The sequence below is a fragment of the Serinus canaria genome, chromosome 4 (assembly GCF_022539315.1).
Source record: "Serinus canaria isolate serCan28SL12 chromosome 4, serCan2020, whole genome shotgun sequence".
NCBI lineage: Eukaryota > Metazoa > Chordata > Aves > Passeriformes > Fringillidae > Serinus > Serinus canaria.
In genome coordinates, this window is record NC_066317.1 from 69,235,405 (window position 1) to 69,359,609 (window position 124,205).

Consider the following 124,205-nt stretch of genomic DNA (forward strand, 5'->3'; position numbering starts at 1 on the left):
CAAAAATACCTCCAGGGCAGCGGGGAGTCATGGGAACAAGTTGTTTCCCTGTTTATTCAAAGCTCCAGCTGCACTGAAACCTGGTGCACTTTGGAATTATTGGAGCCAAGAGCAGCAGTGGAGGAGTTCACTGACCACCCACGAGTGGGGTATTGCACCTCTGCTGCCTGGCTCTGGTGCTGTGGGGCACGGGATTGTCCCCTGTCCCCACCAAGCCCTGCTGCCACTGCCCAGGGGGCTGGAGGGAGAGCCCCGAGCAGTGCAGGTGCAAAAGGGGCTGGGCTCTTTCTCCAGGCAGCACTGACAGAACCAGAGCTCACAGCCTCCAGCTGCACCCAGGGAAATACAGGCTGGATAGCACGGAAAAGTGTTTTACAGAAAGGGTGATAAAGTTCTGGAATGTTCTGCCCGGGGAGGTGGTGGAGTCCCCATCCCTGGATGTGTTTAACAAAGCCTGGATGTGGCACTGGGTGCCAGGGTTCAGTTGGGGTGTTGGGGCTGGGTTGGACTGGGTGATCTTGGAGGTCTCTTCCAACCTGGTCATTCTGGGAATTCTGTGAAAGCTGAACCTGTTTCTTGGCCATGTGGGAGGAGTTTCCAGGCTGCTTGCAGCCATCCATCCATCCTGACCATGGGAAGGGTTTCAGCAGGATCATTCCTGGTGGTTTTGGAGGATACTGCTCCATCCTTCAAGTCCAAACACTGGACCAGCAGCTACTGCAGCACAGAATCCTCTGCCCCATTTCTTCAGGATCTTCCAAGTCCACCTTCTAGTGGAAGATGCCCCTGCCCATGGCAAGGAGGTGGATCTGGATGACCTTTTATTGGAATATAATCCCAATATTGCAGGTGGAACGTGCCTGGGCTCGTCCGGCCCTGCTATGGACCAAAGGCGGCAGCTGTGGTGTTTCACCTCAGAGACACCTATAGCTGGCTGGAGGTTGCAGTCAGGCACTCAGAATAAGTTCAGGCATTGTTAGAAACTCAGTTTACCTCTGGTGGAAAAAGTTCAGGCCATGGTGAAGAGAAAAAGAGTGGATTCTGCTGGAGGGTTAAATCCAGAGTTTATTCCAGGGTGACAGAGCTCTGAACCTCGGTAACAGCTCCAACAGAATAATAACCACATGGTTCCAGTGCCTTTTAAGCCCACAGGGAGGGGGGAGGGAGAGGACAGGTGAGCCACCAACCAGGTGGGAGGGGGAGGGTCTCAGGGGACAATGACACCTGGACAGGCCAATGACCCCAGGTCTGAGAAGCATCTTTGGAACTGCTGCCAATCACACGACGCCCTTGCTAGAATGTGGAACTTGACAGACAGCAGTTGGGAAGAGGGCAAGAGGGAGGGGAAGAAGCTGGCACACCTGAGGGACAGGATATTGCTTCACACCGCAGCACCTTTCAGGTCCCTTCCAACCTAAACCCTTCTATGATTCCATGATAATCGAGGCTGGGATTGCTTGGGAGCATTGCAGCTCTCACCTCAAACCCACTCCTCACCACCAGCATCTGAAAAAAAAGAGTAGCCCAGACTGGGGATCAGTTTGAGATGTTCAGACAGGCAAGGAGGCAGATACTGCCTGGCTGAGTAATGGATTTTTGCCTTGGGAATAACTAATATTATTTGTTTGCCTCGCAGCTGCAGGCTGTGCCACAAGAGCCTCATGACAGAAAGGTGGATGAGCAGCAGGAGCATCATCATTTAGGCACAGGTGCTCTCCTGGCTGCATTAATTCCTTTCAAAACCCATATCCCAAGGAAAATCTTCAGCCATTACAACACCAACATTTCGCAGAAGCTAAAGAGAAAGGAATTTCCATCTGTGTGAAACTATCTTACAGATGGTTGAGACAGGAAAGTCTTTGAGGAATGAAATAGCAGAGGCAGGACGTTGGAGGAATGAGCTGGACTAAATTTAACCCAGGGAAAGAAAAGCCTGCTGCTAAAAATGCTTGTGCTATCACAAAGGAGGGAAGAGCCCAGAAATGGGAATGTTTGAATGGGAGGAAGGGGCAGGAAGGCTTTCTTTGGGATTTAAAAAGTGAAATTTTAGTGGTAGGGCAAAAAAAAAATCCCTTTCCACTCAGTTTGGTGCATGGGTTTGAGTGAGGTTTCACAGCCTCAAAAAATAAAATAAAATAAAATAAAAAACAATTGAGCCACCAGCCTGGTTCTCTTCTGCATAAACACAGGGAGATGATAATTGGGGCAGGGCTGGAAGCCTTCTGGCACTGCTTGAGTGTTGCAAAGTAGCTCCACTGGAGAGATCCATGTCCAGGACAAGATATTCTGGGCCAGAGGACACGCTGAAGGGACAGACAGAGAGGGCAGCAGAGCAATGGCACTGCCAGTCCCTGCCAGCTGATCCAAAGGAGTGGGAAATGCCACCCTCATCTCCTCCAGTCTGCACCCCCAGCCCTGGGGCTTTTATAAAACCAGGCCTAGAAAAAGGGGGAAACACCCCATTCTGCCACAAATTGTACTTTTCAGTTTAAATTCAAAGTGTGGAGGGGAAAAAAATGCAGGTTTGGGGGTTTTGTGGTGTGCATTGTTTTTCCAGCGAATCCAACCCGTGGAACAGTCACCCACCCACCCACCCACCCTGTTCCCTTTGACTCACCCATCCTCCCCTCTTCAGGTGAAGTCTGGCTGTTCCAGGTTGTCCATCCAGGCCACCATCATCCCACTGATCCCACATCCCAGAGGGAGATGGTGTGGGCTGTATGGTCCATGGTTTTGTCGGCAGGAAATGTCCCTTTTGTCATGACCCACCTCCTGGGTTCAGGCTCTTCGTTGTCCTGCATGGAATCATTTAGGCTGGGACAGACTTTCAGGATCAAATCCAAACAGGGAGAGCAGAACAATCCCTACAGTATTCCTGCTGCAGATGTGAATTGTAATGTCCCCCTCTGGAATTCAGGGAAATGCCTGGAGCAGGGATTGATTCCCACCATGGAACAACCATGACTGCAGCCCTCAGGTGAGCCCAGACCCCCAGAGACACCAGCAAAGCCCCCCTGCTGCCCCCTCAGTGCCCTGGGGGTCGTTTTCCTGGTAGCGGGAATGCAGCAGGGCTGGCAGCAGTCATTTGGGGACACGGGAATGGCAGCACAATGCCAGCTTTGTGTCCTTCACCCTATAACATCCATGTGTGGCAGACAATGCCAGTGTCCTGTGCTCCCCTGAATGGGGCAGGGCTTGTCCACATGGGACCTCAGCAGCCCCAGGCCTTGGCAGCTCTTTGCTCCTTGAGTTATGATGGATGAAAGAGCTCTTGTGGCTCCCAGGGTGGGTAGGCACAGAAATAGGGCTGGGCAGAAGGAATGGGATCGTTTGGGGAATAATGGGCTTTATGTTGGCCTGAAATTGAGTGGTGCTTTCCCTTTCCTAGAATATGATGTGGACGGAATCTCGGGTCTCTCTCTCTCTCAGCAGATCCACACATCACAACAGGTCCTGCAAACCTCTGTGCTCTGGGTGTGTCCATTTTTGCCAGATGTGCAGGTAAAACTCACCTCGGGCTTTCTCCTCCAGGCCCTTAGAGGTCTGAGGAGGGGACACACATCTGACATTCAACCAGAATCATTTCAACTGGCAGAGGGAAGGTTTGGGGTTAGATATTGGGATGAAATTCTAGATATTGGGATGAAATTCTGCCCTGTGAGGGTGGCACAGGGTGCCCAGAGCAGCTATGGCTGCCCCTGGATCCCTGGAAGTGTCCAAGGCTACTGTGGATAGGGCTTGGAGCAACCTGGGCTAGTAGAAGGTGTCCCTGCCCATGGCAGGGTGACACTGTTAAGGTCCCTTCCAACCCAACCCATTCTGTGATTTTCTGGACCCACCATTTCCTTGGGCAAAGCAGCTGCCTCCCTCCTCCTCCTTCTCCTCCTCCTCCTCCTCCTCCTCCTCATGGATGGAGGAGCACATCTGGCTCTGAGAGATTAACCAGAAGCAGGAACAGGAGGGATGAGGGTTGGGAGTCACTGTGGGGACAGAAGGACCGAAGCTGAACTCGTCCAAGAGCACGAGCGGGGTCGTGGCTGTAAGAAGGAGGAGCTGTGCTCACCATGAAGGTTGGGTTGCTCTCCAAGAAAGCAAGAACAGAGCAGGATTTGGTCTGCATTTGTGTCCCCTGCTGGCTCTGATGGAGCTGTGTGGAGGTCCTAGGGTCTGGCAGGAGCCCAGGCTCCCGTGGGGATGGGGGGTGCCAGCAGCAGGATGGCAGGACATCTGGAATGCCGCGGAGCCTCCTGGTGAGACCCCTGAAGGGTCCCCAGCACACATGGACAAGCTCATCCTGACTTTGGACACATCCCAGAGTGTCCATCCCAGCCCTTCCAACACCCTCTGGAGTCACCTGGAGCCCCTGTTTTCAGGGACACCTCCAAGAAGATTCCGGGAGTTATTCTGCTCATCCTCAGCCATGGTGGAGACTCATGGAAACATGGATCATCTCCATGGAAACATCACCATTCCTGGGGCAGGAACTTTCCAGATGATGACCTTCCCCCTGCAACTTGTTTTTAATCTGTGGTGAGTGTCACTTACAAAGTGACAAATCCTCATTTTCACAGCAGCTCTGCTCTGATGTGGCTCCGGATGTAATTGCCTGGGATTCCTCAGCCCATGTTCAGCAAATAATGACTCTCATGGAAGTTATTTGTAGAACTTAATAATTTCCATTAACTGCGTGATGGGATTGCATTTTTAATTTTTTTTTCTCTCTCTGTAATAATACATAATGAAATAATTGTGGAATTTCTAATAGGTAATTATCTTGCTGAGAGCAGTTTAAAACACCAGTGAGTGTGGGTTGTTTTTAGCTGAGCATGGGGAAAAGGGAAGGAGAATGAAACATCACCTAGAGCAAGAGGCAGAGATAACAGCTTTCCATGGGTCCAGCAGTGTCCTCAAAACTTCAGGTCAACAGAACTGCACAGGATGAACCCCAGAATCCATGGGACTGGAAAAGACCTCCAAGATCACCAAGTCCAACCTGTGACCAACCCCCACCTTGTCACCGCCCAGAGCACTGAGAGCCACATCCAGGTGTTCCTTGGACACCTCCAGGGATGGGCACTCCCTGGGCAGCCCCTGCCAATGTCTGACCATGCTTTCCATGAGGAAATTCTTCCTGATATCCAGCCTGAACCTCCCCTGGCACAGCCTGAGGCCATTTCCTCTCCTCCTGTCCCTGTCCCCTGGGAGCAGAGCCTGACCCTCTCCTGGCAGGGAGTTGTGGACAGCCAGAAGGTGTGAAAAGTCAGGCATAAACTGGAATCTAGAGAGCTTTTGGCTATTAAATCACACATAAATTCTTGGAAGAGCTTTAAACTGGGATCAGATGGAATATTGGAAAATGTCCTCAGTGAAAGGCCTGGGTAGGGGAATCACTCCATAAAATTGTCTCCTCTGCAGGTCATCCCAACAGGCTGCTGGAGAGAGCTGGGCACTGCAGTCTCTGGGCATCTCCATGAGATAAACAGAGGGAAAAACAAGGGCAGGAGACAATGAGAGGCCAAATAGGAGCTCAGTCCTCCTTTGCTGAAGCTGGTGAAGCTCTGATGCTATGGAGGAAGCTCCCTTCCCTTTCCATCCTTCCCTCAGGACCCCTCGGGATGCTGAGGGTTGTCCTGCTCCTTCCATGGTGCCTTCTCCTCTCACCCTGCAGGAATGCTGATTTTTTTTTCTCCCTTTCTGACCCTGAGCCCTTCACTGTGACCCAGTGTCCCTGAGAGCCCTCACTGGCAGCTCCCCCAGCCCTTCATGACATAGAAAACCTTGAGCAGAAAGTTTTTAAAACATCAGAGCCCTCCAGACTCCAGCTCTGCCTCCTTTCTCCAGAAGCAGGTAAATGAAACACAAGGGCTACATTGGACTGATACAAAATCTGATTTGGAAAACATTTCTCCTTCCAAAATGGCCCATCTCCTATTTTTATGCACATGTTTAACATCGAGCAGAGCAGAGGCACATATTTAAGCAATTTCTGAAATCAGGGCCATTGTGTGATACTCTGATTAGTAAACTGGGAATTAGGGTTCATAAATTATAGCTAATTGAACCAAATCACTTGAGCCCTTTTGTGCCTGACTTTTCCCATCTAAATTCACCAACAGTAGCAAAATAGCTCCGACATACCTGGGACACAATCCTCATTGTGTTCCCAAGCTGGGAAGGGAGACTCCCAGATAAACCATGGCCTGAAACATTCCTGCTCCAGTTTTTTAAAATGAAAGGAGGGGGGTGGAGTTGGTTTTCTGTGACTGCAGCTTTGTAATGATTTTTCAGATGGAATCAGCACAATATTCATTTTCCCCGGGCACCCTTTGTGCATCCACTCCCCTGGATTCTCCTGGGAGTATATGGATTTTTCCTGCAATTTATTTCAGCAAGAGAGCAAAGTGGGAGATAAAGCAATCTCAGGTTGAGGGGAGTCATCTGCCTCATAGAAAATAAATGGACAGCAGACAAAGCACCCTGGAAAGCTTTTGACTGAGGGAGGTTATCACTTAGCCAGAAATCAAACTGCTCCAGTATTTCCAGGATGCCAAGATGGGCTGTGACAGAGCTTTTGAGCAGAGAATGGCCCATGCAAATCAAATTAAATTTGGAATGGCTGAGAAGTCAATTCTGCCTTTTGTGTCAAGTCCTCGTGGTGCTTCTCCACCTCAGAGCATCCCAGGGAGGGGATTTCACCTCTCACCCGAGGTCACCTCTGTGGCAAAAGCAGGAGACCTGGAGAAGTTCCTTCCAGACCCAGGTCTCCAGGAAGGATCCCAGGACCCCAAACAACACAATGTCTGTGACCTCAGAGGGAAAAGAGGAGACCAGGAGTGCAGCCAGTCCCTCCAGCCGGGTGCCAAAGGGATAAATTGCAAAACTCAGACTCTCACCCGCTGCCATTGGTGGTGCCTCAAAAGCCTGAAGGGAGGAACGAGAGAAGAGAAGGATTTTGTTATTCTGTTCCCTCCCTCCCGTGGGTTTTGATACTCAAAGGACACAGAGATGGAGCCCAGGGGCAGCTGAAGGCTTTGGGTCCTTGCTGGCAGCAAGAGATGCCAGGAGAGCAAACCTGCCTGGCACATCCCAGCCTCATCATTCCTTGGAACCCCTTTGGCTGGAGCAGAGTCCCTCAACTACAAAATTCACTGGGTGGCAGGCACAGTTTCCTTTTTCCTCCCAAATCTGAGGTGAAAGGACATTGTTCCATTAGAAGCAGGAAAAAAGATAAATTCAACTTTGTTTCTCTTTCTCCTTGTGAATTTCTTACCTTGTGGAGGGAAAGAACTGTAATTCCTGGACTTAACCTGGGCTGTTTCACCACTGCAAGCAGCCTCAACAGCCAGCCCCATATCAGAAATGTGCTTTAAAGAACAAATTGCAAACTCAGACTGAGGAAAAAACACCCCAGATGTCTACACCAAACCCCATATCAGAAATGTGCTTTAAAGAACAAATTTCAAACTCAGACTGAGGAAAAAACACCCCAGATGTCTACACCAAACCAGTTGTTGATCCAAAATTATGGTTATATTGATCTAGGCTGATGGGAGCAAGATATCACCTCACGGGGCACACTTGAAAAATCTCAGTCTAAAAACTCTTGAGATCTTCAGTGCAAAATCAGCCTGGTTTTCCTCTTTGACTACTGTGGATCAATTCCTGCTCTGTTAAATTTGAGCAGTTCCCATTTGCTTCAAGTGCTTCCAAACTATCAGCCAAGATTCTTCCCACAAATCACCCTCTGATGGGACCTGGAGCTGGGACACCTCGAAGAGGGACCTGATTTTCAGGAAATACCTGGCACCCACCTGCTGGATGCTCAAACCTTTTAATTTTTAACACGGCCTGGGCAATTAGGGTTGGGAACTGCAGCAATGCAGGCATTCAGTCATGAGATTAAGATATTTATTTTGTACAGAAAGGCTGTCATTGGCGGCGTGCTGTCCATACAATAGCTGGGATGGGAAAAGGGAAGAGTTTAAACAAGGCTCTGAGAAATTAGAAACATGCCTCTACTTTAATGGTGGTTTTTCTCCCCCCACAAACAATTAATACAACATACATTGACCTCCCACAGCCCTGGACGTGCTGACATGGGAAGACATGCCCAGCTTCACCTGGAAACCAGGAATCTCCAAGGAATGGCTCGAATTAACTCAATAAACCAAACAAATGTTTGTTTTAAAACGTAGCAATTAATTATGTCCTTGGGTCTCCTTCCCCAGTGCTGGCTTCCCTATCACCTCATGGCTGGCTGTGCTGCAGACAATGTTCTGTTCCTTTCTTTCTTCCTAAAGATCCTAATGGGATGCAGCCGGCCGGGCCAGCAGCTTCGGAAACAAGCACAGAGCGAATTTAATAACAAGCAAACCTGCACTTAATAAAGTCTGTCATCAGTAATGTCTCCACTGAACACTTGCCAGGAGAGAATTGTTTGCACTTACTGTGTGAGCCAAGTCACAGCTTTAACAGGCAAGGCACAAATAAAACCCAGCCTTTCCCATTCTTTTCGCATCTCTGTTTCAACCTACCAACAAAAACTCCGGGGCAAACAATGAAAAAATCCAGATTCGAGCAGGGGAAAAAAAAAATTAAAATAAGCCAAGGTCCCCCCCCCGCCATTATTCATTACATTATGAAACACATTTCATAATCTAATAATTAGCAAGGGGACAATTTTGTTCGGCATGAATCTGGAGTCTTTTGTCATTTGGTGTTAGCACCCAGAACAAATGGACATTGTGCAGAGCGCGGGTGCCAGCCCGGCCGAGGGCTCCCGCTGGGCCGGGGCTCCCTCCTCCCCTCTCTCCAGCAAAACCCTGGTGAGGATGGGAGGATGCAGAGCAGCCACACGCTGGATGTGACACAATCCATCCCTGGGCACCGGGGGAGCCAGGGGAAGGCAGGGCAGGCTCCATTTGCACAGGGTCAGGGCACGCAGCTCAGCCCTGTGCCACTGCCAGGCTCTGCTGAGCCAAAAGGACTGCAAGCCTTTCTCTCTGTGCCTGTTTTCCCCATGGGTTTGGTTATACCTGGAAATAAAGAGGTCAAAAATATCATTTAATGAGGGTTTTCTAGCCAGGCTGCCCCATACCTGTGGCTTTGTGTGGGATATGGAGCTTGTGAGGTGTTCAACCTCACCTTCTTCAGGGCTTGTGAAAGCTTTCCCTGTCCCCATTGCAAATTCAGCCAGGTATCCCCCCTGCCCAGGAGCAGAGGGAAATCCCTTGAGAAGGCTCTCTGCACCCAAAACTGGTCCCTTTGTTCTGCAGGGTGGGTTTGTGGGGAGCAGGACATGGCACACAGAGGGCTGAGGTGAAACCAAGGCCACCACAACGCTTCCCCTCCACGGTGACATCCCCACAGGTTCTTTGTTTCTGCTGGGAAGGTGGGTCCAGGGTGGCTTTGAAGCCTGGAGGAGCAGAGTGAGCTGCTGCTGGTGACCATGGGGTGGTGAGTGGTGACCCTGAGCTGGAGGTTGGTTATGTCCACTCCAGGAGCAAAAATCTTTGGGAAAGAGCCCCAGCATTGCTGTGCCACCAGCTCCTCTCCTTTGGACCTCCTGCTCTCCCCTCCTCCCTGGGCAGCACACACAGCCCAAACCAGAAACTTGTGGGTTTCTGTGACTTGGGGAGGCCAAAATTTAGGAAAAAAAATTACTTTAATAACACTGCTAATGATAATAACGGGAAAATTAAATTAATTCCTAAAACATGGCAGTGATTTGGGATCTCCTACAAGCAAGGAACAGGGTTCACCTCCAGCTCTCCAAAATCCAGGACACCACAAGTGGTGGAGAGGATGTTCATGGGATGGTGATGGTGAGCAAGTGACCATCAAGGTGACTCCCCCAGCCAAGGTCCTGTTTGGCCTCACTGGCTCCTGGGACAACAGCTGGGTGTGCTTCTACCAGATCCAATATCTGAAGCCCCAAAACAGAGAAAAATTGCCCCAAAACCCTTTTAATTTCTGGGGTTTTTACTGAAATTTGAGAGATTTTGGCATCAAGGAGAGCAGCCCAAAGGGGAACTTTGCTCCTGACTCTCCAGATATCCCAACCTTTTTCTGGCCATGTCTGTGCTGGTTAATAAAGATTCAGATGCTGCTCTGAGCAAGAACTACCCGAGGAGCTCTGGCCTCTCCAGGGTCACTCCCAGCTCTCCGTGTTTGTGCAGGATTTAGGAGGCACCACATCCAGGAACGTGGCCAATTTCCTCACTCCTTGTTTGGGACCCATCAACCAGAACAGGCTCTTCCCTTGTAGGCTGAGCCCGGACTGCAGGAGTGGGATCAGCTCCAGGAGCCACAGCCTTTCCAACCCCAGCCACTCTGCCCCCACTGTCACCTTCCATGTGTCCCCAATGCCAAGGTGGCCACCAGCTCGAGCAAGGACAAACCACAGCCACTCTGCCCCCGCTGTCACCTTCCACGTGTCCCCAATTCCAAGGTGGCCACCAGTTTGAGCAAGGACAAACCACAGCCACTCTGCCCCCGCTGTCACCTTCCACGTGTCCCCAGTGCCAAGGTGGCCACCAGTCTGAGCAAGGACAAACCACAGCCACTCTGTCCCCAGTGTCACCTTCCATGTGCCCCAGTGCCAAGGTGGCCTCCAGCTTGAGCAAGGACAACACCACCAGTGCCAGCTTCACCTGGAGAGGCCCATCCTGGTCACCACCTGAGGAGGAAAGTCAGGGTGAGCTTTGTGCTCCCACATTTGGGCATCTAGGAACTGGGAGAAGGCCAATTTTTAGAAGGAAAATAAGGAGTTAGAGGAGAAGGAAAATGAGGAATTTAGAAGGGAAAGAAGGAGTTGGTTGAGATCTGTGACTTATCTGCTGCTTCTCCCAGCCCAGGTGGGATCCCTTCCCCAGGGAATACAGCCCATGGAGGAGAGGGGGCGTTGCTGGAACAGAAATGGGAAGGGGACGTGTTCACACATCCAACTGGTCAAACTGGGAGCCAGTGCTGCTCCTCCTTGAGGCCATCCTGGAGCTGGAGGTGAGGGATGGCTCACCTGCCTCCCTCAGGGACAACCTGGATGTGCTGGGAAGGATCAAAAACCCCAGGGAAGGACGCAAATGCTCTCAAAACTGGAGGATGTTGAGGAGACAGGGACAAAACTCCCAGAATTTTTTATTTCAGGGGCAGTCAGGGTGTTACCCACAGAGCTTTCCTTCCCACAGGATATCCAGATCCTCACGGGGTCCCTCTCGGAGGTGCTGCTGCCGTTCAAATCAGCACCAACATATGGAAGGCTCCTCATGTTGTGCTTCTGTCAGAGGAAACCATTGTTCAGCTTCTCGACAGGAAGGATGTCTCACTGCTTATTACCAGCCTGAATGATTGTTTGGAATGTTTTATTTGACATTTATTCAAGGAACTTGGAAACCCGCGCGGTTTCTTTCTCTCCAGAGGATAACAACAACAACAACAACAACAAAAAAAAAAGGAAAAGAATTAAAAAAAAAAAAAAAACACACCCAAGAAAGCCCAAACTGGAGCCAGCAGCTTCAGATGGCAGCAAGAGTTTTTAAAATGCAAATATATAGTAAAAGGAGTAAAGCCTTCTTGTTTGGGCAGATGAAAAGGGAAAGAAAGTGGAGGTGCAGTATTTTATCATCTGTATCTTTAAATTATCTCCCAGGCCTTCGTTACCAAGGATGGTGTGTAAATCTTGAGGATTCGTATAAAAAGGATTGAAACAAAGAGAGGGAACAGGCGAGGAAGCAAAACCTCCCATCACTGGGTAGAAATCACAGGCAACTCTGTCCTTAAACTCTGACCACCCCCAAATTCCTGAAAGACAGCCCCATGTTCCTTCTTTGGTGGGTTAAAAGATGCACAGAGGGAACAGTGCTCCATACCTGGCCTGGATTGATGCTCCAAAGGGGGATTCTGGTTGCAATGAAGGAAAAAACATGGGGCTGTTTTTGGATGCTGCACCAAAGGTAGTGGGAGCACATGGTTTGCTCTCTCCAGGTCTGGCAATTTAAATTTGAGTTGTAGCTAAAGCTCAGGTAGGTTTGAACCTTCTTTGGGTCAGGAAATAATTATTACAGGTAAAATACCAGGATCCACACTGGACATGGAGCCTGCTGGGGCCACTGTGGCTGCTGTGTTGGAAGATTCCCCTGAAGAACAAAGTACAAGGACCAGTTTCAACCAGGGGAAGAGCTTGTACCAGCCAGGATGAGCTGAGCTCCTCTCTGTGGTGCTGGAGAAGTTAAGAAGTTCCCCAGATCTTTCTCTTCTCAGCCATGTTCTCAATATTCCATGTCAGAATAAGGGATAAGGGAAGGAAGAGCACAGTGGGACTTCAGAGCCCGTGTGTTTCTCTCAGAATCAGACTCACAGAATCCTTTATTCCATCATTCCACTCAGATCCCTGAGTCCAACCATTCCCCCAGCACTGCCAAGGCCACCACTGACCATGTCCCCAAGTGCCACATCCACAAGGTTTTAAATCCCTCCAGGCAAGGGCACTCCACCACTGCCCTGGGCAGCTGTGCTAGGGATGGGAATAACCCTAGACAAAAACCCCTCTGCTCCCCACAAGGCTGAGCAGACAATCCAGCCCTAAAAGTCAGAGCCTGGAAAACTGCTGGAAGTGGCTGTTGTCCTCCAAACTCCCCCCATCAGCTGAGGACCTGTGCATGAGCCTTCCTTTCCAAGCAGAAATGGAATGCTGCTCCTCCAGAGCTCCTGGGAGCTTCCCAGCTGTTCATTGTCCAGGGGCAGCTCTGGAAGGGAAATTGTACCTGCAGACCCAGCAGGCTCCCAAAACCTGCAATTTCTCTTGGGTTTTGTGGAGGAATTTTGTCTGGGAGAAGAAAAATGACTGGCACAGGGTGCCCAGAGCAGCTGTGGCTGCCCCTGGATCCCTGGAAGTGTCCAAGGCCAGGTTGGACATTGGGGCTTGGAGCCACCTGGGACAGTGGAAGGTGTCCCTGCATGGCAGGGGTGGCACTGGGTGGTGTTTGAGGTCTCTTCCAACCCAATTCCATGACTCTCAGTTCCACTTCCATCTCCCTCTCCATGTTCTTTTCCTTCCCAATCTTTCCTGTTGTCAGCTGTGCTGCCCAGCCCTCCGGAGCCTCTCCTGTATCTGTGTATCCACACACGATTTTAGCTCCAACTGTCCCATCTTTGCCCAAATTTCAGCAGGCAGGTCATGACCACAGGCCTCCAGGGAAAAATCCTGCTTCCAGCTCAGTGATTAATTCCTCTTTATCCGTCATCATGAGGTCCAGATTAGAGTTACCTTGAGCTGTGGTCCAAACAACTTATGTCAGAATATAATTACCTGGAGGTGCTGAGAACTTTAATGACACTCCCACGGGGGATTTTTTTCACTTGAAGTATCTGAAGTCAGTCTACTCATATTTCCTCTCTGCACACTCGGGGAGAGCGTGCAACCTATTTTAAATGTCATCCTTATTGTTTTTTATTTAGATTTATGCACCTCAAAGCCCCAGAGCTCGAGGAGCCTCCGCAATAAACACGAGCACCAAACTCTCCAAAAATAACAGCCCTGGGCTGAGCGTCACTGGTGAAACAACAATGAGAACAAACCCACACATCTCTGCTCCTCTCTGCCCAGCAGGATTAAATCAGGGGTGAGGAGATTACAGCACATACCTGCAGCTATAAAACACACCTTGTTCTGAGCAAACTCGGTTCAAAAAGTCAGGAGGAGGCCTCCAGGCAGGCATCGAGCTGTGCAGGGCCAAAAACGGAGCAGGAATCACTCACCAGTTACTGCCATGGGTGAAACAGACTCAGCTGGGGGAATTAATTTGATTTATTCCAGCAGCTTCCCAGAAGCCAGCCCTGTAGCCCTTGGCTAGCAAAACCTGGCCACACAAACCCAATGCAAGGTTTCACCCCATTCTGTGGTCCATTTGGATGAGAGGCTCCCCTGTGCTGCTCCCACAGCTTGGGGGTGATGGAATCACAGAATCCTTAAGGTTAGGAAAGACCTCTGAGGTCATCCAGCCCAATCATCAAGTGTGGGAGACAACAGCAGCAATATCTGCTCAGGGGTGGGACACACAGTTTAAAATACCAGACTAAATAAAAGCCTGCACGTCATCAAAAAAGTTCCAAAAAATTGTATGAGAACAGCACAAAAACTTTGGTCAATCAGGTCAGAGAATGTGCTGGGAAAAACAGGCCTAACATCGCCCAAAGGACTTCAAAATACAGAAAGATGAAAAAAAAAAAAAGTTAAAAAAATCATCCATTTCAAGTTGAAATTCAAATAGGCTTCAAACTTCCCCTTGTTGGCCTGACAACTGGGATTTCGTGTGAAAATGTAAGGGAAAAAAACTGGGTATAGACAAGAAAAAACAGGTGTAAGAAGTTTATTTCTGAAAGCAGAGCTAAGCTCTTCTGTGCAGTCACCAGAGACTCTGTAAGTGAGAACAATCTTGTTCAGAGAGCTCCCAGGGGATCTGCCTTGGGAAGACAAGTGGGAGGCAGGAAGGGTTAAAAATATTTTTTCAGAGAAAGCTTGGCTGTGTCTCCAGAGGGCCTGGAGCACAGGAGGGGCTGGAGATAAACAGACATCTGGAGGTGCCATCCTCCTCAGCAGACTGGAGACACAACTTTGGGAACAGGGGAAAGAGGAGTCTGGAAATTCCCTGAGGAGGAGAAGGAGGAGACAGCACAAGTCACAGCTCTGGCTGTGGAAGTCTCACTTCCAGCAGGAAAAGGGAGGAAATGATGAGCAGGAATTTCTGCATGGGGCAGGAGAGACCTTCCAGAGCCAAAGGAAAGCCACAAAGGGACATTTCTATAACAGAACCCAGGTATTGTCCTGGGTAGGCTGAAGACTGGGCAAAAATACCTCCCAAATCCAACAGGATTAAGGATTTAATCCACAACAACCCCTTTTTTACAAAGCCATCCGAGCATGGACACCTCGTTAGCATTTTCACTCAGAGGTTGTTTCATCTCCAGGAGCTACAAAAACAAATCTCCACGGGAGGTAAAGCTGGGCAAGAACAAAGGGGAGAGGGAACAACTTCCCCTTGTATCAAAGAGTGGAATTGCTCAGGAGGGACTTGCCAAGAGCACTGGAGTGATGAGAACCCCGTGACACCACGCTGACAGCACTTTCCTTGTCTCACCAGAGTCCTCCTGGCCTCCTTGCTGTGCTGCTTCCCCTCCGTGGGTACACGGAGTGCTCGGTGCAGCCGTGAGGAAAGGGCTTCTCCTGCCAGCCCCACTGAAATGGGGTCACCAGGGTTACTGGGGCTCTGCTCCTGTTGGGAGTTTTGTTCCCAGAGAAAGCAAAATTCCCCCTCCCTCTTTTTGATGGTGCGCTGATGGGATGGAACAGGGCTGTGCACAAACCCTGAGCACGGGAAAACACATCCCACACCCCAGAGAGAGCAGCCAGTAAATCACAGAGCCATGGAATGGCTTGGCTTGGCTTGGCTTGGCTGGGTTGGGTTGGGTTGGGTTGGGTTGGGTTGGGTTGGGTTGGGTTGGGTTGGGTTGGGTTGGGTTGGGTTGGGTTGGGTTGGGTTGGGTTGGGTTGGGTTGGGTTGGAAGGGGTTGGGTTGGGTTGGGTTGGGTTGGGTTGGGTTGGGTTGCAAGGGGTTTAAAGACCATCTTCCAACCCCCTGCCATGTGCAGGGACACCTTCCACCATCCCAGGGTGCTCCCAGCCCTGCCCAGCCTGGCCTTGGGCACTTCCATGGATCCAGGGGCAGCCACAGCTGCTCTGGGCACCCTGTGCCAGGGCTCAGCACCCTCACAGCCAGGAATTCCTTCCCAAAATCCCACCTATCCCTGCCCTCCCTCAGCCCAAGGCCATTCCCCCTTGCCCTGTAATTCCATCCTTTGCCCAAAGTCCCTCTCCAGTCTTCCTGCAAACCCCCTTTAGGTCTCCCCAAATCCTGCTCTCCACAACCAGAGCTTCACCTCTCCTCATCTTTCCAGCTTCCAGCACCCTGGAAGCTGGAAGGGTGAGGAGAGGTGAAGCTCTGGCACACACCAAATTTACCATGGCACACACAAAATTCACCCTTCCATTTTCCTTACTGCCTCCTGAAGGAGAAGTTCTTCTCCAATTCTTCTGCAGCACAGCAAGAATTCCTGGGCTGGCCTGCAGGTTGCTCCCAAGAGAACCCCAAGGGAACCCCAAGGGTGTCCCAATCCAGCCCTGCTGGGAAATACTGAGATATTTAATGTAGGTTTTTTATCTCAGGGCAGTTCCTGCTGCAAGGAATGGCTGGGAACTGACCCAGTCCTCACATGCAGTGATGGTTTGGTGGCATTCCTGGTTATCCAGCTGGAGGAGAGGCTGTGGCACTCCTGTTCCTGGGAATCACCACCAGCCAGGGGAGGACCAAGCTCCCCTGAACCTCCTGGCAAGAGGCTGCAGATCTCAAGCAGCAACAGGGGAACCAGTGATCAAAAAACTTTCTCATTTTGCACTTATTAGCCTCAGGCTCCAAGGATGTGTCCAGTTTCCCTTTTCCAAGAGCTGGGAGAGGGTTCAGCTGCTGTACCCAGAATTTTGTTCACCTGTGCTTAGAAAACACAACAGAATGGATTTATTTTTTATTTTTTAATTTTTTTTTAGCTATTAAAAGGGGGTTTTTGTGCAGAAATTCTCCTTTCCTTGGAGAGCTTGGTCACCTGTGGTCAAGGTGGCATCACAAGATGGTTCAGCCAGGCTGGGGGTCCATTTCCAGGTCATGTTATTAACATTTAAATTCAGGTTTTACTTCAGTAACTTTACTAGAAATGTGCTGAATACATTCTTTTTTTTTTTTCCCCTGAGATATTCTGAACTGAACATTTCAGGTATCTGAAAAAGGGAACAAAACACAGCTCAGATCCCAAAATAACCCTCAGCAGAGACAACACAGGAGCAGGGAATCAGCTCTGCTCTTGGTTTTCTTTCTCTTACCCTCTTTTTATCTTCACTTGGGAGGAAAAACAGAGGAGTTTCTGCTCCTTGCTCTGCTGATTTGGGGCAGGGGCTCCATGCAGGGGTCTGCAGCCCCACAGAACTTCACACTGGGGTTTTTAAGCACTTTGACCTGGATTTAACCAGAGGAATCAAGGCTGTCCCCTTCCTTTGCATCATCTGTAAGTACAAAGCAGCAGCAGATGGGAGCATTTTGGTGTTCAGAGTCTTCCTTAGCTGAGCTTTCCCCCCCAAGCCTGAGAGGGCATTCACTCTGCATCTTTTTCCCATTATTTTGCTTTTTTCTCCACTTTTTCCTACAAGAGGCAGCTCCACAACAGCACTGAGGCCAAGAAAGGATTTTTAACACAACAGAAAAGTTCAAAGCCCCTTCTGTGGAGCAAGTGACCCCTTCAAGGAAAAGAAGGATGAGACTCCATGGAAGGAAGAATCCAGAGGGTTCTCTCAATGCAAACCAGCAGGGATACAGCAGCAGAAAGCTGCTGGAGAAGCAAAGGCACAAACAGCTCAGCACCAGGGCTGGGCTTTGAACCAGAAACCACCATTTCCCCCAAAGCCCAGCAGCTTTTCTTTCTGGACAGGGTTCACCAGCTCCCTTTTCTTCCACTGGAAATGGGAGGAAATCTGGCTTCACATGATACGTAAATAACTGAAAGCCTCTGACTTAGAGACAAAAGAAAGAGAAAAAAAAATAGGAAAAAAAGGCAATTCAATTAAGTCACAATAATTTATCTGGTGTGATGCCCTGGTTGAGACAGGTTTTCCCTAAATTTGAGTGTTGTGCAGGTGTCAGTGAACTCATCAAGGGCTGACTGACAGCCTTGAGGATGTTTCCAGCCCATTGAGCAATGTGTTTTCCTTAGGAAGAGCTAAAAGCATCCTTCACCTTTTGAATTCCAGAGTGGGTTGGGCTGGGAGGGACCTTAAGGTTCATCTCATCCCACCCCATCCATGGCAGGGACACCTCCCATTTCTCCAGGTGGCTCCAAGCCCTGTCCACCCTGGCCTTGGGCACTTCCAGGGGCAGCCACAGCTTCTCTGTGCCCACACTTGGAGTGGAACAGGAAGGAAAACAGGTCTGGATGGGGTTGCACAGACAACTGCACTCCCAGAGCAGAAAACCAGGGATTTCAATGATCACAAAACCTCTGCAATGTCCAGGGCACAAAGAAAATGTTGATTTGCTCCTCACAGCCCTGTTAGTGGGGTGGGGATGGGGATTGCAGGCCTGGGCAGCAATGGGAAACCTGCTGGGAGAAAACCATGAGTCCCAAAGCTGTGTCCTCATGGCTCAGCCTTTGAAAGCTCTCTGCAACAGTGCAGGAATTGTGCTGGAAATGCTGGACGGACTCCCAAAGGCACAAAAGGGATGAGAACACCTCCATGGAGAGCAAGAGACACTCAGCCACGGCAGGCTGGCTGCAGACAGTCAGGAATGTTCACTTCCAACACAAGGTTGGGCCAGGACAGGGGGAAAACTCCTCCCTGGCCCATCCAGCAGCCATCCCCCACCAGGGGCTGTGCCAGAGGAATCCTCGGGGCTCTTTGTGCACACACCAGGCTTGGACTGAAAAGGATTGCTGATCCTCCCCTCCCCTGCTGCCAAGACTGAGCAGATGGGTGAGCTCAGCTCTGTCTGGCAGCCAGAGGCAGCAGGAGCTTCCCAGGAGCTGAATTCTGCATCCCAGAGGGAGCAGCGAGTGCAGGATGGAGTTTTGGAGATCCTGGATGGTGCTCAGCTGTCCCAGGAGATCCTGGATGGTGCTGAGCTGTCCCAGGAGATCCTGGATGGTGCTGAGCTGTCCCAGGAGATCCTGGATGGTGCTGAGCTGTCCCAGGAGATCCTGGATGATGCTGAGCTGTCCCAGGAGATCCTGGATGGTGCTGAGCTGTCCCAGGAGGTCCTGGATGGTGCTGGGCTGTCCCAGGAGGTCCTGGATGGTGCTGAGCTGTCCCAGGAGATCCTGGATGGTGCTGGGCTGTCCCAGGAGATGCTGGATGGTGCTCAGCTGTCCCAGGAGATGCTGGATGGTGCTGAGCTGTCCCTCCTCGTGTCCCCCAGCACCAGGTAGAGGGGCTGGCTCCCAGGAGTGGTGTTAGCAAGAAACCCTTTGCTGTAAGACCCTGGCACAGGGTGGCTGCCCTGGATCCCTGGAAGTGTCCAAGGCCAGGCTGGACAGGGCTTGGAGCCACCTGCTCTGACCTGACCATGGGATTTTTCTCTCCCTGTTTCAAACCAGGCTCAAACTACAAGTTTCCTTCCTAAAATTGTAATGATGGAATGGTTTGGGTGGGAAGGGACCTTCCAGATCATCCAGTTCCACCCCTGCCATGGGCAGGGACACCTTCCACTACCCCAGGTTGTTCCAAGCCCTGTCCTTGGACACTTCCAGGGATCCAGGGGCATCCACAGCCACCCTGGATGTCAGAAGGCAGGAAGGTGCTGTGTGGACCAACCAAAGTCCGGAACAGGATGTATATAAAGCAAATATTGAACTAACTTTGCTAACTCAGAAAAATGGAAGAGTTTTGGTGGGGTTGAGCGAGGGCTCAATTGGAACCTTTAGAAATTTCCTGTTTCACTCCTGTGGGGAGGTTCTGCAGTGATCTGTACAATGCATTGTGTGCCTGCTGAATTCCTAGCCATGAATGGCTCACCCACATTTTCATTTCCATGCTTTTTTGTTGGTTATTTTTTTTATTTTCCCTTCTTCTCTCACTCCACACTGGTTTAACCCCTTCAATGACTTACCTTGGCAGGAGGGCTGAAAGGACCCTAGGCCCTTTTTTAGGGGAAAATTGCATAATTTTAGGGGAGATTTTAGGGGAAAAATGCATAATTCAAGGAGATTCTTTAATCCAATGATCCTCTCTCCCTGTGAGGAGGATGAGGCACTCACAGGAGGGAGCACATCCCAACTCCTTCTGTGCCCACTCCATCCCCCCCAGGATCCCAGCCCGTGCCTGCTGCTGCTTTCTCCTTTTTCCCTGACCTCTCCCAAGGTGTTCCCAGGAAAGTTTATTGTTAGAACTTGCACCCACCTCACCTAAGCAAACAAACAGCAGCCAGAGGAAGGGACACCCTTCCCAAAGCCAGCCAAGCCCAAAACATTTGTGTTGCATTGGCTTTGCAGCAGTGATTTTAATCTGCAGCACTCACCAGGCCTTGCCTTTGAGAGGAGAAATCTCTTACCAGCCCTGCTCTGTCACCACCACTGCCAGGGACAGGGCAGGGGACAGCAGGGCCTTTGAGATTTTAGGGGGAAATTGCATCATTCCAGGAGAATTTTTACTCCATCTGTAGGAGAAAGTTGCAGGGAATGCAGGGAATCATGGAATGGGTTGGGTTGGAAGGGACATTAAAGATTGTCTCATCCCACCCCCTGCCATGGCAGGGACACCTCCCACCATCCCAGGGTGCTCCAAGCCCTGTCCAGCCTGGCCTTGGGCACTGCCAGGATCCAGGGGCAGCCACAGCTGTTCTGGGCACCCTGTGCCAGGGCTCAGCACCCTGCCAGGGAACAATTCCTGCCCAATCCCCCATCCATCCCTGCCCTCTGACAATGGGAAGCCATTCCCTGTGTCCTACAATCCCGTGGTCCATCCAGGATGGAGCACAGGGAATAGGGCAGGTCAGCTCTGACAGCTCAAGGCATTTGGGAGGCACCACCACAATTTGCAATTCTTTGTGCCAGCAAAGGCAGCAGGGATGCGTCTGCTGGGACAGCAGGAGCTTCAGCACTTACCTCAAGAGGTTCCACAGGGAAATGGAACAGAATTGCACAGGAAACACATCTTCAGCATCCAGCCTGCCTCTGGGACCTTCCCTGAGGGCTGGTGACATCCATCCTGACCTGGAGCAGGGAACTCCTCCTCATTCCCCTGGGATGGGCAAGGGCTGCAAAGAACCCCAGAGCACGGGGAGGGCAGGGATCCCAATCCAGCTCCACAGCTGGGAGGGGCTGGGAAGGATCCAGATCCTGGAGAAAGGTCTGGGGACACCTTCAAACCATTCCAAAGCCTCAGGGGTCTGGGGACACCTTCAAACCATTCCAGAGCTCAAGGGTCTGGGGACACCTTCAAACCATTCCAGAGCCTCAGGGGTCTGGGGACACCTTCAAACACCTTCCAGGGCCTGGAGAAGGGTCTGGGGACACCTTCAAACCATTCCAGGGCCTGGAGAAGGGTCTGGAGACACCTTCAAACACCTTCCAAGGCCTGAAGGGGCTCCAGGAGAGCTGGAGAGGGACTGGGGACAAGGGATGGAGGGACAGGACCCAGGGAATGGCTCCCACAGGCAGAGGGCAGGGCTGGATGGGATCTTGGGCAGGAATTGTTCTCTGTGAGGGTGCTGAGCCCTGGCACAGGTGCTCAGAGCAGCTGGGGCTGCCCCTGGATCCCTGGAATGGCCAAGGCCAGGCTGGATCCACCTGGGATGATGGAGGGTGTCCCTGCCCAGGACAGGGGGTTGGAACTGGATGATCTTTAAGGTCCCAACTTTTGGTTTGATGCACTCAAGCACCTTGAATATTCCAGATCTCTGTCCCAAAAATCCTGTGAGCCATCCCTAGGGCCCCTGTAGCCTCTTCCTTCTTTTCCAGCTCCTCTTTTATCCTTTCTCCAGAGCTTCCCAAAGCCAGCAGAGGCCCAAGGAAAGGCTGAGGCCAAGGCTGACAAGATAAAGAGTTAAAGCAGGCAAAGCCAAACCTTTGGAAGAAAAAGGGCTCTGCAATAAATCAGATATTAGAAGGCAGGAAGGTGCTGTATGGAGGAGTCAAAGTCCGGAACAGGATGTATATAAAGCAAATATTGAACTCACTTTGATAACACAGAAAAATGGAAGAGTTTTGGTGGGGTTGAGCGAGGGCTCAATTGGAACCATTAGAAATTTCCTGTTTCACTCCTGTGGGGAGGTTCTGCAGTGATCTGTACAATGCATTGTGTGCCTGCTGAATTCCTAACCATGAATGGCTCACCCACATTTTCATTTCCATGCTTTTTTTGTTGTTTTTTCGTTGTTTTTCTGTCTGTCCTGGAGCAGTAAAGCTATTGAAATCCTCCAGGCCTTGCCTGTTGGGTGTTTTCTTTCCTAGCAAGACATCAAACTGCCCTGGAGGTTTATTTTAAGCCAATTCAATAGGAGGGATCACACAAGCACCTTGTGGGACGTGTACAATGGGAGCCTAACCCAGGGCTATTCAATTAACAAGTGCTCCCATTTCCATGCAATTCCTGTTGGGAATTCATTACTTTAATTAGGCTGGTAATTTATGGAGTTGGGGGCTCCATTTGTTGGTGGACACGTAGGCAAAGAAATTCCAGATGAGTTCACATGGAAGGAAGAGGAGCTCGTGGAAAGCCAAGGAGAGCTGGAAACCTCTCCAGATACAACCACACTGACCAAAATGGGATAATTAAGAGCAAGAAATGGGACTAAAACCCCTGATTTGGGGTATTCTCAGGAAGATCCACCTCATCTCTGTTAGGAAATGAAACTCAGAGGGTTCCCCATCATTTAAAGCCTCTCAAAGCATTTTTAACTTCCATTTTTTTCATGGGAAGGGGTGCCCAGCCCTGGCACAGCTGCCCAGGGGGTGGAAGCCTCATCCCTGGAGGGTTTAACAGCCCTGTGGATGTGGCACTTGGGGACATGGTCAGTGCTGGCCTTGGCACTGCTGGGGGAATGGCTGGACTTGGTAACCTTGGAGAGCTTCTGAGCAATGAGTAATAACCCTTTCCATGAAGAAATGTTCCCAATATCCAATCTAACCCTCGCCTGGCCCAGCCTGAGGCCGTTCCCTCTCCTCCTGTCCCTGTTCCCTGGAGCACAGCCCGACCCCCCTGGCTGTCCCCTCCTGGCAGGAGCTGTGCAGAGCCACAAGGTCCCCCCTGAGCCTCCTTTGCTCCAGGCTGAGCCCCTGCCCAGCTCCCTCAGCTCCTCCTGGTGCTCCAGACCCTTCCCCAGCCCCTCTGGAGGTGCCCCAGCAGTGGCAGCACAGGCACTGCCCTGGTCCTGCTGCCACCCAAATTCCTGATTTACAGCTGGGAGCTCTTCCCAAAGCAAGGGAAAACTCCTGGATTCCAGTCCAAAATCCAAGCCCCAGAAGCTGCTGCTTTATGTGCACACCTGGAATATGCAAAGCAGGCTGGATTTACATCAGCTGTCCATAAAAACCAAATGAGGCACAAAGCCTCTCCCCAAAATGCAAAAGTGATGTAAAACAGAGACACAGAGTCAGCTGCAGGCTCAGCTTAACCAGCAGAACTCTGACTCATGCTCAGCCCCCCAGGGAAAGCAGGGCAAGGTGGGATTGCCCTCTCCATGGCAGCCAGACTGGAGATCCATGGATCCTGAAGCTGCATCCTCGTTTCTGGGAGCACAGGGAGGAAGGTTTAGCACCTCCTTGCATTTGTAAATCTGTAAATATCAATTTATGCTCACACACAGCTGCTGAAAACAGAGACAGCAGCACAAAGCAGATGAATCTCCTTCGAGTTTGAATTTTACCCAATTAAAAGCTCGAGCAAGAAGTTCTAAACTTAAAACGGCAGCTAAAAAATACCCCACAAAACCTTACATTTTTATATTTTGATCTGAATATAAACAACTCACCTTTCTGCTAGTTTAAAAATTTTCACTGAAAACCACTCAAAGTTTAGAAATTCCAGTTTAGGAACCTGTGAGTTTAGTAAAGGAGTCCAAGCCAGGCAGTGGATGGATACTGTTTATTGGTTCTTTCCATCACATCTGAGTTACAGGTGTAAAAGTCACACAAACTGCAGGTATAAACATGTAAAACAATACAAAAATAAATGGAAAGGTCATTTTATATTTACTGAATCAAGTTGTGTAATAAATAGGAGAGGCAAAAAGCTTCAATCACACCATTCAGCTGAACTGAAGTTACAGTAGTGTTTGTAAAGAACACGTTTTTCACTTCGACTTGCAAATATTAAAGCATTGAGAACTAGTATAAAAGTGAATTTTGGCACATTGTAAAGTGAGAAGTGTTACATCAGGATCTGGCTGTTGGGTAAAAATGAAGCAATTTCTCACGAGCTTTCTGAGGTACATTTTTAACAACCTAAGATTAGATCAACCTTGTGGTTCTACCAACTCACAGTTCACAATTCACTATACTAGTCACAATTTTTATTTTTTCCCTTTTCAAGAATAACAAAGTATTCCAGAGCTTAAATCTGTGCAAATTCAGACAAGTTTCAATTAAAAAATAACAATAATTAAAAAAAAGAAATTCCAACTTATTAGGGAACTCCCACGTGCAACTCAACTCCTCCCTGCAATCAGGTGTGTTAATTGCAAAGAGTAAAACTGGATTAATCCCAAATTGCACAGCTTAAAATTCAAATCCTCCCAGATTGCAGAGCAGCTCAAGTTGCACAGGTTCCCCTGCTAAGTTTGTCACATTTGAATCCTATAACTTCAGTAACTTCTGATCCCACTCATTCTTGGTGAGGAGAAAGAAAAAAACACCACCACAAGCTGCTAACAAAGGTCAGCAAAGCGTGGAAACCCCTTGAGGACTCTTCAGCACTTCCCAAGCTCAGCAATGCCTGGACACAAATTTTTCCAAGTACAATAAAAGAGAAAAGGAAAAGGTGTAATGGCACTTTTGCTGGATCCAAACATCAGTGGGTTAGAAATGGTGCTTTTTTGTTGTTTTTTTTTTAATTATACAGTAGCAAAAATTGTTCAAACCTCGAGTTCCATCCTCACCTTGACTTCCAAGGAGTGAGGACACCAAATCCCCTGGGCTGGGGATTCCATACAGTACAAACAGCTTTGACCAGAGTACAAAAGTTACACTCTTCTAATAAAAAAAAAATAAAATAAAATTCAAAAAGCGCTGCTGATCGTTAGAATCGACTCCCAAAAAATCAGCAACTGCTCTTCAACAGCAGCATCAGGCATCTCAGTCCTCAAAGAGTTTTCTTTTAAACAGTTTAACCATTTGTGCTAATATTTGTCACTAGGTTAAATTTTTTAAGTCCTTTCACCAAAACCGTTATTTTCCTTTAAAAAAAAAGGGGGTTTGCAACCCCTGACATCCATTTATTTGGGAATAAATGGTGTCATCTGCAAGGCACTACTACTTTTAAAGGATTCCATTGTCACAGTTTCACTATTTCGGTATTTTTCTTTTTTTTTTTTTTTCTATTTTTTATTGTTGTTCTGTTTGAAAGTCACAGTTCAAAAATAAAGGATAAAAATTGAGGTAATCAATTTCTTTCAATACCAAAATACATGAATTGAGCCAGTACCAGTCTGGTGAAAGGTCTTTGTGATACACAGCTATGACCATAGAGCACATGCAGCACAGCACAGGAGGGTTCTGGGCCTTTGTTCCCAGCTCTTCTGCTCCAGTTTTTAAGGAACAGCTCAATTTGCACACTCACAACCCAATTATTTCCATTTTTTTGTTCTTCACAGGGCTTAGAATTCCAGCTGGATCAAGCCCCATCCATATTGATTTGAGAGCTGCACAAATTGGAGTTCTTAAAAAGAGTTCAGCAGAGCAAAAATCAGCTACAGCATCTTCATCTATTCTCAATCAATTGCACTTAAATCTACTCTGTACCCACTCAGGAGTTGAGACAAAGCCTCCACCACGTGCCTGCTGTCCCAACCACTGGAATTTCTTCCCACATCACATCCCACTACTCTATAAAATATGGCTTTGCAGGTGAGAGAACTGGCACTGGAACAGCTGGGTTTACACTGAGCTCCTTGGCAAAGCAATTCCAACTGGAGCTCAGGTTCCTAATGCCCCTTTGGATTGCAGCTCCACCACCAGAATTTGGAGATTCCTAAAAATTCTGGGCTGTGAAATCATTTCGTGCAACCAACTGGATTGAGCTGTAAACCCCTGGCAGCCCCCCAAACCCACTGCTAGCTACCTTTGCTCTACAGGCACTACAGGATATTAAGACTAAAATTTAGCCATGCATAGATAAAACTCACGAGCTTTATCAGGATGCTCCACACTTGTGATCCAGGGAATACCCCAGGAAAGCCTAAAAACACAAACTAATTGCTGGCTTTTACTGGCCTCTAACAGGATTACAAGTAGCTTTTATATAAAGTCTCGTGGTGTGCAAAAAAAAAAAAAAAGAAAATAAAATATTAAAGTCTTCAGACAGCTTTTTAAATCTAGGAGGAAAGCAAGGAATGAAACCTTATCAATATTTCTATCCCAGCCTGCAGCACCTGGAATTCCAGCTCTGCACTGTGCAACACTCACAGGACAGGCAGCCAGCCATGAAGACCTAAAATGTGTTTCAGGTCACTGAAATTTCACTTATTTCATATTCCAAAGGTAAAAAATACATCTCCTTAGCAAAGGATAAACTCTAATTTAGCCTCAGGTTTGATGGCAGGGGTTAAATCTCATTTTCCTGCCTCGGGATGAGGCTGTGCAGACACATTTGAAGTATTTTAAGTGTCCTGCAAGAGATTTTTCGTTCCATTTCTTGCTGTATCACAAACATCTGGTCAGAAAGAAAAGCTGCAGTTGCAGTAAAAGATTGAGCTGTCCCTAAGGCAAAGGAATATGAAAATAAAAAATTCCTGCTGGGCTGCTCTCACCTAAATTCTGAACACATGCATGCTACAATAATCTGCTTATTCAAATAAACTCCAATAATTACCTGTAAGTAGCTGCTAAGGTACTTTATAATCCTTCAGGCAGGGATTTATAAAGCCTCCTTTAAAATGATTCTGAATTAAGTCAGCACAGGCTGCCAGCATTCCTGCTCTGTCATGTAGGAACTATGAAAATTCTGTTGCAAGTCCTTCAAAAGCTGATTTCTCACCAGCACAGTGAAATGTTACGGCGTGCAAACTCTTCTGGAAGCTCCACAAACAAGTTCCTGCCTCTTTCAAGTAACATCCTTTGCTATTTTTTACCTTTGGAAATCATTTCTCTTCATGGAAAGGAATTCTTTAGCTGAAGAATCTCCCCCTTGCCTTGCCTAATTTTAAGGATTGCAATAGGAATCCTCCAGGGATAATCTAAGCAAGGTGCACATTGCAGCCAACCAGGAAATATTTTCCAGAATCCCAGTGAGAGCACTGGGAAGAAATTAAGATTTCTCCACTGGTTTCACCCTGAAATGTATAAATAGCTTTTCTTGAAAGTCAGAATTTCGAGTGCAGACTCAAACTGTGCTGAGTTTGAGATGGGCTGAGCCCTGGCACAGGTGGGGGTGGGAGCGTTCCCTCTTCCCTCTCTTTGGGAACACCCTGACAGCTCTGGGATTAGGGACTTTTTTGAGTTGTTCCCACTGTTTCCACAATTTTCCCTTTGGGATTGCCCTGACAGCTCTGGGATTAAGGACTCTGGAAAGTGTTCCCCAATTTCTCACTTTGGGAACACAACAACATCTGCGGGATCAGGGACCCAATTCTGAGTTTCCCCACTGTTCCCCCATTTCTTGCTTTGGGAACAGGAACATCCCAACAACTGTTAATTAGGAACTCAGTTCTGAGTTTTCCCCATTGTCCCCCCATCTGTCACTTTGGGAACATTCTAACAACTGTGGGATCAGGTGCTCATATTCCCCCATTTCTCACTTTGGGAATGCTCTGACAGATCTGGGATTACAGACTCAGTTCTGAGTTCTCCCCACTGTTCCCCCATTTCTCACTTTGGGAACATCCCAAGAGCTGCAGATTCAGGGATTCTAAGTTTTTGAACCATTCTCCCATTTCTTGCTTTGGGAACACACCAGCAGCTCTGGAATTAGGAACTCAATTCTGAATTTTCCCCACTGTTCCCCCATTTCTCACTTTGGGAACAGCCTGACAGCTCTGGGATTAGGGACTCCTTTGAGTTGTTCCCACTGTTTCTACAATTTTCACTTTGGGAAGACCCCAACAGCTCTGGGATTAGGGACTCAGTTCTGAGTTTTCCCCACTGTTCCCCCATTTCTCACTTTGGGAACATCCCAACAACTGTGGGATCAGGTGCTCATCCAAGCTTTTCCCACTCCCCCATTTCTCACTTTGGGAATGCTCTGACAGCTCTGGGATTAGGGACTCAGTTCTGAGTTCTCCCCACTGTTCCCCCATTTCTCGCTTTGGGAACATCCCAACAGCTGCAGATTCAGGGATTCTAAATTTTTTCATCATTCTCCCACTTCTTCCTTTGGGAACACACCAAGAGCTGTGGGATTAGGGACTCAGTTCTGAGTTTTTCCATTGTTCCCCCATTTCTCGCTTTGGGAACATCCTAACAACTGTCATTTAGGGACTCTTCTGAGTTTTTCCCATTGTTCCCCCATTTCTCACTTTGGGAACATCCTGACAGCTCTGGGATTAAGGATTCCTCTATTTTTCCCACTGTCCCCCCAACTGTCACTTTGGGAACATTCTAACAACTGTGGGATCAGGTGCTCATATTCCCCCATTTCTCACTTTGGGAATGCTCTGACAGCTCTGGGATTAGGGACTCAGTTCTGAGTTCTCCCCACTGTTCCCCCATTTCTCGCTTTGGGAACACCCCAAGAGCTGCAGATTCAGGGATTCTAAGTTTTTGAACCATTCTCATATTTCTTGCTTTGGGAACATCTTAACAACTGTGGGATTAGGGACTCTGAGAAAGTTTTCCCCCACCTCTCACTTTAGGAACACCCCAACAGCTGTTGATTAGGGACTCAGTTCTGAGTTTTCCCCATTGTTCCCCCATTTCTCACTTTGGGAACACACCAAGAGCTGTGGGATTAGGGACTTTTCTGAGTTTTCCTCATTGTTCCCCCATTTCTCGCTTTGGGAACATCCCAGCAGCTGTGGGATTAGGGACTCTCTTACTTTTTTAAATTACTCCCCCATTTTTGCATTGGGAACACCCAAAAAAATCTGGGATTGGGGACTCTTGGGAGGCTGTTCCCCCATTTCTCACTTTGGGAACCCCAATCCCACATCCTGAGCTCCCCCCTGTGCAACGATGTCCAAGGGAGGCCCAGGGACTGTTTGATATCTGCACCTTGGCCCAATTTCACAATTACATTCTGACCTTTTTTAGGAAATAAATCCAGTTTTGCTTCTTTTCTCCTCCTTCTTCTTCTTTTTCCCACGTTTCCACCACAAGCCAGAGATTCCAGGTGATGCTTTGTACAGTCTGGAATTAAGGTGAAGTGGAAGCAATCCTGACAGTACAAACAGCTAAGCAGTTACCATGTTAAATGCCAACCTTAGGGGAACAATCCCTTAGTTTGGGAAGGAGTGCTGAAAACAGACATTTCACTCGATTTCTTGGGAGCCAGAAGGACAAAAGAGCATTTTTGGTTCCTGACACAAGGACAGGAACACTCAGGAACATCCACGTGCTTAAATCTTCTGCTCAAAGAGGTCGTGGTACTCCTGCTCCTCCAGCTCCCTGTTGTACTTCTCAATTTCCCTGTTGGCTTCTTCCAAGTAATCATTCATGAACTGGTCCATTACTGGTTGGGAAAGGTGAAGGAAGAACATTTGTGCAAGTGGAATTTAGTAGAAAAGAACATCCAGGTTTGAAGGAAGTGCAGGTTCTGGGACACTCAGTGAAAGTAGAAATTCCATTTATTACTTTCTGGAAGTTCTACAGCAGAGCTACCCCAACTCAGGGAATAAAGGAACTGCACAAGGGATATTTCCCAGCCAGGAGAAGATCTAAGAACAGCAAAACCATGGCAGGGTTAAATGGGAAGTTAGGAAGAAATTCTTCCCTGGGAGGGTGGTGAGGCCCTGGCACAGCTTGCCCAAAGAGGTTTTGGACTCCCCATCCCTGGAAGGTGCTGGAATGAGATCAGCTTCAAGCTCCCTTCCAACCCAAACCATTCTGGGACTCTGTGAACACATTCCCAGCTGTTCTGCTGAAGCACAAGTCTAAAACTCAGCCCAAAACTCAAATCCTCCAGAAAGGCTTAACCAGGCCTGCAGCTTTCCCTGCCAAACACCAAGGGGGAGGTGGAGTGAAGAATCCTGGAATGGTTTGGGCTGGAAGGAGCTTAAAGTCCACCTCATCCCACCCCCTGCCATGGGCAGGGACACCTCCCACTGTCCCAGGGTGCTCCAAGCCCCATCCAACCTGGCCTTGGGCACTGCCAGGAATGGGGCATCAAGAATTTTCCAGTGAAGTCCAAGTTTTGTTGGGTTTTGTGTCCTGCAGACAGAAATCAATTTGTTTAAAATTTTCAAGTTGTCCCACAGAGCACAGAAAATAACTCTGTTCTTATTCCAAAGCAGCATCCCTGGATTTTTACCAAGTTTGGAGAAGTTACCGTGAAAAGTAAACTGGGAATATAAAACCAATTTGGAAGTTGATGAGCAAAGACCAAAAGCAAAAGGAAGTTATGAAATGAGAGAATCACAGAATCAGTAAGGCTGGAGATCACCAAGTGCAGCTGTTAACCCAGCACTGCCATGGCCACCACTGACCCAGGTCCCCAGGTGGTGACCAAGGACAAGAGGAACCTTGGCAAGGAATCCCAGGGTCAAACTGAGGACAAAAATAGGATTGTTTTCACTTGAGTGTGTGCACACATCAAATTCCATTCACTTGGAAGTTTTATCAGTCGTGCCCAGGCATTCAGTGCTATTACAGCACTATTTGGTTTGAAAAATGTTTCTTTGACAAGCTGTGGCCCATCAATTATTCCCTGCATGAGCTCATGGGCAGTTTGGGGTTTGTTTTGTTGGCTCTATTCTGTTTCTGAGATCTTATCTCTCAAGAAAGGCTTTAAAACTAAGCTTTAGCTGGCAAGGAACTGGTTCTTTACCATATCTGCTTTGGCATTTAACATTTCAGAGCTGCACATTCATTGCCTACCTAAAACCTTCCCCAAACCCCCCCATTTTAAAGGATACATGGGTGATAATCCATTTTGTCACCAAAAAAATTCACAAATTGAGTCCCATTGTAAAAATAACCAGCTGGGAGTGGATCCAAGTGGCGTTTCACCTGCAGCAGGAAAAAAATTCAAATTGAACACCTGTAGGGACAGTCCTTACAAACTCAAAGAGATAAAAGAAAATTAAAAGGCCATTACAGCCACCAAAGATGGGCAATTTTACACCTTCTCCTGCTTTCCAGAGTGAATTTGGAGCTCTGAGATCAGATTTATATCTCAAATCCCTCCTGGACAGCTCCAAAAGTGCTGCAATAATTTAGTGCTCAGCACACTTGTTGTGGCAGGTGCTCTGTCATCCAGATGGATATGGAAGGGAAATCAGCCAAAAGAAGGGTTTGTAAATCATTGCTTCTACTCACGTGGATGTTTTTGATTTCCTGAAGGGTTAACATTCCTCTGGTTTTCAGGGCTTTCCTCTGAGGTTTCTGTGTGGAAAGGAAGATTCCAGTTATGTGACTACAGTGATAATGTGATACCACAGCTTAGTTGGTTAAAAAAATAAATAAAAATAAAAAAACCCAAACCACTTTAAAAAAAAATTAAATTATTCAGTTCCAGGAAGGCACTCACAACTATGTTCTGAAAACAAAGGTAAAAATTCACTGATCTTAACAGAAAACACTCAGAAATTTGAAATTCTGTAAGTATTTTAAACAAGACAATTTAAATACAGCTTTACTGTAAGAAAGCTGGCACAGGAACAGAAAAACAACTTCGTTTTGAGCCTGAGAAATTCTGTAATCCCTTTCTTTCCTGCAGCATGTGGCAACTCTTAGAGCTATCTGAAACCCTCAATTAGCCATGACTGTACAAAAAGTGTTTATAGTCCTGAATTGCTCAAAGAGGAAACACTTCACACTTGAGATAAGCATTTAAGTTCCAAGTTTTCATAAAATTTAAGTAGTATTCCACAAAGAGCTTTCTTACATGGCAAAGCATTTGTCTCCATATTTTCCCCCTGTGGTAAGTACAGAGCATGAGATAATCGGCACAGAAAATGGATTAATTCCCTGAATTAACACAGGGGAACAGAAGATGAGAACCTGAGCATCTCAGAAATTCAAAAACCTCAGAAATCTTGGAACCTTAGCAACTGCTCCAGCCACAGTCTGCAGGAAACAAATTTTTGCAGGGAGACACTGTGCAAATCCTAATCCATACAGAACTAACATGGAGTATTTTCTTAACTTATAAATGTTCCAGAAAGTTGCCCAGAGAAGCTGTGGCTGCCCCTGGATCCCTGGAAGTGTCCAAGGCCAGGATGGACAGGGTTTAGAACAATCTGGGATGGTGGAGGGTGGCCCTGCCCGTGGCAGTGGGGTGGAACTGGATGGGATTTAAGGTCCCTTCCAAGCCAAACCACTGCAGGATTTTATGGATCTGTGATTCTGTCAATCAGCTGTGGCAATCCCTCTGTGCAAACTCTGCCTTCTGAGCTCCCTGCAACAGCCACATTCCCTGCTCCCTGCTCCTCACTGCATGGATACATCAGCCATGCAGAAATCCACTAATTAAAGATGACAAAATGAACAGGACTCTCCCCTCCATTTCAGTGGATTACTTCCAAGGAGGTTTAATTTAGTGAATCAAAACAAATTTTCAGCTTTGCCAGCATTCAGGTACTGGAAGAAGATTTATTTCACAGCACACTTCAGCCCTTGGCAATCACAGCTCAGCTAAATCACCCTGTGTTTATCCTGGACATAATCCATGTGCTCAAGCATTCAAGAGCAAATCAATCCATGAATAAGCTGTAGCAAGCACTAAAACAATACAGAGATTACAACACACATTTGTAAACTCTTAGTCCCCTTCCTGAAATCCATTTGCACCCTAGAATGTCAATACCTTGGTAGAAGAAAAAAAAAAAAATAAAAAGAGATTAATTAAGAAACCCAAATGTTTCCCTGAGCCACTCAGATTTTTCCTTTGGTTGTTAAGAAATGCCAAGCACTGAACAAAAGGAAACCTGCCCACAAACCTGTTTTGCAGTTTCTCTGAGCCAATCTTTGATGTCCTCTTCCTTCAGGGAGCAGCCAATGAACACAAGGAAATATTCTTGCTGACTGCCGCAGTCTCTGGGATCATTTCTGGAATCAGGAGGAGTTGGGCCCTCTGGAACAGGCACCAGGCTGAGGGAATTTGCTGCTGTGTTGTGACACACTTCAATGACTTTGTCAGCATCTAACAAGGAGAAGACAGAAGGAAGGGCCTGATAATTGCTAATTTAATCTAAAATCAACACAGTGAGACAATGGCAGGCAGGAAAGCTCTTCTCTCATCCAGGTTAATTCTGCACCAGCCCAGGACCTCTCCTCCTGATCCCTCATGGCAGGAATGCCCTGGGGGGATTGCAACCCCCATGGCAACCCCCAAGCCCCTCTTAGGTTTGGACTGCAGGGTCCATGACAGACAGTTCTTACCCTTTTGATCTTTCAGAACCAAAATTCCAGTCCTTGGAACTGGCTTTATCTGAAATGCCTTTAAACCCAGGAATTTGATGTCCTCTTTAGCTGAGAAGGCAGCTACAGCACCACCAGACATTTAATTTAAAGGATTGATAAAGCAAACTCAGGTCTATAATGGAACTGTGCAGACAGAAGCCAGGACAGAAATACTTCTTTAAACACCCCCAAAGTGCAGTGTGATCACAACACCTCAGAGCAATTTGCCCTTACCTGAAAACTTCACTTTGCCCATGATGTGATAAATGTTTCCAGAAAAAGGACTTGGCTTGAGCAACGACTTGATTGCTGTTTGAAACAGAAGATAAACAGATTATCTCAACTTCTTTTTCTTCTCCTTGGTGGGGCTTCTGGTAAAACCTGTGCAGCTGATCCCTAATCCACATCCCAGGGCTTCCAGAGGAAAAGCTGCCATGTGCCTTGGAGTCCCACTATGAACATTTATTTTCTCATTCTTTGCCATGGATTTTGGGAAATAAGGTGTGTTTGGCATAAGGAACTCTCACAGTGTGTGGGGGAGGTAAAATCCTCCTCTTGAACACTACTTGGCTAAGCAGAGGAGGAGAGGTTTGGTAATGTGTCTCCTCTAGAGCTGAGCCTGTTTTCTAGGAGCTACAAACAATTATTTGGCATAAAAAGTAGAAGCTGATGGTCACTTATAAAACTGTATTTCAACACTACCAAATACAATGAGACAGAAAATAAAAAAGCAAACACAGGAAGCTGTCTCAGTCCTAGAAACCAAAAATTCAATTAGATTTTCATCTGAACAAAAATCATGGGACAATTTTCCAGAGCTGACACTAAGGAACAGAATTTACTGTACTTTTAGGAAGGAAAGCTGAGTTTTCAATTAGAAGTTAACTTCAGCAGTGATTAAATAACTGTGTTACGTCAGTGCCTTCCTTCCCCTCCATCCCTCAGCATCCCAAACTTGGATTTCAATCAAGTCAGGCAAAGTTCATTGGTACCTTTGCACTTGGTGACAAATCTTGTTTTCTCCAGAGGGCGGCTGAACCACACACAGATCTGAACCATGGGAGGGAACACGGGCCCAGCCCCATATCTGCCCTCATACCTGGAGACAAAACCAAACACCTTCAACAGACAGAAATCACAGCAGCTCCTGCTCCTCATCCAGCAAAAAACATCTGTTCTTTCACCACAGATGGGCCTTGCTCAGAGGATGGAAAATACAGAGATTTCTTCTCTGTGAGAATGTGCTTTCAACAGCTTCAGGTTGGTCAAAGCACTCAGGACTCCTTTTCATGGAGTCTTGAAATGGTTTGACTCAGAATGGACCTTAAAAATCATCTCATTCCCACCCCCTCCACTAGCCCAGGGTGCTCCAACCTGGCCTTGGACACTTCCAGGGATCCAGGGGCAGCCCTGGGCACCTGTGCCAAGGCTCAGCACCCTCACAGGGAAGAATTTTCCCTCACATCTTATCTAAATCTCTCTTCTTTTAGCTTAAAACCCTTCTCTGTCTCCTGTCACCTTCTACCCATGTAAAAAGTCGTTCTATTCCTTTTTTGAGCCCTCTTTAGGTACTGCAAGGCTGCAATAAAATCTCCCTGGATGTTTTGATGCTCTTCCTGCTCCTTTCCTTCTCTTCCACACCCCCCAGATCCAATTCTTGCACACTGTCATCACAGTAAACTCACAGATTAACAGCTGCCCAAAAGTTTGAAATATTTTCTTTTCCTGCTCTCTCTCTTTGGCTCCATGCAGTCCACCAGCAGCTCTGATGATATTAATTCAATATCCTCACCCCAAGCCTTGTGCTTCACTCCAGTAGCTGTACTTGGCTACTTGCATCCAATTCAGAACCAAATTTATTAATAAAGAGATACAGAGGACTGCAAGGTATGATAAAGAAATGTTTCCAGCACAGAGCCTGGTCAGCCAGGAGTTGTGAAGGCTGAGAGCTGCAGATTTCTGCCAAAAAGGTGCAGCAGAAAGAATTGCAACAAGATGTGTGAAAAGCCCTGAGCCAGGAGAAATCTCCCTGGATGTTCAGTGGAAATTTGGTGCCACGTGGGTTTGGTGCCTGAGCTGTGCCAGGGCTGTCACTGAGGTTCCTGGCTTTTGTGAAGAATTGCTCTGCTAATGGCCAGACTGACAGAGCAAGTTCATTCCAGTAATGCTGAATAGCTGTCAGGATGAAATTACTCCAGTCATTATTGACCTCACCCATCCCAATCCTTCCCAGTTTATTCCCACAGGGTTCTTGCCTATTCTTCTGGAAAGCAAAAGGAATCTTGCCATGGATTTAAATGGTGCCCAGAAAGGAGCTTTTTCCCCCCATAAAAGGGCAGCAATCTTGTATCCACTAAGAATAATCATCAGCTCTCTTAAAAATGATTTACAAAGCTGCTGCCTGTTCCAAACAGAGTAGTCTTAGGGAAAAAAAAAAATATATATATATATAAATGAAGTTAGTGAAACATTTTAATCTTCAAGTTAATTAGAAAAATAGTTTTAATACTTCTCAGTCTAGATACTTGCCAGCCAGGGTACATTAAATATCGAGCTCTCATCATCTGAGGACTTGAAAAACTGCTTTCTGAGAGAATTAGTTCAATATCCTCGTTCCTGTAAAGAGATAAAAATGAAGATTTTTAATTTTCCAAGTTAAATAAAGTGGCCACTATCTACTTACATAAAACATAACGTGCTAGTGACAGTAAAATTAAGAGCACTTTTCCTTTAGTATGGCAGTAACAGCGACATAAATCACACTCTGCAAACAAAACACATTTCCTAATCCCTGTATTTATATGCCCATAAAAGTAAAGGGAAAATCCCTTTTGCACGAGAAGCAATTAAGAAAAAATCTGCATTTCCTTCCTATAAATCACCAGAGTAAAACCATGAGAACAGAAGTTTGTGAGTGCTGGCAGCCCACGTGCCAAAAGCAATAAATCCTGATGGAATTTACCTTGTTACAATCCCATTTTCTGCCAGGATGAAGGAAACTGCAGGATTTGCTGCTCTGATCAGGCTCTGCAGCTGCACCAGCAGTGGGTGCCTCTGCTCTGTGGCATGACTTGTGAAAACCACGTTACTCACCAGTCCTGTGGAAGGAAATCAGGGGATATTTTACACAGCTCAGGCATGTAAACAGTGACTAATAAACCAGTCACTAATATTCCAACCATTCTTCTCTTATTTTCCTTCCCTCTCACTGCATTCTTTCATTAAAGACAAAAAGAAACTCCACTACAACAAAAAAAAACCAAGCAGAGAATCTTTCATCTAACAGAATCAATTTGGACTCAATCCATAGAATCAATTAATTAAAAGAACAAATCCACACAAGAATCAATTTGAGCAGGACTAGTTTAACAAAAAAAAAAAAAAAAAAGAACACTAAGGTGTAAAATCTCTTGGTGAATTCAGTGTGCAGTAAGAGACTGAGCAGCTAAAAATCAGAATTTTGGACACTCAGTTGCCACAAGAGAAGGGTTTAGGGTTATTTTTTGTTTTTAAAGACTCCAAAAGGTTATTCAGACAGCAAGACTGAACCCATGAGGCATCAAAAAGCTAAGAGAAAACCATCCAGCTGATTTCAGTTCTAGGATCCCTGCTTTCCAATTATACATGATTTGACTTTCAGCCCAGTTCCTCAAAGAAACTGCAGTGCCAGCACTTGGTGCCTCCCTAGGATGTCTGCATTGTCCTCAGTGTGAGGGATGGAGAGGAAATGGAAAGGAAACGGCCTCAGGTTGTGCCAGGGGAGGTGTAGATGAGATATTAGGAATATTTCTTCATGGAAAGGGTTGTCCAGCCCTGCCCAGGGCAGTGGTGGAGCCCCCATCCCTAGAAGTGTTCAAAGAACTCGTGGCTGTGGCTCTTGACAGGGGTAATGGGGAACTGGGCAGTGGTGCTGGGTTGATCATTGGATTTGATGATCTTAGAGGTCTTTTCCAACCTAAACAATTCTGTAATTTTACAATAAATGTTATTTCTTTGCTCAAGATGTGCAGCCCTGCTCTGGCACTTTCCTGTGAGTGCAAGTGGAGTAGAAGGAAGAACAGAAAATCTCCAAAATCCAGGAACAGCTGAGCCAGGATGCATTTCCTCTGCCTCCAACCATTCAAAGCAAAGATGAAACAACTGATGACACCAATTCCTGGTCTTTACACAAGTCTTAAATCACATTAATCCATGCAAAGGCTGCTTTACACACAGATTCCTGTACCAAATATTTCTGGGGCACTTCCACTGCACCACAAATTTCTCTCACCACAAACTCTCTGCATCACTGACCCTTCCAAGCCAGAGCTCCATTAACAGCACAAATCTCCATCACTGCATTTCTCTTTTAACCTTGCAAAGAAGGTTCCACTCCAATTTCAGCAACATCCCTGTCTTCTTCAATGCACAGGGGGAAGAGGGAGGGAGAACAGCAAGCACCCTTTGAAATGTAAGCCATGTGCAGGCTTGAAATGATATCAGGTGTGGGGATATTAATCATGAAATTAGGAGAAAGATGTGAATAAGATAATTATACCATGAATAAGATAATAATTCTACCCCTGGACTATTCCAGGCCAGGTTGGATGGGGCTTGAGCAGCCTGGGATGGTGGAAGGTGGAAGGGGTTGGAATGAGCTGAGTTTTGAGGTCCCTTCCAATCCAAACCATTCTGGGATTCCTGAATCACCCCCCACCACCCTGGGGCTGTGCCAGAGCTGCCACTGAGTCCATGTGACAACTGGCAGCACCATGCCTTGGAGAGGATCCATCACTGTCAGGGATTAAGCTGGAAAAGCTCTCAGTTAAAAAGAAAAAAGGTTCAGGGAGAATGAAACCTAGCAAATCCCACAGCTCTGCAGCTCATCTCCTCTCAGCACCCTGCCCCTTCTCCATCAACCCCTGGCCCTCCTGACTGGATCTCCCACAGCACCCTGGAAGCAGGAGAAGCCTGCTCAGAGCTCTGGCTCTGCTCACACCCAGCCACAGATCCTGGAGGTGTTGGGGTCACAGGCTCCAGTTCATGACCCTGGATTGATGCTCAGGGAGTGCAATCCAAAGAAAAACAATTTCCTGAGAACTGGAAGGTGCCTCCAAGGCTTCAGGACTGAACAAATTTAACCTTTTCTATTTAAACTGCCACTGCCATCTCTGTTTCTAAGAGATGCATTTGGAAGACCACCCAGTTTTGTTTAAATCCTTATTTATACACTCCTCTAAAGAAAAGAACCCTTGCAGCCTGGGGAATAGCATGTTCAATGGAAGCAGGAAAGGAACAGGAGGGATGGATTAAAAATACATATGCTGTATGAAAATAATGGCTCCTCTTTGCTCCCAAACTTACAATGGGAATATTTAACAATGGTGATGTCCTAACTTGTGTTCTATATGAAATTGTTTCACAAGGGATGCCAGGGTGCCCTTGGATAGGAAGGTATCATCTTACAGCTTCTGTGCAAGAAAGAAAGAAAGAAAGACAAAAAGACATAAAGAAAAGAGAGACAAAAGGGAATTCCAGCACACAGATGGTGGCAGGAATTTTGGGAGAAGTTTAAGGAAGTATGCACAGGATATTCCTGTTGGTCTTTGGCTTTGTCAGTTCTCCCCTGTCAGTCAGTTCTGCCTCTGTCAGTCCTGGGGCTCTCCAAACAGAAATTGTGGAAAATGTCACATTGCTAACATGCCCAGGAACCCCTGAGACACAGAGAAAGGCAGCAGAAGGCAAACCCAACTCACTCCCCACATTTGAAGATAGAAGGAAAAAGCACAGATCCAAAGTCGAATTAATTCCAACTTGCCCAAGGCTGCACTTGGCTTTTCTCACACCCACAAAGTTCTGGATTCAGATTTGTACAAAGCCCAGTAGAGTTCTAGATACTGAGAATTTTAGACTTTCTGCACTAACAGACCCTAACTCCCAAGAAAACACTACATTTGACCTGAAGCCATAAAGAAAATTTCCAAAATTAATTAATAGCACTAAAATGTGTCATTCAGTTAAAAGCATCTAACATCACAAAGTAAAAAACTTATTTAGGGTCTTAAAATATAGTAATATATATAAAACAAAATATAAGTTTAAGAACAAAAGCTTTTTCTTCACCTTCTTCTTCATAAGTTTGAGTAGGATTTTGTAATTAGACAGAAAAGTCTGCATTGTGGATTTCAAGGAATTCATTATTAAGTTAAAAGTAAAAACAATTTAAGTATCATTTCTTAATTAGATAGTTTAACCTTAAAAAACCTTATTTAAAAATAGTTACCTTATTAGTAAGATACTAAATACAAAACTCACTGCCTATAAAACTGCAATATAAATTTAAAAATAAACATTCAAAACTAAACACAAAGGATGATCTCAAGTACCTTCAATCCCAAATTCAACAAAAAAAAAATCCAAATTCCAAGACAGCTCAGTCCTGGCCCATTGTGACACAGCAAAACAAACAATACTGGGGTGCACAGCAACCCAAAAATATGAATTAATATCTCTGTGTGAATGTCTGGTTAAATCTTGCTGTTGTTGCACCAGAAGTGAATTCCCAGGTGTGTGAAACCATCAGGAATTCTCTCTCAGTTGTGCCCAGAGCAGCTGTGGCTGCCCCTGGATCCCTGGCAGTGCCCAAGGCCAGGCTGGACAGGGCTGGGAGCACCTGGGACAGTGGAAGGTGTCCCTGCCATGGCAGGGGGTGGCACCAAATGCTCTTTAATGTCCCTTCAACCCAAACCAGGCTGTGATTCCATGAATTATGCAGATGTGAATTCTCTACTATTGCACACATGGCGCAATTCTGCATCTGTCTGGAAAGTTTCAGTGTGCCACATCTCACTTCAAAGCAGACTTTTCCTCCTGAACCTTTTACACAAAAATTACCCCTATTTTTGTGAAACAATTTCTTTCCACAAAGGGACCTCTCAGCCAACTGATGTCACATTCTGTATCACAGAACTGGATGACAACACTTTGCAATGGGCAGAAATTATTCCCTGCCACAAGAACATTCCTCTAACCTCCAGTATTTGTAATTCTTGCAGCATTTTGACTGCAAGAAAATCAGCTACTCTCGTCCAGGGCATTTTGCAGTTTCTCCTTCAACAATGACCAATTCTCAGCCAATCCAGTCTGTAGAAACTCATTTTAAGAAAAAAAAGAAGCTTTGAGTGTTTTATTTATTCTTTCACAAAACAATTTGCACCTTTAACTTCTCTGTAGTTTTTAATAATTCTTCATATTCTTAACATTCTCCTGCTCTCTCCAATTTTACCAGTTGCTGTACACGTGATAATTTTCCAATTTGGAGCACCAACACTTTTCTCCAAATAAAATATTGATTTATATAACAGCACCCACTTTCTGTCCAGCTTGTTCACAACTTCATTCTTTAAGGTTCTCTTCACACATGAAAAAGAGGTGGCAGCACTCTGGCAGCCAAGCAGAGCAATCAGAGTTGAAGCAGCCACAAGAAAAGCACAGAGTCCTCCTCTGATTTTCCAACAACTGCATTTAAATATGAATTAAAAATAACCCCCAAAATAAACCCAACCTGGCCTTGAGCACTTGGGCCAGGGATTTGAGGCAATTTATGCCAAGTCCTGCTTTAATTCCCAAGCCTGGCAAGGAGGACAGTGCAGCCAGTGATGGATTTCAGGATATAAAGCTGAACACAGAGCTAGGGAGCAGCCCTGCAGCTGAGCTGCTTCGCTGCAGTGGGAGATGAGCCCTGCAAGGACCCCCCAGGCCACACCAAGAGGAGCATTTGGGGAACAAGGTCACCCCTCCTTTTTCCTTCTTTAACAGAGCAGCAATGAAAGGAAAGCTCCATTTCCTCACACATCCTCAAAGGAGGGTGGAACTCCAATCCAATCCATCTCACTCCCAGTTACAACAGTTCAGTGTGAGCACTTTAATTAATGTTTAATCATCATTTTAAGAAGCCCATCCTGCACATGAGGACTTCACAATGGATCGTGCTCCAGAATTTTTTCATTTTCTGCCTATGATGTTTGACAGAGATTGTTCTTCCCTCCAAGAGTTTATCATGACCCTTAAGCTACATGTACTTATAGCACAAAATAATAAATGCAGGTATTTATTTGGCCACATGGCTCAGGTATTTGTAATTCTTGCAGCATTTTGACTGCAAGAAAATCAGCTACTCTTGTCCTGGGCATTTTGCAGTTTCTCCTTCAACAATGACCAATTCTGTAGAGCTCAAAGTGAGGAAAAGTGACACATACCTTGTGAACACTGGTCCAAGAACTTGGGAAAAAGAAGCCTAAAAAACCAAAAAAGTTCACATATCAAGAATGGATATTATCATTGAAGTAAAACATTTACATTCACTTGGATGCTGACAGAGTCTCACAAACCAAACCATTTTCATGCTTCTTTTCCTCAATCCATGGAACTGCAACATCCTCACAGCTTATGTCTTTCAGGACTTTTCCCCCAAAAATCAGTTTTGGAGATGGTTTTAATTCACCAACAGATTTAAGAGCTAATTCCCACCGTGCAATTTCTTCTGTACTTTAAGAAATAGAAGCAGAACTCAAAGAATTGAAGCAGAACTCAAAGAATTGAAGCAGAAATGCTTCAATGGTATTTTAATTCTTATTTAAACAATAGAAATTTAAAGTTTGCCCTAAAGAATTGGGCCTTTCAAAGAGTGAGAACTTTCCATAGAAAGCCTGGATGTACAGAATGCCAATTTCTGCTGCTGTGTCAGACAAGTGACAATTCTTTTCAGGAGCTTTATCATGGACACAAACCCTTAAGAAGAGCATTTTACCTGTTCCCTTCAACTCCCTCTCCCCTGCCCTGGTCTGCTCATTCAGAATGGGGAAAAGCTTCATGCCATGCTCATGGAAGAGCTGGATCTCTGCAGTGATGAACTCTGAGGCAGGAAATGGGTTTGATTTTCTTGAGTGCAACTTTCAAGCCAGACATGAAATCCACTCTGTTCCATTCTCCCAGTGAAGTCACCAAAACTTCCCAACTGCAAGGTTTGCCACTGGCACTGGGTGGCTACTTGGGAAATTCTTATCAGAACAAACTCCAAAGCAAAATAGAAATAATCTCCAGCACAGGCTGAGCCTCTGCCTTCAATTGCTTCTGCACTTGAGGAGAAAAACAGTGTGAAAGGACTGCAGGCTGCTGCTGCTAAACACTACACAGTACCATGACTAGTAACACGTTAGTAAGTTAAAAATAAAACAGAAATGGAACTTGTCTTTCCTAGAATTATGGAAAGAACAAGTTTAAACAGCACTCCAGCATCAATTCACCAATTTTTTATGAAGTCTTCAATATTTGTTTGGTGTCTTTGTCACGGAGACAAGAAGAAGCAGCAAGGTAAAGTCTATTTATTGACTACTGCAAAGCACAAGCAGCACCTTGGTTAGTGTTTAAAAACAGGCAGGAAATGTCAGGAATGCACTTTTAGAAACTGCTTGGGCAGTTCTCCTCTAAGCTGTGATGCACAGTTTGATCACAAACAGAAGCAGTGCTACCAACTCCAAAAACTCTAACTGCTGGAACTTACTTTTATCAAATCAGCTGCAAGGCATAATTCAAAAATTGGAGTGTTACAATTTTACAGGTAGGTCTGAGAAATGATTTCCATGTTTGTTGAAGTCTGGAGCACACACATTTACTATGAAACCCAACTATTTCCAAAGGTCAGTGACTTGGCTCTGTGACCATTTCCTCCCCACCCTGGCTCTGCAGTAACCCAGGATATCAGATTTTAACACTTGCAATGCTTTGGCTTCCGTGCTTTGTCATTCCCTTCCCCATTTCAGGGATTGTTTCCCTTCAATTCCATATCTGAAACCTGTAAATTCTTTTTAAACATCCAAAAGCAGTGGCAGAATCAATAACCCACGAGATGCACATCTCCATTTTTAATCTGACTTACTACAAGATTGCAAAAAAGAGAATTATTCAGAGGACAAGGATTTGTATTTAAACAATCTTTGTTTATTCTCCTAGGAGCTGAACTTCAATTGGAGCTGAACTTCTACTGATATTCTATATAATTATATACCCAGTGGAAACCAAGGGCCATCCTGATAAACCAAACAGCACTTCCAAGTTCCTCCAAGATGGATTATTAAGCAATTTTATGGGATTTGAGTGGCTTTTAACCATCACAAATCAGTAATTATTATAAAAGTGATACCACAACATATTTGCTCTTAAACTGGTAGGAATATTTCAAAGCACACCTGTGTTCCATGTAGCAGCTCAGAGGCTCCACACAGGTGTTGACTGTTCCAATGATGAAAGAAGATTTCACATCTGGGTCAGGGTGAGTCTGCAGAGCTTGCACAACATCAATAACATCAGTGTACCTGCAAGAATCCAAAATGAAAAATGGGCTCAGAATAGTTCCCTACCCAGGAAGAAATGGATGGCTTGGAGGAAAACTGGATTTCCAAAAGAGCTACCAAAAGAGATGGAAAGCAGCTCAGAGTTTGGAACATCCAAACAAATTAAGCAAATCCAGACAAATTAAGCAAATCTAGCAAATAAACTGACTGGAATTTACATTAAAAATAAATTATTAACCATCCAGAGAAAAACAGTGTAAACTTTGCACTGAACAACTGGCAGCTTGCACAATATAACACAAACATTTAATGCCTAATGCCAAGCAAATTAAGCACAATTTGAGTTAAAAAAGGAATAAAATAACAGCCTCTCTCAGTTATCAGCATCCCAATTTAAACACGTTTCTACCATTAATGAATCCATTTTTTATCAGAACTCCAACCACTGTTGTATTTTATCTCTGTATCACATCAAGGCTTAGGTGAACCTGAGTTTTAATTTCAGGTATTTATTATAAACTTTTCTCTACTGTCAGTTATCAGCTGAAGGGGATAGTTAGAGAACTCCAGCTACTCTAAAGCTGTCTACACCAACACCCAACTATCCCAAAAGAATGGAAAACTTCCAATTATCTGTTCCTGAAGCCAGTGCTGCTACCAAAGTATCACTTATTTTGCCCATCAGTGGATTTAACACCATCCCTACTAATTACACAAAAAAATAAATCAATCTGGCTCCAACATGGAAAAAGATGATGGTTTTTAACACTATCAGAATGAAGAAAATGCTGAGCTCCATTTGCACATCCTCAGTGAGAACTGGGTGTCACTGCTGCCAAGTCAGGGTAGTGCCTCCCTCACACTGGTTTGTGTCACCTTCTCATGACTCAGAAGATGATCCTGGCTCTCAAATGCTACATTGGAGAAGGAAATGTCAAACACAGGTAGGTGGCTCAGTCTTCACCTTTATCCCACAAGGAAAATGGCATTTATCCAGAACACATCACTAAGTCCTCCTCTGCTATCACCTGCTCCCAAGATTTTTGACAGTCTGATCTCTGCTGGCAGTTCTGGAGTCAGAATCACAGAACAGTTTGGGGTGGAAAGGACCTTCAAAGGTCACCTTAGTTCAACCTCCTGCAACAGCCAGGGACATGTTCCACTAGCCCAGGCTGCTCCAACCTGGCCTTGGACACTTCCAGGGGCAGCCACAGCTGCTCTGGGCACCCTGTGCCAGGGCCTGCCCACCCTCCCAGCCAGGAATTCCTTCCCAATATCCCACCCAAATCTCCCCTTTTCCGATCCGAAGCCATTCTCTGTGTCCTGTCCCTCCATCCCTTGTCCCCAGTCCCTCTCCAGCTCTCCTGGAGCTCCTTTAGGCTCTGAGCTCTGCCTGGAGCCTTGTGAGGACTCCCAGCTCTCCCAGCCTGGCTCCAGAGGGGCTCCAGCCCTCAGAGCAGCTCTGGGGCCTCCTCTGGGCTCTCTCCAGCAGCTCCAGGTCCTTCTGCAGTTGGGACCTAAGAGTTGGGGTAGCTCTGCAGGTGAGATCCCACCTGAGCAGGGCACAGGGGCAGAGTGCCCCCATCCCTGCTGCCCAAACTGAGGGGTCAGCCCAGCACAGGGGGGTTCTGGGCTGTGAGTGCACCCAGAACATGAAAGGAAAGCCAAGCACACCTTTTTACCTTTTTTACAGGAGCAATAAAACCAACAGGGACAGAAAGCTCAGTTTGGGCTCTAAATAAACCAGAATCATCTTATTCTACACAACAGCTCTAAAAGTTTGGATTCTTTACCCTTGCAGCACCACCAGGAGCCTGTTGCTCTTCCCAGTGCTCTTCAGGGTGGGCTGATGGACCCCAAGGTTCTGCTGGGCCTCCAGGAGCCCGGTCAGGTAGCGCTGGAAGTGGGAGGCACTGAAACACTGCGGGCTGTCCATGGTCTGCCGATACACAATCCACCTGGGCACACACAGGGAGCAAGGCAGGGCATCAGCTGGCACACAGCACCTCTGCACCCTCCCTAGTGCCCCAGACTGCCAGGCAAGGTGTGCTCTGTTTGCCCTCTGACAGAGCTGGGGCACTTAGCTGCTGTTCACTGGGCAGTTCTCTTTATCTCTTGCACAACCAATCCTCCCTCCAGGAGATCTCTGCTGTTCATGGACCATTAATTATTAATTATGGTTGTGGGGGTGTTCACAGGGGTCTCAGTAGAGGGAAGAGATGAGAATTTTGACTCTATGTTTTACAAGGCAAATTTATTATTTATGATCTATATTATATTAAAACTATACTAAAAGAATTGAAGAAAGGATTTCATCAGAAGGCTTAAAAGGAAAAGAATGGAATGAAAATAAAATCTTGTGACTGATCAGAGTCTGAGACAGCTGGGCTGTGATTGGCCATTAATTAAAAACAACCCCATGAGACCAATCCCAGATCCACCTGTTGCATTCCACAGCAGCAGATAATCATTGTTTATAGTTTGTTCCTGAGGCCTCTCAGCTTCTCAGGAGGAAAGATCTTAATGAAAAGATTTTTCATAAAATATGTCTGTGACATATCTTCTGTTCATGGGCCATTAATCATTAATTATCTTCTGTTCATGAATGTCCCTGCAGGGCTGATCAAATTCCATCATCCCATTGGGAGATGTTCCTCCCAGGGGGAGGAGCCAAGCATTCCTACCTGGATACAATCTGAGATTCTGGGATAACAGAACAGCCTTTCCACTGCATTCCCAGAGGAGCAGCTGCCTCTTCCAGTGGATCTTTAGAGGAAGACTGCACCCTTCTACAGGATCCCTGCTCCACCAGAACCACACCTGCCACTCCAGGAGGGCTGCAGCCACCATTCCAGCTGGGTGTCAGGTTGTATTCTGACTCTCTCAAGGGTTTTTCTTTTGTATTATTGCATGTGTTTGGGTTTGTTTTTTCCCTTTTCCTAATAAATTCTATTTCTGACTTGGAGTCTCTCACTGCTTTCAAACCAGAACACCTCTTCAAGCAACAGACCAAAATGAAGTTTGACAAGCCCAAAGATTTCACATCTCTCATCATGATCTCATTCCATGTGGTCACGTGGGGAAGGGGAATTTATTTGGCTTTCTATCATTTCCAGCATATGCACATTCCTGACATGGCTGCCAAAGGGGTCTGTGGGTGTTTTTTGTTGTTTTTTCAATAAAACAATGTTCACCAGCTTTTTTCAAAGCTGTACATCATATGAGTAATTCTGATCACTGGCAGTGATGCAGCAAACAAAAATTAGACAAAGCCAATTCAAAACTCTGGGCATGAAAATATTTCAGTGCAAAAATGGAAAGTAACAATGACATTTGCAGGAAAACATGAGGAGATGTGTTATTACACAACCTTCAAAAGTCACCTTACGTGTTTGCCCTCTAACAGAGCCACAAAACTGCTCTGAATCAACCTGATAAAATTGAGTTAAAAGTAAAAACAGTGCAGAACATGGCTAAAATTAAATGCTAAGGTGTTTGGCTATAAGAATTAAAATGATAAGATTTTTTTTTATTATTTTTCAGATGCTCTATCAAGACACAGACTGGCAAATTGCTATAGCAGATTTGTCTCATTGCCATACAACAGATGTCCTGAATGCACCTCAAATCAGGCTAAATTCAAAACAATGCTGTGGCAAGGACTGTTAGTCAAGTCTTTTCTCAAAAAAACAAAAAAAAAGCATTTCAGAATCACTACAATAAATAAATAAATTTTAAAATTTATTTAAATTTATCTAAATCAATACAAAATAAATATAAATTTAGATAAATATCAATTTATCTAAATCAATAAATAGAAGCTCTTCACCACATGGAATAAGCAACAAAGAAATCTCCTGTTTGTTTTTCTGTCTAAATGCATCAATTTTAGGGCAAATCTACCTGTCAGTCTGAAATGAGGTTTAAAAACCACCAAATGAAAGAGTGATAATTTCTTTTTTTGCCTTCATGCCAAGCTGTTTTTCAGTGCTCAGTGTAAGCAGAGCTGCACCCACCTGCCATGCTCCTTGGTAAAAGTGACAAGGAAAGAGCAGAGGTCGCTGGAACGGCACCCTGGCAGCCCAGTGAGGATGGTGATGATCACCTGCAACACAGCAACAGGGGACAAGGGGAGTCTAAACACAAAATAACCACAGAAAAACTGCTGCAGACACAAAAAGGCTGTTTTCTATGATTTATACAGATTTTTCTTTCTTTTTTTTAAAAATTCACAGGTAAACCAACCTTAAAATCAGGTTTTAAAACGTTCCTAAGGGTTTATTAATTGTCAGAATGGTCTGTGAACCATTCTGTGAACCAGACCCCAGCAATATCGCAAGCAAAGATTACATTCCTGCTGCTTTGTTTTCAGCAGATTTCAAAAGCTTGGAAGCTCCAAGGAAATATTTTTTCTGAAAATTCTATTTAAAGCCCACCTTAAATTGGACAATTGTTATTGCCCCTATAGAGAAAGGAATGTTGTACAGATAATATCAGCAAATGTTAAATATCATGTGCTACCTCAATGCTATTTAAAGGACTTTTATGTTCCAGAGAACAATTCAGTTAAATTATTCAGCAATTCATAAAAACAAGAGCCTGCTTTAGGGCAAAGTCTCTCTGGACATTAGAGAAAACACTTCACTTAAAGAGCTACACCTCACTTTCTGCCTCTATTTCATCAGGTTGGAAGACCATTTGCACTTCCAAAAGATTGTTTAAATGGAAAAGAATTAAGTATATAACTAGGAAAAAAAAAAGACAAAAAACTGGTGGTAGAGGAAGAGGAGGCAGAGCAAGGCTGAACAGGATTAGTATTTTCTCACACTACAACAGAACTACTGACAGAACATTCCAAATATTCTATAAGAGGGCTAGGAATTACTGGGGAGTTGTTTCCTTACCTTATCACCTTCTGCTCTGCTGTCAGAAATGGTTTCTGACTGTTGGAGAAGGACAGGAAGATGCGCTCTCATCACTGGCTTGGTGCTGACACTGCTGACTGTGAAGTGCTGCACAAACCTTTCAAAAATAAAAAGTTTATTTCTTTACAATTGACAGCAAAAGGTTTCATCCTTATAAATAGCTGGGAAATTACTAAAACAAGAGTATGAAAAGGTCAAGCTAGAGAGGAAATAATTTATCTCAGAATAAAAACATCCTAGTGTAAAGAGAGAATTATTTAAGAAATATTTTTAGATGGCTGTCACATCTACCAAAGCATTTTTGTCTCATTTCTGACAGAATGAATCCCTTGAACACAAAAGGAATTTCTCACCTCTCCAATCCTGGAATGGCAGCAGAGAGTTTCAGCTCTCTGCATCTTTCCCCAGAAGCAAAAGAGGCATTGAAGAGCTTCTGAACACTGGAATGCCTAAAAGAAGGAAATTAATTAATTAGTTAAAGGAGAAACCTAAAAAATTCTCTTCTTTACATGGGTACAGATTAAATGGTACCAAAGAAAAATTAAATTGAGTGTTGCACTAAGAATGCACCATTTTTTAAATTATGATCAGAATTTAGTTGTTATTATCAAAAGCAATAAATGACAGCATTTTTCTGATTGCAGTCTCTGTGTAACTGCACTGCCCTGGCAGGAACTTACAGCCTCCTTTGTTCCTCAGACAGAAATTCTTCTGGGACAACCCTTAAAGATAATCCTGAGTTTGCCTGGTTTTGCCATGAAGAGAAAACCTGGAATAAACCACATTGAGGCATGAGTGTCATCATTTTCCCAAATTTGTTTAGGAATTGGTTTTGCTCACCTAAAAAACCAGACCCATTGTCAGAAGCCATTAAATATTGCAGAGTCAAGAGAAGCTGTGGCTGCCCCATCCCTGGAAGGGTCCAAGTGTTGGATGGGGCTTGGAGAAACCTGGCAGAGTGGAAGGTTCCCTGCCCAAGGCAGGGGGTTGGAATCAGATGTGCCTTGAGGTCCCTTCCAATTTTAAAATTCAAATCCACTGATCAGATTTTGCAACATTTTCTTTGGCTAAGACTGGAAGAGCTTTAGGAATTTACTGACATGGCCTCGTTTTCCCTGATAGAAGTGTAGGTGTTAATAGCCCAAGTGCTCTACAGCAGGAACTGAATTAATTCAGGTCTTTTTGAAGCACTGCTGTAATTTTCATGAGGTGAGATTGCAGCAATCATTCCTCAAAATTGAAGAGAAACTCTGCTCCCTCCCAAAAGAAAAGGAAAGCCTTCGTTTCTCTAGGGAATGTTCTGGCTCCCATCCAATTGCTCCAGCCAAGACACATCAATCTGAGTGGCACTGGGAACCTAGAAATCAGATTCAGATGAATCACAAACTCCTGACAGTGTTTGGAATTTCCCTTCTTTTCAGAAGCAAAGGCAGCAGCCATTGTCATTTTTCACAATATCTGTCTGCAAGACAAAACAACTGGGGGGGATAGGACTGCTTTAAATTAAAAACTCAGCATCCCAAACACAAGGGTAGGAGATAAAAACCATCCAATTAAAATCTACTTTTGATATTAACAAAGGCAATATTGTTCATGCAGCAGGATCCACACAAGCAAAGAAACAACCACTTTAAAACACACAGAAGGGACTCAAAGAAATGCCTGGGAGGGATGGAAAAAAGGAATGGTCAAGGGAAATTTGTGTTCTGTAAGAGTCAAAGGGTTGGGGATAAAGTGAAAACATGGGTCAGGCTAACAAGTGTTAGAAATATAGAAATATATCAGAATCTTTTGTATAACTTAAAGAAAGTTTAACAAAAGAGCTGCTTTGGTATCAAAGAAAAAAATGAGAGAAATCGACACATCCTAAAGCCTAAACAAATTTTCCTCCTGCACCCTTTAGAGTGAGGATGGGAAAGGCATCACCTCATCCTGCACAGCAGATTTCACCTCTGTGGGCTCATCTCAGTCTTTAACAAACCCAGATTTGGGTAACAGGGCAGTTCCAATTCCCCAGTTCCAGTGAGTGAGGTATCGAGCCAGATAATTGAGAAGAGTAGAAGCAGCCTCTAAATTTTAGTGAATCTTTGTAAGCTGTGAGGTACACAGACTTTTAGAAAGAAGTTTGGAGGAAATCAATAAACCCCTGAAGGTAAATACTGACAAAATACAATAATATATTCCCATGGTTTGCACAATCAGAGTCAATTTGATGAAGAGTTTTGTCCATAAGAACATCCTAAAAACAAAAGATTTGTTTTATCTGCTTGAGCAAAGCAACTGGTGTGGTGCCAAATGAGAAACTTAAACTGCCCAAAATGAACCTCAGGGTGGAACTGTTCACCAAAAGAATTAACTCAAAGGAGGACAGGAATAAATAGAGAAAAAGTAACAGAAGAAACAAACACCCTCATCTCAGATACTACAAACAGTTTGGATATCTACAGCCAACAACCAGATCAAAAGAAAAGCATTACAACTATCAGAAAAAAAAAGAACTTTTTATAGGCATAGATTGAAAAGAATCTGGTTTTGTTTTATTAGGCCAAATAAAACAGAAAGAATAGGTCTGAGATTTGTGAGTATCTCGAGGATGTGTTCTGGTAGAGAAAAGAAAAATAAAACAGATATAGAAGGAGAATTAATAAAATAGGCTGAAAATTCAAATGCAAACAAACAACAGATTGCCAAGCATTCAGAGTGGAACAGTGGGAGGAATTTAAACACTTAAGATAAAAGGAGGAGACATTTTATGGGACCATTAATATGACCAGTGGGGACTACTCACTGAGCTAGGTGGTCTTTTCCAACCCAGTGTGATGAGCACATCCTAAAACCCTTGTGAAGCCCTAAAATCTCCAGGCTCATTTCCTCAAAAGCACTATTGTTATAAAGTTGGGTTTATTAAAAGCCTCTGCAGCACAAAGCAAGAAGCCAATCTACTTAGGGAATAATACAATGCCATATGGGAGACTGAAAAACTTTAACTCCACTTCCCCAAGGATCAAGATCCAAATGTGTCTGACCACAAAAACACACAATGGAACCTCTGCCACTCCATACAATCCCTGCAGCAAATTAGACACCAGAAATGCAGCTCAGAAAAGGAGATTTTAGAGCCCTGGCTGCCTCCAGAAGGCAAAGTGAAAGCACATGGGAGCACTAAACACAACGAGCAGCACCATCACTGGAAATTCATACAGAAATCAGAGTTTTTCTCACACTTCTTAAACACACTGAGAGCAATTCTGTGGCTTCTCCCCCAGCCCAACCAAACTTTTTCCACTTTACCTGGGAATAAAAAGCTTTATAAATCTTTCTTTTGGGGAAAAGTGCAATCATCAGGAAGTTGTTCTGGGTGTGGAATTCAATGGGGAGATGAGGAAGCAGGGAACTTTTGAAGTCTATGAAGAGAGCAGCAACGATGCTGTTGGAATCCTGGAAAAGAAAGAAACAGGACAAGTTCAAATTGATATTTTCTACTTTGCATGGCACAGAGATGGAGCAGGAGGGGTGGAGCACAAATATCTGCAGCTACTGGAGATATCACAAGCTCAAAACAAAGGATCTGAGTTTGAGTGAAGCACTGAACTTTTGTCCTGACAACAAAGCTTAAATTTTAAAATCTTCTCTTGTCCCCACCAAAATCTAGACCCATCCTCTGCTCCTGCTTCAAACAACAAACTCTTTGTTTACAGCCACATCTCCAACACAGACAGCAGATAAAAAATGAATTCAGTGCCACCTAAGAAGGTGACAAGGGAGGCTGAAGCCCTCAGGTTCTGTTTCCCTCAGAAGAACTGAACTCAGGTTTAATTTTTGTTCTGAGAAAACACTGACTTGTTTTTCCTGGGTTATTTTTTAGTTTGTTTTGGAGGTTTTTTTTTCCCAGAGTGGTGGGAGATGTCCCATCCCTGGAAGTGCTCAAGGCCAGGCTGGATGGGGCTTGGAACAACCTGGGAGAGTGGAAGGAGTTCCAAGGCAGGGGGTGGAACAAGATGGTTTTTAAGGTCCCTTCCAACCCAAACCATTCCATGACTGTGGAATTCAGGACAGGATTTTATACACAAATCTGCAGGATGCTGCAGTGTTTTATATTCAAGTGCTTTTCACATCAAAGACTTAAAAAATCAGAACAATTTAGAAGCATGAAGCGTTTCTGGGAAATGGGAATTCAATGATTTAGGGCTCAAATCAGAATTTTAGTGGCATCCCCTTCACTTTCAATAGAAATGGGCAAAGAAGTCACTGTACTCATTGTTGGGAAGAAAAAGCTCAAGTTGGGGAGCTGTTACATAAGAATTGGTATCAACTCAGAGCCCTTTGCAAACAGAATCTCTCTGCTTTGCTAACTGAGGGATTAATCACAAAAATAATCCTCTCCAAGTCACTGAGGTCACTGAAGAACATACAAAAATATTCTCCTGAAAGAGAACAATTTCTTTTAAGAGAAAATGGCTTTTGGAACAGAATCCACAGATCCTGGATTCTGCAGGATGGTTTAGAGATTTCCTGAGAAGAGACTCCAAGGCCAACTCATCCATGCTGCTGTCAGCACGAGAAGTGTCCAACAAAATCTGCTCCTGGAAAACATTTTGGGCTTCACAAATTGAAAAAAGCTGAAAAGCAGCAGCAGCAGCAGCAATAATCCCTACAGACACAAGGTTGAAAGGAGCCAGCCCCAAGTTTTACAAGATGCTCGTGTCATTGTGAAATCTAAATATTGCTTGGTAATATTTGTTGCCTTGATGAATGGCCAGAATCTGCCCTGCCCTCCATGCATGAGTGCCAGGGATTCCAGGAGCTCAGGGGCAGCTCAGGGCCCAGCTCCTCACAGCACGTGCTGAAGCAGAATTCCAGATATTTTCAAGTGAAAAAGAAGAATATCTCACAGGCATCATGCTAAAGCTGCTAAAAAAACTGCATTTTGCATCACTTCAAAGTTTGCTATCTTTAATTTTAATCAGAACATTCAATTCTCCTTTTTCTTTTCCATCCATATTGCTGCAGGAACTTTTGGAAAGCAAAACCAACAATTCCCCTGCTTCTTCTCCTGTCACTTCTTAACAGTTTCAAAACCCTCCACCCTCATATTCTGCCAAGTCAGTAGAACAATAATACACTCCCTGTCAGGGCTTAGCTTCACACAAAAACCTGGCAGCATTTCAAGAATGATGGCCAGGTCCCAGAAATAGCAACTTTGATGAAAGTGAGTGTCTTGACTCAAACAATGCCAGGAAGGTCAGTGTTAAAATAGCTTCTTAAACCAGGGGCAATCAACATGATGTCCAAGAAAAGGCAGCTAAGGTAAGACTCTCTGAGCTGCTGTGTTTTCATCTCAATTGAAACCCATTTTGATTGTATTTCACTGGTTTCCTGTATTGTGGGATGAAATCAACCAGCACAATGCTGCAGGTCACTGATAAATGGGGAATACTGTACCTGAACAAAAGGGAAACTAAAGGAAACTGATTTCTTTTTGTCCCAGTGTTTAGGAAACAGTAACCAACACAAATAATCTCCTTTCCACCCTGAAGGAGTGATGGTTAAGGCAGTGTTTCTGCCTCCAGGTGGGCAGAGCTGAGTTGCCATCATTAACCTCTCAATTCCCACTGAGCCTCTCTCTGGTGGCCAAGTGAGAGATTCCAATATATTTTTAATAAAAGGCAGAATTTCACTCTCCATGACTTCACCACACCTTGAACTCTTCTCTATCCATTCCTTCACACTGTGAGATGTTTGATCAATGTCATGTTGTGTCATTTTCTCTTAACCAAAAGCAGTTTTCACACTGTTAACAGCACATTGCTAACTCAAAATTCACCTTGCTAATACAAAACTCTCTCCTCCTTCCTCACTAATTTCAGTTAATCAGCACCAAAACTGCAGAGATTTGCATCAGTTATTACAGCTGTACAGAAACTTAAATCTAAACTTTGTACCAGAACAGAATCATGGTTAAAAATGGATGGAAACTTTATAACAGAAAAAAAGAGACAAAATACTCACCCCATCATAGAGAGAGATGGAACTCATGTGGGTTTTGGAAATGGAAATGCTGCCGTGGTGGGGATCACAGAACAGAATTCCATCAGAAAAGAAATACAGTTTGCCTGGAATTTGAAGGAAAAAGAATTGTATGAGGTAAAAATCAACATTTCAGCTTCTCACGATGACTCTCTTGGCTTCCTGAGGAAGAAATCTCTGTTCCAGCAGGATTTTGTTGCATTTAACAAGCAGAAAATTTGATTTGGGATAATTTTTAGTGATATTTATTTAATTGTTATTATTTCTTTTATTTGGGATAATATTTACAACCATTCAGTCTTTACTGGATCTCCCTACCAAGAGCAGGAATCATCACTACAACTTCATCTGAGTTTATCTGACCCCACAGAACCATTTATCAAAAATATTCTAAGGCATTTTTTTTAATTAAAAGCAAAAAAAAATTCCATCCTGTCAAATTTCAAACTTGCAGAAGTACAAAATTGACAATACAAGAACTTAAGTAAAGATTGCATCCCAAACAATTGAAAATTTAAACATTGTAACAAACTGAAGTGTAAAAATATTTACATGGGAATTTTAACATTGTTTAATTTAAACTTTAAAGAAATCATTTAAAATTAGCCTTTTAAATGAAAATTTACTTAATCAATAATTTTTTTGCAGCAGCCTGGGTTAGTGGAAGGTGTCCCTGCCCATGGCCAGGGGTTGGATCTAAATGTTCCAAACTATTCCATGAATTTTATGCACCTTTTGCACCTCAGAGTGCCAGAATACAGGGCTGCAACCTCAGCAGAGCCCAAATTGGGGAACAAAATCACCTTCACTGCCATGTGACACCTAAAAAAATGTCATGTTCCTTGCAGGGTTTCCTAATGGTCTTGACAGCATTTATTTGTAATTCTCCAGCTCAGGAGTTGGTAAAATACTGAACTTCACAAATCTCAAAAAAAAAAAATTAAAATAAAATTAAAAATAAAATAGAAAGGAAAAAATTGCTCCTTTGGGGGCACAATGAGCCAGTTTTAACAAAGCCCAAAAAAAAATCAAATCAAATCAAATAGAATCCAGAGTTCTGCAGTTATTTACTGAGTGAACAAGTGCCCACAGCACTGCATTGCAAAACAGCTGAACATCCCCCTCTGCATTAACCTCTTCTCTTTGAAATCTGATCAATTAGAGCAAAAGCAGCTGCCCTTGTGTGAGGGTTGCTGTTTAATTGCCTTGCACATCATTATTTATCCTCCACACTCCAGGGCAAAGACAATAAAGCTGAAGGTTCTCCTCTACAGCCTGTCAGCACCAAGCACTTAATGTCAGATATTCAGCACCTCCTGCTGCACATCAGCACTGTGACAGCAGCACCTTCTCTGCAGAAAAAATAGAGAAAATATGTAGAAATATAGAATTATATCTGATAGAAGATAAAGAATTAAAGTATTGTGCCTATTCATTCAGGGCACAAGGAGGGAGGGGAATCTACCAGTCCTATCAAATTGTTTTCAGTTTTATTCCTGGGATATTCATGTTGTTGAAGTTCTTGAAGGAAAAGGCACCCAAAAAAGAGGAATAATCCAAGAGTGCTGCCAGGGATCTTGTGTCCAAAAGCTGTAACTGGATTGGATCTGAGAAGGACCAAATTCAGGCATTTTTCTGAGCTGCCAAACTCTGAATTCCTGAGAGAAAATGGCAGTGGCAGAAACCTGGAGCACATCAGCTCCAGGAGGAGGCTTTGGGAGGAAAATTTGCCTTCTCCTCCTGAGCTGGGAGCCCAGAGCACTTCTGCAATGGCCAATCCTTCCAAGCTCATGTTTGTAAGAGACAGAAAAAGCAGAAAACATCTGGCAGCTCATCTGGCAAGGACAGGAGGAGCCAGGGTGTGCACTGGGGAAGGTGAGCTGGGGGGAAAAGCCTCCTCCCACCAAAGCTCTGCAAAGCCTCAGTGCCCAAAGCTCTGCAGGAATTCTCCTTCCAGGACTTCCAGGCAGAGGCTGGGGACAAAGGAATCAGAGGAATTAAACACAAGAGACTTGGAAAGGCAAATTGGAAGTTTAAGGTGATGGCACAGTTTGGCTCAGCAGAGTGTGAATCCCAGAACCTCTCTCCTGTTTAAAAACAAAACAAAACAAGAAAAAACAAGCCAAAAAAACAAACCCAACTACATCTCACCTTCTGCAGGCATGGCCTGTGCATTGCTGGAACAGATATAAACTCCATCACCCCCAGTGAGGAAAGTGCCCAGGAAAGATTTGTCCTCCTAAACAGGAAAATCCAAACAGCCCCATCAGACACTGCATCAAGGACCAACCCAAGCAGGAAGATTTTCTCCTGCTTTTGCTCCAAGATTTTCTTTTTAAAGAGTTTTATCCTGCATGGATACAGAAGGACCAGGGAAAGAGAGCAAGGCAAGAGGGTAATTTTTTAAAAGCCTTCCCCCCATTTTGGTTTTGCCAGCAGCAATGAAGTTACAAGTTATTGTCACAACCACAAGGCTGAGCTTTTTGTTTTTGCTTTGTCCATTTACTGAGCTAAAAGTATATTACATGAAAATAAATCTATTTATAATGAACATTCCTGGGAACCACAAATTGCACCACAAATGTGAAACTCATGTGATTTAAGATGTTTCCAGATTCCAAACTCTTTTTTTTTTTCCTAGTGCTTAGAGTGTTTTCCTTTAGACATTAGCATGCTAATTAAGTTAAAAGAAAGTTGCATCAAGTTTTAGGGGCTTTTGGAGACACATGAGCTCCATGAGTAATGCTCAGTGAGACTTCCATGAAATCAGAGTTTTATTAGGACTCTATTTGCTCTTGGGTTTTATGATTCTTTGAAATAAAGAAACCCTCAAACTTTTACACACAATATATTATTTTGGTTGAGAAAGACAGGGCAGAAGTCCTGGAGAAGAGAAGTACCACACATAATAAAAGGAGAGTCTGGTGGGAGCTCAAGTTGTTCAAATCCTGGTTCATCTAAGAGAAACCAAAATATTAAAACTTTACCTTCAATACTTGCTGTGCCTTTTCAGACAGTTTCACATCACTGTCTTCAACCTGCAGCCAGAAACAGCTTCCATTTGAATGGTGATTTATATAAATCAAGCAAGTTAACATTAAATAAAAAGCATTTTAGAGGCCAACAAGAACCTCAGGTACCACAGACAGAAAAAACCCTGAGCCCAGAGTGTTTTAAAAACAATTTTGTGCTTTTGATACTGTGTTACCATGGGACCAAAATAATTTCTTGCACCACATTCTCCCCATTAAATTGTTTGATAGACTAAAATATTATCTAGATAGAAAGCATGCAGTTTTATTTTTTATTACTGTTCAAGCTTGCACTGCCAAGGGCAATGCCCAGCTTTGTTGTATTCTCTGGAATTCTATCTCATCAGAGGTCTTGAATCAAACTTGGCTTTCAAAAACAACCAGACCTTTAAAAAGATAAAAACCTGATGAGGTGAAAATTAAATCAGAAGGAGAAGGAGAAGAAGGAGAAGAAGGAGGAGAAGGAGAAGGAGAAGGAGAAGGAGAAGGAGAAGGAGAAGGAGAAGGAGAAGGAGAAGGAGAAGGAGAAGGAGAAGGAGAAGGAGAAGGAGAAGGAGAAGGAGAGGAGGAGAAGGAGAAGGAGAAGGAGAAGGAGAAGGAGAAGGAGAAGGGGAGAAGGAGGAGAAGGAGGAGAAGGAGGAGAAGGAGGAGAAGGAGGAGAAGGAGGAGAAGGAGGAGAGAGGAGGAGGAGAAGGAGGAGAAGGAGGAGAAGGAGGAGAAGGAGGAGAAGGAGGAGAAGGAGGAGAAGGAGGAGAAGGAGGAGAAGGAGGAGAAGGAGGAGAAGGAGGAGAGGAGGAGAAGGAGGAGAAGGAGAAGAGGAGGAAGGAAGAGGAGGAAGGAGAAGAAGAGGAAGGAGAAGAGGAAGGAGAAGAGGAGGAAGGAGAAGAAGAGGAAGGAGCGGAAGAGGAAGAAGAGGAAGGAGAAGAAGAAATAAAACTCCTGCCATGCATGGAACCATCAGCTTAATTTTTCACTTATCATCCAAATCTAAAAAACCAAGGCATGTTAATATTACAAAATTGAATTTCAGTGCTCAGGTTCCCGATTTTCCCTCAGCCAAGCCCACTCCCATAGCAAGTTTTGCCCTGTGGATGAGCTGAGCTGAGGCTCTGAGCTCTCACTCACCAGCCAGGAAGCGAATCTCGGGATAGCTGCAGTCAGGATAACGTGCCTGGAGTCTGGGTGGATGCTGCCATCTGCAGGGGAGCCACGGGAAGCAAAGCAGTGGAATCAGGGAATTATTAAGGTTGGAAAAGACCTCCAAGATCACCAAATTCAACCTCTGACCTAATATCACCATGGCCACTGAACTTATACCACCCACACACTTCAGAATGCTCAGTATGTTACTGTTCAGACCTGAAATTTCTATAGTAAATATGAAAATCTTATTATTTTAAGGATTTCTGGGTGTTTAAATGAAACTTTCACAGCAGAGTAACTCCCAGTCCTCTTGTGCTCTTACATACACAGAGCTACTCCAGAGTTCCATAGAAATCCTGATTTATTCTGATCTTCCCATGGCTGCTCCAGAGTTCCATAGAAATTCTGATTAATTCTGATCCTTCCATGGCCTCTTCCTTTGCTCTTAGTGTTCCAAACCCATCAGGGCAAGAGCAAAAACACCCACTGGGATTCCTTTGGCTTTCCCATCACAGCAAAGCCAGCAGAGGACAAGAGTGGAGTTGAATTTTAGGATTTAAAGTGCTCACCTTTTTCTTTGACCTGTATTTGTGATGTCAGGAAGGACTCTGAAAACACAACAGATCCCAAGCATCCTCTTCCTGTGAGCAGGTCTGGAATGTCAAACACCATCATGGATGCCTGCAGCCACCCAGCAGTTGGAGGGAAGGGAAGGGAAAGCAAAACTTGAAATAATTTCAATTGAAAAAGCAAAGTTTGTATTTTTCAAACATCCCAAACCAGTATTTCTATATTGTGGTTAAATCTGTGTTAAGGTTTTATCTGAATTCTGATTTCTTGTTAAACCTGATCCAGCATCTGAAATCTCACTCATGTCTCCTCTTATATTTGTATTCACATAAAAATCTCAGTATGTCCCAGAAAAACAGACACTTGAGCTCTATTTTCTAATTAAATAAAGAAATATTGTTATTTCTTACCGTTTTAATCAAACTCAGGCTGTCCTCGTTATCTAATGGAGTAATTCTAGAACAACAATGATAATTAAATATTTAAAAGTTAGATCATTTTCCTGTGACTTCACAGCCACCAAAAAAGTGGTTTATTTTAAAATATTAAAATATTTTAATCTTTGAAAATAAACACTTATTTGTGCAGGTCATTTCAGTCAATTAGTGTGAGGATTAAAGAAGCACAAGTTTGTGATATCAACGAAGTTAAAAGCACTTTTAAAAGGAAATTGTTCATGAGCTCATGCTGCTTCTACTCATTAACAGTTAATAAAAATTAGTCTGCCCAACTGCTTTTTATTCCTTTTAATGTTTTTAAAATTCCACAGAATTAGATATGAAATCACTGAACTACCTCATACACAAAAGCATTTAGCACATCTTGTGTGAAATTATCAAAGGGGTTTTTGTGAAATAATCAAACACAAGGAGTTCCAAGAGGAGAAAAATTTATTTATTAGTGTATGAAAAGCACTTTAATTAATAACAAGATAATAATGCTATTATTATTATTATTATTACTATTATTACTATTATTGTTGTTAATATTATTATTATTAACATAATAATGGCATTAATAACAAGAAGTTGTAAGACAGTGATACAAACCTGCCATGGTTGTTCACAGCCTGGATTTGAAAAGCAATTTTGGAGCTGTAGAATAGAAATTGCACAGGTGAAATGTGTGGTTTATATTTTAAATGGGAAAAAAAAATAAGCAGGAATAGACTTAAAGCAAAAGAAGTGATTAAGAAAACTGGAAAATGGGATAATTATAATGATTTTTAAAGGTTGAATGCACTGTGAAGTCTTGAAATTTGGCAGTCAGGCAGGTTCAGTTTAAAATTCATATTTTTCAATTTATAATTGATATTTTTTCCCCCCAAAGAAGCCAAATGAGCAACTCTGGAAATACCCACCGTAAAGCAGATTTCAGCTGGGCTAAGCCAAGGGTGTCTAACACAGACAGCAGCACCTGCTCTGCCACCTCCTTTGCCTGAAAAAAGGAAACCAAAATTAAAATATCCTTTCCCATGGCCTTCCAAACCCCAGCAGCTCCAGGAGCACCCAAAGACCACCAGCAGACACTCAACAGTAACACACTGATGCACCAGGCTAAAATTTGCTCTTTCACAGATCTCATTTTCCTTACTAGGAGCTCAGGAAAATTCATGAGAAGATGGAAACCCAACTGGAGATGGATAAAAATTAGACACACTCTGAAATCTCTCTTTTATTGTATTTTTTTTTTTTTTTTGTTTTGAACAGAATTCAGAGCCTGCTTGGAGGGCAGGGTGTGAACCTTGGGTTATTCCATCGAGCGAAACACAGAATTTATTTGGGTTTTCATTTTGCTTTGCACGTAAATCTCATCCTGCAAGCAATCCAAATCAACAGGGACAGAGAGAGAACAATTAAATTTCATTTACCAACTTCATTTACCTTGGATTCAGTGGAAGTTTTAGCATAGCACTCAATGCCAGCAAGCACAGCCTCTACAACAGCAGAATATATTTGCGACAACAGCGTACTGAAGAGAGATACAAACACAACATTTACTGCACAGGCAGAGTTTTCTTCCTCCTCTCTTTAAAGGAGCAGCTTTTCCTCTCCTCCTACAACTCCCTTAATAATAAGGAAGGGGTCTTTGTTGGAATAAGTGAAGCAGTTTTATAGTTAAGCTTTCTGTTTAAGAAAATTAAATTAGAGCAAGGAAATTGTTGAAATTACAGGATATTTTAGGGAAATAACTCTGGATAGAAATGTATCTGGTGATTTTGTTAGTCAGGAATAAAAAAATCTGGTTTATTGTTGCTTTTTGCTGCAGTTGGGTTTAAGAATCACATCCTAAATGCAGGGTTTGGAGTGACAGAGGGAATGGCTTCACACTGACAGGGGGAGGGATGGATGGATGGGATCCTGGGAGGGAATTGTTCCCTGGGAGGGTGGGGAGGCCCTGGGATGCAATTCCCAGAGAAGCTCTGGCTGCCCCTACACCCCTGGAAGTGTCCAAGGCCACTTGGAAGTGTCCAAGGAGCCACCTGGGATAGTGGAAGGTGTCCCTGCTGTCCCTCCCTCTCCTGGCAGGAGACTGGAATGAAATCATCTTTAAAGATCTTTTCCAACTCAAACCATTCCACAATTCCATGAAATCTCCATCCCAGCTTAGTCCAGGGACTGAGAAAATGGCACAGAAATAAAGCAAAGTCAGGTGAAGCCAGGAGTGACTTTCAGCCACTGCCACATTTACAGCTCCAGAACCACTGGGGACAAACCCCCGAGGGCCCAAGCAAGGAACATCAGCCTCTGTTCTCCTGCTAAATTACAATTGAAAAAATGAGCAGATCAATAAAATCACTCCCTAAATTTGAAGTTTTCTCATTACTCCACTGCCAATATTGAGGGAGGGAAGAGGGGGGAGCAAAGAGAAGGATACAGCATTCAAGCCAAAGGCAAAGCATTCCTGAAGGATGGAAAAAAGCTTCTGAAGATCCCAAACCTCAAAATGCATCAAAGCTTGTCTTGGATCATCCCCAACAGCAGCAAGTGATTTTAAAATTCAGCTTTTTCATTCATTTTTCAGGTTTCTGGATTAAAATTTCCTGTGCTTTCATATGCACTTAGCATGTTTGCACTGCATTAAAGCAATGAAATTCCTTTACATTGTAACTCTTCCAGACTTTGACACCATTCCTATTTTCCCTCAAATTCACACATATATTTGCAAGAAAACACCTCAGTGAGGTGTCCTTTGCCTTATTCTTCTTCCCATTTTAACATTTTAAAGCTAGCAGTGAAAAAAAACCAAAAAAAAAAAAACCAGCACAGGATTTCTTTTGTGTTGCTTTTGAAACATTGTCTTAAAATAAAAATAAAACCACAAAACTTATCCCAGTTTATCATTCAGTTTTCAGAGCTAGTTTATGCACTCCAGGCAATCACTACAGCCAAATTTGGAATGAACAATGTTCATAAAACACTTTTTATTTCACTTTTTTATAAAATATTGACCACTGGAAGAAGCAGGACACAACTGCAAACTAAGCTAAAAATCATGAGTTCAGCTTTGTCAAAAAAAGTCAATTATACTACTGGTGTTACAATTAGATTATTTGCAGCAATACAGGGATGCTTCCAAGAAAAAAAAAAATATTATTTTCAAATTACTGCCTTTATCAACCCCTGCTTGGTTTAGAGCTTCTCTACTCATCTTGATTTAAATGTATTTAGTACAGAGGATTTTTGAAGCAGGATAAAACATGTTTGAGCAGTACATAGATGTAAGAAAAAACACCTGTTGGAGTTCAGTTTTCTCTAAAAAATGGAAATTCTGCTGCTCAGTGCAGTAATTCCATTTTTATGTCTCAAAATTAACAATATTTAGTGTGACAGCTCTGACACATCTTTAATATTTTTAGTATCTTGCTACCAGGTCATGCAGCTTTGCAGAAAAACCAGGCTCCTAAAAGGATCCCAACTAAGGAGGACAAAAATCTCTGAGGAAAAATCTGATTTCTCAAGAGAGAGAGCAGAACCAAAGCAGATTTTCTCCTGTGTTCTCCAAGCTGGACAGGGATCTCCAACATGCCCAGAAGTGGAGATCAACATGGAGAAACAAAGTGGGATTTTGAGAAGGTGAAAATGTGCAGAAGCTTTGCAGCTTGCCAAATTTTAGGAAAACTTCAGTTTGCTCTGATTGAACAGAGTGAGTTTATTCACAGGTTTGAGTGTTCCCTGCTGGCATTTTCACTGAGCAGCAGAAATTTTCCACCTTGTGAATGAAACTGGTCCAAAATTTGCTTTTTCTTCTGTCTGTGCAAGATGCTGCAGTGTGAGAGACTTTTCCCCTTGGTTCACATAAAGTATCTTTTAAAATTATTCAAGATGATTTTTTTACAACAATTTCAGCAAAATTAACTAATATTTCCTTTCCTAACAACTCCTCATGTACCCACTGAAACTCCCCACGAGGATTTTGCCTTTGCAACCCTGTCCCATGCATTATTCTGAATAAAAATGTCCCTGCAGATGCCAACAGCCACTAAAAGCAGGTGTCACCTACTGCCACGACGTAGAGAGAGAGAAGAGTTAAGGAATAATAGAAAAAAATTGGCAGCTTACACTTGCTCAGCTTGCTTGTGCATCTCATTGTCATTTCCTGTGTTAAAACAGAAATAACCAAAATAATAACAATAAAAAAGGTTTGGTTTAAACACTCTGAGAACATTTCTGCTGCACATTTCACATGGAATTTATCCAGTATTTTATGCTACTAGGGCAAACACAGGCTGTAATTCCAATTTTCCAACCACCCTCTCTTCAGCTGCTCTGACCCCAGCATATATATAGATTTTATATATATATATATATATATATATAATATATTTAAGAATTTATTTATTTTTATTTTTATATATTAAATAGATATAACATCAACATATAATATATAATATATAATATATAATATATAATATATAATATATAATATATAATATATAATATATAATATATACTATATAATATATAATGCATACTATATAATATATAATGTATATTACATATAATATATATTATAATTTTTTTCATTTTTCTTTTTTTTCCAAGCTAACCCTAAGGACTGACTTCATTCATGGACTCTTCCAGCCCTTCAAACTATCGAACAATGTGTTTTTTTTAAATTTTACATTGTTTTTATTTGGGAATACAGCTACTGTAACTCATTACACTGAGGATAAAGGATGGGAGTGAAAGAATTTCCTTCATCCTAAAAATCCTCAGTAACTTGACAACTCTCAGTTTGAATTATGTATTTTGGAGACTGTTTCTTTATAAATCCATATGGAACATGGACTTAAATATTTGTTCAATGCTTTAAAAAGGATCTGCACACTGAGATCTGACAGATTTTATGTTCAACACTCAGATCTGACAGATTTTACCCACAAAATCTGCTATGATTTCATGCACTGGCTACAGAATCCACCACACAGAAAGGAAGCAAAGCCTTTAAATGCTACAAATGTTCCTGGAATCAGAGGTAAAAACTGCCTTGGTTTATTTCATGCACTTACCCAGGAATGGAATGTGAGTGGCTCCAAAAAAATAGGTCCTTGAACAAGCCAGGGGTCCCTTTGGAGACACACACTGCACTACCTAGCAGTCAGCATTAATGAGATACAAAAGACATCAGTAAAAGGAATGGGAGCAATAATTAACAATTAACTACGTTCCCCTTAAGTCTTCTAAGCACTGACAGACTACAGAAGTTTACAACACAGAACTGGATGGTGAAAATGCAACTTACGTTTTCAAAGGTCTATTTCACTTTTGACTTGACCTGAATGGTTGAAAGACTTTGGGAAGGAGATGAGCTCTGACTTGTGCTTTCAATTTCCTATGTCAACTGCTCTTTTCATGAAGAGGAAAGTGGGTCAGGTTCCCATAACTAGGCTGGCACTTGGTCTTATTTACTATTTTCATGACACCCTATTAAAACAGTATCACCTGTACCTGTAAATAAACCACCTTTTTAAGAACAGCATCAGAATCTGAGGACAACAGATGGAGCAAGTACATCACAATAACACAGTACTTGCAAAGGTATCAAATGGATCTTATTGTTCACAAGGGAAGGAAAGACAGGACTGGAAGTGTTTTCACAGAAACAGCATTGAGAGCAGCAAATGGAGGATGAGATTTCACCAAGATGCAAAACCAGAAGCCCCACGTCCATCCATCCCTGAAATGCTGACAAGCTCATCAACTCATGGCCTCACTCATGCTCTCACATCCACCTGCTCAGGGCTCACACCACTCCCAGAGCCCCTGGAGGCAGCAGGGAGCTCTCTCCACACTCTACCTCTCTCCTCCTTCGCTGCCAAGTTGCCTTCTGGAGCCACCCAGGCCCTGCAGCCAGAGGATCCCAAATCCCTGGGGTGATGGACCTCAGCACATGTTTAACAACCCAGCTTTTACTGGGAAATGGAAACAAGTTAATCATCTTCAACAACCCAGATTTTACTGGGAAATGGAAACAAGTTAATCATGTTCAACAACTCAACTTTTACTGGGAAATGGAAACAAGTTAGTCATGTTCAACAACTCAACTTTTACTGGGAAATGGAAACAAGTTAGTCATGTTCAACAACTCAACTTTTACTGGGAAATGGAAACAAGTTAATCATCTTTAACAACCCAGCTTTTACTTGGAAATGTAAAAGTAAAAGCACAAGTTTAACAAAACAAGTAAAAGCATGTTTGACATCCTAACTTTAACTGGGAAGTGGAAATAAGTTAACCATCTTTAACATCCCAGCTTTTCCTGGGAAATGGAAACAAGTTCATCATGTTTAACAACCCAGATTTTACTTAGAAAGGGAAACAAATTAATCATCTTTAACAACTCAGCTTTTACTTGGAAGTGGAAATAAGTGAAGCTTTGCAACTTGATCAGAACAGTCCTGGAATTCCATGAAAGGTTTTTCAGAGTTTTGTCAGTAGTTGTTGAAGCATGCACTGGAATTTGGATACATGGTGGTATATCCCAGGTTTATCCACAAAGGTGTTATAAAAAAAAGTGGCTTTTTGTTTCTTTTTTAAGAAGTTATTAAATAAATGTGATTGAAATGGAATCTGTGTGTCACAGTCAAGTGGATCACAGAAGGCCAGGACACAAAGAGCATTTCCCTCTCCCCCACCCACTTACAGCAAAAATTGTCTTTTTCTAGAGAATAAATTATTTTAACTCATTCAGCAGTCCCTGATTAAGAATCCAGTATGGTTCCACTTGGAAAGATCAAGAAAAATCACATTTATTCCTTGAACTGATGGATTGCTAAGGTGCTTTCTGTTAAGAAGAATTAGGCATTTAACTCATCAAAGCCAAGCACAGAAAATACACAAAGAACAAGAGAATATACTTCCAAATCTCAGATAACTTCTCCAAAGGCTCACCATATGCTTGGCAGTGCTCCCACCAAGGCCAGTGTTTCGCACCAGGTGCCCTTCAGATGGAAAATTAAAGTTCCCAGTGTTCAAGTTTTCCTTTGTGGAGTGGCTGCCAAACAGGACAAAGGGCTGCCTGCTCGGGCTGGGGAGGAGACAGGGAATCAACAGCAAAATACTTGCAGGAAGTTGACTAACAAATGAAATCAAAGCTTTCAACTGCTGAATTTCTCATTATAAACATAAAAAATTGCTAAAGCTGCACAAAGCTTCACAGTGAAACGAGCAAGTTCAAAAGAAAAAAATCTACTTGCATTTATAAAATGATAATTGAACTTATCTCAAGGTTGTTCCCAAATGCTCTTAAAATATTCTTTTATCTTAAGCTGCCTTGAAAAGCAGCTGAGTTTAAAATTTACTATCTTGAAAAGCCCTGAAATGACAGTGTTGGAAATAAACCAAACTATTTTGGGTTTAGTTCTGGCTTTGGGCCCAAAACTCAGCTGGAGAGGTCAAAGATTTTCTTTTCTTTAATGCAATGCAAGCACCAGAGGATGCAGCCAGAAATAAAGGGCATTAAATTCCACTGGTTCTCTCCAAACAGAGGAGAATGTGCAGAGATTGAATGATCTAAACAAACCTTGATCACCTCACAGCAGCACCACGTGGATTCTGAAACAGAACCTTCACCTGAACAACAACTCTTGGTTAAAAGTCTCTCATAGAATCTCAGGATGGTTTGGGGTGGAAGGAACCTTAAAAATCCTCTCATTCCAACCCCTTCCTCTATCCCAGCTTGTTCCAAGCCCCATCCAAACTTCCAGGGATGGAACAAGAAAGGAATTGATCATAATGAACAAAATTTCATGGTCTAGGCAAGAATTCCAGCATTAAACCCTGGAAAAATTCAGCTTATCCTTCCAGGACATGAAAGAACTCTGCAGAGGCTTTTTTCAGTAGATTTGATCTACTGAGGTGATACCAAAAAGAATTTTAAACATTATGGCATCAGGGATATGGAAATAAAATATTGAGGTTCTAGTGACACCAGAGGGAGTAATGAGTAATGATGATGATGATGATGATGATGATGATGATGATGATGATGATGATGATGATGATGATGATAATAATAATAATAATAATAATAATAATAATAATAATAATAATAATAACAATAATAATGAGTAATAATTACCTGTTATCTGTTATATGGCTTGAGATCATGCCATGGCTGAAATAACTTCTGAAGGGCTGTGAAGAATCAAAACCAAAAATTATTAAGAAGTACATGGACAGACAAGTATGAAATATCCTCTCATTAATTAAACCTGAATGATCCTTCTCAGAGAAAACTCCTGAACCCTCAGAAAACACTTCCAACCTCCACAAACAAACCCAAACACCACTAAATCTCTCATTTCATTCAATCATTCAATGGTGCAGGTCGGGAGGGACCTGAAAGCCCATTTAGTTCCAACCCCCTGCCATGGGCAGGGACACCTTCCACCATCCCAGAGGAAGCAACAAAAATGCTTCAAAAAAAGCATCAAAAGGCTTCAAAATGCATCAAAATGCATCCAAAAAGCAACAGCCACCCCCAGAAATGCTGTGCTGTGTTCTGTTCTGTTTTCTCAGTTCTGTTTGAACAAATTCAACTTGTTAATCCCTGCACATACCAGATTCCATCCAAATGCAAGTTAAATCTGCCTGCAAATATCTCCTGTGCAGACAGAAATTGAATTATCAGTGAGCAAACACTTGACTGAATTACCCCTGCAGCCCCAAGCCATCATACCATGGATTTTTCAGATGGGTGGTGACTTTAAAAAATTCAAATTATGTGGTTTTAACCCTCAAACATGAAAAGTGAGATGGGATAGGGAAAAAAATAAATAAACCCCAAATTAATGGTGAATAATTATTCCTTCTGCATGGATACTGGAGGATTGCTGAAGCAGGCCTACCTCCCCAGCCTGAGATTCTGAGAGTTCCAGAATGAAGGGAATTTCAGTGTCAAAATTTGCAAAAAAGTTGGTCCACTGGTGTTCAAAAATCGTTAAATCCTAGAAGGAAAATAGCTGATGTTATTTTAAGAGAAATGAAGGCAAAGGTGACATTTCACTGGAACACAGAGTGCCCAATGAAACAATAAACTCATGAAATTAAATATATTTTAGGTGATAAGAACATTCTGCTGGATTTCAGGGTGTCTTTTTGTGGGTGTGTGGTTTAGGTTTATTGTTTTCAGAAACTTTAAGTCAATTTAACAACAACTTTCAGGTTGAAAACTTCAAATTATGATAAAAAGGCCTGCTCAGGGTGTAGGACAAGTCTCAAGCATCAATCTCACTGCCACCCAGAGAGGGGAAGTGAAATATCAGAGAGTGATTACTTAAAATGAGAGCCTTGTAAAAACACTATGATATTTTAATTTTCATTCCTGCAGTTGACTGAACAACCAAATTGGTGTGAACTACCAATATGTTATTAATAAAGGATAATTACTGCTGAATTTTGTATTAAATTGCTATCAAGCTAGGAACAGATTAAAAATTAATATATACCAAGAATTATAAAATTATATATGCTATTAAAGTATAAATAGTAATTTAATAAATTATAAATGTTAATCAATTAAAATATAATATAATAGATTGTAATATTTATAATAAATTATTATAAATTTAAATTATAATATAAATATAGATAGAAATAAATTAGAAATATAAATTATAATTACATATCCTAATAGTTATACAATGCTTTCTCCTCTGAGATCAGAGCATGGCATTAATGTGAGAATCCCTTCCCTCTGTTTGTGTTTCCCAAAGCACCAGGGCAGCCACTGAGTGTCACTGTTCCCCACTTAAAGGAGCTGCAAAACATCTGAAAAATGCTTTTTTTCTCTCCTGGAAGAACGGTTGGGTGTTAAAGGGGATTTTTTAACAAAGGAGGATTAACACACAAAAGCACAGCAACTTCATGTATTTTGTACATGGTTTAATGACATGAAGGAAAGTTTTTAGGAGATTTTCAAAGCAATAAATTCAAGGAAACCAAGTTCTTTTAATGTTTTTCAGAGTTTGTGGCAGATTTAAGGAATGAGAGGAGACCCTGCAAGCAACAGCAGGCAGAGCCTGTAAATTAAACCCACAAACTTAATTAAAACCAAACAAAATCCAACTTTTACTCTGTGGTTCCACCAAGCAGGAGCTGAGGCAGAACATTTCACCTCCCTTACCTCAAAAAGCAAATCCTCCAAGGACACAGGATCCATTTTGCTGTAGGTCTTCCATAAATCAGCACTGACATCCATTAACTGAAAGAGATTTTAAGGACATTTCTGTGAAAAACATCACAAAGAAGGCCACAGATCCAGGTTTCAGCTGAGACAGAATTGGGGAACACTGCCCTGTCTAACAGTGCTCCTTAACTCTGATTTCACAAACATTTCCACTCTGATTTCACAAACATTTCCACTCTGTTACAAAAGGCCTGACCAGTGGGGCTCTGAACTCTGTGCAAAGCTTTCTCTGCATCCTCCAAACAAATCATTTCACAATATTTCTCAATTTAATAGCAAAGAACTGCATGAGCTGGTGCAGGCAAAAGGGCAAGATGAGTTTTCTGAGTGAAGACAGCCAAGAACCAATTCCAGGTTTAGTCATCCTGAACATCAGCCAATACTTGCTCCAAGCTGATGGAAATTTAGGCTTAGACAGTTTAACTTTGCAATACTAAATTTAGGCTAAGACAGTTTAACTTTGCAATACTTTCTTCCAAGTAGCAGGATGATGTTCATGGAGTGCAATATTTAAAAATCTATTCTAAAGGGACACTGGTATCTGAATAATTCTGCATTTACAGGGTTCCCCATCACCCACTCAGTTAAAAATGCAACACTGGCTGGAATTTTCTTAACCAGTTTTCTTTACAGTTATTCCAGGTATTCATGTAGTAATGATTTCCCAGACCTCACTTCCATTCCATGCCTATAAATACAGGAAATTTTCTAAATTACAGGTGATGCATATGAGAGATGCATATGGAGAGCAATATTTAAAAATCTATTCTGAATGATTCTGCATTTACTCCCCATCACCCACTCAGTTAAAAATGCAACACTGACTGGAATTTTCTTAAGCAGCTTTCTTTACAGTTATTCCAGGTATTCATGTAATAATTATTTTCTTTACAGTTATTGATTTTACAGTAAAGATTTTCTTTACAGTTATTCCAGGTATTCATGTAATAACAATTTCCCAAACCTCACTTATATTCCATGCCTATAAAAACAGAAATTTTTCTAAATTACAGATGATGCATATGGAGAGCAATATTTAAAAATCTGTTCTTAAGGGACACTGGTATCTGAATGATTCTGCATTTACTCCCTGTCACCCACTCAGTTAAAAATGCAACACTGGCTGGAATTTTCTGAACCAGTTTTCTTTACAGGTACTCATGTAATAATGATTTCTCAAACTTCACTTCCATTCCATTCCTATAAACACAGGAAATTTTCTAAATTACAGCATCATGAGCAACTTTGATTTATCCAGTAAAAGAGCAACTGCCTTTAAAATGCTGAATTATCATCCTTCATATATTCCATCTAAGAGAACACACAGAAGAGGAAAAATCTCAGAGGGAAAGTCTTGAGCTAAAAATGCACCAAAAACCTCCCCTTTTAATAATGGCAGAAGAATTCATTTATAGATGATTTACAGTGATCCCAAATGCACTCCCAGCCTGTTTCCTCCCCCCTCAGTGACACAAACATGTACAAAGTTTAAAATGTCATTTCCCATTTGAAATCCCCTCACTGAGTTCAAGGAGGAAGCAGCAAGAACTCCAGCTGGAGCTGCCTGCACTGCCAGAGCCAACATGATTGCTCTCAAAGAAGGACTCCAGGAATTTTCTCTGCTCCTTTTGAAGCACTCAGGAGTGCTTGGGGACAGAATCAGCTCCCTGGATCACACAGGAGAGGTTCTGTCTGTGCCACCCTGTCTGAACATTTTTTTCACAGCCTCTACAGATTTGTGAAATGGAGTGGGGTAACTAAAGGGTAATTAAAGACCCAACAGCTCCTGAACTGCCAGTGAAATTTTCAGTAACTCATTTTATGCCTCAGGAAGGGTGACTGACTGCCCTCCCCAAAGATCTCATCTGTTGGCACTCTGTGTTTAATGCTTTGGGCAGGTTCACACCACTGAGTGTTACAGAACCAGTGATGGAATTAAAAAAAAAAACAGAAAAAAACTTTGAAGCTTCAAATTTTCCCCCCAGTGGGAAGAGAACAGTGCTCAGAAAGGCACAGGAACTCTCAGAGAAGCATGTACAATTATAGATATGATGAGACTTTAAAAATGGCACTATTAATTCTCTGGAGGTTTCCCAGCTATCAGGAGTCAGACAAAAGCCCATTGTGGCTGTAAAAATGGAGGAATGATAAGGAAAATGGAACATCTGCACTGCTGTGGCAGAGATTCAAAACATGAAAGCAAAGAAGCTTTAAACAAGCACAGAAATGCAAAGCTGTCATCTGAAAATGCTGTTCAGAGCATAATTAATAAATGGGCAAATCAGTGGCATAAGTTGCTCAGAGTTAAATCATTATTAAATATAGGAACAATTAAATCCTGATTGTTGCCCTATTGAGCATGAATATACAATGTCAGGGAGAGAATAGGGTGCAGCTCTTCACTCAAAACCAGTGACGCAAGAATAGTCTTTTCGTATTTTCTGAGCTCATCTCAAGGTGTTCAGCACTAACCAGCTCCTCTTGCTCTGCTCTTGAAGATCTAGAGCCCATCTAAAAAATTAGGGGTAAAAAATTCCATCTAGGGGTAAAAAAATTGGTTATTGGTAAAGGTGGCTCTTGAAGGAAGGGAAGGGAAAGGAGAAGGGAAATGAAAGGGGAAAAGGAAAGGGGAAAAAGAAAGAGGAAAAGGGAAGGGGGGGAAAGGTAAAAGGAAAGGGGAAAAGGGGAAAAGGGGAAAAGGGGAAAAGGGGAAAAGGGGGAAAGGGGAAAAGGGAAAAGGAAAGGGGAAAAGGGGAAAAGGGGAAAGGGGAAAGGGGAAAAGGAAAGGGGAAAAGGAAAGGGGAAAAGGAAAGGGGAAAAGGAAAGGGGAAAAGGAAAGGGGAAAAGGAAAGGGGAAAAGGAATGGGGAAAAGGAGAAAAGGAAAGGGGAATAGGAAAGGAGAAAAGGAAAGGGGAAAAAGGTAAAAGGAATGGGGAAAAGGGGAAAAGGAAAGGGTAAAAGATGAAGGAAAAAGATGAAGGAAAAAGATGAAGGAAAAAGATAAAGGAAAAAGATAGATTAAGGAAAAAGACAGATAAAGGAAAAAAGGAAAGGAAAAAAGGAAAGGGAAAACGGAAAGGGAAAAAGGGAAAAAGGAAAGGAAAAAAGGAAAGGGAAAAAGGAAAAGGAAAAAGGAAAGGGAAAACGGAAAGGGAAAACGGAAAGGGAAAAAGGGAAAAAGGAAAGGAAAAAAGGAAAGGGAAAAAGGAAAAGGAAAAAGGAAAGGGAAAAAGGAAAGGGAAAAAGGAAAAGGAAAAAGGAAAGGGAAAAGGAGTTCTAAATCACAGCAGAAGCCTGGGGTGAATGTTCAAATAATGGTTTATCCAGGAGAAAGTGCTGTGCAGCCCAGAACAGAACCTCAGCCACACCACAGGCTCCCCATCCTGCCACAGATTTAGATCCAAAAACCTCCATCCAATTTAGCAGCTCGCTTGAGCAGTGAGTCAGGACTAGATCATCTCCAAAAGTGCTCTCCCAACAAAATAATCTCATGAGTAAGCTGTGCCTCAGGAAGGAGATGGCCAAGGGAAGCACTCACTTCATATTTCATGGTGAAGAAGCCGTCGCCGCCGATCCCCTCGAGCGCGAAGGCCTGGACAATCGGCCACTTCTCCACGATGAACATGTCAAATATCTGCAGGTGGCCTGCAAAGCAAGCACAGCAACCTCCCCTCACAAATCCTGGCATTTCAGCTCTCCCTGAGGTCTTGGGATTCACAGACTCAGTTGTAGAATAATCCCATTTTTGTACAGCTGAAAATCTTGAAGCAAAAAGTATTTTTGATGCAGATGGCAATTTTAGAAGCTCCTCTACACCCTAAATTTTGAATTTTATTCCTTTTTTTCAGGATATTCCACATCTCCTTTCAAACTGCATTACATGCTGATTAACAATTGACATTCAAGATAATAAACAGGGAGCTTTGCTTACACCAGTTCATCAAATACATGGCCTTATGTAGATACTGAAATACAACATCACAGAATCCCAGAATGGTTTGGATGGGAAAGGACCTTAAAGTTCATCCCATCCTCCCCCTGCCATGGACAGGGACACCTTCCACTGTCTCAGGGGGCTCCAAGCCCTGTCCAACCTGGCCTTGGTTGGATGGGGCTTGGATCCAATTCCAGGGATCCAGGGGCAGCCACAGCTTCTCTGGACAACCTGTGCCAGGGCCTCACCCCCCTCACAGGGAGGAATTTCTTCCATCATCCCCATTTCATCAGAATTTTGAGTTGAGGGAGATTAAAACTTCCTCCTGGCACTTCCATTAATGACATTTTAGGCAGTCAGAGCATTTCAGCCTTCCTTAAGGGAAGCAATAAAGAATTAGGAATAAAAAAAGAATGCTCAAGGCTGGCTCCAGATCCCAACAGGAAGCTGTGCAAGGCAGGCTTTTTTCAGTGCTAAAAAAGGAAACTTGCATAAAGAAATGTTTATTCTCCCCTTCCATAAAGAAGGATTTCTCTGGAGCCCCCATGGGAACAGAGAAGTTCTGTAGCAGCTCAGACACTGCTCTGAATGCAAATCATTGCTCTGCCTCACACTGGGGGCATTCGCTCCCCAGATGAACTCTGAGAGCTTCCAGCTCTCAGAAAGAAATTCAGCTCTTAAGGGAAAGGATGCTAAAAGGAAACTAATGACTTACTAATCTTTATTTCTCTCCTAAAGCAAGGAAATCTTCATTCTCTGAAGCTGCAGGGTGCAAAAACACTTCTACTCTGTGATGGAACTCTAGATGCTGAGAATTTTAAACTTTTTGCTTTGAAAAGCACAGATCCACAAGAGAATCCTATATTTAACCTAAGGCTGTAGAGAAGGCTTCCAAAATTGATTAAAATTATAAGTGAGTAATTTGAATAAGAGTGTGTGATATCACAAAGTAGAAAACTTAGAGTTTCAAGCTTTAAAATATAATAATATATATAAAGCTATAGAAGAAGTTTTAAAGTTGTTCTTCCTCCTTCTTTTTCATGAGTTTCAGTAACATTTTGAAATTAGACAAAAAGTCCACATTGCAGGACATAAAAGATTAGTTATTGAGTTAAAAATAATTTAAATATAATTTCTTAATTAGATGGTTTAACCTTAAAAGACCTTGTAAAGAGAGCGAGCCATTTTATACCTTGCTGGTAAAACACTACAGAACTCACTGCTTTTGAAACTGTAACATAACTTTTTTTTAAAAAATCTAAGTTTGAATGTGAAATACCATCTCAAGTTCCTTCAATCTCAATCTTCACAAAAAACAAACCCCCAAAAAAACAAAAAATAGACCCAAAAAAACCCCAAACCCAACAAGTGTGAGCATCGCCCAGCCTACCTTGGCAGCTGTAGGGGATCCCAATGCGGCTGCAATCCCTGACCATGTCCACAAAGCTGGAAATCTTGAACTCCTCTGCAGCTTCTTCATCTTCATACTGAAAGAAGCCATTTCAAATCAAATTGGATCAGGCATGCCCTGATTTGAGTGGTAGCAAAGAGAAGATGCAGCATCCAAAGCACTAAAATATCACCTACAGCCTCCTCAAGCATCTCTTTCTGTATTTTGGAAATCCCATCATGGCAGGGATGGACTCAAGCCAGTGGAAAATTGAAAAAAAACAAACTTCAAAGCAAGGTTTTTAATCATGACACATGAAGGCATAATTATAGACTTTATTTTCAGCTTTCAGTGAAGTCTTTCAACATCCAGATTTGAAAGATAAAAGTAATTGTGAGGATACCAACTGATGTGCCACAAAAAACGTGCCACTGAGGGGAAAAAAATTAATATAAGGGACTGAATTACCAGCTAAACAACACTGAGCAAGGAAAATCAATGACAGAATAAGCTCCAGGTCACAGATGAGGCAAGGAGAACCAGTTTTGGTCTGAGGGAGAGGGGACCTGCAGGAAAAGGAGGCAAGAAGAGGAGAAAACCCTCATGCAATGCTGTCTGAAGACTTCAGCAGACTGAAGGGCAAATATCCTGACTCAGAAATCATAAAAACCAGACTGAAGAGACAAATCCCACTAAAGTCCTTTTTCTAACAGAACACAAAGCTGCAAACACACTGACTTTGGCCTGAAAAGCAGTTCAGCAGCAAGTCTGGAAACAGCTTTAGCCCTGCTGGCTTCTTCAAGAGCCACTTGTTTTCTGGAGCAAGATCAGAAGGCAGAGGTGTTTTGCCTATGTTATTTTATTTGATTTTATTTTTATGTGCAGTGCTCTGAGCTTCTTATCAAGGCAAATGACACGATTATGAACTCCTTGGGAGCTTCAGGGTACACCCAACACATTTCTTTTGAGAACAAGTTCTTTTAAGCCAAGCCTGAATTGAAGCTGCAGCTCCAGCTCCTCCGTGGTGGGTTCCTCCTTCAATCCCAGATCAAAGGTGCAGCTCAAAGCCAAGCCCCAACCAACTGCCAGTTTCTCAAGACTTAAAAACGTCATTGGAACAAGAACTTGGGTTTTGGCAGGGTGCTAAAGGCTTGCTCACAATCTGCTGTTGCAGCCAGTTCAACTGTGACACCCCAGAATTTACAACAGCAAATTTCTGTACTTTATCCTATTTGAACATTGGTATCTTTTTTAGTAATATGGGATTTTTTTCCCCACAATAACAAGGATATTCTCTTAAATTCCTGTGGTCTAGCAAAAGCAAGTAGGAAGGAAAAAACGAAGCAGAAGCTCTGTGTTTTGCCAGAGCCAGGTACAGCACTGCTTTATTTATTTCTAAAATTCTTGTGCTTTTTTGGTTTCATTTTTATGAAGTTATTTCTATCACTAAAGTAAGTACTAGGAAGCCACTGCAGGCAATTCTCCTGTAAACAGGATGCACTTAAAGCCCGACACAGCAAGGTTTTGTTTGTCCTTCAGCAGTAATCTCAGAAACTGGCAATTCTTATACACTGGGGATGTGACTGTAAGTGCTCAGTTCACTGTCACCAAACAGCAATGAAGTAAAACTGTATTTTCAGCTTCCAAAACCAAACCTTTCCCCTCCTTTCCACGGAGCACATGATTCACCTTGCCAGTCACATCATGGCAACACTGTGTGATTAAGGTTCTTTACCACAATAAATCATATCAAAGCCCATAAGCAGATGAAGCTTAAAATTCAATAGCTGAGATTGCAGCTGCACTGGCAACTGTGTGCTAAGAACTTCTCTGCACCATGGCATCAGATTTGCCCTTTCAGCAAGGATTTTGGCAACAAAGAAGCCTTGTGAAGCCAGGCTTTGGGTTTTGCTGTGGCATGTTTTAACCTGGAGCTCAGCTGTTCTATCCTAACAAGAATTACCCCTCTCTGCCTGCACTCCTGGAATTGTATCCACAACAAATTTTGGGATCCATGGACAAGGTATTTATAAACTGGAGCAAGATCAGTGGAGGGCCACCACAGTCAGTGGGATGCAGCACTTGTCCCAGAAGGAGAGATCCAGGCTTGCTCAATATCTGCACCTCAAACCCACCAAAATAGGACTGAGATGGCAAAGTCAGGCTCTCCACAATGGTCATGACAAAAGTCATGATTTAAAACAAGCAGGTTTGGGTTTGACAAAAGGAAACACTTTGTCACTTGGAGGACAGTGGGGAAATGCAGCCAGCAGAGGTTCTGCAGTCATCCTTGGATGCTTTCAACATCCAGCTGCAAAAAAACCTTGAGAAATCTGATCTGATCTCACCACTAAAGCAGGAGGTTGGCCAAGATGATCTCCAGAGGTCCCCTGTAATCTAAATTATTCCCTAATTCTGGGATCTAAGCTATCAACCAGACACACAATCAGTCTGTTATAAGTCCCACCACTTCCAAGCTGGGAACTCAAGAGAACAAAAGGTTTCTCTGCCTGACTTTCCGACTGGCTTCACTCACCATCACAGGCTCCAAACCCACTCCCTGCAGAATTCAGAACAATTCCAACTTAGAAAAGGAACTACACAGAACTCAGTGTAGGAAGAAGCATTTCCAGTCTCCTTTGGAATGAAAAGGTCCTTATTCTACACCCAGACAAAGAGAATTTTCATTTTTTACTCCTCTAAAAATACTTCACAACAATAAATGGACTTTTTCTAAAATACTTTGACTTTTAAGTTCAAGATGAAACTCACATCAGTCATGGAATGTAGTGGAAGTGAGGTTATTAGTTCTTAACAGATAGATTTAGTAGTTAAAATGAAAATACCTAATGAAGTTTCTTGATTTTATAGGACTTACTAAGCCCATCTTTCCTAATATTCTCAAACTCTTGGCAGCCAAGGCAAACATTGCTTTGGCAGCAAACAAGGCTGATGTGGGAAATCTCAGTGTTCACTGTGATACTTGATTCACATTTTGCATTTTTCACAAGCCACATTTTTTTCCTCATTAAAAGATCACTGACTCAGGTCAAAACAACAGCAATTAGTGGGAGAGAGGAGCAATTTATCTTCACACTCCAACAAATAAAAGTATTGACAACAGATTCTTCTTCTACCTTTTAGCAAATGATTAATACCCAGATGTACACAGATATCACTCCCCTGCTGAGGAGGAAAGAGAAAAAAAAGCTTCTGGAAAGAATGTTTTTAAAAGTTTCACTATTAACAAGTTCATTAGCAAATCTTGTCTGCATTCATTTTTCACTTACCTCATTTTCAGTCAGACAGTGGAAATGCAAGTTCCTCCAGTGTGCCACATAGGGTAAAAGATGATTGTAATTCACAGGGTTACAGTACAGATGAACACTGTCAGGTTTTATTAATATGATTATATCTGCAACAAGCACAACAAATATCCCAGCATCAGGACTCCACACACAAGAGAAACTGAACAGAAAACATTTTTTTCTATTATGCACCTCATTAAAAAAGAAAATTGTTCAGCTATCTGAATGCAATTCCTGATTTTTTTTTTTTTAACAAACAGAAGGAGCAGTTGGCAGCCACAGACAGTTCCAAGCACAAGAGCACTTGTTACTGTTCCAGACAACTGGGGGGTAATTCCAAACTCTTGCTCAGAACTTGCATCAGCCTGTCCTTTGTGCAGCCAAGAGGGTCAGGATGAGCCTTCCCAGAGCACTTCCAGAACTCTCAACTCCAGCTGCTCTTGCCTGATGTTACATCAGAGCTGCTTCAAGTAAAAACTATCAACACCACAGCCTGCAGGGGAGATAGCCAAAACTTCCATGCAAACAAGGGAATAACAAGCTGTGATCCCAGGGATTGGCCACATTCCAAGTATGACAAAGGTGAGTGAATGTGCTGAAGTGAAAAAGAGCTCAAGTAGTTCAGAAGTGCAGAGGTGTGATCACACAGTATTAGACTGAACTAATGGACTGTAACTGTGTAAGTTTACAACTTTTGAGATAAATTGTGGAGTAGAAAACATGAAATATATCTTTTTATGTTTAAAAATGAGTCCTTCAGCAGCGTTTCTAAGAAGATATTTTCAGGCACATACAGACAACTTGAGACTTAGTGACCTTTAATTATTTTTTTTTGTATGTCCTTTTTTCTGCTCATCTTCTGTCCAGAACAGGTAAAAAATATTGAGAACATTACTCACCATCCAGAACTTCCTCAGGAAAACCTGTCCTTTCAAAGTCATTGTTGTTCTGGTTGTACAAACCAAAGAGCAGATAATTTGCCAGCTCTCTGCATCCTTCATTGTATCGACTGTCTATGCCTGCAAAAGCAGAAGCACAGCAGAATTGGTGTGTGTCCTAACACTGCACACCTGAAAAGTTTATTTTCTTCCTCAATTTATTCAACTTTAAAGCAGGAATATGCACTCAACTCCCCAGCTGAACACACTGAGAGAAGAGGGTAGGGAAAAGGAGATTTTGCAAGATCACTGCCACATGCTGACATCTCCCTTTCAACCTAAGTCCATGAGTATTCCTTAAAAATATTAAATGTCTTGTTTTCTGCAGTGCTGTGCATCCAAAATTCTGTTTTTTCTAGTAATTCAAACATCTGCCTGGATGCAGGATGCATTCTAATTAATATGTTCTTGATTGAAGCTTCCTAACAAACTAATCCTGTGACCCAAATCTCCTGCTTTAGAATACATGATTAAACATTATCTTATCAGTGTTATAGAGCAATCCCTGAGTCACCAGAGAGCCACTGCAGACTTCTGACAATTTGTGAAAAGATGTTCTGACAAAAAATGTGGGGCACAAAAAGCTTCCAAGGAAACCTTTCCTGGTCCTTGGGAAAATTAAATGAAAACAACTGAAGATCTGGAGCATGAAAAGATAGAAGATAAATTCAAGAAGAAAGGAATGAGGTCACAGATTTAGAAACTATTTTCATCAGTCTTCATCTCTCTGGATGACAGTCACAGTCATAATTCTACTGTAATAAACCCAGTTTTTTCAAACAAGTACAAGTGCACATAAAGCAGCATCCTGACCACTCACATTTCAAGGAGGTCACCAGTCTTGACTGCCAAAAAATTCCTCTAATGGCAAATTTTCCTACCAAGTTATATTAGAACTCAGTGGGATCCTTGCCAACAAATCTGGATTTATTACATTAGGATACAGTGGAATGGCTGCCAATAAAATGAGATTTGTTAGCACTGCTAAAAGAGAGATCAGCACATTGATAATGTAAAACATGGCCTGAGCATCTGAGTCTCAGCTCTGGAACTGGAAACCAAACCAGCCAAGAGTCACCTGGACTTGGCAAAAACTGGAACAAACCTCAGGTTCTCCTGTTTATGCTCCTTTTTCACATTATGCTTCAGCTTTAGGGTGCTAACCAGATGATGTGTCTGCATCCAGCTACTGAATCCCACACCTTAACACCTCTTTGTTTGCTCAGTAACTTTGGGGGCTCACATGTACTCCAAGGTATCTGAGATCTGGTGGAAAGCTGCCTCACATCTGTCCCAGCTTTCTCAGCCCTCAAAATTTTGTTTTTTTTTCCTGCCATAATCTTTGAATCCTCATTCTCCTCCTGTTTCTGACCCCTCACTCACAGGTGTCCCTCTATTTTATTTACACTTTCAGCCCAGTGAAAGCAGGCACACCAATGTAATCTGGAATTTAACGGGACTCAACACACAAACATTGCTGCAAAAGCCCTCGTGTCTGGGTGGGATTTCAGTTACAAACAAGTGGAGACTCCCTTCTTCCAGGAAGAAACTGCCCCATTGTTTTAGGGAACTCCATTTCAATGGGATCAGCTGCAGCCTTGGGAAGTGAGCACACACAATCTCCTGAGGATAATCTGCTCCACTGATTACCTGCCTAACTGAGGCACCTTCTGAAGGCTCAGAGGAGCAATAATCTGGCACAGACAGACTGAAAGTGCTGGCAGTGTCCAGGCTGGAAAAGACAAGGCTCCAGAAAGATCTCAAAGCCCCTTCCAGTGCTAAAGGAGCTCCAGGAGAGCTGGAGAGGGACAGGACACTGGGAATGGCTTCCCAGTAGCAGAGGGCAGGGATGGATGGGATATTGGGCAGGAATTGTTCCCTGGGATGGTGCTGAGCCCTGGCACAGGGTGCCCAGAGCAGCTGTGGCTGCCCCTGGATCCCTGGAAGTGCCCAAGGCCAGGCTGGACAGGGCTTGGAGCAGCCTGGGACAGTGGAAGGTGTCCCTGGCCATGACAATGAGTTGAACCTACCTGATTTTTAAGGTCCCTCCGACCTAAACCATCCTATGATCCTGTGATTCTAATTTCTGGAAGATCAGAAGAAAAATGAGAAACTGCCCTCACTTAAGAAAAAAAAAAAAAAAAAGTTGATGTCACCATCCCTTGAAGAGTTTGAGATTTTATCTGGGTACAGCAGCTTAGAGCAGGGAAGATCTTCCAAGCCAAACTCCAAATCCCTGCTCTTTCAGTTAGTGACAGAAGGAGGGGAAGAGAAAACAAAGGATCTTAAAGGGGGCCAGCTGACAAATTTAACTCTTATAATAGAGGACACGGGTGAATTGTTGCTTGCAGAGCACTGACAGCCGTACAGGAAAGGCATTTGTTCAACAAAAACCATGAATTCTGCAGAATATCTGGAATTTGTGGTTTATTTGGGTCTTTCAAGTATCCTGTCCAGACAGGAGCTTTCACACTGAGGCTTTGGTGCTACTCAACAGCAACATTTGGAGTTCAAGGAACAGATAATCTAGCAGAAAACAAACAGGAAATGAAACAATGACCAAGATAAGAGCATATCAGGAGTCCTCCCCAGAACAATGGGCAAGGCCATGAATTAGGAAAGCCCGACGCCTGTCCCCAGCTGAGCTGGGAGTTTGGAACTCCCCCTCCTGTTCCCAGCCCTGGCAGGGCTGTGAGCACACCCTGAGCCAGGCTGAGCCCGAGGTTCCTGCTCAGCTGCCCCTCTGAGAGCCCATTCGATTTGCTAAAGGGGCAGAAAGTGTGAAAAACGCCAATCACTTGTTTTCAAAATTGTAAAATTTTAAGAGTAATAAAATAGTTATAAAAATAGTAATTAAAAAATTAGAGCAATAAGAATTTGGACAATCTGAGTTAGGACAATAAAGCAAAGAATTGTGGATCTCTACAGATGCTTCCTGGGCACTAAGCCCCAAAAAGTAGAGCTCTCTAAAAAAGGATTAACCCTTAAAAGCAATAGCCTGTTCCATGTGCACGTATCTCACACATGATGCAAACATTCCTTTCAAACTCAGGATTTTTTTGTTTATTGTCAACTTCCCCCCGTTCATCTTGTAAATCAATTGCCTTGGTTCCCTGGAGCCTGGGCCTTCCCAACAAGAAGACAACAATTCTTTTCTTGGAATCCTGTTGTATTTCCATCCAGAGAGGACAACGAGAAAAATTCCTTGGTTATCTTTTCCATGTCTTGGGTCAGTTAAAAGAAAGTACCTTACATCACATCGTTTCTATTTTAATATTATGCTATAGCCTAAAAACTCTATTTACCACACTACTTAAAAGAGATTAATACAACATAACTTCCTAACATAACCATTTTAATATTTGCAAAGAGCCAATCATAAAATATGCATTTTTCACAAAAGCTTTCTGGCCAAATGCAGGGGGAAATTTGTCTGCTGGCTAAGATCAAATGGGAGTGAGACACCCTGGGATGGAAAATGCACCTGGGGACAGCAGGAGGGAGAGGATGGAGGGAATGGACATTCACCTTCAGATATTGGCCCAAAAGCAACAGAATTCTGGAAAATAATCCTTCAAATAGTCTCTGTTTGGAAAGGGAATGGGATAAACAATCAGAACAATGTGCTAAAGGTTCTCAGAATGTGGGAGAAACCCCAGCAGGGAGAGCTCAGTGTGGGATGGAGATAATGGAGAAAAAATAACCTAAAAAAGATGATGTGAACATTATCTTTCTTGGTTCTGTTCACATATTGCTGTTTTGTTCATAAAAAATCTAGATTATTTATTTAGATCATATATTATATAAATATTTAAATACATTATATAAATTATATTATACTTTATGTATTTAGATTATATATAACCAAAATATACAATATACAATATTTAATGTATAATATACCACACATAATATACCATATTTATATCATCTATATTATAATTATATGTATTATATATTACATATTTCAATTACATATATAATATAATATATTTTATATACCATACCATATATACTATATATTTCCATATAGTATATATGGAAATATTATATATTATATATTCTGATTATATAATTGTATAATACTATCATATATCTTGTATTTTGTATAATGTTATCATTTCATATGTTATGTACTAGATATTTAGATTCTAGATATACTATATATTTATATAGTATATAAAATATATTATCTAAATAAATAATCTAGATTATTTATAATCTAAAAAAGCAATATGTGAACAGAACCAAAGTAAAATAAATCTTTACTGGAATGGCCTTGAAAGTATCCCCAGACTCTTAGAGGAAAATAGAAAATAAATATCAATATTTGCAAAATCAGCTCAGCTGAGGTGAATGGTGAAAGAGTTGAATCCACAATCAGAGCAGCTACAGCTCCAGGAGTTACAGACACCCCCTGCTCACAGCACATCCCCAGAAATCACTGAACCAGGAGCAGGGAAGATGCCAAGGAGCACCATTATCATAGGAAATAATTTACAGTAGAATTTAGGCAGATCAGTTTGAACAGCAGCACAGCTGAGACATGACAGCTTTTCAAAGCCACTTGACATGCCAACCTCCAAATTCCATTTTCCTGTCAGTTGTGAGGCCTTTTCTCCCCAGCAAAGAAAGCAGGAATGTTACCATGCAAGCCCTTCAAAATCAGGTTAGAGGATTCCTTTTAAAAACCAGTAGAACTCCATTTAAATACTTCTATCAACAGTGGGTCAGTTCTCATCTCTCTCTGGGATCTCACAATGCTGGGTTCAATTTCAGTACAAATATTAATGAATTTGAAGTGAAGCTGTGGAAGTTTATTCTGGTTTTATCTCCCAGCCCAGTATGAAACTGAAGTTGAGGTGAGAGAACTCCATTAACTGCAGGCCATTAAAAGCAGCCAAGTGAAACAGAACATAAAAAAACCTCAGTTGTGAGTATCCACTTTCCACACAAGCCAGGAGGATGTAAAACTACATGGGTTTTGTCATCAGAAGCCCATGTTTGATGACAGATTTAATGCATTTACAACAGTGACATGCCTGTTTCATGGAAGTTATGCCAGAAATTCTGCAGGCTACAGGAGCCAGGCCAGAGCAGACAAGAGTCCCATTGTGGGTGCTGAGAGATCAGGGCAAAGCACAAATCTCCCAACAAAACACACCTCCCATATTTCCATACCACAAGAGCTTATTTATTAAGAGGTATGTTCTTCTGAAGAGAATGAAATCCTCCACACAACCCTGAGGATTACACAAAGCAATTCCTCTGCTTTCCTTAAAGCTGGGCCGTGTTTTCAGTGACTGCTCCTTACCTGGGACTGCCTGCAGTCTCAGAGTTAATAATAATTAAGAAATACTGCAGTGTCACCAGTTAACATGTTTTATGGAATTAAATGAGCAGCAAATGCAAAACCCAGGGAGTTTATCCTGCATGATTCAGTTTCACTGGAAGGCTGACACAGTGACCTCACAGAGCTTCTGGCTGTCCAGTTCCTACTTAGAGACTTAACCTCCTACCCCAGAGAATGCAGGGTCATGCTGTACAGTTAACACTGACTAGAAGAGAATGTTATCTACTATAAATTATTATCTATTTATAAATTAGTATCTATTATAAATCAGCTTTTATATATATATATATATATATATATATATATATATATATATATATATGTATATGTGTGTGTGTCATAATACGACATGGAATGAATGACACTCACATGCTGAGATATTTAAGGTAAAAAAGGCAAATTTATTTCTGGCCCTTGATATTTATAGAATTCCCAAATGACTACGGATTGGAGGATGGAATTGCTACCTCTCTAACCACACTGATAAACCAACAGTCCATCAATTCACTCCTCTTCTAGAAAGGAATGCAAAACAATCATTATTTGCATGAAAAGTCTGTGAGAAACTCCATTACAAAAATGTAAACATTGGAAGGCTTAGAAGAACTTTAGAAGAAAATGGTGACATCTATATATCTATTTATAAATTTTATTCTGTGGTACAGTAAATGAGCTTTAAGTTCTCTTGCAACATCATTAAAAAACAGAATAAAACCCCCCAAAAAACCAGACTGTGGTATCACTTCCTACACAGAGCTTCTTTAGGGCTACATCAGATTTCTGCTATTTAACTGCAATATATTATTTAAACAATTACTCCTCAGTTCTTTCCTCTAAGCACTCAAGTTTTCAATCACAATGTCTGCATTTTTCCTTTAAGATCTTGACACTGATTATATCCCATGAAACAAGAGTCAATGAAATGTTATTATAGCAATACAAAACCCCTGTTATTGTCCCACAGCACACTTGCACGTGCACCTTTATTTCTGCTGCTCTTTTCTCCCAGTCCCAGAAGAAATAAAACACTGAAACCACATGAATTTTATGTGCCAACATTTAACTCCTTACTGCTTTCCAGATTTCTTAGGCTACTCTTTAAAATTCTTTGCCCAAAATTAGTAAATAGAATGAAGAATTGTTTAGGGAGAAGAGAATGTAACATCAACTGAGAAACCAGGCTGGGCTTGGAGCAGCAAGATGAATTTCTCCTTTCTGAAACTGGTGGTATCTTTATCAGCATAATGAGAACAAAAATTGTAACACTAACCTAAAATGCAGAGGATTCCATCAGGCTGAGATTTGCTGCTCTGTGTCAGAATACTCTGAATATTTCGGAGGCGGCTGCAGCTGAAAAAAAATAAAAAAAGAGAATTTGTCCTCAAGGTCACTGCTGTGAAATGTCAAACTGGGAGGCTGAAGAGCTGACCCAGCTTTGTTTTCTTTGTTACAGAAAGTAAATAAACACACTTCAAGTTGGGTTTTTTTTTCCTTGAGATATGGACCTTAAATCAAGCCATTCCTGATTATTTTTGCCCACTAAAAGATGAAGTCCACAGCTCTGAGAGAAGGCAGGAATTTTAACTATTCCTTTAACTCATGAGCTCTGTTAATCTCCAACCTCCAAAAATTGCTGCTCAGGTTTGCTCTCACCTGGCCAGCAGAAATTCCTTCTCCTACCAGAAAAGAAAAAAACAAAGTAACATCAGAAGGGACCACAGGCGCACCAATATCACAACAGGAGTTTGGGGAAGAGTTTTGGCACCTCCAGGAGAATCAATAAGGTTGGAAAAGACCTCCAAGATCATCAATTCAAACATTAAAGAGAAATGAAACAATGCCAAGTATTGCTGAGATTTTTTTACCATAAAAATTGTTTCTTATATAAATTTTAATTCAGCTGTGCAATATTTATCTTTAAACCAGGCAAAAATTCCATCTGCAACAGCCAGACAGATTTTTTTTTCTAATCAGAGTGAATAGTTCATTATATAAATTTTAATTCAGTTGCCCAATATGCATCTCTCAGCCACACAGAGAGCAACACAATTTGTGCTTCCAGGCACCATTCTGGGAGTTTGTTTAAATGCAGATAAAAGACAAGAAATTTCACTGTTGATATTACTGAATGGATTTCTTGTTTATAGACTTGTTTATAGAACTATGAGCTGTGCAGCTCCAGGAAACAAATGTCTCTCACAGAAACACTCAAACAGAGCTAAATTTATGAGCAGTTCAAACAAACAATAAAGTAAGATCAAATATTTCTATGTTCAGCATTGCTTTAGCCAAGTAAAAAAGCAAATAGGTCTTTTCAGCAATACTACAATTATTATGCTCTACTTTCTCTGAAAGAAAGAATGGACATGAAAGGTTTCCATTATGGCAAATCTGAGTGAAATTCAAACATCAGTGATAAAGGACAGACAACACTTCATTTGGAGATACTTCCATGGGAAGCACAAAGTCACTGCAGTCCCCAGCAGTAATTCTGCCCCTTTTAGGTCAAATGGTTCAGTTCTGAATCCTCAATTGTTCTTTTTACCTGGAATATTTCAATTTCTATTGGATGGATGGATGGATGGATGGATGGATGGATGGATGGATGGATGGATGGATGGATGGATGGATGGATGGATGGATGGATGGATGGATGGATGGATGGATGGAGGGATGGATGGATGGATGGACAGAGATGGATGGATGGATGGATGGATGGATGATGGGTGGATGGGTGGATGGGTGGATGGGTGGATGGGTGGATGGGTGGATGGAGGGATGGATGGATGGATGGACAGAGATGGATGGATGGATGGATGGATGAGGGATGGATGGGTGGATGGGTGGATGGATGGATGGATGGATGGATGGATGGATGGATGGATGGATGGATGGATGGATGGATGGATGGATGGATGGGTGGATGGATGGATGGATGGATGGATGGGTGGGTGGATGGGTGGATGGATGGATGGGTGGATGGGTGGATGGGTGGATGGGTGGATGGGTGGGTGGGTGGGTGGATGGGTGGGTGGATGGGTGGATGGGTGGATGGGTGGATGGGTGGATGGATGGATGGATGGATGGATGGAGGGATGGATGGATGGATGGATGGATGGATGGATGGCTGGATGGATGGATGGATGGATGGCTGGATGGATGGATGGATGGATGGATGGATGGATGGATGGATGGATGGATGGATGGATGGATGGATGGATGGATGGATGGATGGATGGATGGGTGGATGGGTGGATGGGTGGATGGGTGGATGGGTGGATGGGTGGACGGATATTGTGATCCACTCTTAGATAAGGAAACAGAAATTAAAGCCACTGATAAGAGCAAAGACTTCATCAGGTACAGTCAGATGTTTGCCCACATGGGTGATGCCAGGAAATCCACACTGAACTTTATGCTGCACATTTAAACAACTACTAATTATTCATTCTTTCAAACCTCACCTAAACCTGAACCTCACAGCTGCACAAAATTAAGGTTTTGTATCTTATTCTGGAAAATTTCCATCCCATCATTAAAGAGGAGCCCAGAGCAGCTGGCTGACAGATGATTCACTCCAAGCTATTCTGAGCTCATCTTTTTATACTTCCCATCTCACGAGATAGAGAGCAGAAAAAAATCCCCAGACTCTTCACTGTGGGCACAAATTGGACTTATTTCATTTGTTGGTATGGAAACAGCTACACAAATTACACAAGTCCACAGTTATTTGAGGAGCAGCTGCAGGATTGCTGGAGCCTCTGTGAAAAAAAAACCAAAAACATGAAAGCAACTTTTTGTACAAAGCTGTCCATAAGTGAAATCCTTCTCAAAATGCTTCTTGACCTGCTGCAAAGGAATTGTCTCCATGATTTCTGAGAGGAGCTGAAGGTCAAATTAGGAAAAAGCAGGTCCAAGGACTTCTGCACTGACACAGTAAGCAGCTGCCAGAATGATTTTAATAAAACATTTTCCATATCAGAGGATGCATGTTCCTGTTCCTGCTCAAAGTGAGGAAAGAAACAGTCAACAGGAAAAATGCTGAGGGCACAAGAAGGAGATTTTCCTTCAGCTCCTCAAAAACAAAATGCAGTAATTCTTTTGCTGCTCATGGTAAACTGTGAAGGCAAATTTAATTCTCCAGACAAAAACAGGTTTTTAAGGCTCTGTAACATTTTTAGAACTTCTTATGCATCATAAACAGAGCAGCATCTTGATTTTCCCACTATTTTTTTCCCTACCTGTACTGACCACTTACAGAAAAATGGTTAGAACTGAATTTGACAAAGAACAATTATGGAAACCCATGGGGAAAGACTTCTTCCATTTTATTAAAAACCATTACCTATGAAACAAGGTTAGCTATTCCTAAGATATTTAAATTTTAATTTCAAAGCCTTCCACGAAAGAGTGACCCAATAAAACACATTTATTATTTAAAAGAAGCAGTGTTAATGAGAAGTGCAGGAAGATCAGAGCACAGAAAGCAAAATAAATGAGGTTTTTGTCTTCTTGAGCTCTGGGGAAGTATTTTCTGATCAGATCAAGTGCTGGGTAGAAAAAGGAAGAACAAGAGGGGGAGGAGAACCCTCACAGGTTGGGCATTTCCTTATTTTAAGTTTTCAGGTTAGCAATTTTACTCTCCTCAAATCACTTTCATTATTTTTCAAATAAATTATAACTTTGGTGCAGCCCTTAAAAATACCTAAAGATCTCAGATTAAACTGCTAAAACATTTCTGCCAGGTAAATCTGGATGTCAGTGCTGTGTGTCCTGACATAAAATGTGTAATTTGCACAGAGCTAATTATACATTCATTATTTCACAGTAAGATGTTATATCCAATAAAGATAATTTAATTCTCAATATTAAACAGACATTTAGCAGAATATTTTTCCTAGCCTTATTTAAAAAGTGAGAGAATGAGAGAATTCTTTGAAAAAGCTCCTTCACAGAAAAATTTTCAATGTCATTTCAAGTGAAGATAAATCATTATATTCAAAGGCTGACACTAAACACAGAAGACTTGTGTGCCTGAAGAAAGATGCCATTCAGAAATAGGGAAGAGAATAATTAAAATTCTTACAACATGCTTTTAAACAATACAGCCTAAACTGTGTATAAAGTCAGAGAGGGGAAAATAAAGGCATTTTCTTGGATTTCCCATTAAACAGTCATCTGCCAAAAACAAAAAGACTGTCCTGGGAACAAAAATCCATGACTTTTCCCATCTCCAAAACAAGCACTCCTTTTCATTTTGCTCCAGCAGCACAAATTCAAACAGAAACAACAACCTCCACAGCAACCTTGGGATGCTTCCCTACAAGTTGTGGCTCTGCATCCACCATCTACATAAGCACAGTTAAACCTAAATAACCTGCTGCTGAAACCAAAACTACAGGTGTGTTTGGAAACACCGTCCTAAGGAAGCTCCAAAATCCTGGATTCCAACAAGATTTGGGCAAGACAAGAGCTGGAAGTTATTTATGCACCTATGAGGCAACTTCTGGAGCAGGTAAGATGTTGAAATAGGTGAAGTGGGAATTTTTGCACCACTTTTGAGCAGAAGCTGAGATTTCTCTGTGGGTTTAAGGCAGGATAAAATCTCCTGGTGCTGCAAGGAACAGTCTCAGCCTCCTCACCCCCTTTCTGTCTGCACTAACGATCTGGAAGCCATGTGTCAGGTCAGATCAGCTTATGGATCCAAACAACCTCCAGCCCAGGAATTAAAAAGAAAATAATGCTTTCAAAGAGCAGCAGGCTGACCTGACTGCTGATGAAGGCAGGTCAAAAAGCAAAGCCACATTTTGGGGTGACATCTGGCAATAAAGCGTGCTTGGGCCAATTAAGGAACTGTACCTTGAGGTACTTGATATTCCACTAATCTTGGACTAGAGCCAGGAAAAAAAAGGGGGAGATAATTGACAATCATTAACTTCTAAGAATTAGTGCTCATCTGTTCACGTCTTCACACTAATTATGCAAAGTACCTCGCTTTACAACAGCCAGCCTGTCACAGCTTGGTAACAGACACGGCGCTGCAAGGCACGTCTGTTGGCAAATAAAGAGAATATTAACAACTGTGCCTTTCTCAACCACAAAGAACAAATCCATTTCCTCAAGAAAGCCACATGGTGCTTGAATTTCCATCTTGTTTCTTCTCCCACAATGCTTTTTCCCCTGGCTGCTGGCTGGATTTAAACAGACTGCAAGCTGCCTTTTCTTGACGTGGTAATCCAAAACTGAGGCAGCATTGATCCCTGCTGGATTCCTGGATGCTGGGAATTTGAAATTTCTGTGCTGAAGGGCACAGACCCACTAGAAAATATTCTATTTGACCTAATAATGTGGAGAAGACTTCAAAAATTGACTGACAGCACTGAGATTATGGGTGTGTAGTTTGATTAGAAGTGTGTAATATATAATAAAATATGTAATATATAATATATAACATAGAATATAGAATATAATATGTAATATATAATAAAAATGTATAAAATATAAAAATATAATGTATAATATATTATAAATAATGTATAGTATATAATATGAAATATATAATATATAATGTATAATATATTATATAATATATAATGTGTAATATATAATATATTAGACATAATATATATTATATAATGTATAATGTATAATATATAACATATAATATAGAACATATATTATATATTATATGTAATAACAAGCAGGAAAACTTAGAGTTTAATGTTTTAGAATCTAGTAATATATATATAGATATAGATATAGATATAGATATAGATATAGATATAGATATAGATATAGATATAGATATAGATATAGATATAGATATAGATATATAGATATATATATATAGATATATATATAAAAACAAGATGGAGTTTTTAGGGCAATGGCTGGTTGTTTTTCCTCACTTTCTCCTCCAGGGGTTGGGTGGTATTTTGTAATTGGACAGAAAAATCCACATTGTGGGACATGAGTGATTAGTTATTGGGTTAAAAGTGACAATAATTTAGGTGTCATTTCTTATTTGGATAGTTTGGCCTTAAAAGACCTTGTAAAAAGAGAGTTAGCCATTTTATGCCCTGTTAGTAGAATGCTGTAGAACTCATGACTTGTAATATAAATAAGAAATAATAAATGTGAGCCTGAACACAAAATACCATCTGAAGTGCCTTCAATCCCCACCTTGACAGAGGCAGGAAAAGAAGCTGAGAATCCCCAGACTGGGATTCCTGTTGGATTGCCAACTTCCAGTGGATTCCCAGTTCCCAGAGGATCCCCACAGCCTGGCAGGGCTGGATTCCTAATTCCCAGTGGATTCCCAATTCCCAGAGGATCCCCACAGCCTGGCAGGGCTGGATTCCTAATTCCCAGTGGATTCCCAATTCCCAGAGGATCCCCACAGCCTGGCAGGGCTGGATTCCTAATTCCCAGTGGATTCCCAATTCCCAGAGGATCCCCACAGCCTGGCAGGGCTGGATTCCTAATTCCCAGTGGATTCCCAATTCCCAGAGGATCCCCACAGCCTGGCAGGGCTGGATTCCCAATTCCCAGAGGATTCCCAATTCCCAGAGGATCCCCACAGCCTGGCAGGGCTGGATTCCCAATTCCCAGAGGATTCCCAATTCCCAGTGGATTCCCAATTCCCAGAGGATTCCCAGTTCCCAGAGGATCCCCACAGCCTGGCAGGGCTGGATTCCCAATTCCCAGAGGATTCCCAGTTCCCAGAGGATCCCCACAGCCTGGCAGGGCTGGATTCCCAATTCCCAGTGGATTCCCAATTCCCAGTGGATTCCCAATTCCCAGAGGATTCCCAGTTCCCAGAGGATCCCCACAGCCTGGCAGGGCTGGATTCCCAATTCCCAGTGGATTCCCAATTCCCAGTGGATTCCCAATTCCCAGAGGATTCCCAGTTCCCAGAGGATCCCCACAGCCTGGCAGGCTGCAGCTGTTTCCCTGTGCCCATTTCAGCTGACCAAGGCTGGCATTTCGCTGCTTTCCCTGTGTTTCACCTCCTCTCGGAAGATGTTTCACTCCTCCCCCACAAAGGCTTGGCAACCCTAAAAACCCCCACGTGGCCGAGGCTGGATGGATGGCATGGAAAATCAGAGATATCCCCACATTAGAAGAAATCCTCACCTTGAATAGATCCTACCAAAGTCAACGGTTTTACCATTACCAGCCTGATTTACCACAAATAAATAAATTAAATTAAATTATAAATCACGGTTGATCTTTTTTTCCTTAAGTAAGTCTCACTTCTTGTGAACTCGCTGTTCAGTTTCTATTTTAGTCCCTGAAAAATCAAGTTTATATTTCTTGGGTCTTTTGTTGACCTCATGATTTCTATCAGAAATGTTTGCTTGTATTAAGAATCCAGGATTTTCCTGGATTTCCCACAGTCTGACATTATCCCCACTTTACTGGGTAAGAAAACAGACACCAGAAGTCAGACTGAGCTAAATTCAAACAAACAAACAATTTCATTGATTCCAAAATAACTCTTTCACTGCTTGGTACAAGACAACATTCACCCACCTTAAAATAGATGTCAATTTTCCACCTATTTTACAAATTTCTCTACAGTGAGCATAGGGATATTGACTATAAACAGGAGATCAAGTAATTTTTTAGGAACAGTGAAAAAAATAAAAACTGGACAGAGATAAATAAATTTTAACTTTGTGTGCATTTTTCAGGACCAAATCTCAACCTTAAGTGGACAAGAATATTGCAATTCTGTAATCCAAACAAGCACATGGGAACAAGCCAGAATCTCTCCTTACTAAACATCTGGAAGTGCCTGATGTCATTCTGCACAATCACAAACTTTTTGAGGATATTTATAAATGATGGGTTGCCCATCAGTCAGACCCTCAGCCTCGATGTTCTCTCTCTTTAACAGGCTGAATGACAAAAACCATGTCTGTATTTTCATTTTCTTATGTCGCAGCACATTAAGGAGAGCATCAACTATTCCCTTCCAAAAATATTATCAGCTGAGAAAATGACAATAATTGAAAAAGTGACAAAGAGCAGCAGCTCCAGGGTGATTATTCTGCCCTCACTCACTCTGTGATTAAAGGACTGGGCACTGCCTGGCACTTGGGCAGAAATCAAAGCTGATTTTCAGTGCCTCAAGACTAAATTCACCTTCAGGGCTCATTCCTGGGCCAGAACCTCTGCAGCCACGTGGCCACAAAGCTCCAAATCAGATGCTGAGATGATGACAAAGGGAGAATTCCAGCTGAAAGGTTCACACCACAGCTCTGCTCCTCTCCCTGGCAAATTTCCCTTCTTCCTCCTCTCTATTCCCATCAACCAAACGGCTGCACACCCCTCAATTCTCACTGTAGCAGATCCTAAACATTCTTATTTCCCTAAGGTGGCACAAAATCATCCATATTCAAGGAATGAGTGTTGTTTCTCTTTTTTTCCTCCTGTACTTCAAGTTAAATCAGCTCTCTCTTTGCATTGCTAAAATACAGCACATTCCTTAAAAAAAATAAAAATTAATAATTCCAGTGCAACTGTGCTCTTACAAAATCCTGAACCTCAGCAGAATTACATAAGGAACACACAGGCACAGAAAAATTTGTTAATCTTTCATCACAGGCAAGTCCCCTACAAAAACTGGTTGGGAAAGCACAACAACTCTCTTTGGTCCCATGCTCCCAAATACCCCAGTCATGGAAAAAAAAAAAAATTTAAAAAAAAAAAAAAGCCACATATTTAACCAGGATGTGATTAACAACAGAACAGTTCAGAGCAGGAGAATGTTAAGCAAAGAGGAAGAGACAACAGAAAAATTAACCCAAGGACTCATTCTGCATTTCCCCACATGGAGACATGGTGAGAACTCATCTGTTTTATGTTACCAGCATGGATACTGAATAATGAGGATTTGCTTCCTCTGTTTTACATAAAGGTAATTCAGACTGGGTGGGGGCAGAGTGCTCTGAAATAGAACAAATCTGCATTGACTTTCTGATGCAGATATGTAAAACAAGCACTTCTTAGGAATTTTGTTCAGAAATGCCTGCATTCACAAGGAAAACACTCATTCCCCACCAAACACAGGCACAGGAAAGATGACATCACCCCCCAAAAAAACTTCCCCTTTTTTGGGCTGCACTCCTCTCTCACTTAAGGGATTTTTTCTTTCTATTTCCAAACCCATTCTTTACTTGTTACAATGCTGAGGGTCGCCAGCTCCCAAGGTGCCACATGGCAGACCAAAACTCTCAAGTATGTGGAAGAACTCCAGGAATTATCTCTGCCTCTTTCTCTAGTCTTTATATAGTCTGAAGAATTTTTCCATTCCTGTTTGGGAACTCAGGGGCAGCGGGGGGAGGGTAACAGATTGTTTTGTTTTAAGTTATTTTTATTAACTGCCTGCTATCTGCTGACTGCCTGGGAAATTTATTGCAAACACTGGCCTCCATCTGGCCTGACAATAAAAAAATTTAAAAAAAAGAACTGCACAAGAATGAATGTTAAGGAGGAAAAAAAAAAATTAACAGATGACATGGCTGCTACAAATGCACCAAATTACAGTTGCTGGCTGCATCTCCCAGTGGAGCTCAAAAGCTTGCAGATGTTCAGAGAGTCTGAATGTTCTCATGACAACTCTAAAACAGGGTCTCAGATTACAAAAATCACTCAGGAAGAGGAAGGCTTGAGTGGAAACCATTTTCTCTTTCAGCATTTTTTTTTAACCATCTTGGCATTTCGTTACCCATCATGAATTTTTAGATACTTCACAGCTCTAAAGAAATACTAAGCTCTTGCTAAAAAATTAATATTCATTTATTCAGTGAAAAAAAATATTTGAAAAGGTCACTTTTCCTTCTGCCTTATTTTCAATTCAGAAAGGGAGAGAGGGAACATAACCAGTCATGTTCACGTGTTTCAAGCAAGCAGAACAACCTCCATTTCTCTCTCACTGCAGAATTCCTCCTTTCACTGGCAAATCATCCAAAAAGTGAAAATGCTTTTGTTCCCTTGTACTTAAGATAAAAAGCTGCTTGGTTTTGGTGTTTGTTTGTTTTTTAATTGAAAATCTCCAGCAAGCACAGAGCCAGGTAGCTTGGCCAAGTGTTTGTCTGCAATTCACGTGCAAGGTCTCCCTTCCCTGATTATCTGGCTTCCCACTGCTGAATACTTCCATGTATTGTGCTGGAACTATTGAAAGCATCAAGCACTTCAGTTCCTGGGTTGTCCTTTGTGGTCCCATAAAACAGAATCATGGAATCATTTTGGCTGGAAAAGCTCTACAAGACCATCGAGGCCAACTGTTACCCCAGCACTGCCAAAGCCACCATTAAACCTCGTCACTGAGCACCACAAAAATGGTTTTTAACTGCCTTTTAAATACCTGGAGACTCTACCACTGCCCTGGGCAGCCTGTTTCAGTGCTGGACAACCCTCCCAGCAGAGAAATATTTCTTACATCCAACCTAAACCTCTCCTGGCACACCTTGAGGCCATTTCCTCTATTCAAACCATTTAAATAATGGGTTGCAGCATCACACACATGGGTGCACCTTAAGTCTCCAAAAGGAAACAGAGCTCTGGCAAGCTAAGGATACCTGAGCTGACACCTGAGCTCCCACAGAGCCAATGTCACCATCTCACATGTCCCCACACCCCAGCTCCTGTCAAGCCCTACCCAACATATTTTCAGAGCTCAGGAAATTTTATTACCTTTGTATCCACAAACCCCCCATACAAATACAACCTCTTCTTTCTCTCCATAATCCCTCAGCCCCTCCCAAACCTCAGCTATTCCTACCCTAAAATTCACTTTTCCTGCCTTTCACAAGCCCTTTTTTTTTTTTTATTTTATTGCCAAGATAGCCCAGGCTGACCTCTCCCAAGTCAGTCCCAGGTTTATCCCCTACAGAAGCACAACCCCGAAGCCACTCTGTGCACAGCAGCCCCGCTCCAAGCCCCAGGGATGTCCTGCTGCTCCTCACCCACACACCTCCTCCAGCAGGACTCGCCTCTGACAATCCCTCCATCCACAAGGTCACATCAGGCCCCTGTCTGCCGGCCTGTACCTCCCTCCCGGTAGCCACCTGCCAAATCTACCTGTCCCCAGCATGGCCAATCCTTTCCTTCTCATTCCCAGCCCCTCACACGCAGCTCCACCCCCCCAAAATCCCTTTAATGATCCCAAATCCGACCGCAACACCCGCACAGCTCAGTGCCGAGGCACGCCGGAAAACCTCTCCTTGATGCCCCATCCCTTCTGTCCCACCCCCATCCTTCCCACCCCAAAGCCTCCAATAGGTGTTAAACCTATTGTACCCCAAATCAGCCCCCTCAGCTCTGCGAACACCCCAAATTCTCCCAAGTCGAACCCCTCAAGACCCCATCCTAAGGCTTAAACCCTCTCCCCAACCCCTCTATTCCAGCGCACTTCAGCGCCTCCAAAGCGCTGCGCCCCCATCCCTCGCACCCCAACGCCCCCAAACAAGCGTTTAACGCTATTTCCTCCACGAGCAGCGCCCCGGCTGTGAAAACCTCAGCTGCTCGCACACCAAATTCCTTCTCAATTCATCAAAACCCTCCACAGCCCCCCTTCAGCGCCCCTCCAAGAGACCCACCCCGCTCACCCCTTCCCCACCCCACCGCTTCTGCAGCGCAGCCCTGCCGCTGGCTGTCACCCCTCTCCTCGCCTTCCCCGCTGTCCCCTGCGGTACCTGACGAAGGGCCCCGGGGCTCGGGGCCGGGGCCGGTGCCGCGGGGGCGGCGGGAGGAGAGCGGAGCGGCCGCACAGCGCCATGGCGACCGCGATGCGCCCGAGCGCCGGGGCGGCTCCGACACTGCGGCCCTGCGCCCCGCCCCGCGCCGCGCGCACCACTCGGCCAGGGGGGGAAAGAATATGGCACACCCGCTCCGCTACCGCCGCTCCCAGCTTTTCTGTCCGCCCAGGATTTATCCCGAGTTTTAACTTCTCTCGCGGGAAGTGAGGTTGGGAATTCTTGGATACCAGCCCTAGCTTGGAGTAAACATAGCGGGCATGAGGTTGATCACCCCTTCGTCAGGAATGGGCTCGTCCAAGTCCAGCCCCCTGCTCACACACCCCTCACACCCCCCCCCCCCGCTCGCTCTTGGGCGCGTCCAGCCCCCACCGCTGCTGATGTCCCCCCCCAGAATGGGGGGTGGGCTCGTCCGATGCCAGGGAGTCCCCGGGAAGGGGGGGGATGGACAAGGGACCCCTGAGACCCCCTGAGACCCCAGAGAGGGGGGACAAGGGGACCCCTGAGACCCCCGGGAGGGGGGACAAGGGACCCCTGAGACCCCGGGGAGGGGGACAAGGGACCCCTGAGACCCCCTGAGACCGTAGGGAGGGGGGACAAGGGGACCCCTGAGACCCCAGGGAGGGGGACAAGGGACCCCTGAGACCCCCTGAGACCCCAGAGAGGGGGCACAAGGGAACCCCTGAGACCCCGGGGAGGGGGGACAAGAGACCCCTGAGACCGTGGGGAGGGGTACAAGGGACCCCTGAGACCCCCTGAGACCCCGGGGAGGGGAACAAAGGACCCCTGAGACCCGAGGGGGGACAAGAGACCCCTGAGACCCCAGGAAGGGGGGACAAGGGACCCCTGAGACCCCGGGGAAGGGGGACAAGGGACCCCTGAGACCCCCTGAGACACCAGGGAGGGCAACAAGGGACCACTGAGACCCCGGGGAGGGGGACAAGGGACCCCTGAGACCCTCTGAAACCCTTGGGGAGGGGTGGCACAGAGCCCCCCAAGAAGGAGTGACACAAAAGCCTCTGGGGAGGGGTGACACGGAGCCCTGAGGAGCAGGGGGACAGGGAGACCCCCGAGATCCCGCAGAGCCCTGAGGGATGGTGTGTCCTGAAGCTCCATGGAGTGATGCACCCTGGTGTCTCCAAAGTATTGTCCCCAAAAACACCCTACAGCCCTGGCTCGCCGTGTCCCCCCAGCATTGCACTCCCCATGGGACCCCATGGGTGTCACCAGCACCCCACATGGTCCTTTTTGTGTTATCCCCCAAAAATAACCCCCCTTTCCAACCAGCACCCCTCTGTGCTTGGCTATGTCCTGCCCAACCATCCTTACAGACACCCTTTATTCTCTTTACACCAGAAATTCAGGGAGTTTTGCCTCCTCTGCCTTATCCTGCTCTCCCCAGAGATCCCAACCCTTTCCCCAGCCTTCCCTTTTCCTATTTCACTGATGTGTCACCATTGCCAAACAACTGAGCCAGCACCCCCAGCTTCCAGGGAGCAGGAGCAGGGATTTTGGGTCCTGCACAGGAAACCTGCAGGGATCTCTGCAGGACTGAGGTGATCACAATGCAGGGAAGGATTTGGAGCCAGGCTTTGAGGGGCACATGGCTGAAACCCCCTAATCACACATCCCTCAGCTGAGGGAACACATCCTGCTCCTCCTGCGTGCTCCTGCCTCACCACCCACCCCTGGGGGAAGGACTAGAGGTTGAGTAAGCAGCAAGGAAAGCTGAATTTGCTCTGGAGGCTCTCATTCCCCCCCAGAACGTTAATCCCCATCCCCCAGTGCTAATCTGTGACAAGCTCCTGCACCATTAATCCCCCCAGCTCCTCATCCCTGGTGGAGAGCGGGATAAGACCCCTTGTCTGCATCTTATTTTAATTACACCAGTATTTGCCAGCAGCAGTGTGAAGCCCCAAATCTGCAGCTTTGGGGTGTGATGGAGACATGGGGCTGCCTGGAGCAAGCTCTTTTTCCCTTCCCAAAGGACCCCAATCCAGTGGGGAACGCTCAGGGGCTCTCACTCCCACCTCACTTTTAACCTGGTGCAGGTGAGAGCACGTTCCAAAGTGCTCTTTCCTTTTTTGCCCTAAAACCAAATCGGACTTTGCTCAGTGCCACAGAGCAAAGACAAGATAAATAAATATTCTGGGCCATGGCCCAGCTGCCCTGCAGCCACTGGGAAGCATTTTAGCTGCCCTTGATAAAATTCTGATGGTTCCATGTACAGACAAGTCCCCACGGCACAGGTTGTGCTCACAAGGAGCTGGCACCATCCCAATCCCAAATTCTTCCTGGTTTTTGAGCCCCTGGACACGCTTTGAGCTTGCTAAGGCAGCATCAGCAACAGGAGCTGAAGGCCTGGAAGGAAAGTGGATAGGATTGCTAAAATCCCTTGGCTTCCCTCTAGAAGGATCCTCAAATGCATCCCTCCTGCTTCTCTTGTTGTTTGCTGAGTGGGACAGTCTCCTGCAGAGCTCCAGCTGGTTGTCCCATGCCAGTCCATGAACCACCAGCTTCCAGAAGCCTTTCCCAAGCCCCCTCTGCATCCAACACCCACATCAGGAAGGAGACAAGTCCTGAGAGCACATCCTTTCCCTGCAACATCTGAGCGCTGTGCTGGCTCCTTCCATCTCCTCTCTTCCATCTCCTCTTTATCTCCATGAGCCTTCCCAGGCACTCCAAAGCCCCAGGAACACAGCAAGGCTATGCTGGGAGAGGAGAGGGAAAAGGGATATGCCCAGGATGGGATTTAGGGACATTTTGCCCCCAAAACTCTTTCAGCCAACAAAAGGAGATATTTCACACCACTGCTGTGGCCTGCAGCCTTGTATTCCCCTTGGGATGACAAATCAGGTCAACAACCTAGAAAACACCCAACAGAGAGGTCAGGCTTCCTGGAGAAGGAGTGAGGTGAGGTGGAAGGGGAAAGAACATGACATCAGCTATTGTTCCTGCTCTCCAGCTTCCTGAGCTTCCCTATCCCACCATTGTTGCACATTTTGAGGGCTGCAGAAGCTGAATGAAACCCACAACAATTCCCAAAGAGAGGAAGAGGGGAGGCAGAGTGGTTTGGAAAGAGTGGGAAAGTTGCTGCTGATGTTCCTTGCTTGGTGGGTCCTCCTGACCCAGATGTTGTCCAAAAGCAAAGAGCAGATGTGGGTTGAGTCTGCTTGTGTGAGCTGGTAGGGCTGATCCTCGCTGTGATTTCAGCTTGGCTACCTCAGCTTTGGCATCTCCCCATGGACACAGCTGCCTGCACACCCTCTTCCCTGGATACCTGGTTATTTTTAGCAAATCCCTGCTGGACTAAACAAGGTTGTACACACAGAGAGGCCAAAATTAGCTGTTCACCCTGAGATGTGCACCTGGAGAGGTTCTTTGTTCCCCCATCCATGAGGAATGCCTAAACTTCCCACCCTGATGGTTGCTCAGTGAGGCTGGAGGCTGAATTTTATTTAAAAATTGATTGGCACATTCCATGCTACAACCCTTCTCCATGGAAACATTGGCTGCTGAGAATGTGGGCTGTGGGATGGCTTTGATGTCCTGGTGCACGCCAAGGAACCATCCATGAGCCATCCTGCAGGACTTCCCATGTTGGTGGAACCCCAGGAAGACCTGTCTCCATCCCTGATGGGCAAAGGCAACCCCAGAAATAACCCCAGAGCCAGCAGCTCCAAATAAATTCAAACAGAAAAGCTTTATGACTCACAGATCCCACTTGCAGCATCCTAAGAGCCAAGGATCCATCCTTTAGGGCTTTCAATTTGCTTTTTCCTTATCCCCCTGTAGCATCAAGGAGCTATTTTCCTACTGCAACAGCACTTTTAAGGAAATAATTCTGATTTCTTGGAGAGAAAACAGGAATTGTGCTCTGCTTGCATGGTAAACAAACAAGGCAGTTCCTTGCTGTGCTTCATAAGAACTGTTTTTCTTCCTTTTTGCTCAGATTTATGAGAGCCTGTTGTATTTATGGGATCCCATGAATGTTTCAGAGGAGTCCACCCTCCAGGCAATGGATGTTCACTCAGAGAATGGACTTGCTGCCTACAGAGCTCTTACTGAAAAATTTATGAATAGCAAGTGAAAGGAATAAAATGAGACCATTTAAAAAGTTTCCCACTTTTACCTGGGGAGGAAAAATTTAATACTAAATGATGATGGCTATAAAAAGCCTCCTGGTCCATCTATCCAAGTTCTCCAGGCTAGAAGATCTTCATTCTTCTCTAGTGCTATTTTAGGAGGAGAGATATTAAAATTTCCTCTGCCCTGAAATTATTGTTTTATACTTACCACAAAAAAAAGCAGCCCCCAGGTCAAAGAAAACAAAAGGGTGAGTTACTCCAACAAGCTGAGATCTGCTTGTTTATACCACCCTGAATCTGGCACCACACGCCCATCAAACACAGGGTGGAGATGCAGGAGGTGCTGGAGACACAACACACCAAGATCCTGCAAGCACAGGAAACGTCTCAAAAAAATAGCAGTGCTGACCCTGAGTTACCCAGACTTGTTTTGTTATAGCCACTGCTCTTTGTAAATGAAGAGTTTGGCTAAGAAATAGAGGGGGCTGAGAGTGGCCAGGAAATGGAAAGGATTTTTTGGATGTTCTATTTACAGACTGGCTCCATGCAAGGAGGGATTTTGGTGCTGGTGGAGGTCTCTGCTCAAGTTCTTTTTGGCTTTTCCAGCAGTGGATGGAGCAAAGAGATGTTTGCTGCCTGATGGGGGAACAAACCACTGCCCCTGAGAATAATTTGATGGCATGGCTTCTTCATTCCAACATGTTTTGGGACATCTCCAGGTGCTATAGGATCGTGGAATAATTTGGGTTGGAAGGGACTTGAAGACCATCTTCTTTGGCCATATCAGATTTACCAGCATGAGATCTGGTCTGCAAAAAATCAGGACATTGCTGTCTGGAGCTGTGTGCTGGTGTCTCTCCCCTGACACCCTGGATGCTCTGGAAAGGTTCTTCAAAAGAAGGAACACTCTGGATATGGTTTAGGACCAGAGGGAAATTCATGTTGGAAGGGACCTCAGGATGCCTCCGCTCCAACCTCCTGCTCAAAGCAGGGTCACCCACGAGGTCACACCAGCTTGCTCTGGGCTGTCTTCAGTTTGCTCCTGAAACCATCCCAGGATGGGGACACTGAAACCTCCCTGGGACCCTCCCTGGTACCCCAGACCTCAAGGTCTCCCTGGGATTTACTCTTCTCCCACTGTTTGCCCACAGCTACCACCTGGCCACCTTCAGCATTCCAGGTGTGTGGCCACCACCTCCTGGAGCCAACCAGCCCTACACTCTTTTTTTTTCCAGTTTTTGAGCCTCAGATGAGCAGAGGAAGCCAGGCCTCAGAGCATTTGCTGTGTGGCCTCCTCTGCATCTCCTTATCTCCAGGAACAACTTCCCACCTCTCCCATCCCGCTTCTTCGCTTCCTCTGGAGCTCAAATCCCTCCCTTCATTGTGCTGCCCTTCCAGGAGCCTCCTCTCAACACTGCCTGAGGATACACTCCTTAAAACCTGATTTAAGCCAGCACCACCAGATTTTGCAGCTCCCCAGCTCACTCTCAAGTCTCTGCCTGTTGGCCTGGGGAGAGGCTGCGACTTCAGGCAGTGCAGCATCTTCAAAGGCTGGATGTGCAAGGCAAGAGCATCTCCAGGCTTCTCCATGTTGGGCAGAGCTGCTCAGCTGGTGGTCCTGGAGAGCTCTGGGCTCCTCCTAAGGCATCCACAGCAGATGATTAAGAAAGCAAATTGGCCAGGATGTTTCTGTTGACTGTAACCCCCTTGCATCATACTGTGAAATTGTTGGGGTTTCTATGAAGATATGGATCGCAGAATTCCAGAATGGTTTGGGTTGGGAGATGCCTTAAAGATGATCTTGTTCCACCTCCCTCCTATGAGCAGAGCCAGGCAACTTGTGCCAGGGCATCACCACCCTCACAGCAAAGAATTTCTCCCCAATATTCCATCTAAGTGTCCCCTCTGCCTTTCCCCTTGTCCTGGCATTCCAGGCCCTTGTCATGAACAAGCCATAAAAATTTCTCCTGGTTTTCCTCTTCCAAACAGACCCTCAGAAACTCTTTCTCTCTAAGAGGATTTCCCTACATCTTTCACCCACCATTTTTGCCAGAATTTCTCCTTAGCAGGAATTTTGCATTCCTGGACTCCCCATTTTCAGCTAGCAATGGTTTCTGTCTCAGAAATGGGAGCTGAGAATGTCAGGCATGGGAAAATCCATCTAAGCTTTTCATCTCCTTTTGTCAGCAATTCATTTAAGTAGGATTTTCATGCTGCTGATTCATCTCCAAGAGCTTCCCACCCACCTCCATGTTCATTCCAGCACTTCCCACATCCTTTGCAAGGGGAGGGAACCACCAGCGCTGCAGTGGGATCAGTGACCCAAATCCTCTGAATCCCTCCTTTTTCTCCAAAGAACATTTATGTCCTCAGGCTCCATCACTGATTTCCACCCTGCAGAGTCACCAGTGCCTCTCAATCCCCTTTTGAGCCTCGTCCATGGCAAAATGCAGCTCCTGAGCAGGTTCCCTGCAGCGTTTCCTGGATATCCGATGGAGCAGTACCTTGCTGACCACTTCACTGTGCACTCTGTTTGTTGGCTCCAGGGGAAGGAAACAACAATGAGATCACTTGGAAAGATGTTTTTTTTTCCTTCAGATTTTTGGCTTGCCCAGTGGAAATCCAAGAGTGTGGTCAACAAAGGGCGAGCAGAGATTCCCTTCGTCCTCTGCGGAAACTGAAATTAAACTCATTTTCACTCATCCATGAAAACGAAGGTGATGGTAATTGCAACCAGCAGCACTCCATCCTCCTCCTCCATCCTGCCTCGCTCCAGAGGGAGGAACGCTGAGCTCACAGCTTGGTGGAGGGGCTGTGGGAACCAGCAGGGACAAAACTGGGACAAAGCCAGCAGCCAGAGCACCGTGCCGGGCTCAGCTCCCAGGTTTTGTTCAGTGATGGATGGGGACGAACTCATTGTATCCCCTGGAGCCATTTAATCATGGATTTGATGCTCAGCATGGATCCTGGAGCTCTACCAGAGGCGGACTGGGACGTTCTCAGCAAGGCCTCTCTGCGTGGCAGCATTCCGCGCTCGCGCGCCGCCGCGTCGCTCCGCTACCAAGACAAATTAGAGGAACACGACTCATTTTATGGCTTGCTCGAGCAGGTCAGCCTGGAGGCCACCACAAAGGACCCTCTGCAGATCAGATATGGAGTTACAGAAATTTGGGAGGGAATGCACATGGAAAAATAGTTGGATTTGGCAGCATTCTGTGCTCGTGAGTTGCTGTGTCCCTCTGCTACCAAGACAGATTAGAGGAACACGGCTCATTTTATGGCTTGCTCTGAGCAGGTCAGCCTGGAGGCCACCACAAAAGGACTCTCTCCAAATCAAATATGCAGTTACAGAGATTTGGGAGGGAATGCTCACGGAAAAAAAGTTGGATTTGGTCAATTCTCTGCCTCTCGGTGCGTGGCGGTTTCGCAGCTGCCAGCAAGGAAAGCAGAGCAGCTCATTTAATGAAGACTTAGGAAGGAAAGCTTCCCAAAAAAAGCTTCCTAAGTGGAGAGCTTCCTCCTTCCCAATTACTCTTGAGGAACACACAGCTGGGAAAGCACACAGGAGCAACGAGCTGTAAATCTGGGGTTAGTAATGAAATCTTCTCTCCCCACCTAGGACAGCTGGAAAGGGAAATGTTCCAACCTGTTGCTTAACATGCTGGGGAAATCACTGCTGAAAAAGAGAGGGTCCAAGAGAAATCCCTTCCAGCACTGGCCAGCAGCCTTTGCTGTGTTTCATGAGCTAAAAAATCCTCAGAGAACTTAAGGGAGATGTAGAAGTAAGACCCCACTGTGAAGAGCTTCCTGGGAAGCCACAGCAGGGGCATGGACAACTGCAGAGGCTCCTGTGAGCTCTGCTTTGGCTCCACATCTTAGGAAATGAGAGCCCAAAATCTGCTTTTTGTCTGCTCTCTGCTGTGGGACTGAGTGCTGAGTGTTGGAGGGGTCAGGCTTTGCTGGAGCTACTTCTCCATGACTCAAAAAACTTCAAATTTTGCTTTATCCCAGCTCCTTTTGGTGGCTCCCATCAGGGTTTTTTTTTTTTTTTTCCAAATTACTGCAGGGAGAGCCACTGGTCTGGGCTTGTGGGACAAGCAGGAAGCACTTGGGCAGGGGATGATGTCAGAGAATCAAATCATAGAATCACTGAGGTTGGAAAAGACCTCTAAAATCACCAAGTCCAAGAATTTAACTCAGCACCATGTTCAGCACTAAGCCATGTCCCCAAATGCCACATGCCCTTGGCTTTTGAGTCCCCCCAGGAATGGTGATTCCACCCCTGGGCAGCCTGTGACAGGGCTGGACAACCCTTTCCATGAAGAAATTTTCCCAAATATCCAATCTAACCTACCATGGAGCAGCCTGAGGCTGTTTCCTCTCATCCTGTCCCTTGTCACCTGGAATATTTCCGATTATTTCACCTTGCCAACCCCACCCATGTTGTGGCACACGCCAAGGGCCAAATTCAAAGATCTTGGGCTCGTCACAAGAAAAAAATCCTGAACTGATAAAGACAGCATCCCTGATTTCTCATTCCTCAGGCATGGGCAGGGATTGTGGCACTCTAACCCACAGCACAAAAGCCTTTGTGGGCTCTTTATCCTTGTGCTAAACCAGCACCAGCCTCTTGTAGAGGGTGATTTACAACTCTCTATCTCCCCCAGGGCTATCGCAGGCGGCTCCGCAGCGATTCCAGCAGGAATGGCTCTCCCAGCGGGTGTTTGCAAAGGGCTGAGGCTCAGCAGAGCGATGTCTCAGCGGGGAATCCCATTGCCCTTCATTTATCGATTACCATTAGCAGTGATAATGCTAATAACAGCAGCAGAGATGAAAATATTCTCTGCACAGGCACAGAGAGCTTCCCAGAGCTCTGCCAGCTGGGAAAAGGCTGAGGGGACTTGCTGGGAATGTGCTGGGACCATGGATGCTGAGAATTCCAGACTTTCTGTGCTGCCAGGCTCTGACCCCCAGGAGAGCACTGCAGTGACCTGAGCCTGTGGAGAAGCTTCCAAAATGGAATTATAGAACTGGGATTGTGGGTGTAGAATTTGAATAGGAATGTGTAACATCAAAACTTAGAGTTTAAGGATTTAGAATATATCAATATATATACAGGAAGATGGAGGTTTTTAGGGCAGAGGCTGCTCCTTCTTCTTCACCTTCTTCTCCATGGGTTTGGGTTGGTTTTGTGTAATTGGATAAAAAAGTTCACATTGTGGGCATGGGTGGTTGGTTATTGGGTTAAAAGTAAAAATAATTGAGGTGTCATTTCTTAATTGGACAGTTTATCCTTCAAAGGCCTTGGAGAGGGAGAGAGATGGGGCTCCATTTTTAGTTGTTGGAGTGAAGGGCTGCAGAACTCAGGGTCTGTGAGACTGTGACAGAGACAAGAACTAACAAACATCTGAGTCCCAACAAGAAACACCATCTCACACATTTAATCCCTACCCTGGAAAAAAGAAGTTAAGACTCAAAAGGAAGCGGTGACTTTTTGTATTTCACCCCAAAGACAGCATCCACCTCCTGAAATCCCCCAGAGCCACAGGCTGGTGGCTGTCACCAGATGCCACTCGCTGTGACTGTCACGGGCAGTGTGGGATGGAGGCCAATTTTCCTCTTCCCTGATGTGAAAAATGCGTATTTTATGACTGTTTTTTTGCAAATATGAAAATGAATATTATATGTGTTACGTTAATAAGTTATGCTGTGTTAATTTTCTTAAGTAGTGTGTTAAATATAATTTTAGGTTATAACATAATGTTAAAACAGAAACTATGCTATGTAAGATATTTTTTAAAGAAAGGACTCGCAGCAAGATAGCAGCCACAGGACACCTCAATCTTTCAGAGAAAGGGAATTTTTTGCTCCATTATCAGGAGAAACGAACTTCTTTCTGCCTCACTCAGCCCTTAAGAGCCGTCAGGATTCAGAGGAAGAAGCTGACACTGACCAGACAGAATCCTGAGTTTGAATGGAATTTATGCATCATGGATGAGGTGTATGAATGTGCAACTGGTTATTGCTTTAAAGGGTTAATCCTCTGTTAAGGTTGGTCCTTTTATATTTATTAAAATAAATATAAAAGATATATTATAATTATATATATATATATAATATAATTATATCTATCTTATATATAATTTATATATTATATATATAAAAGATCTATAATATAGATCATAATTAAAATAGAAGTGTAATTAAAATTATAATAGGTATAATATAGAAATATTTAAATTTATATTATATTATATTATGGTATAGTATAGTATATTATAGTATAATATATTATAGTATAGTATATTATAGTATATTACAGTATATTATATTATAGTATAGTATAGTATATTTGTTGTATATATTTTATATATGTAAGTTTTAATTACAATTTTTTTTTTTAATTACAACTGAGGCTATTATAATTTTTTAAATGTCCTTCATGCAGATATTTAAAATAAAACCACAAAATGAACGTGCCAGTCTCTTTTTGCCCACCATCCAGTGCAGCTGTATCTGATGTTCAAATTGCCAGTGTGTGTGCACCAGCTGAAGTCTCCCAAAATGGGGAATGCAGCATTTAATAAGTTCTTCATTCCAACATGTTTTGGGACATCTCCAGGTGCTATAGGATCGTGGAATAATTTGGGTTGGAAGGGACTTGAAGACCATCTTCTTTGGCCATATCAGATTAACCAGCATGAGATCTGGTCTGCAAAAAAATCAGGACATTGCTGTCTGGAGCTGTGTGCTGGTGTCTCTCCCCTGACACCCTGGATGCTCTGGAAAGGTTCTTCAAAAGAAGGAACACTCTGGATATGGTTTAGGACCAGAGGGAAATTCATGTTGGAAGGGACCTCAGGATGCCTCCGCTCCAACCTCCTGCTCAAAGCAGGGTCACCCACGAGGTCACACCAGCTTGCTCTGGGCTGTCCTCAGTTTGCTCCTAAAACCATCCCAGGATGGAGACACTGAAACCTCCCTGGGACCCTCCCTGGTACCCCAAACCTCAAAGATCTCCCTGGGATAGCTGGGAAAGCACACTTTAGGCCTGGAGCTGCCTTTGCTTGTACTGAACACGGCAGGGAGATTTGTGCTGTCAGATGGTCAGGCTGCCCAGAGAATTTGTGGATTCCTGGAGTGTCCAAGGCCAGGCTGGATGGGGCTTGGAGCAGCCTGGGCTGGTGGAAGGTGTCCCTGCCCATGGCAGGGGGTGCAATGAGATATTCCAATGTGCTAGGGCCTCACTTCCCTCACAGAGAAGAATTTCTCCCTCCTGTGTCCTGTCCCTCTGTCCCTTGTCCCCAGTCCCTCTCCAGCTCTCCTGGAGCCCCTTTAGGCCCTGCAAGGGGCTCTGAGCTCTCCCTCGAGTGTCACTGTCACATTTTCTAAAAAATCCCCTTGCCCAGGATTTTCTCCTGGGACGCTGAGAAGCCTCAGAGAAAAATTAAAACAATTTTATCTCATTTGCTTCTCCTGTGTTTTGCTGCTTTGGAATGTGGTTGGAGATTGTTTATCCAACAGGAGAATTGTTTTAACTCAATGGCCAAGCACAGCCAGGCTGTGCTGAGGCCCTGGAGGCTCACGAGTTTTTCATTATCATTCTTTGTAGCCTTCTGTAAGGATCCTTTCTCTATTCTTTAGTTTAGTTTTAGTAGAGTATTTTTTAATATAATATAATATCATAAAATAATAAATTATCCTTCTAAGAAGATGGAGTCTGATTCATCATTTCCTTCCTGCTACAGGGTACCCCAAAAATACCACACTGGAGTTTTCTCTTCTCCAGGTGAACATTCCCAGCTCTCCAAGCCTTGTTCCAGAGCAGAGGGGCTCCAGCCTTTGGAGCAGCTCTGTGGCCTCTTCTGGACTGGCTCCAGCAGCTCCAGGTCCTTCTGATGCTGGACTTGGAGCTGGGGCAGCTCTGCAGGTGGGGTCTCACCTGAGCAGGGCAGAGGGGCAGAATCCCCCCCTTCCCCTGCTGCCCACGCTGGGGGATCAGCTCAGCACAGGGAGATTCAGGGGCTCTGCATGGCTGGGGCATGTCCAGCCAAAAAGTCTCATATTTGTCTTTCCCAAGAACCAAATCACCCACCTAGAAGCCCCAAGAGAGCTGTGGGTTCCCCTCAGATGGATAAATACCTGTGTAAATCACTGTAGCTGTGAGGAGCTGCTCCCTGCACCCCCAGCTACGACCACAACAAGGCTCAGCCACACTGGGAACTTTTAAAGGCAGGAACTGGGGAACAGGGAGGTGATTTGGGACAAAACTTTGCCAAATCCTTGAAAAAAAGGAATGAAATTGCACAAAGTGATGTGCAGCTCCCTGTCTCTTGTGAACACCTGGCGAGCCCTGAGTGTGTGGCACCAGCAGGGGTGGAAAGGGAACCTTCAGTGTGCTTAACTGGGAAATAAATCCCTGATGGGTGACATGGATGGAAAGGGAACCCCCAGTGTCCTTAACTGGGAAATAAATCCCTGATGGGTGACATGGGTGGAAAGGGAACCCCCAGTGTCCTTAACTGGGAAATAAATCCCTGATGGGTGACATGGATGGAAAGGGAACCCCCAGTGTCCTTAACTGGGAAATAAATCCCTGATGGGTGACATGGATGGAAAGGGAACCTCCAGTGTCCTTAACTGGGAAATAAATCCTGGGTGGGTGACATGGATGGAAAGGGAACCTCCAGAATTCTTAACTGGGAAATAAATCCCCAGTGGGTGTCTCGCTTCTGCTGCCTGGTTTTATATCTGGAACTAATTTTGTCGTCATTCTGATGAGTGAGGAGATAATTGCTGCAGCTGGGCTATTCAGCCTGCTCCAAAGAACCCTTTTCTCCATTAATTCAGGCAGTGATTGCAGACTCCTGGCCAAATTTATTTCTGCTGCCTGTAACCCCATTAAAGGCAGCGCCTTCACCCTGGGGATGGGCTCAGCCCATCGCTGTTTAAATCCTGTGTTCAAGTTTCTTTGTTCTGGGGAAGACAAAGAAAAGCTATTTTTCCAAGATTAAAAAAATAAACAGGGAAGTCTGCCGTCTCCCTGCGCAAAAATAGACATTTAATTCACAATCCTGGACAATTAGAAATGATCCAGTCTTGTGTCAGAGCAAAGAAAATGTCAAATTGCTGCCTGCAAAATATCTGTGAAATATTCTCTGTTGTCTGAAGAGCGCTGGGCTCGCCTGGCACGGCCGCGACACGGACAGAGCTGGGGACAATGATGACAAACTCTTCTTTCCCCACCAGCTGGGAGAGGTTTGGAGCCGAGGAGGGCACTGAGAAAAAGCGAGACAAGAGCTAAAAAAGGAGGAGGGGTGAAGCTGCCCTGGATAATGGCTGGGAGAGCATCTGCAGGAACTCCACAAAGCCCCTCGTGTTGATGCTCTCTTCATTTTTGTCCTGCTCCTCTGTGTTGTGCTGGCAACACAAAAAAACAAGGGAAGGGCTGGGGATGCAAAATGTGAAAAATGCCAATCACTCGTATTTAAAAATTTAATAGTTTATTAGTGATAAAATGGTTATAAAATAGCAATACAATTACAGTAATAATAATTTGGATAATTATGATTAGGACAATAAAAGACAATTGAAACAAAGAGTTAGGAACAGTCTGGGTACCTCTTTCTGGGCAAAATTAGCCCAAAAAAGGACACAGTTAACAGAGGGTTAACCCTTAAAAGCCACAGCCTGTTGCATATTCATACATCTCATACATGATGCACAAATTCCATTCAAACACAGGATTCTGTCTGGGCAGTGTCAGCTTCTTCCCCTGAATCCTGACGGCTCTTCAGGGCTGAGCGAGGCAGGAAGAAGTTCGTTTCTCCTGATAATGGAGCAATAAATTCCCTTTCTCTGAAAGATTCAGGTGTCCTGTGGCTGCTAGCTAGGTGTGAGTCCTCTCTTTAAAAAATATCTTACATAGCACAGTTTCTATTTTAACATTATGTTATAATCTATATTTAACACACTACTTAAGAAAATTAACACAGCATCACTTTCTAACATAACATATATAATGTTCATTTTCCTATTTGCGAAAAGTCAATCATAAAATAGACATTTTTCACACGAAATGAGATTCGATTGCTGCTGGTTTTGCTGTAAAATAACAACGCGACCAAGAAGGGCTGAACATGGGATTGAAATTATCTGCGAGCGGGGGTTGCGAGAATGTGATTCCTGTTCTTGCCAGAGCGATAACGCTCGCTGTTTACCAGCCAAAAGGAAGCTGAAATTAGGATATAAAAGTGTCTTCCAGGGAGGGAACAGAAATAAATTGCTCTATTGTCAGGAGGAGGGAGTGGGGGATCTCCCTGCCCTTGGCTTTGACCCCGTCTCCCTTTCTCCCCGGTGTCACCCCCAGCTTTTCATCCCCTCCTTTACCTCGCTCCGTCTCTACACGGCCAACAATGGGAGCGGAGCTGTCGAGTTAAATGGCAATTTACAGCTGAAACAAAGGGGCCGGGGTTTTGCAGCTCCAGCACGGCCTCGGGCAGCCCCTGAGATGAAAACAAAGCACTGATCTCATTAGAGAGCGCTGCCCGGGCACCGCCCGCCCGCCCGCTCCTGCCGCCGCTCAGCGCCTCGGAAAGAGGAGGATGCGAATCCGTGCGGGAAAAACGCCAATCCCTCGTTTTTGGAATTTTAAAAAGTGTAATGATAATAAAATGGTTATAAAAATAGCGATATAATTGGAGTAATAATAATTAGGATTTAGGACAATATGAGACAATAGAAACAAAGAGTTACAGATGGTCCGGGTACCTCTTTGTGTGCAGAATAAGCCCGAAAAAGGACCCACGTTAACAGAGGATTAACCCTTAAAAACATCATGGATGAGGTGTATGAATATGCCTGCTGCATATTCATACACCTCATCCATGATGCATCAATTCCATTCAAACCCAGGATTCTGGCTGGGCAGTGTCATCTTCTTCCTCTTAATCCTGACGGCTCTTCAGGACTGAGCATATGTGAATTCTTATCCCTGCAAGCTCCACACCTCATGAAAGCAAAACACGACATAGATATACATCAAATAAATTGATATTGCTGTATTTAAAGCTCCACTGGCACCAGGAGGCAGCAAACCCACAAAAAAGGTGCAAAGCCAATGAAAAAAAAAAACAGAAAAAATATATCCTGGCTGTTGCTTTGCCTCCTGTGGCTGTTGCTGAGCTGGGGAAGTAACAAATATTACACAAAACCATGGTCCTGGTTTTAATTGCAGCAGGTTCTTCCTCTTGGTCTGCTGAGCTTTGCTGCTCCTGCTGTTCCTTTCCTCTACATCCAGGCAAAACCTGGAATTTGCTTTCAGCTGCAGCAGGAGATGCAGGCAGAGGCAGAAAGAAGCCCTGAGAGCAGAGCAAAAGAGGTTTTTGTCCTTTTTTGGAGGCTCTCTGTCCTGGAAGGGTCACACAGGGATGTTCCATGCCTGCAACAGGAATTCCCAGATTCCAGGTCCAGGTATTATCCCAGGATCTCAGGGAGTGACCATGACATTTGTGACAGGAGTCATCCCCAGCTGCTTAAAAACTGCAGGAGAAATGGCATTTCTGACCAAAATGGGAGCCACAAACCTGCAGGAGAAGGTTTAAGAGCAGCGTGTGGTGACAAGGAGCCATTGCCAGCTGCCAGGACCAGCAGGAAGGGATAAAAACCAACACTGATGATCAAAGAAAATAAACCTGAGGGGTTATTTCACCTGCTGGAGGCCCTTGCTCAGGTCCCTTCTCTGAAATGTGCACAGAAATTAAAGGGATGTCCCTGGAAGCACTCAGGGCTGGGTTGGATGGGGCTTGGAGTGATTTGGGAAGGGAGGTTTGGACTCACAGAGAAAGGATTCATAGAGCTGCTTCCTCCTCCAGGCTCAATCAGCTTTTCTGCTTGGTTTTTGTCATCTGTCCATGCATTTCCCTCCTCCTCTGCTGCCAGGATCTGCACAGCAATTACACCCAGACGGCTGCAGGCCGTGCTCACCACTGCCAACACCAGTGCAGGGAAACAGAAGTCATTAAAATTAATAACAACCTGCCAGGCACTCAAGACACAGTGAATCAGCAGTGAAACTCAGAGCTAAAGGCTGGCCTCGTGGGGCTTGGAAGCTGAAGAAAGGAGTTTCACATAATTGTGTGTTCATGCCTGGATTTTAATTACATCCACGTGGAGACAGCATTTGTTATTTTATGAGTGTTGCTCTTAAAGGCATGAATTTGGGATAACCACAAAAAAAGGGAGGCAGGGAGTGAATCCATTTATCCATCCATCCATCCATCCCTACCCATCCATCCCTGCCCATCCACCCATCCATCCATCCATCCATCCATCCATCCATCCATCCATCCATCCATCCATCCATCCATCCATCCACCCATCCATCCCTGCCCATCCATCCATCCATCCATCATCCAGCCATCCATCCATCCATCCATCCATCCATCCACATCCCCATCCATCCATCCATCCATCCATCCACCCATCCATCCATCCATCCCTCCATCCATCCATCCATCCATCCATCCATCCATCCATCCATCCATCCATCCATCCATCACCTTTGACTGTGGTTTCACGACCCTGTGCCAATTTGGTAGAGCCAGCTCAGCCCAGGCTGGTGAGTTCAGTGTGAAGGCAGCCCTGAGCAGCAGGGTTTGTAAGGAGATCCCAGACAGATGCTCAGTGAATCAGGGGGCTCTGACATGATCCCATAAATCAGGATCCTGGTCAGGGTCAGAGGCTGCACGCGCTGCACAAATCAGTGCCAGCACCTGCCCTGCTCCTCCCATGGGAGGAGAGCCAGAATTTCTCTCCATGGCAAATAATAAATTACTGGAATGGGCAAAGTCTCAGAGGATGAACAAAATTCATCCTGGTCTTTTAGGAATTCTGCTCTCACCTGTCTCTAGGGGAGGCAGAAAAGAAGTCACTGTTTCTCCAAACACATCTACTAATGTTGTCACAGACATATTTTATGAAAAATGTTTTTGCCAGGATCTCTTCTCCTGAGAAGCTGAGAAGCTTCAGCTTCTCCATGGTTTGCTGCTTTGGAATGTGATTTGGAGAACTGCTTACCCAGCAAGTGAAATTGTTTTTAATTGATGACCAATGACAGCCAGCTGTGTCAAGATTGTGAGCAGCCACAAGATTTTATTATCATTCCATTCCTTTCCTTCCTAGCCTTCTGATGAAATCCTTTCCTCTATTCTTTTAGTATAGTTTTAATATATCATTTTCTTTTAATATAATATAGATCATAAAATAATAAATCAGCCTTCTGAAACATGGAGTCAAGATTCTCATCTCTTCCCTCATCCCAAGGGAGCACCAGCACAGAATGTCACCCACTGGAAGGCACAGCTTGGGCACCAGCTCAGCCCAGCACAACCCTGGATGTTGATATCCCAGTGGAAAAGGGGATATGTGATTTATGTGACAAGAAAATATGTGATTTGCACAAACCATGATCTGGCACAGGGGAAATTCTGATGATACTGATGCACAGGGTGAGCCTTTAGCCAGCTCCATGGGCTACACCAGAATCAGGAACGTGCTGCCTGTTTAATATCTTCATTTTCCTGTTTGTTTTATTAATTTCCTGGTTCCTCCAACAGGAAGAGCTGCAGTTCCCAGGATTTAATTCTGGACAGGTTAAATCCCTTGCTGTAATTTCATTATCTTCCCCAGGTAGGTGGAGCATGGAGTTAATGGGATCAGAGCTGTTCTGGCTTAGCCAGGCACAAAAATGAGGGGAAAATCAACTCATAAAGGTGACTTGGCTATGGCTGAGCACAAAAGTGACACAAACAGCCTCTTAATTAGCCACAGGGGTAATGAAATCCCTTGGGCAGGGAAGCATGAACACAGCAGAGAACCTGGGAATGGTTTGGGATGGAAGAGAGCTCACATCCCACCCAGTCCCACCCCACCCATGGCAGGGACACCTTCACTGGCCCAGGTGGCTCCAAGTCCATCCAGCCTGGCCTTGGGCACTGCCAGGGATCCAGGGGCAGCCACAGCTGCTCTGGGCACCCTGTGCCAGGGCCTCACACCCTCACTGAGAGGAATTTCTTCTCCTTTACACCCTCTCACCCTGATTTTTTAAGTTTTTCAAAGCCTTCTGATGTTTACATTCTTGTAAGGAACTTTCTCACACGCTTTCTGTCAATAACTCCTTGGTTTGCATTCTTTTGTGGAGGAGGAGAAATTGGATGGGCTGTTGGTTTGCCCAGTGTCATTGGAGAGGTGGCACTGTCACCCTGCAACCCACTGTCACTTTTGGAAATCTGTGAATGTTGGAGTCAGAATTAAACTTCCCTCTTTTTTGCCTTAGAAAATCCAGTGTCCACATTTTGCTGTTTCATGTCCTAAAGTGACAAAAACCAGCTTTAAAGTGAAAGTTTCAAACTCAGCCTTCCCCTTCAGGCAGAAGCAGAGCAGCCCCACTCCAAAATTTCATTTCATTGCAGAAAATTTCATTTCACTTCATTTAGTTCCAGAATATTTCATTTCATTCCATGAAATTCCATTTTACTTCCCTTCATTCCATGCAGTTTCATTCCCTTTCATGATATAGAATGGCACTTCAAAGTTTGTTTTCCTTCACAAAATTTCATTGCATTTCATGAAATTGCTTTTCATTTCATTTCATTCCATGAAACACAATGAAATTTCCTGTCATGAAATGAAATTTTGAAATTCCATTTCATTTCATTCCACAAAATTTCCTTGCATTTCATTTCATTCCTTGAAGTGAAATGAAATTTCCTTCCTTTCATGAAATGAAATTTCACTTCATTTTGTTGCATTGCACAAAAATTAATTTCGTATCATTCCATGAAATTTAATTTAATTAGTTTAATTCCATTCCATGAAATTTCCTTTGACCTCCAACCCTGTTCCTTGAGCAACACCCTCCCAAATTTCAAGGACAAGGAAAGGTGGAGGAATTCTCCAAAAGCTCTCATCACCTAAAGCTAAACCAGATCCAGGAGTGCCCAACCCCTCCAGCACCCTCCAGCAGAAATTCAAAGATTTCTCTTTAAAATAAGGGTGATTTTTGTGGGGTTTTTTTCAATATTTAGTTTTTAAACCAAATTGTTCATGAACAATTTGTGCTTCCTTGTCCTGGATTGTCCAACCTTGCCCCCAGCTCTTCATGGAGTCAGGTTCCAAGGATGCCTCATCTAGAGCATAAAGTTTAAAATCTTTATTTAAAAATCATCTTCAAAACATCTGCAAGTGCCCAGGAACCATAAATATTTCTGAATAAAACAGGGCAACACCTGGAAAATGAGGAATTTTGGGCAAAACCCATTGCTAACAACATTTCAAACCTGGAGCAGACTCAGCTCTGGTGAATTTCAGGTGCATTTTTAGTAATTATTATTTTTTTACACTGCATTTTAAAGGATCAGCTGCCAATGACAATCATTTCCTTTTCCATAATTCATAAAGTGGCTAATTTAAAAATCAAAAATATTGTGAGTAATTTCAGCCCACTTGCTCACAGGGATCTCGTGGTGCAGAGTGAATTTAATCCATTCTTTATTTTTGTAAAACAAACACTTTTCTCAGTGCCAGCCCTGTGAGGGTCTTGTAGAACCTGAAAATCAGATTTGGCTCTGCTCAATTTCAGCTGTTCTGACTGGATGGGTGGGATTAGGAGCAGAAAATTCTCTTTCCAGAGGTAACAGAGCTCAGAGTTCAGCTGGAGATCCAAGGCAGGGAACATTTTCCAAACCATTTTTTCACAGAATGTTTTTGGGCCATTACAAATAAACAATATTTCAATTTAGTTTTGCAGGTTTGCTGTGGGAACTTGTTCCAGATGGAGCCCAAAGTTGCTTTTTCTGAGCTATAAAAGGAAGTTTTGCCCTTTTTTGAGTGCTTCAAGAAGTCCCATGTGGGGTCTGACATGACAATGACACAGCCCAGGAGCAGAGCAGAGACCTCAGGACATCCCAGAGGCACCTCAGAGCATCAGGGAAAGGAAACAAAGTGGGAAATTACCCCCAAAATCTTTTGGATTATAAAAGGTTATAAGAGTATGAAATTGGTTATAAAAACTAGGTTATTTTAAAAAATAAATATAAAAAATATATTATACAATACAATATATATTAGTATATTATATAAATAGATTTAATATGTATTATGTACAATATATAATATTATCTAAGATATCTTATACCTTATATTTTATATATTATATGTTATATTTAAATATATGATATAATATATTATAAATTATATATTTTATATCATATACCATATACTATATACTATATATAATATAGTATATTACATATTATATATTATATATAGTCTATTATATATACTATATTATATTTTGTATGTTATATATTATATATATGCAATATACTATACACTATATACTATATTCTATATTCTATATTATATATCATCTGTCATCATCATAATAATATATTAAATGTAATTCAATAGATATTATATTATATTATATTATAATTATATATATACTTATATTATATTATATTATATTATATTACATGATATTATATTATATTATATATATATTATATTATATTATATTATATTATATTATATTATATTATATTTATATTATATTAATATTTCTCTAAAACCAAAGAAATACAAATAAATGTAATATATGTATCAATTAAGTGTAATATATGTATCAGTAAATAAATTTTAAAAGAAAACATATAAAAATGAAAATGAAAAAATGTAATAAATAAATAAATAAATAAATAAATAAATAAATGTTTATATATGTATAATTTTAAAAATCTTAGCTATAAAAGCTACGAGCTGCTGCCCTTCCCCAGAGCCAGCAGCACCTCCTGGATCCCCTCATGGCTGGGAGGGCTCTGCCTGACCCAGGAGTGACGCCGGCTGGAAAACCTGAAAATTGCAGAAATTTCCTCGCTCGCGGCCGGAGTGGGAACTGCAGGAGTCGAGGGCTCCAATTCCCAGCGATTATTTCTGGATTTCTCGAACATTATAGTAAATATTTGGAATATCCAAGGAGCATTTCCATTTTCAAGGCTAAAGCTGTCTCATTTCTGCACCCATTGAACCTTTCTTATTGAATTTTTCCCCAAAAAATCCCAAAAGCAGCTCAGGAATTTTGGCAGGCACTTTGAAACCACAAGTTCAAATATGTTCTGGAAGCACACTCCAGACAGAATTCCCTCTGCAAATTCCAGCTGTAAAATAAGAAATACTGACCCTGGAATTATGGAGGGGAGGGAGGAGAATGAGGCTTTAACCTCAATTACGAGAGGTGAAGGATATAAAAAATTCATCTGTGCCTACCTGAGTTATTTCCTAATTACAGAACCAGGGAATGAAGTCACAATTTATCCCGACTTCCAGATTTTGCAGCCTTCTGTGGAGTGTTTTCAGATGCTTGGTCTATATATATTTAAAAGAATTAATATCAGCATATTTCTAAATTGGAATCTTTGTCTGAAACATCACCCCTGCCTCCCTGACCAATTCACTGATGCCTGTCCTCTATAGATTACCTCAGATTTTAAACCCAAAATGTTCTCTCTGTCCCCCATACATCCCCCCCCCCCCCAAAAAAAAAAAAGTTCATTCCATCCCTTACAGGTTTTATCCCTCCAATTTTCCCTACTTGTCCCTTAACGACAACCTCAATTCTACCTCCCAAAATATCACCTATTAATCTCCTCAATTTCACAGCAAAGTTTTCATTTTCTCCAGCGCGGATGACTCAGATTTTATCCTCCAAAATGTTCATTTTATCCCCGAATTTTTCATTTTATCCCCTAAAATCCGCCACAAACGGGCCACAACGCCCCCCTGCAGTACCAAACATTCGCCACAAGGCGGCAGCACTGAGCAGAGAAAGCCACCGCGCATGCGCCCTCTCCTTGTTCCATCCCACATTTCATTACGGGATTCGGCTTTTTGGGGAGATTTTGGTGGATTTATGGTTTGGTTCGATTCGGTTTTGTTCGGTTCTAAGGGGTTTTGTGTCTTTTTTGGGGTTTTTTTTTTGGTTCTCGTGCCATTGAGTCATGGTGGGCTGCAGTTCCTCAGGTTCACCACGTGGTGGCAGCAGCGACTGAAGTCAAGCCGCCATCCCGACTTCATTTTTCTTACCTTTTATTAATTCCTAAATACAGAAATTATATTTGCCCTTTCAAACCCTAAAGTTCTATAGCCTTTATTATATCCTAAAATCCTGTATATAATACAGCAGACACAGACAGGGGTTCTGTTTTGAAATCAATTTTTACCTATATTAATTTTGTCAATATATAAAATCGTCTATATGTATTATATATATTATATCATATATATGGAATATGTATATATAATATATTATGTTATATAATATATAAATTTATATCTTTAATATATAAAATTATATCTATAATATATAATATATATTATAGTTACAATTATATTTTATATATTACATATATTATATATATCATATCTATCATATCTATCTATCAAATTTTATTATATATTTGTCAAGATATAAATATGTATTTAATATAGTATATTGATTTTATAAATAGACATATTTTGTCAGTACATAAAATATATATAAATGTATACATATTAGGAAATTTAGAAAATTTACTATTTACACACACACTCCCTGTGAGTTTTCAGGCATTTTTGGGGCTGTAAATTCCCTTTTTGTGAGGGTCCACCTGCCCCCTTTGATTCCCTGCTCATCCTTTCCCTCTGGCCACAACGGAGCTGGAAGTTAAGAGTGAAAATGTAAAGAGTAAGCAGGAAAAACAACGGCAAATCTCAATAATTCACTTTACAGTAAAAAGATGTGCCTTTGTTTACCTAAATCCAGTAAAAACATTCCCTCCAGAGAAATCCTGGAGTTCCTTTTGCAGTCACTGAGCTGGCACAGCTGCGAGCTGATGCCATGACATTTTATCTCCAGAATATGTAGTTACCCTTTAAGGAGGGATTTTTAAGAAATTAAGAAATTACTTGAATTATTTTTTTATTTTTAACTTAATAACTAACTACTTGTGGCTCGCAATGTGGACTTTTTTATCTAATTACACAATACTTCTTAAATCCATAAAGAAGGACAAGCTTCTGCCTTAAAAATTTATTTTTATACACATATATATTACTATATTCTAAAATTTTAAACTTCAGGTTTTCTACTGTGTGATATTACACACTTTTATTCAAACTATACACTCCTAATCTTGGTTCTATCATTTAATTTTGGAAGCTTTCTCTACGGCTTTAAGTTAAATGCAGTGTTCTCTTCTGTGCCTGTCAGCACAGAGAAATTCTCACTAACCAGGGTTCCAGGATTTAATCATCTTTTTCTCAAAAGGGAATTTTCCAACTTTCCATCCCTTTATCCTTTCTGCATCTCCTGGTCCTTTCAGACTCCTTGAAGAGCCACAAATTTCCAGTCCCAGATGTCCAACATTCCAAATCCCTTTGGCTTAAACTGAGCCTTGCCGCGGTTCGTTTTGGCAAAATTAACGTTTGCCTGATCGGATGGTGAAAGGAAAAACAATTCAGCGGTGCTGGAAGCGCTGGGAAGGGCTCGAAATGCGATTTTTGGGCAGGAGAGCGATCCCGGTTCTCCCGAGCATCCCAAATTCGGGATTGCGGGAAGCGCTCGCTGCGCGTGCGCGGAGGCACCGCCCGGCCGGGATCCACCCGGGATTCACCCGGGATTCACCCGGGATTCACCCGGGATTCACCCGGGATTTGGGCCAGGACCGGGAAACGGCCCCGCCCAGGTGGGTGCGAGCCCGGATGGCGGCATTCCCACGGGAACAGCCCCGGGATGAGCCGGGATCGGCGGCTGCGGGGGCAGCGGCACCGGGCAGGGCCCGGCCCGGCCGCGGGCACGGCAGCGGGAAAGGAGCCTCGGCCCTGAACCCCTCAGGGAAATCCTGTCCCGAACCCCTCAGGGAAATCCTGACCCAAACCCCTCAGGGAAATCCTGTTCCGAACCCCTCAGGGAAATCCGGTCCCGAACCCCTCAGAGAAATCCTGTCCTGAACCCCTCAGGGAAATCCTGTCCCGAACCCCTCAGGGAAATCCTGTCCCGAACCCCTCAGGGAAATTCTGACCCAAATCCCTCAGGGAAATTCCATCCCAAACCCCTCAGGGAAATCCTGTCCCGAACCCCTCAGGGAAATCCTGTCCCGAACCCCTCAGGGAAATCCTGTTCCGAACCCCTCAGGGAAATCCGGTCCCGAACCCCTCAGAGAAATCCTGTCCCGACCCCCTCAGGGAAATTTTGTCCCAAACCCCTCGGAGAAATTCGGTCCCAAATTTCCTCAGGGAAATTTTGTACCAAATCCCTCAGGGAAATTCTGACCCAAATCTCTCAGGGAAATTTTGTCCCAATTCCTTTAGGGAAATTCGGTCCCAAATTTCCTCAGGGAAATCTCATCCCAAATTCCACAGGGAAATTTTGTCCCAAATCCCTCAGGGAAATTCGGTCCCAAGTTCCTCGGGGAAAATCCATCATAAATCCCTCAAGGAAAGCCTTGTGGAGGATGTTTGGGAGCTGGGAGGTGACAAACATCAACCTCCTGTGGGAGTTGCTCCCGTGGGAAGTTAATAATTAGTCCTCATTTCCTCTGTAAATGCAATTAAGGCATCCAAGGTCAACAGCCTCGGGCGCTGTTGGTGTGGAGCAAACTTGAAGGAAAATGGGGGTGAAAACCCAGTTCAGGGATGAAAGGTGCACCTTGAAAAACAGAGATCAGGCAGAGGAGTTTATTCCTGATTTTGTTTTAATTGCAGCACCGAAATGCCCCATCAAGGCCCCAGCTGGGGAAAAAGCTGGACCTGGTGCTTCCCTCCCCATCCATCCTTCCCACAGCATCCAGTGCAGGGAAAATGGATGGCAGCCAGGAGGAATGTCTGGGAAATACAGGATGGGGTGTGATGGAGCCCAGCAGAGCTGCTGGTTTGCCCTGACACCCCCTGGGGGCTTGGCCACCCTTCAGGCACACACAACTGTCCCAACCCCAGTACAGCCTGGTATAGGTGTCCTAAACCCAGTACAGCCTGGTATAGGTGTCCTAGTCCCAGTACAGCCCAGTACAGGTGTCCCAACCCCAGCAGAGCCCTGTTCAACTGTCCTGACCCCTGTAGAGCTGTCCAACCCCAGTACATCCCAATACAGGTGTCCCAATCCCAGTACAGCCCAGTACAGGTGTTCGTGTCCCTGTCTAGCTGTCCCAATCCCAGTACAGCCTGGTTACAGGTGTCCCTGTCCCAGTACAGCCCAGTATAGCTCTCCCAGTCCCAGTACAGCCCAGTACAGCTGTTCCTATCCCTGTCCAGCCCAGTACAGTTGTCCCAGTCCCAGTACAGCCCAGTACAGCTTTCCCAGTACCTCTCAGGCTTTCCCAATCCCAGTAGAGCCCAGTACTGGTGTCCTGATCTCTGTCCAGTTGTCCCTGTCCAGCTGTCCCAGTCCCAGTACAGCCCAGTACAGGTGTCCCTGCCCCTGTCCAGCCCAGTATAGCTTTCCCAGTCCCTGTCAAGCCCAGTACAGCTGTCCCTATCCCTGTCCAGCTGTCCCAATCCCAGTACAGCCCAGTACAGCTCTCCCAGTCCTTGCAGAGACCTCAAAAGCCAGAGCCACCTCGGCACATCCTGCTGTTCCAGGTGGGACCTGCCGCAGGATTTCCTGTGGGACGAGTGCTGCCTTCCCTTGCTCCCAGGATCCAGCCACCACTGAGGGAGTGTTGCTGCCTAAAGCTTTAAAAAAACAAAGCCAAAACCAGTACAGGAAATATGAAAATGTCACAGTAAGATTGAAACCTCCGACCCTGAGGTCGCATCCAGGGTGGAAGGGTTCAGATTGTAGGAGCCATGGAGGACAATTCCAGCACTTGGGTGTATCCCAGGGTTTCCCCTGCAGCCTCAGTGGTGATTCCCTGCCTGCAGCACGCCCTGCCCATGAATGATGCAGGTTTTTCTCAGGTTACAGTGTGGGTGTTGACAATGTGTCAGCCCGGATCCTTAATTAAGATGCCAGGGAAGATGGAGCAGCTGCCCCGTGAGGATTTGTTAGCCGTGCCCATAATCTGATCACTGAGTTATTCCAGTTCCTAGAAATTGAATTCTGGCAATTCCAGCCTGTCACTCAAACACCCTGACAGCCCAGCTCTCCAGGTGGGGTTTGAATTGGCTGCTTTTCCACCAAATTCCACCTGGGAATTCTGCAGCAGTTTGTCCTTGCTCTGCTGCTCTCTTAAGGTTTCGTTATTTTTACTCATTTTTAGTGATTCAGGATTTAAAAATGCCTTTTTTTCTAAACTCCTACAGTGTTATAGTTCCTCTTCTTCTGAGAAAAAACCCAAGAAACTCTAAAGGTTATAATGAGTGATTTTAACACTAAT

At 43.7% G+C, this 124,205-nt stretch overlaps 1 protein-coding gene across 1 annotated transcript; it reads right to left on the bottom strand.

The window, feature by feature from the left end:
* Positions 1-23,659: 23,659 nt before the first annotated feature.
* Positions 23,660-97,731, bottom strand: DNAAF9 (dynein axonemal assembly factor 9). Its single transcript, XM_009098157.4, has 37 exons — positions 97,649-97,731; positions 86,215-86,294; positions 79,553-79,672; positions 78,636-78,760; positions 75,346-75,442; positions 73,560-73,666; positions 69,958-70,035; positions 68,681-68,779; positions 67,912-67,967; positions 66,723-66,858; positions 64,841-64,922; positions 63,891-63,927; positions 61,212-61,299; positions 60,689-60,765; positions 60,378-60,422; positions 59,739-59,784; positions 59,328-59,439; positions 58,741-58,811; positions 57,571-57,621; positions 56,735-56,822; positions 54,566-54,669; positions 51,848-51,994; positions 49,237-49,325; positions 48,910-49,005; positions 48,536-48,653; positions 47,648-47,736; positions 45,425-45,589; positions 43,527-43,652; positions 41,538-41,575; positions 36,263-36,398; positions 35,830-35,916; positions 34,293-34,399; positions 33,535-33,609; positions 32,838-33,040; positions 31,216-31,281; positions 30,813-30,906; positions 23,660-29,410 (listed from the first exon to the last, which is right to left on the bottom strand). The coding sequence occupies exons 1-37, from the start codon at positions 97,729-97,731 to the stop codon at positions 29,298-29,300; spliced, it is 3,531 nt and encodes a 1,176-aa protein (XP_009096405.2). The 3' UTR covers positions 23,660-29,297.
* Between the last annotated feature and the right edge of the window lie 26,474 nt (positions 97,732-124,205).

What these genes read in the sequence shown, in the direction of transcription:
- DNAAF9 (XM_009098157.4), bottom strand. Translation starts at nt 97,731, where the DNA reads ATGGCGCTGTGCGGCCGCTCCGCTCTCCTCCCGCCGCCCCCGCGGCAC. An exon ending in ACTGTCTGACTGAAAATGAG is followed by an intron (nt 75,443 to 78,635) that starts GTAAGTGAAAAA and finishes GGCTTCTTTCAG; the next exon opens with TATGAAGATGAAGAAGCTGC. An exon ending in CGAGATTCGCTTCCTGGCTG is followed by an intron (nt 57,622 to 58,740) that starts GTGAGTGAGAGC and finishes TTCTGGCTGCAG; the next exon opens with GTTGAAGACAGTGATGTGAA.